Source organism: Elaeis guineensis, chromosome 13 (genome assembly GCF_000442705.2).
Source record: "Elaeis guineensis isolate ETL-2024a chromosome 13, EG11, whole genome shotgun sequence".
NCBI classification, from domain to species: Eukaryota; Viridiplantae; Streptophyta; class Magnoliopsida; order Arecales; family Arecaceae; genus Elaeis; species Elaeis guineensis.
The window spans coordinates 62,958,509-63,102,687 of record NC_026005.2 but is presented as its reverse complement, the minus strand read 5'-3'; the positions used below and the strand labels follow the sequence as shown (position 1 = coordinate 63,102,687).

The 144,179-nt window shown below is 37.2% G+C and overlaps 1 protein-coding gene across 1 annotated transcript; it reads left to right on the top strand.

Annotated features, from left to right (window-relative positions):
* Positions 1-1,151: 1,151 nt before the first annotated feature.
* Positions 1,152-7,260, top strand: LOC105060688 (BTB/POZ domain-containing protein At3g49900; the record flags this gene model as incomplete). The annotated part of the gene is given in 6 exon segments (XM_073247237.1): positions 1,152-1,179; positions 1,182-1,217; positions 1,220-1,508; positions 1,649-1,718; positions 3,100-3,603; positions 5,246-7,260. Coding segments are annotated over 6 exon segments (1,572 nt in total), but the record flags the coding sequence as incomplete, so codon positions are not given.
* Positions 7,261-144,179: the final 136,919 nt, after the last annotated feature.

The following is a 144,179-nucleotide window of genomic DNA, read 5'->3' as shown; positions in this document are numbered from 1 at the left end:
ATTTCCTATTTAATATGGATGCTTGAGAAAACGTAAGCCCGACTCATACGATATTCTTTTGTGCATGCAGTAGAGAACTTTTGTTCCTCTAAGGTCATCAGATCCCGGCCTATATAAATTCATTTTCCTTTGATGTTCTGAATTATGTGCCATTTAATGTCCTACAAAGTTGTATATGTTTAAAACCTAACTAATATTGCCACAGTTTTTAGGGTTTAGCCCTTGAAGTGATCATCATGCCTCAAAATACATGGAACTAGAAAATAGAAAACTAGGTAAAACTATATCACGAACAATGTAAGTTTTAAATCTAAATCCATGAAATGGACTATGATAGTGCCTGTATGCTAGAATCAGCTTAAAGTGGAAAAAATGGTTAGCCAAAGATTAATGGATAAACCTAAATAAACATGTTCCATGCTTTTGCTGGAACAGCTTTGTCCAAGTGTATGCAAGTTGAGCAGAATATATAAACTAGTAAAAGCAGTGTGTGCAAATTTATGATTAATATTTTCTTTTTCCTTTTTGGTAATAATATATGGTCCTTTATAATTGGTTAAGAGGTTTATTTTGGTTTATTCAGCATTACATGCAAAACCAAGTAAGACCAAAATGGTATGGTAGACATGAGAAATTAATTCATTGCTTAAACATGAGATCTACATTGGTGGTTAAGGTGCCAAAAATGTAACAGCCAAGTAGGAAACTTTTTAGCAAGTTTGTAGAGAAAAAGGGAGTAAAGCACAGGTAAATTCCAAGAAAGCAGACTTAAAAGGAGAAAAAAATTAAAGAAAATCTTTCAATTTGCATCTCCTGGAGTAAAAGTTGTACCGGATTTCACTATAAATAGACATGATTTACATTAAATTCATAGGTCAAGTTTTGCAACCACAGGGCTTACTCCACTAAAAGGGAGAGTAGAATTTCTAGTTGTGGATTTTACTTGTTACTCTTTTAACTTTTAGATCATGCAAGTAAGTTACAATTATGCCAAAATATATGATCAAATTGTTGCCTTCATCATGAAGCAAATGCAGGAGAATACATTTAAAAATCTGAGCATATTTGTCCAAGCATTCATATTTCATGAATTGCCTATAGTGAGAGATGGAGATGGGGAGGCACCACATTTATGACCTTTCACATGCATACATTCAATGCCTCATCCATTTAATCCCCCCTGCAGAATCCTAATTGCAAGGTCTGGGACAACAGAAAGGCTGGAAAGTCGTGCTCCTGAAGGAGAGGGAGAGGGGGATCAAGCCAAAGGAAATAAGCGAAAAGATGAGAGCTTGGAAGGAATTGGGTGTGGTTGACACCATCTATGAAGATGATCAAGAAGAAGAAGATGAAGAAGAAGAAGAAGAAGGAGAAGAAGAAGAAGAGAAAGAGGAAAAGAGATATGGAGATTTCTTCAATTCCATCTCACCGAGTCCCTCTGCCACCACCACTCCATCTCCTCTCTCCTCTTCACCTCCACTTTCTCTCCAAAGCAGAGTAGATGCTTGGTCAGTAAAACCTCAATGCTCTCTCTCTCTCTCTCTCTATATATATATGTATATATATATATATATTTGTATGTATGTATATACATAACAATGTATTTTGCCATTATATGATACATATCATTTTAATTTGATCAATGAAGGTCTCGGGCCACCGGATGTAAGACGGACGTGGTCATCCATGTTCATGATCGATGCTTCCATCTTCACAGGGTATGAATTTTATTTTCAGGGTATGGATTTTTGAAAAATATGTTATGCTTCGGTTCATTGTTTCAGGCTATTCTACACTATTGTTTCATTACTTCAATTTATTCTATCCTATTGTTTCATTACTTTTATAAAGATGGTTTGGCCTTGCCTAACTTTCAATTGAATATAATTTTATCTGGCATGGAAAGAAAAGTTCCACTTCTTTTCTTCTTTTCTTTTCTTTTCTTTTCTTTTTTTGTTTTTTTAAACACACCTGAGGAAAACCTCAAGGAATTAGAAGACTAGAGATTGTTTCATCTCGAATCACGATTCAGTGCAATGGCAATTTCCCGTTGCTAAAGAGTAAATGCCATAACCAGCCATTGTGTGAGCATTCATAGCATCCCAATTGCATCTTTTCATTTAATTAGACTTCAGCTATATAGTATTAATACAGAATTAATTATTCTATTTGAGGTGGGTTAAGAAATGCTATTTAGTTTCATGCAGTTTCTCATTGCGGAAGATAGAACGACATAAAACAGCCGTGTGTGAGGATTCTTTCCCAACTAATTCATAATTCATGAACGGTGCCAAAAATTTTAATTAAATGCTATGATTATACTGATAGAGTATATTACTATTAATCTTTTGGTAAATTAAATACGTATGCCTAATTCTGCAGTTTTATTCTATAATAATTCAGTTATAATGCCAAATAACGTTTAACTCAATTGCTCTGAGACTAATTAAGGAAAAGCACAAATTTAAACTTTCTAGCAGATATTTTCTCCAAAAAAAAAAAAAAAATCCAACAGATACCAAGTTAAATAGTAACCTCTGCCATGATCTCCACCCCTTGGATTAGATTAGGATCTAACGGTTCATCCATGAGGCCCACCAACGCCAACAGTCCCGACAACCTCAACCTCAACAACAGTGTACCTCCTATTTTGGGACAAAAAAAATAAATGAAAATCTGCCACCATTTATTGTGTTTTATTGCCACTTTCACGTCTTTTTCTGTTTCCCAAAATAGTTTATATTTTATATTTTACCCCGTTTGTGATGGCTCCACGAGATTTGTATTAGTTTTGATAAAATTTTAATAAACTCTATTTAAATCACATCCGTAACTTTCCGGCCGAATTATATTCTAGAAACCTACCACAATTATTTTTATGGGTTTTATTCATCAAATGCTCATCCCTATCGTACCATCAATTGTATTGAATAGACGAATTAAATGGTGATTTGATAGATTTTTTATTTTTTCCTACAAATTTGTAGATTATATTTAGATAATTAATAGTAAAATTAACTTGCCATATATCATGGGTTAAAAGTCAACGGATTAGGGCCAGTTGTTTAGAAATAATATATGCTGTAATTAAATGGGCAGGATCTACTTATAACGCGGAGCGCTTACCTAAGACGCCAACTAACGGAATCCTCCGACATCACCGTCAACCTGCCGTCAGCATTAACGGCTGAGACATTCGCGGACGTCGCCTGCTATTGCTACGGCGCCGACGTCGTCATAACGCCGTTCAACCTCGCGGCCCTCCGGGTGGCGGCGGAGTGGCTGGAGATGGAGGGGAACGGCGGCCTGCTTCGGCGGACGGAGGCGTACTTCTTCGATGAGGTGGCATCCGATGCCGGGAAGGCGGCGGTGGTGCTCCGGTCGTCAGTGGCGATGCTTGCCCAGGGGACGGAGGTGGCGGCGGCGGCGTTGGTGGAGAGGTGCATTGAGGTGCTAGCGGGGTCCGACGGCGTCGGCGGCGAGTGGCTGGACGACGTGGCGGCGCTTTCTGCCGAGGAGTTTCGGATGATCGCCGAGGCGATGCGTGCGCGGTTTGCCCATGACCACGATCTTCTCTATAAGATCGTAGACCACTACCTCCAGGTATGATGAGTTGCTCCTTTTTTTTTTTTTTTTTGATAGGATTGCATGAGTGTTTGCTATTAGCTATTTGCATCCAATCCATTGTTGCACATCCTTACGTCAAGTGCCAGCTAGGTGGACCGGAAACCGTGACAAGTGCATGTTATTTTTATTGAATGCATGGTACGCGTCTCAATCCAAAGTGGAAGTGTAACTCTCATATCTTACTTCAAAAATGAAGAGACACGTGTCGAGGTGAGGTATACAGTTGTCAATAGATTAGATAGAGTAACGATGTTTCTAACAAAGTTGAGTATGATGCATTCCTTTATGCTCTTTTTTCTTCTCGCTGAATGTGCTGCATGAATTTTCGTATTGCACCTTATTTGAGTTTCCTTCAGCTTAGATAAGTCTAAATTACAAATATATATATATATATTTTTTAACACATGATCTCTCCATGGACTGTCTGTAAGGATAAAAATCTATTGATCGGTTTTTTAATTTACGGTCCTTCTATTATGCATCATACTACGTTATATATAAATTTGTGCTGCATGAATTTGTGCATAGCATCTTATTGGAGTTTCTTTCAGCTTAGACAAGTCTAAATTATAATAAATAAGATTTTTTTAACACATGATCTCTTCATGAACTGCCTGTAAGGATAAAAATCTATTGATCGTCTTTTTAATTTGGGGTCCTTCTCTTATTCATCATATTATGTTGTATTATTGAGAGATACTCAAGTTAAAAAAAATATGGGCCTCAATGTTAAAAGAATTGTTAAGAAAGACTTATTCCTGGATTTCAATCCACCAAGAGAGTGGTCAGTAAACTCCCCAAAAAGGAAAACAAAATGATTAGGTAATGGAAGCCTAACCCGCACACCCAATTGGTCTCTTAGGTTATTGTCGCATAATTCTGAATAATATTGGTCTTATTCCTTCATTAGTTGAGCATCAAGAATGATCAAAGACTGTATCACAGGTGCAAGATTTGATGCACAAAACAAAATGATGATGTCCATATTAAACTTCTCATCTCTAATGTCTTGGAAGTAATTATATCAAAAAAGCATTTTCTGTACCTAAAAAAAAAAAACCATTAAATTTCACGGTGCAATAAGAATTTTGGGATTATTTTCTCAGTGCATCTTTACAGGCTGTCTCATTTTATCTCTCACATGAAAGATTTGAAATCCATGTTTATGAGAATTTCAAAAGTTCAAAAAAATTCTTCTTAAATGAATTGATTCCCATCATTATTTCTACTCGTACGGCCTCCTTTTCCATTTCGGAATCTTCTTCTGTTGCCTCCTCAAATGCAGTAATTCATCATTTTGTAAGGACCATTTCTTTTCTTCGTCGTTTACCGTTCCGAGCTGTACTCGGCCAGACAATAAATTCACTTGCATTATTAGACACAGTGGAACATTAAATTGGTTTCAAAATATATCTCATCACCCTTTCTTTTTTTTTTTTTTTCTGTTTCTCACATGCCTCTTCCAATTTAAATTCCCATATCCAAAGCTCTGAAGTCTCTCCATTTTTCCAACATCTACTCCAAAACATCTCTCTTACACGTTCATTATCAATTTATCATAATTTGTTTTTGATGCATGATATATAAATTAAATTATTGTAATCACTCGACCATGCAGAACCATAACGGCAAGTTAACAGAGGAAGAGAAGAACATGATATGCTATACAGTGAGTTGCACCAAGCTCTCCCTCCCCATCCTCATGCACCTCGTCCAGAACCCCCGCCTCCCCCTCCGCTTCGTTGTCCAGGCCATGCTCATCGACCAGCTCCACACCCGCAGCTCCCTCGCCGCCACCTCCACCACCACCACCGCCGCCACCGTGAAGCCCCTCAACAACCGCCGCGGCGGCGAAGACGTAACCCTCGGTGCGATCCTCCAGCGCGATGCAGTCTTCCGGCAGTCGGCCCAGCTCCGGGCCACCATGGAGGCCACCAACTTCCGGATCCAGAGCCTGGAGCGGGACCTCGCCAGCCTCCGGGAGCGGCTGAGGTGGTCCGAGGAGAAGCGGGCCGAGATGGAGCCGATTCGGTCGGCGAGCTTTCGCATTGTCCGGCACGTGGGGGAGGATGGGCCGGCGGCAGAGGTGGTCAGGCCTTCAGGGAAGTCATGCAGTGGAAGTTCTTCGAGGAGTGGGAGAGGTTTCGGCCAAAGATTGATGCAGGGGTTGAAGAGCATGTTTCGGAGGCCTAGCGGCGAGAGTGAGGAGGTGGTGGCTGCGGAGGAGAAGCGGCGGGGCCACCGGAGGAATCGCTCTGCCTGATATACTAATATTGATACTGGTCTTTTTTTTTTTTTTTTATTAATTTTTGTCTTGCATTTGTTCGAAACTGAAAGGTTACGGTAAATTTTCTGATGCTTTAAATAATGTACTCTGATTTCGTTTAGGGGATTTAACATTGGCAGCAGAATTTGCCGGGCGTCGGCAGTGACGCTGGGATTAGAGCTGCAGGAACTAAAAATTGTTTTGAGTTGGCTGGTTCCTATGGATCAATTCACAATTTTAAGAGGAGTGAGATGCAGATTTGCTTCTTGACTATGGAACCTAAGCGTGCCTCTCAAAGAAGTGTCTTTTGTGGCTTTGTTGGAGAAAAAGGATCAGCATCAGATTCATCATCAGCAAGAAGCTTGGGAAAGATTTGAGAGGGTCCGTGCTGTGTAAAAACTCAGTGGAAATAGTTTTTTTTTTTCATGAAAAACCCAGTGGAAATAGTTGATCACTTGTTTTTGGATTTCTCTTTCTTCACCACAATCTGATGGTTCATCTGTTGTTCTTGGAGTGCTTCAATCGCACGTTTGTGTCTAGAATTTTTTTTTATGAGAAGTGAGGGGAAAAAAAAAATCCACGGAAAAGAGAGTACACAAAAATGGAAATGTGTAGAGAAGGAAAAGCCCCCAGCATTCCATCAACGTTTGAAATTCAAAATCAGATTCCCCAACGTTCATTTGAAATTCAAATTTCCCCATGAAAATATTTTGAAATTGAAGCCTCCATCTGCCGCCCAGGTGGAGTATGGTTGACCATCCAACTGGCCATCATCGGAAGGAGATAGACAAGGGGCACCTGGCCAAGCCCTCATTTAGCTGACCACCCACGTTGGCCCATGGCCGGATCAGCCGGAGAGGGAAGAGAGAGGAGGAAAGGAGAAGCCAAGGATTGTGTCTGGAATTGAGAAGACATAATTTTGCAAAATCTGTCCAGCCCGTTGTGCTAACGCTAATCACTGCAATTACTTGGAGCTGCCAGAAAGAACGGAATGCTAGAATTTTTTCAAGAAGCAGGCCCTGGCAAATGCAGTAGCTGCTGATGGAATTCATCTGTTCAACATGTGGTCAAACCCGTGCAATGACCAGTTTCTACAAGAGCTTGGAAGGCAAGTTTCTACAAGAGCATGGAAGGCTATGGTTCAGAATTAGGAGGCTGCTTGAGTATCTGAATGGCATTTGATGCAATCGTTCATGTCCCACCGCTGCAAGCTACTGTTTCTAGGATCTTTAAACTAGTAGAGGAAGAAGAGCTTGTTACTTTCAGGAATGGAACTCACAGAATTCTTTAGGAGTTAGAATTTTTTTTTTGCTAAATGGATTGACAATGGGTTGTTAATGGGTGCTGAGAGAGAAGGTGCCAAAAGTCTCTGTTTTGTTCCTCCAACACTCTATAACTCTTCCGCTTTTCCTCTACAACCCCTTACTTTAGACTTCTTGTAAATATTCAGACATGAATAAATTACCGGTGGCGGCCTTACAGCTTCTTTTACCATCAAAAAGGGAAAAAAAAAAAAAAAGTTAGCTTGTTCCCTCCGTGGACTTTCTAAATATTTGAACCTTTTCCTTTGTTTTCTTTTTTTTTAATAAAGGATGCTACGTAATACTTTAATGCATGTAGTTTGACTACACTATGTTGATGTCTTCCTACGAGCAAACAAAAGTAATCATGATATATTTCTTTTCTTTTTTTTTAGAGTAAAACGGAGGTCAAAGCAACCATTCTATCTTAAAAAAAACTTAGTTTCAAGTTTGATTTTAGTCTAAATCACTGCAACAGGATATTAGCGATAAAATTATTATCACTAATATTTCATCATAAATAATGATATCATTGATAATTTTTTTGTGATGAAAAATTTTTTTTGTCGCTAATAATCGATATTACCGATCAAAAATTTTCATTATTAAATTTTTTTTTGAAAACTATTTACGAAAAAAAATTTTAATCATAAAAAAGATAATTTATTATAAAATATTACATCGCTAATAAAAAAATAATTATTTACGATGAATTATATTCATCGCTATTAATTTAATTAAATTTTTTTATGAAAATCAAAAAAATATTAGTGACATAAATTTTTCGTCGTAAATATGATAATTTTTGATGTAAATTTTTATCACTAATAAATTATCAATTACCTATGATGAAAATATTTTCATCGCTATTAATTTAATTAAAAATTTTTATAAAAATTAAATTCAAAAAAATATTCATGATGTAAATTTTTCATCGTAAATATAATAATTTTCAACACATATTTTCATCGCTAATAAATATCAATTATTTATGATGAAAATATTTTTATCACTATTAATTTAATTAAAAATTTTTATGAAAATAAAATTTAAAAAAAAATAACGATGTAAATTTTTTATTGCAAATATGATAATTTTTTATGCATATTTTTATTGCTAACAAACTATCAATTATTTACGATGAAAATATTTTCATGGCTATTAATTTAATTAAAAATTTTTATAAAAATTAAATTTAAAAAAATATTAGTGACATACATTTTACATCGCAAATATTATAATTTTTGACATAAATTTTTTTTGCTAATAAATTTTTAATTATTTATGATGAAAATATTTTTATCACTATTAATTTAATATAAAATTTTGATATTTTTATATTTATTAAAAAAAATTATTTATGATCAATTTTTTATTGCTAATATATTTTTTGACGACCAATATTTCATCAAAAATAATTCCATCGCTAATAATTTACATATATTTTTTAAAAAATAATTTATAAATATATATATATTTAATATATATTTATATTATTTTTTATAAATTAAAAATAAAAAAATTAAAATAAAAATTTACATAATAAATGTATAAATAAATTTTATCATTTTATTATATTAAATTAAAATTATAAAAAATCTAAAATAAAAATAAAAAGCTACATAAATAAGCTGTCAAGTGTTGGCATCTGCAGAAGGAGAATGGGCTGGGAAAGGAAAGCGCTCGGAAAAGCTTGGACCAGCCTGCTGCTGCCTAATCAGCTGCATCATCTGCTTTATCTGCACTATCCGCTCTATCATTTGGATCTGAAGTCGCTAGTACTCATCGACGTGTGTAGTCAACTCATTAGCTCGCTGCTCAACTTATTTCTACACCTCCGCTAGCCGAGCATCGCAAATAGCATGAATGTCAGCCCTGAACGAGCGTGAAGACGAGGGAGAACTGATCTCATGCCCTAGACCCCTAACATAACAAAGTCTTGTACCAAACACCTGATCATAGATCTCATCATCTATGGGTGCGATCGAGTCCTCAGGGGTAGGTTGAGATATGATGTCTATTATATGATCTTGAAAATTAAAGTTATAGCGATTTTAATTTCGTACTGAAAATCAAATTGTGAATGAAAAAAATAATTGAAAAAATTTACAAAAAGCTCCTGACTCCTCGTCATCCACTTTTCTGACCGTCACTGGTGGATCCGCTGATAGATATCAATCATACCAAGAAGCTCGCTACTCTCTACATCTCTCTGCAATTTGAGAATAATTAATTAAATTTTTTTTAAATAGTTAGAGAGTTAAAATATACTAATTAGAAATTACTTACCATCTGCTCCATATGATGAGCGAACGACCTTGAACCCTTATAATGCGATATGGTTTGTCTCGCTTGATTTATGATATTTTGGGCTCATCGTCTCTATACAGTTAGCAGTCAAATTAGTAGGTAACAAACTGAATTCAAGAATAAATAATTCAATTATTAAACTCTAAAAAAAAAATTTGGATGTGTAACTTAATATGCCGGATCCTCATAATGCCAGCATATGAGAGCCCAATCATCCTAGTGATGTTGTCATAAGGCCGCTGCTACGCTGCCTCCACCCCATGATCCTACATCATATGGTACCAATGCTGATGGATGCGGTGGCGATACTTCTCGAAACGCAAAGATAAATGAGCATCTACAGCTTGTCGCACGCGATCCTCCTCAAAATCAATAATATCAAATACACCCTGCCAATGATAAATATTAGAAGAATATTATGCTAATTAAATATTCATAGTATAATTTATTGTAGAAAACTTCTTTCTGAGCCGGTACAGCATGACGCCAATCGAAAAGCATCACGGGGGCATAGTTGCGGCATATGATGCCCAGCTCAGTCTGTCACGGCTCACACCATCTCCTAATGGATCTGGTATAGCCGGATGGTATCTTAATATGGAGATGCTGTCCTGGGTGTTCGCATCTCCAATGTTTTAGAGTGAGATTCTTCAATGGACCTCATCCTCACCTCACCGCTGGTGGAGACTGGCCTGAAACAATAATAAATAAATCATTAGTAATTACTATCTAAATAAAAAAATTAAATTTTATTATATAAAAAGTATAATAATACCACTCGGACTCGCCTCACTAGGATCTGCCAGTGTAGGACCCTCTGACGATGGAGTTGGTGCGGCAATGAAAATTGATGAAGGCACCTCAATCTCCGGGGTAGACTGCGAACGCGAATGTCATCGTTTGTCTTCTGATGCCATATCTATAATTCTTGACATATAAATGAATATAATATTGAATAATAATAATAAAAAATAAATTACATTCTAATGAATAGAATTATATCGCATACCATTATTGCAAAAGAAGATTGAACAAAAAATATAGATCTACTCATCAATATTCATATCTTCCTCAATGTGTAGATCCTCCTCTGAATCACAATAATTGACATATGTGTTATCTTCTATCTCATCATCATGAACTGATCGTCATCCTCTGACTCATCAAGATTAAATATAAAATCAGCTTCAACTTCGTTGGACGGCAGATCAGCCATATTCAAAGGAGCTGTTACAAATTCTTCATCAACAAGAAGCTCGACTAATATTTGTTCTTTCTCTTGAAATACTTCTTCTTCATGTAAATCTGAATTTTCATCCATCTTTAATCGAGTTGGTATGTCATATACGTCTCTAGATATTATTTTTTGTATGACATGCCAATTACCTCAATATTTTAGATCCTTCAAATATATTACTTGTTTCGCTTGAGTTGCTAATATATACGGCTCATTTTAATACCATGTTCGTACAAAATTTACACTGATAAAGTATAAATCGATATGAATATCGATCTTTTTATTACTAATATCCCACCATTCACACTGAAATAAGAATACAGAATTACTGAACCCATACTTCAGTTCTATGATATCTATAAGTACACCATAATATTCAATCTCTTCTTCTCCTTCATATCCTATCGTAGTAATCCCACTATTCTGAGTCTGTCATTGCATCTCAAACTCCCTTGTATGAAATCTCATTCCTCTAATGATACAGGATGCGTACTGGTTAACCCTTCGATCGGGACCACATGTTAAATCATACAACTCATTGATTGCACACTCTTCTTTATTGAAATATTTATATTTCATCTACACCATAACATAAAAAATTATGTTGGTTCAAATAATTATTTCTATAATTATTAAAAATAATGTATTACTAATGCAACTTACAAGATCATCAAATCATTTTACAAATTTTCTCCTATGTTGATTATCAGCATCCGTATTATTTTCTTTATATAGTATACTCTTATGCTCACTGCAACAAGTCATGATTTTTAATTTTACATCGATAATAAAAAATTATTTAGAATATTAAATAGTATGCTAATATGGTACTTACTTAATGAAATCTTCAATTTCTTCATAATTATTTAGAACGTAGAAGTATGCCTTGGATAGCTCATTCACGTCCATAAATTCATATCTCTTGCCACCAATAGGTCAAACGTTTGTTTAAATATAAACAGCGTCGGTTCATTGTCACCCCATTCATGGTCTGCATTATGATCTGTACGATTGAATCTTATTTTGATATCGTCAAGATATATCGAGCAGAACGTGACACACTTCGTAGCTACATATGCTTCCACTATAGATCCTTCAGACCATGCTTTATTGCGCATATACTTTTTTAGGATACATAAGAATCTATAAATAAAAATAAATTTAAATTTTAGAAATATATTTACATCTTATAATGGATATAACAAAGTGCATATAATTTTTTTACCTTTCAATATGATACATCCACCAATAATGTACCGATCTGATCAAAAGAGCTTTCTTTGGAAGATGAATAGCTAGGTGCATCATAACATCAAAAAATAATAGTGAAAATTTTTTTTCTAACTTACAAAGAATGAGTACGATATCCTTCTCAAACTTCTCAAGTTAATTTTCAAATTTCGACAATATAGTTCTCGGAAGAACACTCCTAACTCAATTAATGCAGTTTGAACATCACCATCCAAATAGCTACGCATGACCATAGGAAGCAAGCATTGCATCATCACATGAGAGTCATGACTTTTTATGCCAGAGATATTGCCATCATTGTTCCAAACACACCGTGATATATTTGAAGCGTATGCGTCAGAAAATTTTATGATTTTGAACCATCCACAGAAACTTTTCTTTTTCTCGCCAAACAGCGAATAACATGTAGGTGGCATAAAAGATCTATCACCTCGACGAACTAAATACAACTCCAACCGAATTTTTATTTCCTGCAAATCAAGATGAACTTTTGTACTATTTTTTATTTTTTCTGAGATGTTCAATACAGTATCAATGATATTATTAAAAATATTCTTCTCAATGTGCATTACATCTAGATTATGATGAAGTAGTAGCTACTTTCAATATGGTAATTTAAAAAAAAATACTTCGCTTCGTCCAATTTAGCTCAGCTTCAGTATGCTTCCGCTTGCGAGTATCCGATGTTTTCTCAAATTGGACATTTTCAATCACTTCAAATTATTCTAAAACTTCTGCTCCACTTAACTTCTTAGGTGGTGAATGCTGGTTGGACTTACCATCAAAGTATTAGTTGTAATGGGTTCTCCAAGAATGTTTACCAGGTAGAAACCGTCGGTGACCCATGAAGCATATTTTTCGTCCATACTTTAAATGTAAGGAGGATGCATCCTTGTTGCATATTTGACATGTCAGATATTCTTTGATGCTCCATCCAGATAAGTTTTCATATGCAAAAAAATTATTTATGGTCCATAAAATCGAAGCATGCAACTTAAAATTTTTTTGACTCACAGAATCATATGTCTGTACTCCATTTTCTCATAGCTCCTTCAGATCGTCGATTAACGGTCGTAGATATACATCAATTTTATTATCTGATACTTTCGGATCTGAAATCAACAGTGACATAAAAATAAATGATTCTTTCATGCACTTTCAAGGTGACACATTATATACAACTAGCATCACAGGGCACATGCTGTAGGAAGTTCTCAAATTACCAAAGAGATTAAATCCATCTATCGCTAGATCAAGCTGGATATTATGCGAGTTACTCATAAAGTACGGATGCTTTGCATCAAAGTCTTTCCACACTACGGAGTCGGTCGGATGGCTAAATATGTTTTCCTTCGAAATCCGCTGCTCATGATGCCATCTCATTTTTTCTGTTATCTTTATGGACATATACAGCCTTTGAAGTCTTGGAATCAATGAAAAATACCTCAAAATCTTTTGAGGTATCTTCTTTTTTTTTTTGTTATCGATTTTGTACCTAGGCTTACTACATTTTGGACATTCAATTGCTTGTTTGTTATCCTTATAAAATAATATATAGTCATTTTTGCAGGCATGTATAGGAATAGAGTCAAGTCTCAATTTTTGCATGTATATTTTTACTTCAGAATACAATTTCAGAAGTCTCTCTCCATCAGAAAGAGCTGCTTTAATCAATGTCAAATTTTGATCAAATGACTTCTGATTCCATCGGTTTACGGTTTTAATATGAAGTAATTTTACCAAAAACTCTAACTTGGAGAACTTTGTATAATTTGGATAGAGTGGCTCTCGTGCATCCTTTACAAACTTTGTAAATTATTCAGAAGTTTCTTCTACCTCAAGCCGGATATTGTATTCATGATCATAATTACCTTCAGATGCATTAGTACTCATGTGTACATTTGAACAAACACCCTGATGTAAATCATCCAATAGTTCTCCTATACCACCATGTTCGACAAGTTTAGTAGTATCACTATCATCTTCAGTATCGTCATCGTTGTGCACAACTTCATTCGGATCATCCTCACCATGTCATATCCAGCAAGTATACTTCTTATCTATTTATAACGTAGCAGATGCTCCTCAACAAGTGTTATATGACGATATACCATATTGATACATCTCTTGCATGGACACTTTATTCGACTAGTACTGTCAGCCTTATGCCATGTAAAGTCAATAAAATCTCGAACATCTTTTCGATATTCAGACAAAAAAAATAGTTCTAGTATTCATCCAATTTTTATTGATATCTATCTAACAATAAACACAAATCATTAACAACAAAAAAAAATTCAATGGTATTCATTCGAATTGGATCTCAATCCGAATTCTGGATCGAATTTCGATCGAAATTTTGGACCAAATCTCGATTTAGATCCAGACACGGATCATTTTATACAAAACATTATGCACAAACTGAACAATAACATAGAAAATCTCCTTCCACTAATTTAATGAAGCAAAAATGTATGATTCTATCCATTTCAAATCATTACTAACAGATGTGGCCCTATCCCTTTCAAAAAAATAATAATCTTATTATTATTATTAGTCAATATTTTATTTTATTATTATAAAAATTTTGACAACATCTCTCCATGATTCTCCAAGTATATGATGTGAATATGATGTCTACGCACTCTATTCACCATATACCTAGAGAATAGTGGACAGATAATTATTGAGTACCATATAATGAAATAAAATATCAACTATTAACAATAATAAAATTATTATTTTTTTAAAAAATCTAAATACGGAACATCCAAGAGTCGATCTCGATCAAGATCGACTCTTGAACAGAAATTTACGGCTCAATGCAATTTAACTATAATCTCTGAATATACATTCAAAGATAGATTTCTAATTTATCAAAAAAGAGTAACTCTATATTGAAATTATTTCATCAAAAATTTCAATAAAGTTTTCTCTAAAATAAAAATATTTTTTATATTTAATTATACTAAGAAAAAACATACAAAATAGCACACAAAATAATTAAATTGTAATAAGCAAAAGCAATATGCATTATACTAATGGAACAAAAAAATATTTATAAATTTCAATAGTAATACTAAAAAATTTATGCAATAAATTAAAATAAACTATAAATAGTTGAGCATGTAAAATAATATTAACATAAAATAATAACATGAAACCTATTCCCGAGGGCCTGATGGTTTTTTATTTTTTTCTAAAATAATTTTTATTTAAAAATAATAAATGATTTTTTATTTTTTTAAAATATTTTTTATCTAAATTTTTTTTTTAAAATATTTTTTCTCCTAAACGAGCTCCGGACTCAGCTGCCCATGGTCCCCGCTCCCACAGTGCCAGAACCGTCACCCAACCGCACTGCCCAGACTTGACCCCCGTGACCCTCGCTCCCGTAGCACCGCCGCCATCACCCACCCCTCATGACCCACCCTCCGCAGTGCCGCCGCCCTCTCCAACCCCCCACGAATCGGATCCCAACTCGAATCTCGATTAGATCCCGATCTGGATCCCAATCTGAATTGAGATATCGACCTGGATCCGAACCTCGATCCAATTCAGATCGTGATCCAGATTTTATTTTTATTAATCAAATAATAAAATATTTGATTAATATTTTTATTTTTTTATTTTTTTTTCTCCATCATTTTTCTCTTCCCTTCCTCCCTCACCGCCGTCACCCATCCCTTCCTAATCGACCCCCTCTCCAACTGCCTACGACCCCCTCCCCACCCTCGTGTCGCCCCCAGCCGCCCCTCGACCCCATCTCCACCGACCGACCCCCTCCCCAGCCCTGTGTTGCCCCAGACCGCCCCAAGCCCCCTTCCCATCCCCGTGTCACCCCCGGCCACCCCCCGACCCCATCTCTGCCAGCCGATCTCCTCCTCTGCCCTGTGTCGTCCTTGGTCGCCTATGGCCCCCTCCCCACCCTCGTGTTGCCCCCGACCGCCCCCCGACCCCATCCCCACCCCCGTGTCGCCCCCAACCGCCCACCCCTACCCTGCAACCCCCTCCATCGGCCGACCCCCTCCTCGCCTCCATGTCATCCCCGACCGCCCCCAGCCCCCTCACCGCCCCCAGTGGCCCGATCAATAAAAAAAATAGGTTTGAAAGTATCCTTACCTCTTGTGGATGGCAACGGTGGCATTGGAGGCGGGGAAGGAAGAGGGTTTCGCAGATGGCAATGGTGGCGGAGAGGCGCGAATGGCAACGACGGTCGGGGGCATGGACGGCAATGGCGGCCGGGGGCGGAGGAGAGGCGCTCGCCGGTGTAGGAGAGGGGGGGAGAGCTCAGAGAGGGAGAGGGCAGAGGGAGATCTCGATTGGAAAGAGAAGAGGGGAGAGCTCGGAGAGGAGAGAGGGGAGAGGAAGGAGGAAAGGAAGAGGATTTCGCATGAAAGGACGTCAAATTGACGTGCATTGAATGCAGAACTATTAGCGATAAAAATTTTCATCGTTAATACTATTATTAGCGATGAAAAAATTATTTTTATCATCAATAATTTTGGTCAAAAAAAATTTTTCACTAAAAAAATATTTTCTCTAAAAAAATTTCACCCAAAAAAAATTATTGACGATGAAAAAAAATCATCATTAATAAATTTATTAGCAATAAAATTTTAATTTTTATCGCTAATAATTTTCGTCAAAAAAATTCTCTACTAAAAATTTTTTTCTCTAAAAAAATTTCGATCAAAAATAAATTATCGATGATGAAAAAAAAATTTATCATTTTATTAGCAAAGAAAATTTGATTTCTGTCGCTAATGAATACCGCCAAAAATTTTATTTTTCTCTCTAACAAATTTTTCATAAAAAATGAAAAAATTATTTTTAAAATAGTTTTTTTGATGAAAATAATTTTTATCGCTAATAATTTTTTAATTAATAAATTTTTTATTCATAAATAATTTTTTACATTATAAATATATTTTTCAAAAAATTTTATAAAAAATTTAAGCCCTATTTGTGATGAAAATTTATTTTATGTCATTAATAATTAAATATTCTTTCAATAATAATTTTATAAAAAAATAATTTTAAATTTTTTCCATCAAGAAAAATTTTCATCCAAAAAATTTAACAAAAGAAATGACATTGAAAAAATATTTGTGATGAAAAATAAAATTAATTTTCTTTAATCTAAAAAATTTTTGGTGTAAAAATTTTTTTCAAAATAATTTGATCAAAAAAATTAATTTTTTATTAATAAAAAAATTTATATAAATATTTAATTTATGATTTTTTCTCTAAATTTTTTTTTTTCAAAAAAAATAGTACATAAAAAATATAATTGTGATGAAAAGTTCAGTTTACGTTACTAATAATTGTTATAAGAATAGCACTTCGACTTCCATAATTGAATAGGCACTATGGGAGATCGATAGCTTTGAGGTCTTCGATCTTCAAGAAGCTCATCTTCTTCTTGAAGTTTTCATTTCGGAAGTCGGAGTACGCGAATATCACGATAATTCTGAAATCGCGAGAGAAATCCATCAAGATTGAGATTTGGAGGACAGGATAGGGACAGAAAGTTAGAAGTCTAGAAGCTCGTATATTGAATGCATATAAAATTAAGCTTGAAAAATTCGTCAGGAATTATATGAGCATCAAAGATCTATCAATTAACCAGAATCAAAGCAGACCTGAGGGTAGTGCAAGTTGTGTTATAAAATATAAGTTCATATTTATATTTTGTATTGCTAGGAAGATGAGTGCTCGTATTGTTTGTCTTCTCATGATTAGAATTCCTATAGAGATACATTTGAGCGTCGATCGATACAAAAAGTATGGTACCTTTCGAGATCGTGAAAGTCATGCTAGAATGTACTGTTTAACTATATAGTTTCTGCATGAAAGGAGGCTCTTTTCATGTAGCTTAAGACAGATATTCCATCAGAAAGATTCATTGATATCACTAGTAACAGTGACAGCAATGAACAGATAAATTTTATGTCGCAAATAAACGTATAGCTCATTTCATTCAGAAAGATCTATTCATTCGGTCTGGATCATAACTCACATTTACTTCTTTACTATGTAAAAGAATATAAGATGTATACAACTACTACAAAAAATAGATGCAGTTGCCTTACACAAAATTAAAAATTTATATTTATATTTTTTTATATATTGACGATGCAAATATTTTCATCATAAATAAATATATTTATGATGAAAATAAAAGTTTCATCGTAAATAATCATTATTTACAATGAAAATTTTTATCACAAATAATAATTAACTTTTGATTTTTTTAAATTACTGATTTTTTTTAAGTATTTACGATGAAAATAATTTCATCGTGAATAATCTAGTATTTATGATGAAATATTTTTTTTATCATAAAAATAATTTATTTACAATAAAAATTTTAGTCGTAAATAATAATCAATTTTTGATTTTTTTTTTAATTTTTGATTTTTTTAACTATTGATGATGAAAATTTTTCATCAGAAATAATTAGGTATTTACGATGAAAATTTTTTTCATCATAAAAAGATGATATTTATGATAAAAAATTATAAATAATTAGTAATATTTGATTTTTTTAAATTTTTTGTTTTTTAACTATTTATGGTGGAAAGAGTTTCATCGTATATAATCAAGTATTTACAATAAAAAAAAATTTATCATTGTAAAAAATAATTATTTATGATAAAATTTTTTTGTTGCAACTAATTAATAATTTTTAATTTTTTAAATTTTTTAACTATTTATGATGAAAATATTTTTATCATAAATAATGAGTATTTATGATGGAAAATCTTTTTCATCATAAACATTCAATTATTTATGATATAATATTTTCATTGTAAATAATCAATAATTTTTAAATTTTTTATTTTTTTTCAAATATTGACAATGAAAATATTATATCATAAATAATTATTTACGATGAAAATATTTTTCATCATAAGTACTTAAATTATTTAAGATGAAAATATTTTCATCATGAATATTTAAAAATTTAAAATTAAAATAAATAATGTATTATTTATGATAAAAATATTCATCATAAATAATTCATATTTACGATAGAATAATTTTTCCATCACTAATATGCAACTATTTATGATGAAAAATTATTTTCATTATAAATATTTTATTATTTATAATCAATTTTATTTTTCATCATAAATGCTATTAGTGGTGACGAAAATATTTACATCATAAATAATTTCGTCACAATTTTTTTTTTAATTATAAATTATTATTATTATTAAGTGATTTCAGTTTATTTTTTTAAATCTCAATTTCTCTCTCTCTCTCTCTCTCTCTCTCTCTAGGGGAATCCCTGAACCCATCCCCCTCCTCTCCCCTTCTCTAATCCTTCAGTCCACTCCCTCCTCTGTTCCTTTCTCTTCCCTTCTCTCCTCTCTTTCCCTTGCTCCCCGCCTCTCGCTCTTTTCTATCATCAATGATGGTGCTTCACTAGAAGAAATAATGGTGGGATCAATGGGTTTGACAAAAGCAAGGGTCAAATTTGCGAGGGTAGAGCTGCTAGTAATTGGATTGACAAGACCAAGATTGTGGTAGTCGGGGTGGTGAGGATGAAATTGCAAAGGTTGAATGATGAAGTGAGGATTGGCATAAATAGGATCATCGGGGTATAGGGATAAACGACAGATAGCACTACGGGTACAATCCATATGGAACTATAGGTCTAGCACGTATGGGATCGTACAATCAAAAAAATAAAATAAAAAATAAAGGAAAGGAAGGAAGCTCGATCGGGACAGAAGCCACTTTTGGCCGTGAAAGAGCCATTCTATTCTTCTGGAATTCTAATTGTTCTTCCATTTGTGTGGGAGTTGCATTATTTGGGGATTCTTTTTTTGTTCTTCCCTCAATGGTTCTAGGGTTGGCTTATATCCTAGGACCAGTGTTTTTGTCTATTTTTCTGGGTTTAGCTTGCTATTGGCCATTGTCTTCTCAGCAATCGCATTGAAAGGAATTTAGCCTTCATCCTCATCAGATTTCACCGTTGTTGATTATCCTGAGGAGTGGACAGGTGATTTTCAGAGACATCTTTTGAGTGGTGACGGCAGATTGCTTGTCTTTGTTCCAGTGGAGAACAAAATGAAGAAGAGGGATGAGTGACAAAGTGACCTGGAAATTGGATAGCAAAGGCTCCCCCTCAACTGTCTCATTCTATCGAGTTATCAATATGAGAGGTATCAAATGTGACTTTGGAAGCTCCCTTTAGAAACTTCGTGTGCCACTCAAAATTAGATATGCTCTATGGTTTTGTTGGAAGAAAGGACCAAACGCTAAAGATCTTCTAGACAAAAGGTTGGAAAAACCTTGGAGGCTTTGCTATTTGCGGACATGTAGAAGAATCCATAGATCATCTATTTTCTACTTGCCCTTTCTTCTCTTTAATTTGGAAAGCTGTCTGCTCTCTGCTTGGTGTGGTCCACCCCCAATCTTTTTTTTTGATGACTTATTCCTTGCTTAGAGATAGAAAACCTTTTCCAGATCCCTGCAATCTATTGTTCTGATGCTCCATGCTTCCATGGCTTGGGTGTGCTATACTGAAAGAAATTTTGGATTTTTTTTTCTGTACAAAAGAAGCTCTATCTCCTCAAATATATCCAAAAGAATCAGAAACCAAAATGTCCCTTAAAGAGCTAGAGATCTCATGAATATCAGTCCAAAAGGATGACTCTGAGTGCTTCACAACAAAAAGTCGCTACCCAATCTGCTGCCGTGTTCGTTTCTTGAAGGATATGCCTAATGGTGAGGTATGATCATTCTGACAGTAGCTTCAATATGTCATGCAGTAAAGGGTGACTAGCATCCCCCGCATACTCCTCTAGATCCAAGTCACAAGAATGGCCAAGTCATCCTCGATGATTAGGTGGTCGATATGAAGGGTCTGACGAGCATAAATAATTCCGGCCCACATAGCTCGGAGCTCTACAGTAGATAGGGAGGGCTCAAAGAGGTAACTGCCCCGAGTCGCAAGTAGTCTAAAAGTATGATCACATATCATAAAACTAGCACTTCTACTCCTACCTCTGACACTGCCGTCAAAGTTGATCTTAAGAAATATCAGAGAAGGGGGCTCGTAAGCCATGAAAATCCGATAGGTCATTGCCAAAGTAAGGTGGCAATCCCTGATCTTCGAGGGTTTCGACGTTGCATCAATCACTTCAGCAGTCGAGGTCAAGGCTTTCTCTAGAATGAATCTCATCGAACACCTCTTGGCCTCAAACACTAGACTATTTCTGGATAGCCAAATCTGATGAGCAAAATAAGCTATCTGGATGCCAACTGACCTCAACTCTCCTACCCCAATGCTCGGCCTCAGCAAGTCTAGGAACTCCTAGACCATAGACCCTGCTTGGGAAGTAAAGCTGTGCATACTCACTAGGTGCCACACTGACGTAGCTTTCGGACACTAAAAGAGAAAATGCTCAATGATTTCCTCTTTCGTGCCACTGATGGGGTAGACAAACTGGAGATCCATACCTCTCTCTTTTAGAATTGATCTGGTCGGAAGCTAACCCAAGTGACTTTTTAGAGGAAAAAGCTCATCCTTGGATGCACACCAATCCTTCAGATCCATCCAATATCCAGACACCTAGTAAGCTCCCTCCAATACTGATGATACGGATCAACAGTCACTGCCCTCTGCAAACACGAGGATCTCCAGACCCTAACATCCTGAGTGCTGTGGGTCAGGATTGCCAAAGACAACACACGTTCTGCCAAGAGCTCTCCGAATAGCTGGGCCATAGTCTCCAAACCTAGCCTCCACCATCCTAGGCGAGCAGGTCGCAAACCCTCAATGGATCCCCAACCTCCACACTAATAATGGTCGGCCACTGGCTTAGTGGCACATCAATAACCTATGGATCCATTAGGACATTTATGAACGGACCATTTTCCATAATCTACCTAGTCTGAGGGATGACTGTAGGGGCTCGTGCATAGATCACTTTCTACAAAAAAGAATAGCTCCGACTCACATGGATCTCCACCCCTACATCTCACGAACTGTACCTAGCCCTCATCACCCTGCTTCATCAACAATCGAGGTCAAGTAGAAATCAGGCCATATGCTAAGTGATAAGGGCCTCCCACCCAATGACCAGGGACTGGATCCCCAAACTACCATCCGCCAGTGGCTAGCACACCACATCCCAGGCTAGCAAATGCACACTGCTACCATCGGACCTCGAGCCCCACAAGAAACTCTGAAAGTGCTACTCGAACTTCACCACTAGGGTCTTCGGTAGGATCGTGTTGAAGAGAAGATAAATAGGTATGGCACTAAAAACTGACCTTGCTAGGACAAGCCTACCCATCATGGAAAGGGTTCTGGCTTACCAACCCTTGAGTTACTTCTGAATCGATTGCTCTATCACTACACACTCGACCCTCCTGAATTTGGGACCAGACATAGAGATCCCCAGATAGAGTAGTGCCTCATTGTGCTCCGCAACCTCAAGAATATCCCAGAGCATATGCAATAACTGGGTCGGTGTCCTAAGGCTAAAATATACTACCGACTTGTAGAGGTTCACTTTTTGGCTCGATGAAGAGCAATACTCCTTCAAAACACTCCTAAAGTCAGCAATATTTCGGACAGATGCCCGGCCCACCAGCAACAATCATTTGCAAAAGGTGAGTATGAGTTCAGTTGGACTCTCAGAGCCGATAGGTAAGGATCCAAATCTAGCTCATGGGATGCAATGTGCAAAGCTTATGGGAGCACGTTAGCATATAGAATAAAAGGATATGGAGATAAAGGACAACCTTACCGTCGCCCGACCATGGGGTAGAAGTAATCCGAGAGCATCCCATTAATCAAAATGGCAAAGATAGGACTACAAATATACACCACAATCCAGCTGATCCAATAGGGATGGAGTCTAAACTCCTTCAGGGCCTACTCCAAGAATCACTAGCTTATACGATTGTAAGTCCGCTCTATATCCAACTTGATCACCATGAGATGGTGACAAGTGGAGGCATGGTGGAGAGTATGCATGAACTCTTGAGTGATGAGGATATTATTGGAGATGCTTTGAACATTGACGAATGCCCCCTACTCAGGACAAATCAATCAAAAAAGATTGGCTTCATTCTACTGATCATCAACTAAGCACAGATCTTATACATGATTATGCATAGGCTAATGAGCCTATAATGATTCAACTATGATGCATCCTGTCTCTTTGGTAGTAGGCAATGAAGGTCCACTTCCAAGTAGTCGGCATCTGACTTGCGACAAAAAACTTTTATACAACAGCCACCATCTCGGACTGAATGATAGGCCTGTATCATCTAAAAAAGAGTGGAAGAAAGCCATCAGGCCTAGAGATTTTATCCTCCACCATAGACCACAACACCCCTCGCACCTTGTTCGCTGCCACAGCACCAGTCAGATCCCTATTCTCCTACTCTGAGACTGCCTCGCTAGTAGGAGGTGACTGAAAGGCACCACCCTCACTTAAAGGCATCATCCATCTCGATCTAAAGAAGTGTACTAACTCCTACCTAACTGCCCCCTCCTCAATCATCCATTGCCCATCAGTACCCCTGATTGCTTGAACCTGATTTTGATGTCTCTGGATAATGGTGGTCTGATGGAAGAATCTCATTTTCTGGCCCCCTTCCCTGATCCATGATGCTTGAACTCCAGATTTCTACCTCCATGATGTCTCTTGCAATCTCAAGAGGGAGTGGTACTCCAAGAGCTTACCTTGAAGGATGGCCAAATCATGATTATCAAGTATACCATCCTGATCTTCATCCTCCTCGAGCTCCACAATAGTAGCTAAACTGTATCAAGCCTCCTAAAGATATCACCCACCTCAACCCTCTATCACAATAGCTGCCACCTTGTTAACTCGAGCCTCCAGTTCACTCGATATCTAGCATTCTCCCTTATTGATAGTTTGTAGACCTCCCTCATAATATCTCAAGATCGAAAATAAAAAAGTCAAAACTTCTCAAATCAGAACTCTGATAGGAAGAGGAGGTATTTGAAGTAAACAAGATCGAACAGTGGTCAGAAGCAATCTTCGATAAGTGGCAAACTAGGTGTTGGGAAATTTTTAGATCTAGAAGACCATCACAAGAAATCTATCAATCCTCTCTCAAACCCTAACACCCCTTAGCGGTTGTTGCACAGGGTGAACCTCGAACCAATAAAAGCCAAGATCAATTAATCTGGTGGACTGTAAGAAGTCTTTGAACTCTCTAGACTCTATGTCATCCGCAAATGGCCTACCACTTCATTTCTCATAAGGAACCATGATGCAGTTAAAATCATCGGCTACAACTAAAGGGATATCCTAATCAATCAATCACAACACCTCTTGCCAAGCAGTCATTTTCTTTTTTTAGTCAGTACTAGCGTACGCATCAGATAAAAGCCAAATAAAGTCATTCATTTCATAAATGACAATTACAGCTTATTAAGAACATTGGTGGAAGACATCTACCATAGCAACACTAGTCCTTTAGACAATTATAATATCCCCGATTAAACCTTGAGACTCCACAACATAGAATCCCCAGTTCATCAGGAAGTGGTGGCGAGCACGAGCTAAACTCATACCACAAAGTCTCATTTTGACAAGAACACACAGGTCAGGATTGTGGAGTCGCATGATCCTCCTGAATGCAGACTGGAAGGAGGGCTTGCCCGCCCCTGAACATTCCAAAATATGACCTTCATCAATGGAATTAGTGGCTGGTTGGGGGCGGATCTTAGATCTCCTTGGCTGCCACAACATACCCAGTCTAAAGCAGACATCTTTTGCCAAACTGGACTCCATCTGCTCCCCGATAGCATGAAGGGCTAACTTCAATTGGCCCACCACCTCCTCATGGGCCACAATAGGCCCATCCATAATCACCCTTTCTCCTTTCGCTGAATCCATGCCCACTTCAATCCCAAGGTCATTCAAGGAGGACCAACCAGAGGATGGTGGTGGCATAGGTTGATAGAACTCCTTCCCTTGGCCCATCGGGAATTGTCGAAGGTCCCTCCCTAGCCCTCTTTGGTGGCTGTGCCTTTGAGAGATGAACAAGAAGGTGAACCCTCTTGTGATCATCGATTGTTGGCCCGTCGAGAGGGTTGCATCTATCAGAGAAGAGGCCGAAGCAGCGGGACCCGTGGCAGCCCTAGAAGATGTCACCTCCAATAGGGAGAGCAGAGATCGAGGCAAACTTCCTCCAATGGGCTGAGATCCTAATCCCGTCAGTCCCATAGAAGAGGTCGGTTTAGAAGGCTTAGGGCTAGCTTACTCAATGTTGGCCCACCACCTAAGCCCACATAGCTCAGCCCAGATGATATTGGACCTGAAGAGGGAGTTCGGCTCAGATTTGAGGCAGTTGGTCATTGGATCTCTTGGGCTTGGATCGGCCTAGCTGGGCTCCTGGTCCATTTCAAGGAGAGACCACTCGCCTTGGCCATATGGGCATCTTTTGGGTATGGGCTAATATTTGGGCCCACTTCCATCACATCCTAAACTAGGCCCACCTCACTAAGGGCTTGAAACCTAGACTCGGACTTGGTTGGGTCAACTCAATCCGGTCCAAAAGAGCCACCCTTCTTCTCCAATAGTCAGCAGTGGGCAAATTTCATGGGCTTTTGCCACCCGTCAGAGTCTAGAGGCAAGCCCGGCGAGCTATCTCGCTCCCACATGAACTTGGGAGAGAGAGGGATGAGCTTGGGCCCGAAGAGTTCGGCTTGGACTCATCTTCTTCCTCTGCTTAGCCGGAGCCTTGGATTGATGGGGCTATCGGTTTTGAGAGATCGCCACCCAAGGACCAAGCCATGGCCATGCAATAGTCACTACCGACTTGCCACCCACCATGTCTCCCTCAACGGCCACTGGGGAGGAGAAGTTCTCTAGCTATAGGGATTGTCAGCCACTTGTCGATCTCTCCTAGAGAAACTGATATACATTATCGATGTGGCCCAACCGACCGTAGTGCACTATAAGAATTCAGACTATTAGCGATGACAACTAGCCATCGCTAATAGTCCACATGCCATCGCTAATAATCTCATCATTACTAATTCTGTCGTAACAACCAATCTAAAAAAATTTGATCACTAAATATCCTTATTAGCAGTAGAAACCCTAGTCGTTGCTAATAAGGCTACTAGCGATGGCTTTAGTGATAAAATTTTTTCATCACTAATTATTTTTTAATTTTTAAATTAATTTTTTAAAAAAATTTAAAAAATTAATGATAGTATTTTCGTGGCTAATACCATCACTAATAATTATTAGCGATCAATAATGCCGTCGCTTATACCATCTCTAATTTTTTAAAATTTTAAATTAAATAAAAAAAATTAAAAATATTAGCAATGGTATTATCATTGCTAATATCGTCGCTAATAAGTATTAGCAACAATATTTTTTATTGCTAATATCATCGTTAATAATTAATTTTATTTTTTTAAATAATAATAATAATATTTTTTAAAATTTATTTTAATTAATCATAATAAATTATTCTTAATACATGTTATAATTAAAATTTAAAGATAATATGATAATCAAAAATTAAAAACTAATTATATTATATTAAAAATATAAATTATATAATTTTTTCATAAGTAGTATCAAAAAAATATAATATATCCAAAAAAAATTAAATTCGATCCTCATCATCGTCTGCCTCCTCCTCCTCCTGCTCCTCTCTAGCAGCTGGTAGATGAGAACTTGATATCCCAGTATCTTGTAATACAAAAATAAAATAATATTAATAAATTCTGATACAGAGATGTATCTTTTGATATACTCCTTCGATTCTCGAACAGATTATTTCTATATATTTTATTCGATGATACAAAACTATAGACACTCTAGATCCATCGATTGGATGGTTAGATTAAACTTTTAGCTCCTAAATCTCTTTCTCGAATTCAAACCTAAATATATGAAGCTTCTAAATATGAAAACTTAAAGCAAATAAAAAAGTTTAGTAATATAATTACCTGATGTGATGGCTGGGATGATGAGCTCAGTCGGTTGTGTAGCTACGAATCTCAGAGAAGCTCTACGATCATATCATGGATGGCATCTAAGAGGCTCTGAGGTCGTTGGCTCAGAAGCCTCTGCACGACCTGCTCCATGTGCGCATCACTTCAGGTTTGGGATGTTGAAGCCTGTGAGGATGCCGAAAGATATTGAGTTGGTGGATGATCGAAATTATGGCTAAATCCTATGACCCGACTCCTACTCACCCCCCTTCGGTGGTGCTGAACCATCCCTCAAGGTCAAGGGGGAGCTGAGAAGATGGATCATCACCTTACCTCTCAGCAACATACGCCGCGTAACATGTCGCACAATTCAGAAATACATTAGTTCTAATAGAAAAATTAGATCCTATAATAATTTAATTAGTAAATAAAGTTTGAAGTTCTTACCATGATTTATCACGACGTAGAATCTAAATAATCATCGATCCTCCTAGACTGGTGTGTGGCCCATCACAACTGCAGCTGGTTTGGTGGATTATCCAGCTGTCGTATCTACAATAAGTAAATAATAAAATTAAATTAATTAGAGCATGCATATAAAATTTTTTATAGTTCTAGTGAAGAGTTTTGGTATAGATTTATTATCAGTCTGTCGGTCATAATATATGCACCATCGAGCCGCCCGTATGTCTGATCAAATCCTACTGGGCGGTCCAATTCTGTTGGGCCCTCTGCCACCTGTTAGAGTAGTCCTCACTGCTCTATCGATCATAGAGGGCCTGCCATATATCCGTCTGTATCCAGTGATCCATGAAGGACCTTCAGTCTGATGGTGACTGAAAATCAGAGTGTTGAATAGTAGACTGCTTGAGGCTGTAGAGGCTATTTTAGAGCATGCATGTGGCCACCTCTTCAAAGGTCCGATGGCTAGCCTCTTCATTGATAGTACTTTTGCAAGATAGAAGCAAGCGTGTATTAAGATGTAATTAAAAATACCAACGTATCGAAAATTTAATATGTATAAATGTAACGATTTTATGTTCTCCTTCCCCAGGAACATTAGCATCGGACAGTATGATCTTCAAAATTCAACATATAAAAAACTAGCATAAGCAAGAATAGCTTTTCTACTGGATGAGAATATTTGAAGTAGGGATACTTTAACTTTATACCACGTTTATAAAAGTAGACCAATACATTATCATGTACTGTTGGATGAGAATCATTTTTCTGCTGATACATTGTAGATACTAACTAATAATCTTATATAACATCTGATCTCTTTGATGCAGGATCAACATTAGTTGGTGGATCTAGGGATAGGTCTGCTGTGGTGCACCATATATTGTAGATCAAGGACAACATTAAAGAAGTTATATATGAATGGCAATGCAAGATTTAATCTTACAATTATGGATGGCAATGCAAAATTTAAAATGACATATTTTGTTAGCCAATAATTCAATAGTCTGTAACTAAGTTAATTGAAACTAAAAAATTTGATTTTGGCTTTTAAGTGTGCATCTCTAGTCCAAATATTGCAGGTTTCCTTATGATAAGTATGCAAAGAGTTTGGAATCATGGTTAGAAATCAACTTGCTACAGTTAAAAAAATAAAATAAAAACTTAAAAATAGTACTTAAATCAGAGACCAACAAAGTAAACAAGGGAAAGAAGAAAAGAGGTGGCTGCAACCATGAGGCATTACAAGTTCCCCTACACCTTTAACCATGAGGTGGCTGCAAGTAGTTGTTTACGATGTAAAAGACCATTCAAGCTTGTCTTACAATTATAACAACAAGAATAAAAATACATCACCTCCATTAAACTCTCTCTAGACTCTTTAGGCGCATCTCACATGTGCAGTCATCATAGCCTCCCCAAGCCCTGGCCGCCTTTTCGAGCCCCCCATTCCTACCCGAGCCCAGTACGAAAACTAAGAGTAGAAATTTTTTTAAAAAAATAAAATAAAAACTTAAAAATAATACTTAAATCAGAGACCAACAAAGTAAACAAAGGAAAGAGGAAAAAAAGAAAGCTCAGATCTGTCATTAAAAATAAGGCATTGCAAGTTCCTCTGCACCTTTAATCATAAGGTGGCTGTAAGCGGTTGTCTGTGATGTAACAGACCATTCAAGCATGCTCTGCAACTACAACAACAAGAACAAAAATGCATCACCTCCATCGATCTCTCTCTAGACTTTTTAGGTGCATCTCGCATAGACAGTCATTATAGCCTCTCCGAACCTCTGGCCACCTTTCCAAGCCCCCACCCCTACCTGAGCCCAGTTCGAAAACTAGGAGTAGAAATTTTTAAAAAAATAAAATAAAAACTTAAAAACAATACTTAAATCAGAGAATAACAAAGTAAACAAGGGAAAGAGGAAAAGAAGAAGGCTCAGATCTACCATTGAAAATAAGGCACTGCAAGTTCCTCTGCACCTTTAACCATAAGGTAGTTGTAAGCAGTTGTCTGTGATGTAACAAACCATCCAAGCTTGCCTTGCAACTACAATAATAAGAACAGAAATGCATCATCTCCATCAATCTTTCTATAGACTCTTTAGGCGCATATATACAGGTAGTCATCATAGCCTCCTCAAGCCCCCAGTCGTCTCTCCGAGGCCCCCACCCCATACGGCTGAAGATGTGTGGCACGTGAGGGATGGATGCCTTGGACGTCAGTTGAGACTCGAGGCCCGAGTGCACAGAGCATGCCCTGACTCCATGTTCGCAATGTTGATCGGCACCTTCCCTCAAACTGAGCGCATAGGATGCATGGGGGTTGGATGTCTTAGACGCCAGCTAGGACCTGAGGTCCGAGCGCGTAGGGCACGCCTCGACCCCATGTTTGTAATGCTTCTTGGCATCTTCCCTCGATTCGAGTGCTTTGCATGCTGAGATCCAAGTTTCATACTTCTAATTAATTAATTATCTAACTAATTAATTAAATTAATATTTAATTAATTAAATTTTTAATATTTAGTCATACTTAATTAATATAATTTAAATAAAAAAATAATTTTAGTGACAGCATTAGCCATCACTAATGCTGTCGCTAATACTCACAATAGAAGGTGGGCTACTGCGCAGGGACTGAGGCACAGGTTGGTATGCAGGGACTGAGGGGCGAGGGGATGTCGGCTCGGGGATGGGGCCGTGGAGATGGGGTTGTAGGATCAGGCCATCGGTTGGGGTCGGTGGGGCAAGAGCAATGGGGTCGGGCCGACAGGATCGAGGCGACAGCTCGAGGACATGACCACAAAAATGAAGGCGTGGGGATGGGGCTGTGGGAAGGCAACGCAGGTTGGGGCTGTGGGGTTAGGCCGACGGGGAGGGGTCATGGGCTGGGGGCGGCAGGGCAGGGGCCGTGGGGTCAGACCGATGATGTTGGGGCCGGTGGGGTCGGGACGGTTGCGGGTGTGGAGGTATGCGGGCTTGGGGCCGCGTGGTCGGGTCGGTGGGGTTGGAGCGACCACAGGCATGAAGGGATGCGGGCTCAAGGCCGCGGGGTTAGGCCAACGATGTTGGGGCCAGCAGGGTCGGGGCGGTCGTGAGTGCGGAGGGACACGGGCTCGGAGCCATAGGATGTTGGAGGGATGGGGCGGGGAGGAAGGAAAGGGGGCTTGGGGGGTTTAGGCACCGGTGGGAGGAGAATCGCAGGAATGAGAGAGGATTAGGCACGTGCGAGTGAAAATTTTTTCCCCCGACGGGCGGTAAATAGGTGTAGTGACAGCAAAGTGGCCATCACTAATGCCGTCGGTAAAAGTATTAGCGACGGTATTCCATCGCTAAAGCTGTCGCTAATACTTTTATCAGAAAAAAATATATTTTTTTAATTTTTTAAATAAATTTTTTTCATAATTATTAGCGATAGCAAATACAGCCATCATTAATGACTGTCGATAATTAATTAATTTAATTATAATTATAATCAATTTTTTTTAAAAAAAATTAAATTTATTAGTGATGGCTTTCGCCATCACTAATAATCAGTCTTCCATTGCTAATATGACTATTAGCGATGACAAAAATGTCATCGCTAAAAGCCATCGCTAATAATCCTTTCCGTTATAAGTTTTATAGTTGCTAATTTTTTTTTTATTTTTTTAATATGATATAATTTTAAAATTTAAAGTTTATTTTCATCATTCATTATCTAAATAATTATTGTTATAGTATTTTCACAAAAGATCATCTCAATCCGATAGCCTTAGGTATGTTGATCATTAAAATTTAATTTCGACGGTCACAAATGACCGCATGATGATCTGATAGATGGATATACCGATGGATTTAAAAATTTACAATGATAATCTCGATGATATTTGTAGTATACTATCAAAATTTTATTTCAATCAGACATCATTATTATAGTCAATTTAGCACAAAATGATTTAGATCGTTAAATAAAAAATGAGTAATCAAAAGGCCAAACGATATCTGATTATAAGATAATTTTTTAGATAAATAATTTTTGCTACTACTTTGATTGTTTGTATGGTGGTGATCATAAAATTCAAATCATGCATTTATGAACGATTCAAAACTATATGTTTGTTGATGCTCATTTTTAAAGTTCTTAAGTAATTATACTTATATTTTTGTAAGATTTACTTAATATGGATAGTTTATATATGTGTTATTTGGATTTTATGATTATCACTGTACAAATGATTAAAGTAGTAGTAAAGATTATTTATCTAAAAAATCATCTTAATCGGATGCCGTTTGGACTTTTGATCACTCATTTTTTTTTAATGGTTAAAATTATTCTATGCTAAATTGATCATGATAATGATATCCAATTGAAGTAAAATTTTGATAGTGTACTACAAATATCATCGAGATCATCATTGTAAATTTTTAAATCCATCAATGGTCTTTATCTATCAGATCATCATACGATCGTTTGTAACTATCGGAAATAAATTTTATTGATCGACATAGCTAGAGTTATCAGATCGAGGAGGTCTTTTATGATGATACTTTAATGATAATTATTTAGATAATAAATAGTGAAAATAGATTTTAAATTTTAAAATTATATCATATTCAAAAAAAATAAAAAAAAAATTATAACGGTGAATTCCATCTCTAATAGTCCATCGCTAATAATTATTAGCGACGGCACATGTTGTCGTTAATACTTTCTCCACCATCACTAATAACTTTAATAAATAAATTTTTTTATTTTTATTTTTTATGATGATAAGTTTCATCGCTAATAGTGCCATCACTAATGATTATTAGAGATGGTGATTGCCGTCGCTAATACTCTTTCTATCATTGCTAATAAGTTTAATAAATAAAAAATTTTTTCAAATGATATTTGTGACAGCTAAATCCATCGCTAATAGTGCCATCACTAATGATTATTAACAACGGCAAAAGCCCATTATGACCCATTATGACCCACACGATCCATATCGACATCCCTCAAGCAATCTAATTATTGTGGTTGGTTCGGCTCATAGTCGGTAAATATCTGTTCCGACCCTTGGTCGGAGGCTCAACTGGTCAACCTTCGGACGTATCCGATCATTATTCGGCTGGCATATTGGGATAACCTTTGGTCAGCATAACAACTGTAGGTTGGCTAAACTTTCAGATCAACCCTTCTAATCGAGCCTTGGTCTGAAAACTATCAATCTCGATTCCTAGTTGGCATGCCACACTTTCTGATCTTTCTTGAAAAATGGATCAATCATATTTAGGTATAAAGGCTGGCACTAACTGGCTATAGTTGTCGTTCCTATCTGGGCATAACCGTCTGATTCAGAGAATCATGCTAGCATACCCACCTGATGCATGGAATCTTGCCAGTATAACCACCTTATTCAGAGAATCACAATCAATTAATTATGCCAGATTTGATCGGCTAGTCTTCCAAAATGGTTAGACAGCCGTCTCCTCTATAAATACCTAAATCCCGAGGATCCAGATAAGTAATTTATTTTTATTAAGCTCAAAACTCTGCTTCTCTGTTTGTACATTCTGATCTGAGTGTCGGAGGATTCTCGTCGGAGCCACAACCTCCGGCTTGAGACTTTTTCGTAGGTTGCTTCAGTGCTGCATTTCCATATCTTCCAGCATCAATCTGAAACCAGCTACAACAGATAGAGGAAGGGCCGAATCTCTAGTCCTGTAAAAGAGCAAACAAGTCAAAAACTCCCAATGATGTCTCCATGCGGAACATCCTCTCGGTGAACCAATGTCTTTACTTTTCGATAGGTGCAAAATGAAATAAATCACTCTGTCCCTACACCTCCAGCGACAAAAGTTTCCACACCGGCGCGCAGCCTGCAGCGATGATCGTGGAGCAGTTCAACCTACTTTTCAGCAGGTGCAGCAACTCACGACTGTCGTTCAAGCAGTGATTCAACCTCCATCGGCACCTCAGCTGGCAATTCAAACTCAAATCCCTCCAGCCCAGTGACTAGCAGTGGATCAGACTCGAGAATCGAGGAGGCAGCGGCCTCCGAGTTCCCCATCAGGGCATGATTCAACCCCCAGTTGGTGATCTTCTCTACGCTCTGAAGTGCATACCAACTTAGATGTGGAAGTCGAGTGAAGACTTCGAGAAATGAATCGAAATATCTAGCAGATCTACAACAACCCATCAGCACCATCCGATGGGTTCGATTCTGAACCACCTTTTGTGGCGAGTATTCTTTAGGAGCCTATCCTACCAAACTTCAAGATTCCTCAGCTAGAGAGCTATGATGGGACCACAGATCTCGCCGATCATATCAACTACTTTCTAGTAGTAATGCTTCTTCAGGATGCTTCTGATGCTATCCTGTGTCGGACCTTTCCCTCTACTTTGAAGGAGGTGGCCCGACATTGATACTCTAGTCTGAAGCCAGTCTCTATTCACTCTTTCTGACAGCTGAGTTAGGCCTTTGTTGCCCATGTCATTACCAACCGATGGCAACAGAAGCATTCGAACTACCTCCAGATCATCAAGCAAAAGGATGTCAGTCCATTCGATCTTACGTAGTTTGTTTCAACAGAACTATATTGGAGGCCCGTGACCTAGACACTCAATCATAATGTCCGTCCTGAAGGGCGGATTATTGATGGGCAAATTCAAAGAGTCGCTGTTGAAGACTTTTCTCTGATATTTTTTAAAAATGTTGGCTCGAGCAGAAAAATATGTCCGATTAGAAGATTCTTTGGTGGAAGAAACTATCTGATCAACCCCAACTATGGGGAATCGAGAGCGGGGCTAGGCTCGCTCTCCCAAGCAAAATAGTGGAAATCATCGCTGCTCGAGGTCCCCATCGAGGAGAAGAAATATTTTGCCAAGGAGAAATCATTCACCTCCGAGGTGATTTGATGATCTCACTTTGCTAAACACTTCTAGGAGAGAGATTCTGATGGAAGTATGAGCTAAGCTGCCTCCACCTCCAAAGATGTAGACGAACCTTGGGTGCGCAATCCAGACAAGTATTGCCTCAATCATCGTGATCACAATCATGATATTGAGGATTGTTACCAACTCAAAAAGGAAATTGAGCTTTTGATCCGAGAAGGAAAGCTGGATTGGTTCATTCGACGACAAGATCCTCCATGTTGGTATCCTCCAAGGGCTGGACAACAGTAGCAGAGACGCCCCACGCTTCAGCAGCGATAGTGCCAGCATCCTTAGCCTCAACCTCAACTGGCTCCAGCACAACTACAGGTGGAGGGGCCGGCGATAGTAGAAGATTGACCCCTGTGAGGTGAAATTAACATGATAACTGATGGATTGTCCGGATCGGTGGAGCCGCATGCAGTAAAGAGACTCAGCTCAAGGAGCCAATAGTCTTTACTGAACAAGATACAGAAGGTGCACAGACTCCACACAATGATGCTATGGTTATTACTGCTAATATTGCTGACTATAATGTACACCATATTTTTATTGATAATGAAAGTTCAGTCGATATTTTATATTTTACTACCTTCACTATAATGGGGTTTGTTCCAGAACAGCTGAGTAAATTCAGTACCCCTATCTAAGGTTTCTTCGAAAGTTCAATAATTTTGGAAGAAACTATAAGGCTGCCTCTTACAGTGGAAACCAAGCTCCGACAAGTGACCATCCATGTTGATTTCCTCATGCTTAACGTACCATCAGCCTACAATGCAATACTCGATCGACCAAGTCTAGGGGTGCTGAAGGCAGTAGTGTCAAGCTACCACTTAATGATAAAGTTTCCAATAGAAGCTGGAGTGAGACAAATCCGAGGCAATCAAACCATGGCCCGACAGTATTTTGCTGCCAAGCTACGGGTGAAGGAACTACCGATGGCGTCCCAACCTGAGCTCCCAATAGGTTTGGACGCCCGCGATGATCTGGCCGAGGAGCATGCTTAGTCGTCCGAAGATCTGGTGGAGATCCCTCTGACAAAAGAAAACCCCCATCAAATTATAAAAATCGGGTCATCCATGGATCAGATAATCAAAGCTCAGCTAACCGCTCTTCTATAGAAAAATATGGACCTATTTGCTTGGGCAGTGGTAGATATGCCTTGCATAGACCTGGAGGTGATGACCCATCATCACTTGGGGGTGGATCCAACCTTCCACCCTATAAAATAGAAGAAGAGAAGCTTTGTCCTAGAGCGTCAGAAAGCAGTTGCTGAGGAAGTAGATAAGCTCATCAAGGTTGGTTTCATCCAAGAAGTGATGTACCCTGACTGGCTCGCCAATGTGGTACTGGTCAAGAAGGCGAATGGAAAATGGTGCATGTGCATCGACTTTACTGATCTGAACAAAGTCTGCCCTAAATATAGTTATTTTCTTCCTTGAATAGATCAATTGGTGGATGTCACTTCTTGGCACGAGCTCCTCATCTTCATGGATGCCTTCTCCAGTTATAACTAAATCCAGATGGTACCTGAGGATGAGAAGAAAATGACTTTTATTATTGACTCTGGACTCTACTATTATAGGATGATGCTCTTTGGGCTAAGGAATGCAGGGGCAACATACCAGCGACTAGTGAATAAAGTATTCAAAGATCAAATCAGTCGCAACATGGAGGTCTATGTGGATGATATGTTGGTGAAAAATCGAGCAACCCAGGATCACATAGCCGACCTCCAAGAAACCTTCAACAGTCTTCGCCAATTCCAAATGTGACTAAATCCCACAAAATGTGCTTTTGGAGTTAGCTCTAAAAAGTTTCTCGGATTTATGGTCTCCTGATGAGGAATTGAGACAAATCCAAAGAAGATAAAGATGATTCTGGAGATGTCCCCACCAAGAAATGTAAAGGAGGTCCAGTGCCTCACTGGAAAGATTGCTTCACTCAATTGTTTTATCTCTAGATTGGCTGAAAGATGTTTGTCTTTTTTTCAAATCCTTAAACAGCCGAAGGACTTCCAATGGATGATTCAGTGTCAGAAAGTATTTGAGAAATTGAAGCGATACCTCAGCTCGGCACCCCTGCTTATAATGCCCCGATCAGGAGAAGAATTGTTGCTTTATCTTGCCGTATCTCCAACAGCAATTAGCTCTGTTCTTATCCGAGAAGAAGGATGAATTCAAAAACTAGTATATTACTCAAGTAAGGTCCTTCAAGATGCAGAAATTAGATATACAAAGTTGAAAAAGTTAATTTTTGCTCTGGTCATTACGGCAAAGAAGCTTTGGCTATATTTTCAAGCTCATACAATAGTGTTGCTCATGGATCAACTGATTGAAGTAGTCCTCCATCATCTGGATACATCGGGATGGGTCACAAAATGGGCCTTGTAGCTCTCACATTAAGTTCCATTCAAGACCTTCAATTAAAGCTCAGGTCTTGACGAACTTCATCCTTGAGTGCACCATCCTTGAGGAGGAGAGATCGGAGGCTACGGAAGGTAGCTCGGTGGCACTAGAGGAATAAATAAATATTGACCCTGATCCTGAGGACCAGTAGCTTCTTCATGTGGATGGATCTTCCAATTCATCGGGGTTAGGAGCTGGGATCATTTTAATTGGGTCGAAAGGTGATGTGGCAGAGTATGCTCTACAGTTTGAATTTTTGACCATCAACAATGAGGCAAAGTATGAGGCTTTGATAGCCGGCCTTAGACTCACAAAAGATATGAGAGCCAAGCACTTGAAGGTCTTCAGTGACCTCAATTGGTGACAGGACAAGTCGGGGAGAATATGAAACTCGATAGGAAAACATGCAGAGGTACCTCGAAAAGGTGAAAGAACTGACCACATCTTTTTTAAGCTTTAATATCCAACTGGTACCTCAGATACAAAATACACGAGCAGATGCATTGTCAAAGTTAGCAGCGTCAATACTGTCTGAGTTCCAAAGGGACACTTACATCGAGATATTGGGAACCTCGAGCTTGGAAGAACCTCATGCCATCCAGCAAATTGATGAAGAGCCTTATTGGATCGATCTCCTGCTAAAGTACCTCAGGTCAAGCGAATTACCATCAAACAATTGAGAAGCTTGAAAAATTCACAATCAAGCTGCCCGCTGTGCTTCATGATAACAAGCTATACAAGCGGTCTTTCTTTCTTCCACTTCTGAGATGTCTGCGGCCATCTGAAGCAGACTATGCATTAAGAGAGGTCCACGAGGAAATTTGTGAAAATCATTGGGGCACGAAGACTCTTTCTTACAAAATCCTTTGATAAGGCTATTATTGACTTTCGATGCAAAAGGACGTCTCTGATTTTGTTAAAAGGTGTGATCGCTGTCAGAAAATTTTTAATGTTCAACATCAACCAGCAGTACCCCTTTCTCCTATCATCGCTCCATGGCCTTTTGCTCAATGGAGAATGGATATTTTGGGTCCCTTCCCTCAGGCCCCAGGTCAACATAAATTCCTTCTGATGGGTATTGATTACTTCATAAAATGGATGGAAGCTGAGCCCCTAGCCCACATTACAAAGGCTAAGGTTAAAGACTTTATCTAGAAGTCCATCATTTGTCACTACAGCCTCCCGAGGGTGCTGATAACTAACAACGATAGACAGTTCAGTAGCTCCCAACTTCAGAAGTTCTCTGAAGATCTTGGAATTGAACAGCACTTCACCTCAGTTGGATACCCACAAGCTAATGGGAGAGCTGAAATGACAAACAGGACTCTCTCGCAAGGCCTAAAGGCTAGACTCAATCAGACTGGGGGGTCCTAGGCAGATGAATTATATCATGTGCTATGGGCGTATTGAACAACTCAGAGGATTCAGATCGATGAAACTCCATTCAACTTTGCATTCAAAATCGAAGCCGTCATACCAATTGAAATTGGACTTCCTTCCCTTAGGATCAAGGAGTATAACGAGGACACCAACTCAGAATGGTCGTGTACCAAGCTTGACCTGGTTGAGAAGAGTAGGAAACGAGCTACCGTGAGAATGGCTTCCTACCGACAAAGGATAGCCAGATATTACAATTTTCAAGTCAAATCTAAGAAAATTCGGATTGTCGATCTGGTGCTGCGGTGCATTGAAGTCTCACAACCTATCGAGCAGGAGAAGCTATCGCCCAACTGAAAAGGTCCTTATCGAGTAGATGAAGTGGTACGCCCCGAGACTTATAAACTGAAGCAACTTGATGGGACTCCACTCCAAAGATCGTAGAATTCAGTTAATCTCCACATGTATTACCAATGATATTGTAATTTTGCTGAAGTACATGCATGAATGAATGCTTCAATTTGTCAATATCGATATTGTTGCTCCTAGATTGATTTTGATGATTACAAAGCAGATTGAAGGGATACAAATATTTTAAATTGAAAAAGTCTTTATGCTCTTCAGGGGCAAAATCATAATTTTACTAAAATCCTGATTTGATAGTATCATTTGGTAGAACAAATGATTTGTAATCTATTGGTGAAAATTTTATTGTATTTGGACTTATATTTTTGAAGTTATGAAGGTTTGAAGTGCATGAGTCGACTCATGAGTCAACTCATGGCACAATGAGCTGATTGGCACGCAAAAATTTTTCTTGGCACGCTGGATTTTTGGCTTGGCACGACCTGTGAGTCGACTCATGAGTCGACCCACAAGGCATGAGTCGACTCATGAGTCGACCTCTGCTGATTTGGGCCATAAAATCCAGAAACCAAAGTCTCTGGTCTTTGCAACAGAGGTCGACTCATGAGTCGACCCCTGAAGCATGAGTCGACTCATGAGTCGACCCCTGCGACGGAAATCGTCCGCAACGGTTAGTTTTTGCCCGTTTTAATTGCCTTTTATGCTCCCTTAAAATGCTCTAACGGCTCTTTTTCTGCCAAAAATATTTTCCCTTATTTCTTAAGTCTATAAAAGGTTTCAAAAGGTGAAAGAAAGGGAGAGGATCCAAAAAAATATACACGAGGAGATCAACGAAATACACAAAAGAAAAAGAGAGGGGATCCACAATCCACACGAGAGAGACAAGAGATCTACAATATACACGAGAGATTGTGAAAGAGAAAAGCAAGAGTGTTCAAAAGGGCATTCAAGAGTATTCAAAGAGAGAATTTTTCAAGCCTATTTTTCAACCTTGATCAAGAGCTCTTTCAAAGCCTTCAAGAAGTCTTCAATCAAGTTCATCTTCTCCTCAAGCGTTCATTCAACTCTTCATACACCTTGAGAAAATCCAAAAAGGGGATTCTTCATTTGAGTAAAGTATTTTTATTGTTATATTCGCTCATTTAAGGAGCTATTCTTGTACTTATTTGTGCTTTAAACTGTCTTACTCTTTGTGAGTAATTGTTCTTGTTTTTGGAGGGTTTCCAAAACAAGGGAAGGTTGATCCGAACCTGAAATCGGAGTGTTTTGGATTGGCTTGTACCCGGAAAATAAGTGGACTAGCTTGGGATAGCTAGTGTCGGAGGTTCCGACGTTTGTATTCGGGTTGAATACAAGTATAGTGGATTGGAATTCCCAAGTAGGAGCTTGGGGAGTGGATGTAGGTGCAAGGTTGGCACCGAACCACTATAAATTCTTGTGTTTGTGGTGTGCTTTATTGTTTTTCTTTATTTCTTTATTATATCCTTGCATTCTTGCTTTAGGTAATTAATCTTGAACTAAAGTCTTTCTCCTCATTCATCAAGCTTTTAACAAATACTTTTCATAAGTAATTAGTTAAGCTTAAATTTTTTAAAAACCCAATTCACCCTCCCTCTTGGGTTGCATAGCTGGGCAACAAGTGGTATCAGAGCCCGGTGCTCTAGCCCTTCTTTGATCTAACAATCAAAGAGCCAAAGATCTATGGCAACCCATTTCGGTACTTCTCTAGTCGAGGGGCAATCTACCAACCGACCTCTACTTTTCAATGGGTCTAATTACACCTATTGGAAAGCTCGGATGAAGATATTCATACAAGCACTCGACTATGATATGTGGAGTATCATAGTGAACGGTCCTCACACACCCACCAAGATTATAGATGGTGAGGAGTCAACCAAATCCGAGAAAGAATGGGATGAGGTTGATAAGAAATTGGCACAATTAAATGCTAAAGCTATGAATGTTCTTTATTGTGCACTTGATGCAAATAAATTTAATCGCATTTCTACTTGTGCATCTGCTAAAGAAATATGGGATAGGTTAGAAGTAATCCATGAGGGAACAAATCAAGTAAAAGAGTCTAAAATAAACATGCTTGTGCATAAATATGAATTATTTAAAATGGAGCATGATGAGTCCATAACTGCTATGTTTACTCATTTTACTGATATAATTAATAGTTTGAAGAGTCTTGGCAAATCTTATACTAACAGTGAGCTTGTAAGGAAGATTCTCAGGTCATTGCCAAGAACTTGGGAAGCCAAGGTGACTGCCATCCAAGAAGCAAAGGACTTGAACATTCTACCTCTAGAAGAGCTTCTTGGATCCTTGATGACTCATGAACTTAGCATGAAGCAACATCAAGAGGATGAAGTCAAAAAGAAAAGAACCATTGCCCTCAAATCCACAGCTTCGCCTGATGATGAAACGGATGACACTGAAGATGAAGAACAGGATGAAGAGATGGCTCTCATCACCCGAAAATTTAAGAAGTTTCTAAGAAAAAGGAAACAGGAGATGAGAAAGAAGTCATTCACAAAAGGGGAACAAAGTAAAGAGAAAGAGAAAGATCAACCCCTTATATGCTACGAGTGCAAGAAGCCGGGACATTTCAAATCCGAATGTCCACAACTGAAGAAAGGTCCCAAAAAGTTCAAAAAGAAAGCAATGATGGTGACTTGGAGTGCGAGTGATGACTCAAGCTCCGATGAGAAAACCTCAACAGAACAAGCCAACCTGTGCCTTATGGCACACAAAAATGAGGTAACTTCTGAATCCCCTAGTGAATTTACTTTTGAAGAATTGCATGAAGCATTCTATGATTTAATTGATGAATTAAAGAAACTAGAGATGAAAAATAAAGAACTGAAATTGGAAAATCAGTCCTTAGTGAAACAAGCTGAAAATCTTTCAATTGAAAAATCCATCTTGATTCAAGAAAATCAAAGCTTAAAGAATGAAATTAACAAGCTGAAACCTATAGTAGATAAGTTCACCTTAAGTTCAAATAAACTAAATATGATTCTTGATAATCAAAAAGCTGTATATGATAAGGCTGGACTTGGCTATAACCCCTTGAAGAAACAAAAATTTCTGAAGAATATTTATGTAAATTATTCAAGTAACAAGTCTACAAATATTACTTGTTTCAAATGTGGTAGAATAGGACATAAATCATACACATGCCTTATTAACAAATCTGCAAACACAACTATAAAGAAAATATGGGTTCCAAAAGGAACCATTTTGACTAACCTAAAAGGACCCAAGAAAGCTTGGGTACCTAAGACAGAAACTTGACCTTTGCTTGCAGGTGTGTCTAGCATCCCAAGGAGGAAATAGGAAATGGTATTTTGATAGTGGATGCTCGAGACACATGACTGGTGATGAATCACAATTCATCACGCTTGATGCTAAGGATGGAGGGATGGTCACCTTTGGAGATAATGGCAAAGAAAAGATCATCGGGATATGTAACATTGGTATCACTCCCTCCAAATATATTAAAAATATTTTGTTAGTTAAAGGTTTAAAGCATAACTTACTTAGCATTAGTCAATTTTGTGATAAAGGGTATAAAGTTATTTTTGAATCATCTGTTTGCATTGTGACTAGTCCTATTAACGATGGTATTAAATTTATAGGACATAGGCATGGCAATGTTTATATGGTAGATTTGAATGATTTAGCCAAATTAAACATGCAATGCCTAGTATCCTTGAATGCTAAAGTTAATGAGACTAGTTGGCTGTGGCATCGTAGACTTACACATATTAGCATGCATTCTCTTTCAAAATTAATTAAGAAAGAATTAGTTCTTGGTTTGCCAAAACTGAATTTTGAAAAGGATAGAATTTGTGATGCATGCCAATTAGGTAAACAAACTAGAGTTTCATTTAAATCCAAAAATACTGTTTCAACTTCTAGACCTTTAGAGCTCTTGCATATGGACTTATTTGGACCAACTAGAACCACTAGTCTAGGAGGAAAACGATATGGTTTTGTAATTATAGATGATTACTCTCGTTTTACTTGGGTTTTCTTTTTGGCACACAAAAATGAAACTTTTTATATTTTCACTAAATTTCACCGAAAAGTCACTAATGAAAAAAGATTTTCAATTCAAAATATTAGAAGAGATCATGGAACTGAATTTGAAAATCAAGACTTTGAAAATTTTTGTGATGAAAATGGAATTGGCCATAACTTCTCTGCTCCTAGGACACCCCAACAGAATGGGGTAGTTGAAAGGAAAAACAGAACCTTAGAAGAAATGGCCCGTACCATGCTTTGTGAAAGCAACCTTCCAAGATATTTTTGGGCGGAAGCAATTAACACAGCATGTTACATTTTAAATCGTGCTTTAATTAGACAATTTTTAAAGAAAACCCCCTATGAACTTTGGAAAGGAAGAAAACCAAATATTGCATATTTTCATATTTTTGGTTGTCGATGTTTTGTATTAAATAATGGCAAAGAAAAACTTGGTAAATTTGATGCAAAATCAGATAAAGTAATCCTTCTAGGTTACTTCTCCACTAGTAAAATATTTAGAGTTTTCAACAAAAGAACTTTAGTAGTTGAGGAGTCCATACATGTTATTTTTGTTGAATCTAACGATCTTCCTTCAAGGAAGAATGAGGGTGTTGATGATGCAGATCCACTAATAGAAGGTATGAAGGAGATCACTCTGAAAGATTCAGCAACTCCAGAAGACAAGGATCAAGAAGACGAACAAGATGAGAGAGGTGAAAAAATTCAAGAACAACCTCAAGGTACAAATGACCTACCCAAGGAATGGAGGTATGTTCACAACCACCCTAAGGAGTTAATTATTGGTGATCCTATGCATGGGGTAAAAACCCGTTCTTCACTTAGAGATGTAGTTAATCATTGTGCTTTTGTATCTCATCTTGAACCTAAAACTTTTGAAGAAGCTGAAAATGATCATAATTGGATTAATGCAATGCAAGAGGAACTTAATCAATTTGAAAGAAATAATGTTTGGACCTTAGTATCAAGACCTAAAAATTATTCAATAATTGGCACAAAATGGGTCTTTAGAAACAAATTAGATGAGCATGGAAATGTAATTAGAAATAAAGCAAGACTGGTTGCTAAGGGATATAATCAAGAAGAAGGAATTGATTTTGATGAAACTTTTGCACCTGTTGCTAGATTAGAAGCTATTAGACTTCTACTTGCATATGCTTGCTTTATGAAATTCAAATTATTTTAAATGGATGTTAAAAGTGTATTTTTAAATGGATATATTGCTGAAGAAGTATATGTAGAACAACCCCCTGGATTTGAAAATCATGCTTTTCCTAATCATGTATTTAGATTAAATAAAGCTTTATATGGATTAAAACAAGCACCTAGAGCATGGTATGATAGGCTAAGCAAATTTCTACTAAATAATGGTTTTTCAAGAGGTAATGTAGATACAACCCTCTTTATTAAAAGAAATCAAAATGATATGCTAGTTATACAAATTTATGTTGATGACATAATTTTTGGGTCTACTAATGAATCCCTTTGTCAAGACTTTGCTAAGCTTATGCAGGGGGACTTCGAGATGAGCATGATGGGAGAACTCACCTTCTTCCTCGGACTCCAAATCAAACAATCAAAAGAGGGAATCTCCATCACCCAAAGCAAGTACACCAAGGAACTACTCAAAAGATTTGGAATGAAGAACTGCAAACCAATTGGCACACCAATGAGTCCCTCATGTAAGCTTGACAAGGATGATGAAGGTAAATGTGTAGACTTAAAATACTATAGAGGTATGATTGGCTCATTATTATATTTAACTGCAAGTAGGCCTGATATCATGTTTAGTGTTTGTTTATGTGCTAGATATCAATCTAATCCTAAAGAATCTCATTTGAATGCTATTAAAAGAATCCTTAGATACTTAAATGGTACTCAAACTCTAGGGTTATGGTACTCTAAGGACTCACAAATTGATTTATTAGGATATTCAGATGCTGATTTTGCTGGATGTAAATTAGATAGAAAAAGCACAAGTGGAACTTGCCAATTTCTTGGAGTTAACCTAATCTCATGGTTTAGCAAGAAACAAAATTCGGTGGCACTGTCTACGGCTGAGGCCGAATACATTGCAGCCGGAAGTTGTTGTGCTCAAATCTTGTGGATTAAGCAACAACTCGAAGACTTTGGAATCAAACTTAATGAAATACCAATAAGATGTGACAACACAAGTGCCATAAATCTATCTAAAAATTCAATTCAACACTCAAGATCCAAACATATTGAAATAAGACATCATTTTATAAGAGAACATGTTCAAAATAAAAATATAATTCTTGAATATGTTTGCACTGAAAATTAATTAGCTGATATCTTTACAAAGGCCCTTAGTGAGGATAGATTCTGTGAAATTAGGAGAAATCTAGGAATTCTAGATCCATATGCCTAAATTTTTCTCAATTTCCAAGAATTGATGTCAAAATTTTTAAAACTCAATTTTCAACATCTATCCTGGTCCCAAAAGCTCAAATTTATCATTCTAAAAACTTATCTTTGAGCAAAACTCCTTCTCCCAAAATTTCAAATTTTTCTGGAATTTATTCACATTTTTTCTGAATTTCTGAACTTCATGAGTCGAGCCCCATGAGTCGACTCAATGGCAAACTTGTTATTTCCTCAAACTTCCCACGGGCTCATTATTTTTATAAGGGACCCTGTTCGTGAGACGACTCATCTTCTCATCTTCTTCCTTCCAAAAGCCGACTTCTCCAATTCCTTTTGCTCCAAATCCAAGGATTTAGTTCGAGGCACTTCTCCCTCCTCCTCTCCACCAAAAATTGCCACCTTGGAAAGGAATTTTTTGTGCTTTCTCCCATTGTTTTGGCACGGTTGGAGCGTGCCCTAGCACTCCACCGTTCTTCCCAAATCCACTTCTTTTCTTCACCAAAATCCTTCTTCACTCTCTTGTGATCCCTCCTCCACTCATTCACTTGTTCCTCCAAGTCTCCTTGCCTGCTACTGTAGTGAATATGGCTCCGAAGTTGAAGCTTCCCCAAAGAAGAAAGTCAGTCCGTGAGCCTGAAGAAATTGTCCGAAAGAAAAGGCAAGCTGGTCAGTCTTCCACTGCTCCCACTCCAGCTTCAGTATCTGCTCAAGGTCCCCCTCAATCCTCCCTAAGCCCCAGTAAGAATCCTTTTTCTGATAGAAAAGTTGAAACCGGGAAGAATATAGATTTTCGGTTCTTTGAAAAAGAGGGTTTTACATTTGCAACTAAGATTAAAAACCAAGGATGGGATTTCTACTGCTCCCTTAAGGAAGTCACCTATGTTGACCTAGTTAGAGAATTCTACCAGAATCTACATTATGGAAATGGGTCAGTGACTTCAACAGTCAAGGGGATTGATATTTGCTTGGATTCTAGCATATTGGGAGAAATACTTCAGTTGCCTAGTGAGGGTTACTCTTATATGGAACTCCCAGTAAAAGAAGAGGGGATCAGAGTTAATCTAGGGGAAACTTATTCAGGGAGTTTAAATAAATTGGAAGCAAAGATTTTGTCTATTGAGATGAGGATCCTGCATCAGATGGTAACGAAGCTCTTCTTTCCTAGGAGTGGTAGGCATGATTTACTTTCCAGCAGAGATGTATGTATCATGTTTCATGTCATCACTCAGACCCCCCTGAACCTCCCTGCACTTATGATAGAGGCCATGAGAGAGACTTTGAACAGATCCAAGGCACACTTGCCTTATGGTATGGCCCTTACTCGAGTATTTAGGAGGTTTGGAGTTAGCTGTGAGGGGGAGGCTTCTACTAAGCTCTCTCATGTGGACACCTTCAACCAACACACCCTGCATCGAATGGGTTTTACAAAGACTGATGGTGGTTGGATCAAGGGATCTGAGGAGAGAGCTGGGGAGAGAACTGAAGATAGAGCTGAAGAGAGAGTTGAAGACAGAGCTGAAGAAGAAGGTCCATCATCTCCTATCCATGACTTCAGGGCATCATCACCAGATATCCAGTTCATTCCTGATACAGAGGCTGGCCCTTCAGAGTTTACTAGGATGCCCACACCAGTGTATCAGCCAGAGAGTAGAGCACCTCAATCAGAGTTCAGACTGGCTGACGATCAGATCGAGCAGATATCACAGCGTGTGGCCTCTTTGCTATCTAGTCAGTGGAGCAGTACTACTTTTGCACCAGGAGCCACTTCTTCTGATCAGACCATGACTCCCCACATATCCACTGTGTTTCAGATGATATCAGATCAGTCCATCCAGATTCAGCAGCTTGAGGACACCGTCTGGAGACTGACTGGCAGAGTTCTTGACTTGCAGGGGCAAGTCCTTGCTTTGGCCCATCCTCAGCCACAGGAGTCCACTATTGAGGTCACAGACCTCACTGCAGAGGCTGGCAGGCTCAGAGGAGCACTAGAGGGTGGATATGAGTTACTGAGAAAAGAGATCCGAGGATCGAGTGAGCATGCAACCACTCAGTTCACTGCTCTACTTCAGTCTGTTTCCAGAGCACTGAACGTACTTGATTCCATCAGACTCACCCTTTCTGTTCAGTCCTTAGCCTCTCAGCGTTCTCAGCCTCCCAGTTCATCTCGCTCTCCTGCTCGTGCCAGAGGCAGACGGGGTAGAGGACGCACTTCTGATCCATCAGCTTCTCATCCCATATCTGATGACTCCGATCCATGACTTCTCATGATCATTACTAGATCCTAGGTGTTAGTGTTTTGTTCTAGGATCTGTATTTTGGGGCCATGTATTGACAATTAGCTGGTTGACTTTTATATTATGAACTATGTATTGAAACAATTATGGTTTTATGGTATCATCTTTTACTTATATTTCTACCTTTTGTAATGATGTCGATCATATTTTGGTTATATATATTCTCCTTGTTAAAATATTATCTTCTCTTTGTTGTTGTTTGCTGTTAATAATTGCTGTATTAAGGGGGAGCAAACATCTGTGATAAACTCTAAAGGGGGAGAAATTAAAGAATGTTTCAGAAAAAGGAGGAGTTAACCATGTTTGATGATGTCAAAAAGGGGGAGAAATTAAACAAAAATTTGAAAAATTAAACAAAAATTTGAGAAATTAAACAAAAAGCAGTCCAACAAAAGCAAAACCATAAATGATGAGCAATTAAAGAAAAAGCAACCCATCAAAAGCAAAACTACAAATTATGAGAAATTAATGAATGAATTAGAAAATTTAAAGAACAATATCAAAAATACAATGCTAAGTACAATGCAAATAAGTAACTTTTAAATTACTTCTTTACATATGCTCTGATTTGCTTTAAAAATTTTTAAATATGCTCTGATACACTTCAAAATTCTAACTTGCTTTGATACATCTTTTGAAATTTTATTTACCTTGATACATCTTAAGAAATTTAACTTACTCTGATACATCTTAAAATTTTTTTAACTTGCTCTGATACATTATAAAATTTGCTCTGATACATTGTAAAATTTTCTCTGATACATTGTAAAATTTTTTCTGATAAAATTGTAAAATTATTTTTCTTGCTCTGATACATTGCAAAATTTATTTTTCTCTTGCTCTGATACATCTTAAACTCAAAATGATCTAATACACATTCCAAATCAACTCTTAAACATGCTTTGGCACACATAATTATTTTTTGTATCAAAAGCAATTAAAGCACATAATTATTTTTTGCTCTGATGCTAAAACTAAAATCAAATGAGAATGAGCAAATTTTCAAAATACAGCTTAATCTGATAACAAAAATAAGTTTTCCACTCTAACACCAAAATCACATAATCCAATGAGCATATTTTCAAATCTTTAAGAAAATGGACAAACTATTTTTGTATATGACCATTTATATCACATGCCAAAAGAATCATATTCTTTTCAAGCATATACACCTATAATGCATTCTTTTGAAATTATTGATTCACATAAATGCTTTTGTTCAAATATTTTGTCATCATCAAAAAGGGGAAGATTGTTGCTCCTAGATTGATTTTGATGATTACAAAGCAGATTGAAGGGATACAAATATTTTAAATTGAAAAAGTCTTTATGCTCTTCAGGGGCAAAATCATAATTTTACTAAAATCCTGATTTGATAGTATCATTTGGTAGAACAAATGATTTGTAATCTATTGGTGAAAATTTCATTGTATTTGGACTTATATTTTTGAAGTTATGAAGGTTTGAAGTGCATGAGTCGACTCATGAGTTAACTCATGGCACAATGAGCTGATTGGCACGCAAAAATTTCCCTTGACACGCTGGATTTTTGGCTTGGCACGACCTGTGAGTCGACTCATGAGTCGACCCACAAGGCATGAGTCGACTCATGAGTCGACCTCTGCTGATTTGGGCCATAAAATTCAGAAACCAAAGTCTCTGGTCTTTGCAACAGAGGTCGACTCATGAGTCGACCCCTGAAGCATGAGTCGACTCATGAGTCGACCCCTGCGACGGAAATCGTCCGCAACGGCTAGTTTTTTGCCTGTTTTAATTACCTTTTATGCTCCCTTAAAATGCTCTAACGGCTTTTTTTCTGTCAAAAATGTTTTCCCTTATTTCTTAAGGCTATAAAAGGTTTCAAAAGGTGAAAGAAAGGGAGAGGATCCAAAAAAATATACACGAGGAGATCAACGAAATACACAAAAGAAAAAGAGAGGGGATCCACAATCCACACGAGAGAGACAAGAGATCTACAATATACACGAGAGATTGTGAAAGAGAAAAGCAAGAGTGTTCAAAAGGGCATTCAAGAGTATTCAAAGAGAGGATTTTTCAAGCCTATTTTTCAACCTTGATCAAGAGCTCTTTCAAAGCCTTCAAGAAGTCTTCAATCAAGTTCATCTTCTCCTCAAGCGTTCATTCAACTCTTCATACACCTTGAGGAAATCCAAAAAGGAGATTCTTCATTTGAGTAAAGTATTTTTATTGTTATATTCGCTCATTTAAGGAGCTATTCTTGTACTTATTTGTGCTCTAAACTGTCTTACTCTTTGTGAGTAATTGTTCTTGTTTTTGGAGGATTTCCAAAACAAGGGAAGGTTGATCCGAACCTGAAATCGGAGTGTTTTGGGTTGGCTTATACCCGGAAAACAAGTGGACTAGCTTGGGATAGCTAGTGTCGGAGGTTCCGATGTTTGTATTCGGGTTGAATACAAGTATAGTGGATTGGAATTCCCAAGTAGGAGCTTGGGGAGTGGATGTAGGTGCAAGGTTGGCACCGAACCACTATAAATTCTTGTGTTTGTGGTGTGCTTTATTGTTTTTCTTTATTTCTTTATTATATCCTTGCATTCTTGCTTTAGGTAATTAATCTTGAACTAAAGTCTTTCTCCTCATTCATCAAGCTTTTAACAAATACTTTTCATAAGTAATTAGTTAAGCTTAAATTTTTTAAAAATCCAATTCACCCCCCCCTCTTGGGTTGCATAGCTGGGCAACAGATATTTTCATATTTAAACTCAGTCTTTGATCGATCTTGAGATATTTAAACTCGATCTTTGATCGACCTTGAGATATTTAAACTCGATCTTAGATCAGCCTTAAGATATTTAAACTCAACCTCTGATCGATCTTGAGATATTCAAACTCGGCCCTTGATCATCTTTGAGATATTTAAACTCGACCTCTAATCGATCTTGAGATATTCAAACTCGATCTTTGATTAGTCTTGAGATATTTAAATTCAACTTTAGATCGATCTTGAGATATTTAAACTCAGCTTCTAACCAGCCTTGAGATATTTAAACTCGACTCTTGATCGATCTTGAGATATTTAAACTCGACCTCTGATCGGCCTTGAGATATTTAAACTCAACTTTTGATCGATCTTGAGATATTAAAAACCTTTAATCGATTTGAAAATGTTCAAACTCAATCTTTGATCGACCTTGAAATATTAAAAATCTTTAATTGGCTTAATTTAAACTTAGTTTTATGACAATCATATGAGGTCAGCATGATTCGAAAAATAGCAACATAAAAAAAATATGAATGCATGATTGAAAAAGTTATCGCTTTATTCCAACGAAAAATGATTACAAGAGTCTAGTCAGCTCTTTGTCTGACATTATAAAAAAGAAGAGAGAGAGTTGACTGCTCGGTTGGTGAGGCATCGCTAATTGGTTGCAGTTCATCAACCTCGGGATGAACCTCGCCATCAAGATCCTCGACGCATCACACTCTACAAAGAATTATGAATTCAAAAAATACGTAAGTACTCCCTCGCTTCTCCTTTAGTTGCATTAAAGCATCGTCCATGTCCATGTCGGGATTAGGAAGCTCGGACAGATCAAGTTCTGGGAATAAAATTCGAACTACATTCTGACAAAAGCTGTAACTAGAATGACATCCACCAGCAAAGGCCGTATGGATTGTCACCCGAGAACTATCCATTAGCTGCTTGTTAGATTGGGAAGAAGTAGCTCTTTCTCCTCCCATCGAAGATCGACCTCTTAATTCCCTCTCTTCTGGTCAAGATCTATCACCATGGCTGATCGGAAGAGACTCTGTTGGGCTGACGATGATAATTGGAGTGGCCACTTGGATACCTCACTGTTGTACATCCTTAGGAACGGTGATGATCTTCTTGTTATCCAACATCTTTTTTAGCTTTGAAATTTCTTCTATGGCATTATGGAGTTCGTCTTGAATTTGTAATGTATGCTTAGACCTCGCCCATCCAAACTCTCTGCACTTAATCAGAGACTCTAAGGTGTGAATTTCTATATGAGCAGAGTCAAGTTGACGATGATATACAGTCAATTTCATCACCATATCCCAAGACTTCTTCCCCACATCATTGGATATCCTCTGTATCTCTTCAGCTAATTATACCTTCTTAGTACTATGTGCTATAACTCCTTACTGAACTTCTTATTGAAGTCTGCTAGCTTCTTTCTCGGCCTCGACAAGTTTCTTTTGAACCTTTTCCAGTCTCTTCCTCCGATTGGCAGCTCTTCTCTCAAAAAATTTAAGTCTTTTCTTCAAGCTCTTAATATGAGTTTTAATCTTGACCGCCATCATCAGAGGAAGAGGGGTGGCTGGTAAAGGAGCAGCAGTTGATGAGCCGATGTTACAAACATCCTCCACCAACTATGCAAACAATTGAAAGCAGTAACCTTAAAAAGCTCATAATTTCATTTCATTAAATGAAGGTTTCTTACAGAGATAGATGAAAAATAAATAAGAAAAGGGGGCAAAAAGTATAGGTATTTAATCTCCAATCTTCTCTCGAAGAGTTGTATCTGAAGGAGGCTCAGAAGGACTTACGTTAGCAGTTGAAAAGGAGGATAGCTCGGCAACATTCTCCTTCCTAAAAATAGGAATCTTAGAGACAGTGTGAACTTTCTTGCCATTTTCTTCTTCATCCTCATAATCCAAGAAGGCAATATCAAGTTTCGGATGCTCCTCCTCTATCAACTTTTGGTAGTCGGCCTAGCCTTCTTTGTGAGCCTGATGGAAAATCTTCTCACTGAAGGTCACGTGACCGTTGCAGTATTCTTCAGACTTCTTAAATGCCTCGACTGCTTGAGCCATCTCCTCAGCAAAGGCAGATGATTCCTTGAATTCCTCAATGGAGGAGTGTCTGGCATCTTGAATGTGCTCCTCGATTCTTCTCTCTGCCTCTTTCTCCCTCATCAGGGCAAAGACAAAATTAGACTTTACCTGCCTGAGGGCTCCTTGGAGATGATTGGTCTTAGCCTCCAATTTCTTAACTTTCGCCCGAGCGACCTGGGCGTCCATCTCAGCTTTCTTCTCGGCCTCTCATGCCTGAGCCTCCCTATCTGAGCGGTCCGACAGGTTGACGAGAATATGGAGCAGCTACATTTCAAATTGGCCAGGTCAGAAGAAATATAATGATTAAAAAAGAAGAGAGGGATAACAGGATAAATGCTTTACCTAATGGCCAACGGTCAAGGACAGCTTCCTCAGATTGGAAGAACTCATCTTGTCCATTTGTTCTTGCTCTGTTAGAATAACAAAATTTTCGATAGTTTCTCGAACTATCCTCCAGTCTTAAAAAAATAAGCCCTTTGAAATATCGTCGGAAGGGCCTCGTCATCATCAGCCTCCTTAGAAAATCCATCTTGAGCAAAAGTCTTGGAAGATTGAGGTCGTTCGATGATCTCTTCTCGGGGGTCAGTAGTCAAGATCGAAGTAGGTACAGATATTGCCAAAACTATTCCGACCTCGAAAGAAAGTGCTTGGTCTGTAGAGACAGGCTCTTGATTGAGCTCGGTAGACTTCAATCTCTTCTTTCTCTCGATCCCAGCAGTTTGAATCTTCCTCTTCTGTGGAAGAGAGGCCTTCAACTTTGTAATATCCTTTATCGACGGTTCTATTTCTACAATTGTTCAACAAATGTTGGGTTAGAAAGTTGTGCATATATATATATATATATATATATATATATATATATATATATATATATATATATATATATATGTATATATATATATATATATATATATAAGAAGAAAAGAAAAAGCATGAATGACCCTACTCACCCCCTGGGTTCGCTAGAGGAAAGCCCTATCGAGAAGAGGGATTCATCAAATAAAAGCTCATCCAAATGAGGAGCATTATGATCCAGAAGATTCCTAAGTCTTTTCTTTTTCTCAGCACTAAATTCTACAGGCTTTAAGGATGAGGCTTCGATCTAACCCCAGTTTGAAATCCCCCAATCATCTATCGAAGCACAAGAAACAAAAAAAAATGACTCTTCCAGCCATGAATAGATGAGGGAGCACCAAAGACTGAGGAAGTGGCATTTCTCTGGTAGGACACATACAGCCAGTCAGCATATGGATGTTGCTTTAATATAAAAAGATCTTGAAAGAGAGGAATCAAAGGTCGGACTCCTGTTAAGAGCAGAAAACAAGAAATCTTATGATATATCTAAAGAAATTCGGGGACACAAAACAGAAAGCAATCCTATAGAACCTAAAAAGCTTGAATATAAAGGAAAATATGAAAAATCTATGATCTGCTCGAAGATTTTTCTCGTACACTGCTAATCAATCTGAAGGTGGATCGTGGACTCGAGCACTGGAATCGAGAAGTTTAAGGTGGAACTCATTTGGAATGGAGTATTGAGCTCAGAGCAACTCTAGGTAACTCAAAGTCAGCTTGGATTGAATCTCTCTGGGTCCGACCAAAGGATTGGTTTTGGACCTAAGATTTTTCAAATCCTTCATTTGTTTTCACATGGGACTCTCACTCATAGAATTTTTGGAACCCTCCATGGAAATAAAGACCTAAGGGAAAAATGAAAGGAAGGAAAAATCAAGAAGACAGTATGAGGGACTAACCTTCAAGTAAGAAATCAAAAGGAAGCAGCTATCTTCCAAGAGCTCTTCATATAGTGGAGAAAGAAAGAAGAAAATCTATCTGTGAGAACTTAGGAGCAAGAAAAATGATGGAGGAGGAAGAGACTTCATAGGAGAGTTAGCAAAATAAGGAGAAATAAAGCAGAAGAAGCCATCCCTTTAAGTAGAAGGATACGTGTCCCCTGGAAGACATCGAGTCAGTACAAATTCCTAAAATGGACTGCACATCAAGCCTTCATTAGCTCAATAACTGGCTGACGGTCTCCGCATTTAATACATCCCAACAAAAACGAGTGGCGTCTGGAGTGGTGTCCATACAGATTTCAAAAAATTTTATCATTAGTTCAACCATTTTTTTGCCTGAAAAACCACACGTAGATGTGTAGTTTAAAATAGTTTTTTACATCCTCAGTCTTTCAGAATGCCAAAATAAATACTCTCATAGTTCGATCAGAGCTTAGACTAGAGAGTAGAGGGATATCTGTTAGGAGTAATTTGGAATGAACTGATGATGTATGGAGACATAAGCCTATTATGACCCATAAGATCCATATCGGCATCCCTCAAGCGGCCTAATTGTTGTGGTCGGCTCGGCTCAAAGTCGGTAAATATCTGTTCTGACTCTTGATCAGAGGCTCACCTAGTCGACCTCTGGATGCATCCGATCATTATTCGGCTGGCATATCTGGACAACCTCTGATCAGCATAACAACTACAGGTCGGCTAAACTTTTGGATCAACCTTTCTAGTCAAGTCTGTTGGAAAATATATCCCAAAAGCCAATCGTCAACTTGTTGACGGTTGAGCAATCTTGTATTGTAATTGATTTGTTAATAAATAAAATATATTTTTGGCACTTTTATCATAAATTTTTATCTTCTAATGAACTTCGTTGTTGTGATGAAGTCCTTAGGACTATTTAGGTTCGATAAAGAGAGGATTTATCGATTAGTCCTTAAAATTGTTCACGATCAAATGATAGGCTGTTAATAAGGACGATAACTTCTATCGAGCATAGGTCACTGTAGGCCATATGAGTTGGTTGTCCTCTTTATCAAGGAGTGTGAAGATACTGGTATGACATACAGATGAGATGTAAAGGTATATCGTTATTGAATATGACCAACTCTAGAGCATTTTGCTATCGAAAATATCTCTGATGGGATATAGGTATAAGTGTCCCTTAGATCTGAGATCGCCTCAGTGACTTGCAAGCAACTCACTGTACTTTGGTACTGAACTAACTGAATTTTTAATTCAATGACAGAAGGCTTCAGGACACAGTCAAGTACTTACGAAGTCAGAGTGTGATCAAGATAGGATTGACCACTCTAAGAGTTGGAGAAGAATGAGTCGCTGTATTTCAATTTAGCAAAACCTTGGCCAGAATAATCCATGAGATGGATTTGATATTTTGAAATACAATGTGGACAACCTGATCAGAGTTGACAGTTGAACTCTGAGGTGTCCTATGAGTATTTTGGTCAAGGAGATGAATTATATGAAAACTATATCCGTATGGGTTCTAAGGATGTTGTTCTACACATTTGACCTATCTGACCGTCGGGTACTATTGCTACATGGTCACTTTGATTGGTATAAAAATTCATTCCTATGTTATTGATTTAGGTTCAGACCTATGGGTCATACACATTAGAGTTCACGATCCAATCGGATGGTTAATCAACGATTAAGAATCGTTCTTGGGTTAAACGATCAATACGATTGACATTTAACCTAGTGCAAGTATTGCAGGAGGATCGATTAGCAATTCAATTGCTAATTGACTTAATTTTATTAAGCCAATAGGTTAAGATTAAGTCTAATTGAATATGATTTAATTAAATTTAGTTTGGATTTGATTGGATCAAGTTCAATTGGTTTATTGGATAAGCCAAGTGCAAAGAAAAACTAGTCCTAGTCCAATTAAGACTTCAGTCAACCTAATTTCTAATTTGATTAAAAAATTAAATTAGATTTAAATTTAATCTGATTAAATTATATTTTTAATTAGGTTAAGACTTATTTTAATTGGGTTGATTTAGTTTTGATTTGATTTGGTTTGAGAAACCAAATTTGAACAACTTATAGATTGAATCCTAGTAAGACTAGGATTCCACCTTGCGCCACCTTAGCCCCCCACGCCCACTCTCTCTTATTTTATATGACAAAACCTTCTCTTCCAAGCCTTCATGCACATCCAAAGTTTTTCACTCTTTCTCTCTTACATGAAATATGGTTGTGGACCAAGTCAAAATAGGAATTAGTTTGGATTTCAAATTCTATGAGATAGAATTTTAGAAAACCAAAATTCTTTCCTTATGGCACTGATTTTATCTAAATTTTTTTTGAGATTTTTATAAATTTTATGGTACATATTGTGCATCCTTTGCTGGTAGTTCATGGTAGAAAAAGAAAGAGGGGGATGTTCATGAGTTGGGCACCCCTTGTCTTGCCCTGTTTGGATTTTTCTTGACTAGGTATTTGACTTAGACAAGGATTCTTCATATCTCTTAATTTAAGATGAATTTCTTCTTGAAATTTTTGTAAATTATATAGAATTGAGAGATATTTGGGGTGTATAAAAATCAGAGAGAAAGAATATTAGGGCATGGAGATATAATAGACACAAAATTAAGTATCTAGGTGAGAGCAAAGAGAAGAAGAAGAGGATCTTCTTCTAGGGTTGCTGAGTTCACCTCCTTTCTTTCTTCATCTATGAGTTTTCTAAGAGTATCTCACATCTAAAACTCTTTCTCTTATTTTTTATCTTTGAAAGAGTCCAAATCAAGAAGAAGAAGATATCTGATCGACCATCGAAGAAGGATCAACACAGTACTAGCATACTGTGCTGATTTTCTGGATCAGGACTTTTGATCGTGATTCGTGGGCTCGTGTGGATGACTCCTAGAGGCTGGATGATGTGTGGCTCACAATATCATCCTCAAGCTTGGATTAGTAAAGTTAGAACGTCTAACTTGCAAGGTAATAGATCTGATCTATTATATTTTACATACATTAGATGTAGTATAAAAATATGTTGATATGATCAACATGTAGTTCTTGCTCTTTATATTTTAATTTTTGATTTAATATCATATAATAATCATATAATAAGATCTTAGATCTAAGAATTCTCTAATTTTATAAGATAAATTTTGATTTATTTTAGTCTTCCACTGCCTGATCTTAAAAAAATTTCAAGATCTAACCCTGAAACCCTAGATCTGATTCCTTCAATTGGTATCAGAGCCTAGGTTGTTTATTACATGATTATTTATACATACTTAGATTATTTCTTAGATTAGATCTAATTTATAATCTGATTGTTAAATCTAAAATTAAAATTTTTAGATCAATCACGAACTGTAGTTTGTCCTGTTGTAAGGTTTACTTCTTACAGTGTAAAGATTGTCCTAGTTCGTGTAGATCTATCTTTAATCATAAATTTATTAGGTATGATCTAGATTAAATTTATGATTTATTAGATTTAAAAAATATTTAAATCTAAAATAAAATCTCTTTATTAATAATTTCTGCACAAAGAATCATCATATATTTGTCTGAAAAATTTGCACAGTTTAAAGTTAAAATTATTTTAATTACATGAACCTGTTTAGATTAGATCTAAAGTAGTTTCATGCTTATTTTACTTGCATTTTGATTATGAATCAAACATGCAACTTGGTTGGTAGAACCATATTGTAAAAATATTTTACAAATATGAAAAATTTTTTGAAAAGTCGAACCCCAACCCTCAGGCCAAAACTTAATTGAGAATTAAGAAGTTGTTTGATTAGGTTCTAAGATTGTGAATTGAAGAACCTAAGACAAAAACCATAACACATTGGGTTAATGGGTTAGTGAAAATTAGGTCCATTAATTGGGTTAGACCTAAGGTTAGATTAAAGATGGATTTAATTAGAGAATTGACTAAATCTAATCAATTATTGTCTTAGATTAGATTAAAGATTCTCTAGATCAATTACAATAATTGTAGTTGGTCAAGTCCATGTCTTTAACGAGAACCAAGTAGACTTGATTCTTGGCTAAGCAGTCTAGTACGAACTATTAGGTTGATCTAATCGAAACTAATTAAACCAGTTGGTGTCTAAGGTAAACCAGATCGGTGGTTTTTAATTGGCAGCCCGCTTACTTGGCCATTTTTGATGGTGTCTAAGGCAAGCTTTGACAAACCCTCCCACTGATCGAACTTATCTGGCCTCTTGGTGAAATTATATTTTGATCGGATCACTTGACTATTCGAGCTGACCTATATCAGCTAGGTAAATCAGTGTGACTGATTTAAGTGCTCTTAGACCAGCCCTTTTAATGATCTCCCTTAAGCTAACTTGGTGAAGCCAGTGGAAGGATCATGATAAGCTGGTTCATCTAATCTCCTCCCCTAAATCAATTAAATCCTCTAAAATTATTAGATCTTTAAAATAAAATAGTTATGGTGATAATTAGATCATAGCCTCCCATTAAGTGGATGATAATGGATCCATCAGTTAGATAATCATTGGAGGCCCAAAGGCCTGGTGCTTATCGGCTGATGGAATTGTCATTCATAATATGATTCCTTGACTACATCTTTCTAAATGGTGGTTAGGTTAGCTAACCAAAGTTGGGCCTAATCATTCATTGGCTAGATGGGCCAAGTATGGTCATATTAATGGTTGGATCTAACCAGACCTTTTCAGTGGAGGCCAAAGCCTACTGATTAGGGATTGGGGTAAAATTTAAATTACTAAAAATTATTTAGAGAAATAATTGGTTATGAACCTACCCTTAGATGTACATGGGTTGGCCAACCAAAGTTGGGCTTGTGTGCAGTCTAAGTGGATTCTAGTACCCACTAAAGAATTAGGATAATTTCTCAAATTGGAGGTAGAAGCTACCAATTTGAATAAAATAGTGGAAGAAACCTTTTGATTAAAGTCTAAATCTTTAGTTTTAATGAATTAATTACTAATTAGGTTATGATTTTCTTTTATGCAGATATGGCCACTTTCCTATCGCTCCAATCATTATTGGACAATGATAAATTGGCGGGATCCAACTTCGGTAGCTGATATCGAAAGTTGAAGATAGTCCTGGAGCATGAACGGATCCTATATGTGATAACAGATCCTGCACCTGAGGAGCCAGTTCCCAATGCACGTGGAACAGTCAGAGATACTTATCAAAAGTGGCTCAGTGATTGGATCACGGTGCGCTGCATCATGCTGGCTAGCATGAGCAACGAGTTCAATCACAGATTTGAGATAGCTCAGCCAAAGGACATGCTTCAAGTATTGGAGGATGCCTTTGGCACACCCGATGACGTGGAGAGGCACAAGACTAGTTGTGCCATCTTCGATGTCAAAATGCAGGATGGTGCCTCTGTCACTGATTATGTCTTGTACATGATCGAGCTGATGGAGCATTTGAGCAAGCTTGATTTTTCCTTGCATGAGCAGCTTGGAAAAGATGCAATACTGAACTCGCTGCCCAAGTCTTATCTCCCATTCCTCACTCATTATAGAATGACAAAGCCTGAAGTAAACTGCCATGGGTTACTGGGGTTGCTTCAGAACTTTGAGAAGGATCACCAACTCCACAAGGAGTCGGTGAACTTAGTGGGAGGTTCGTCTTCTGATTCTCGACCCTTTGAGAAAGAAAAGAAGAACAAGAAGAAGAAAATGAAGAAGGTACAAGTTCAGGCTGAGACATCAGTGCAGGGTCAGACCAGAAAGATCAAGCCCGATAAGAGTCAAACTGAATGCTTCTTTTGCAAGAAGAGGGGGTACTGGAAGAGGAACTATCCTTAGTACATTATCTTTCTGGACCCGAACAGGCAGAGAAAGAAGCAAAATATTGCTGGATAAGGTATTTATATGATAACTCCTTGTAATTTCTCTATTTGTGATATAACTGACTGGGTATTAGATACCAGTAGTCCTTACCATATTTGTAATTCGTTGCAGGGGTTGCAGGTCAGTAGGAGATTCGAGCAAGATGAGAGGTTCCTGAACGTTAGAGATGGAAGACTAGTTCCAGTTCTAGCATTAGGAATTTTGAAACTTGTATTTGAGTTCCATACTGTTGTTCTTAATGATTGTCATTTCTGTCTCAGTTTCTTTTTAAATATTATTTCTGTAGACCTTCTGGCAAAAAATGATTATAAAATTTCAATAAAAAAATAAGTTTGTAATATCATTATGAATGGTGTTACTATTTTTTGTGGATATTTGAACGATGATGTGTATATGTTATCACAACCTATTAACGTAGTCTATTCTACTGGCAAGCACCCTAGATTAGACAGTGTATCAGATATCTACTTATGGCACTGTAGGCTAGGTCATATAAACAAGAACAGAATAAATAGATTGACTCAAGAGAGAATCTTCAAAGTCAGTGATTGTGAATCACTTTCAATCTGTGAGTCTTGTCTTCTTGGTAAAACGATCAAGTCACCTTTTACTGAAAAAGGTGAGAGAGCTACTGAGCTCTTGGGCCTAGTACATACTGATATATGCGGGCCCATGAGCATAAGTGCTAGAGGTGGATATTTCTACTTCATCACTTTCACAGATGATCTATCCAGATATGGATATGTCTATCTAATGAAACATAAGTCGGATTCATTTGAAATGTTCAAATGATTCTGAAGTGAAGTAGAAAAATAAACTGAGAAGAGTTTTAAAACTCTTCGATCTGATCGAGGAAGAAAATACCTTTCTGGTGAGTTTCTCACATATCTAAGAGAGAATGAAATTCTCTCTCAATGGACTTCTCCAGGAACACCACAGCATAATGATGTGTCTGAAAGGAGAAATTAGATTCTGTTAGACATGGTCTGATCCATGATGGATTTTGCCAGCTTGTCCATATCCTTCTGGAGATATGCACTCGAATCGATTTGTTATCTATTAAATAGGATTCCAAGTAAGTCTGTAACTAAGACTCTATATGAGATATGGACAGGGCATAAGCCTGCACTTTCATACCTTAGGATCTGGGGGTGTCCGGCTTATGTCAAATGGTTAGTTAGAGATAAACTTGGACCTAGGTCTGACAAATGCACATTCATAGGGTACCCCAAAGAGATCAAAGGATATTTTTTCTACCATGCTGATGAACAAAAGGTGTTCGTCAGCCTTAAGGCAACTTTTTTAGAAAAGAAGTTCTTTGGTAAAGAAACTGTTGCCTCTAAGATTGAACTTGATGATGTTCAACAGGTAGAAGGACCGACACCAATAGCTGAACCTGAGTCGGATTTGATTAGATCAGATCTAGAGCCCAATGTATCTGCATCATTAAGGCGATCCGATAGAGTACCGTGTTAGCCGGACAGATACTATAGTTTCTTGATCCGAGACGGTGATCCCATCGAACTCGATAAGAATGATAAGGATGCGATCACCTATATGGATGTAATACAGAGATCTGAAGGGGTTAAACCCATTGGGTGTAAATGGATCTTCAAAAAGAAGAGAGGCACAGACGGAAAGGTGGAGACCTATAAAGCTCGTCTGGTTGTCAAAGGGTATCATCAACATTATGGTATTGACTATGATGAGACATTCTCCCCTGTGACAATGCTCAAATCCATTCGGATAATGCTTGCAATAGCTGTCCATCTGAATTATGAGATCTGGCAGATGGATGTTGTTGGATATAAAATACCTCCCAGCCGAAGTTCGTGATAGGGGCGACCCTCTGGGGATTCTACTGACGGCCGAGCCTCCACAACATTCCCAAGTTCCACCGACGGATGGACCCCCACCAACGTCGACCTGACTCACCACGATGGATGGATTCCACCCAAGTTCGGCGGGGGTCGACCGGCCGTAGGAAGACTTCGTCCGGACTCCTACAGGAGCCGGACTCCGTCCCCAACCTCAACTGCTGGAAGGCTTCGCCCGGACTCCTACGGGAGCCGAGCTCCATCCCTGACCTCAACTACTGGAAGGCTTTCTCCGGACTTCGCCCACGACTTCACTTACAGGTAAACTTCGTCCAGACTCCTACGGGAGCCGGACTTCACCCACAACTCCAATTGCAGGAAGACTCAGCCCGGACTCCTACGGGAGCCGGACCTCGTCCCCAACTCTGGTTGCAGGAAGACTCTGCCCGGACTCCTACGGGAGTCGGACCTCATCTCTGACTTCGGCTGCAGGCAGACTTCGTCCGGACTCCTACGGGAGTCGGACTTCGCCCACAACTCCAATTGCAGATAGGCTCTGTCCGGACTCCTACGGGAGCCGGACCTCGTCCCCAACTCTGACTGCAGGAAGACTCTATCCGGACTCCCACGGGAGCCGGACCTCGTCCCCAACTCTGGTTGCAGGTAGACTCTGCCCAGACTCCTACGGGAGCCGGACCTCACCCCCGACTCCGGCTGCAGGCAGATTTCGTCCGGACTCCTACGGGAGCCGGACTCTGCCCACGACTCCAATTGCAGGTAGACTTCGTCCAGACTCCTACGGGAGCCGGACTTCACCCATGACTCCAATCGCAAGCAGACTCCGCCCGGACTCCTACGGGAGCCGGACCTCACCCCCGACTCGGGCTGCAGGCAGACTTCATCCGGACTCCTACGGGAGCCAGACTCTGCCCACGACTCCAATTGCAGGTAGACTTCATCTGGACTCCTACGGGAGTCGGACTTCGCCCATGACTCCAATTGCAGGTAGACTCTGCCCGGACTCCTATGGGAGCCGGACCTCGTCCCCAACTCTGGTTGCAGGAAGACTCTGCCCGAACTCCTACGGGAGCCGGACCTCATCCCTGACTCCGGCTGCAGGCAGACTTCGTCCGGACTCCTACGGAAGCCGGACTTCGCCCACAACTCCAATTGCAGGTAGACTCTGCCCAGACTCCTATGGGAGCCGGACCTCATCCCCAACTCTGGTTGCAGGAAGACTCTGCCCGAACTCCTACGGGAGCCGGACCTCATCCCTGACTCCGGCTGCAGGCAAACTTCGTCCGGACTCCTACGAAAGCCGGACTTCGCCCACAACTCCAATTGCAAGTAGACTCTGCCTGGACTTCCACGGGAACCGGACCTCGTCCCCAACTCTGGTTGCAGGTAGACTCTGCCCAAACTCCTACAAGAGCCGGACTCCGAGCTCCTCTCAGACGGGTAACTGGCCACCTCTCTCCGCCAGACGCTCCAGCCGGACTTCGACCGATAGGCCTGGACCCTCTAGCAGGCCACAGCGACGGCCACGACTCTGCTCCACTTCCTACGATGGATTCCGCATGGCTCTATCACTCCCTGGCGGGCCGCAATAACGGCCACGACTCTGCTCCACTTCCTGCGACAGATTCTGCACGGCTCCATCACTCCCTGGCAGGCCACAATAATGGCCACGATTCTGCTCCACTTCCTGCGACAGATACCGCATGATTCCTCCATCCTCTGGCAAGTCGCGACAACGGACGCCGCTCCACTCCCTGCGGCAGACTCCACATGGCACGTCCCGGTGATAGCCACGATTCCACTCCACTACTCTTCACAACAAACTCTCCCTGACCATGGGCAGCCCACTGCCAGACGGTTACAAACATCGCTATCAGTCTGTTGCTCCCTCCACCTATAAAAGGGGGACCCCAGATACGTTATTCTCTAAGCTCTATTTTCTATCTCAAAACTCTGCTAAAATTTTCGTTTGAGCACTCCATTCTTGTTGAGGCAGAGAACTGACTTGAGCGTCGGAGGGTCTTGTCGGAGCAACCCCACCTCCGATTTAGACTTCTTTTGTAGGTCCCGACGGCGACCGCGACTCCCTCAACTCCAGCTTTTCCGACACAGGTGGATTTTTGCACCAACAGGATTGGCGCTAAAGGAAGGGCCGTATCTTCGCAGTACCTTTGTTCTTAAAGGAGTGCTCAACGGGACCGCCTCTGGTCACCTTCCCCGACATTCACTCCTCCTTCCCCCACTAGGTCTTCGCCCGATGCCTCCCCGCAAAACATCCACACGGCGATCCGCGGCCTCCGCGGCCAGATCTCAGGCTCCGACCTCACCTCCAGTCTCCCAGCCTCTACCCCCTCTGTCAGCAACGGCGGTTGGCACGGAGCAATTCGACCTACTGGTGCAGTAGGTCAGAGGCCTCACTGAAGCTGTGCAGGCCATGCAACAGCAGTAGCAGCCACAGGCATCAGTGCGACCGGAAAGAGCATCGCCAGAACTCCAAAATCTGGCAGTGGGATGGGCCACCTGGGCCAGCCGCCCAGTCTTTCCCGAAAAGATGAATCCAAGGGTGGAGAGCCCCCAATCAGACCACGATTCCACCCCTGGAAGATCTCTACCTCCATCCTGCCAGAAGATCCTCGAGACTCGTAGTCGAGAGGATTTCCTAGATCGGAGGCTTCAGGAGATGAACCGACAGATCGAGGAACTCCGCCATGCTCCCCCCGCTTATGGTGAGGACATTTGTACTGACCCTCCCTTTTCTCAAATGATCATGCAGGAACCGATCTCGCCAAACTTCAAGCTCCCTCAATTCGAAAGCTACGACGGGACTTCAGACCCGGTTGACCACCTGGAGGCCTTTCGGACAATGATGCTGCTTAATGGCACGTCCGACGCCATTCTATGCCGAGCCTTCCCATCCACCTTGAAGGGAGCGGCAAGAAACTGATACTCGGTGCTGAAGCCGGGTACCATCTTTTTCTTCGATCAAATAAGCCACCAATTTGTGGCTCATTTTGTCAGCAGCCGACGCCCCCAGAAGGGTTCGGAGTCCCTCATCAACATCAAGTAGAGGGAGGGGTAGTCCATTCAGGCCAACATCAACTGCTTCAATGTCGCCACACTGGAGGTTCGGAACTTGGACCAGTCAGTAGCGATGGCCGCTCTGAAAGGCAGCCTTCAGAAGAACGACCTTTTATTCTTCCTAGAAAAGAAGTACCCCAGGGATTTTGCAGACCTGTTGGCTCGGGATGAAGGGTATGTTCGAGTGAAAGAAGCCTTCAAAATAAAGGATGAGGAAACCGCGAGAGAGCGGCAGGCGGGAGACTCGAGTAAGCCCGCAGTCGAAAAAGGGCCGAGAGAAGCTCGGCCACATTCTCGAACTCCTTCTGGGCACAAGCACGCCCAGACTCCTCCTCGAGCACACAGGCAGGGAAGCCCGAATCATCGGGCTCGGTGGGGCTCTCCCCCAGGAAGGTTCCGCAACCATGCCCCCCTCAATGCATCGAAAACCCAGGTGCTGATGGAGGTCAGAGAGCAGCTCCCAAGGCCAGAGAGGATGCGCACATACCTCGAGAAGCATAACCCCAATAAGTTCTGCCTCTACCATCATGACCACGGCCACGATACAGAGGAGTGCATTCAGCTCCGAGACGAGATCGAGGAGCTCATCAGATGAGGTTGGCTCGACAGGTTCATTCGATGCTGACCTGAGGGCAGAGAGGATCGGCCAAGGGCCCTGTCTTAATCTGAACCGCCAAGGAGGGAAGAGCAGCCCAGAGATCGGCCTCCAATCGGGACCATCAACTCCGTCACCAGAGGACCTCAAGGAGGAGCAGACCTTCCACGACTATGGGACTTGAAAAACCTGTAAATGTATCACTAACGACTTTGCTTTGAATCAAAATTTATTTCGACTTTGCATGTATTTCCCTTCTGGCATGAACTTGTTACGACTGGGGATAACCCCTTCAAACAATCAAAACAAGGTCATGTTAGGAACAGGAGGAGAACCTCATCCTAACATGAGCAAAATGAAAGTCTGATTATTTTAAGATCGGATCGGGGGAGAGGCCCATATAATGGCCTTTAGGTGCCCCCATGGCCATGTTAGGAATAGGAGGAGAACCTCGTCCTGACATGAGCAAAATGAAAGTCTGATTATTTTAAGATCGGATCGGAGGAGAGGCCCATATAACGGCCCTTAGGTGCCCCCATGGCCATGTTAGGAACAGGAGGAGAACCTCATCCTGACATGAGCAAAATGAAAGTCCGATTATTTTAAGATCAGATCGGGGGAGAGGCCCATATAACGGCCCTTAGGTGCCCCCATGGCCATGTTAGGAACAGGAGGAGAACCTTGTCCTAACATGAGCAAAATGAAAGTCCGATTATTTTAAGATCGGATCGAGGGAGAGGCCCATATAACGGTCCTTAGGTGCCCCCATGGCCATGTTAGGAACAGGAGGAGAACCTCATCCTAACATGAGCAAAATGAAAGTCCGATTATTTTAAGATCGGATCGGGAGAAGGCCCATATAACGGCCCTTAGGTGCCCCCATGGCCATGTTAGGAACAGGAGGAGAACCTTGTCCTGATATGAGCAAAGTCAAAGGCCCGATTCTTTTAGACCGGATGGGGGGAGAGGCCTTACAACGCCTTTATGCACCCCCACAGCCATGTTGGGAACAGGAGGAGAACCTCGTCCTGACATGAGCAAAGTCAAAGGTCCGATTCTTTTAGATCGGATGGGGGAGAGGCCCTATAACGCCCTAATGTGCCCCCACAGCTATGTTAGGAACAGGAGGAGAACCTCATCCTAACATGAGCAAAGTCAAAGGCCCGGTTCTTTTAGACCGGATGGGGGGAGAAGCCTTACAGTGCCCTTATGTGCCCCCACAGCCATGTTGGGAATAGGAGGAGAACCTCGTCCTGACATAAGCAAAGTCGAAGGCCTGGTTCTTTTAGACCAGATGGGGGGAGAGGCCTTACAGCACCCTTATGTGCCCCCACAGCCATGTTGGGAACAGGAGGAGAACCTCGTCCTGACATGAGCAAAGTCAAAGGCTCGATTCTTTTAGATCGGATGGGGGGAGAGGCCCTTGCAACGGTCCTTATGTGCCTCCACAGTCCTGTTGGGAACAGAAAGAGAACCTCATCCTAACCTGAGCTGAAATTGACTACGTCGAGAATAAAAGGAGAACCTCATCCTAACGATGATAAAAATCCGATCGTCCGACAAGATTGGATAAAGGGAAAAGTCCCCTCAATAGCACCTCCACACTTCTACGCGACCCCGTAAAAAGCGAGGGGAGGACCCTCACTCAAAAAAGAAAAAAAAAAGAGAGAAAGGAAAGCGACAAGAAAAGTAAAACAACACGATAACGACTGGGCACCTCCAAACTACGTCGACGTTGAACAAGTCAAAAAGCAAAAGAAGTTCGGCGGACGATAATTTAATACAGTGCGTGGACGAGGTAACACAAAATCTCCTTTTCATTTCATTCACGAAATATACACTACAAAGCCCAGAAGGCTAAAGGAAGGAAAGCAAAATAACAAAAACAAAATGACAAAATCAACAACGACAGCGACAACGGCGATGACAAACAACAAAAGAGAAAATATATACATGGAAAGACGGAAGGCCAAAAGGAGCCCTAGGGAAGCTCTGCTCCTTCTGACCTCAAATTATCTGCTTCACTCCTTATCAAGGACTGCCTCAGACTTTCAACTTCTTCTTCTAGCTCTCTCTTTTTCAGCAGCATGTCCTGGAACATCCGACGAAGTCACTGGCTTTCGTTCTCCTCCTCTCGATGCCTCTTTCTCAGGACCTCGGATTTCGCCTCCGCATCCTTGACTGCCCGCTGCTCGTACACTAGCTGGATCTTCAATTGCTGCAGCTCAACCTTTCCCTCCCCAAGGGCGACGGATAGTTCTTCTGCAGTCCTTCTCAGGGATTGGAGTTCATCGAAATCCTGAGTGGAAGCAGATCGAGCCCCCTCAGGTAGCTGCCTTCAAAGGTGGGCAACCTCGTTGGTTGCCATCCTAAGCCTCCCCTTGTATTCGTCCACCTGCCTGCGCCAGCCGGTCCGGTGCGCATCGTAGCTCACCTCGGCATCCTGGAGCTGTTGCTGGAGGTCGGAGACCTTCTTCAACCATTCTCGATCGCTATCGGCCCGAGTCAAAAGTCGGGATGAGCTTCCTTCCAACTGGCTAATCCTCTCCTGTGCAGCCGATAGCTCCACTCGGAGGGAACTGATCTTGGCAGCTTGAGTCCAAATTCGATCGCTGGCGCGCTTCCTGTGTTCCTCGAGCTCCCTCTTGAAGTTTGCCTTTCTCTGGCTGTACTCCATGATCCCCTTCACGTAGAGGTTTCGGAAGCGGGTGGCCTCCGTGGTGGCTTCAGAGTGACCCTCCCTCAACTTGCGGAGCTCGCCTTTCATCTTCTTCGACCTTTTCATCAAATGAAGAACTTCCTTCTTCAGGCGCTGGATCGTGGACTTCAGCGGAATCCCCTGGGGCAAGGGAAGCATTTCGGCAGGACACTGCCATCGGGAGATAAAAGCGTCAAGGCGCGTCTCATTGCAGAAAGAAAAACAAAAAGGGGGAGGAAGGAAGAGTGGAGAAGAGTGGAAAAGTCATCCACAAGGAGAAACTCAACTTTATTGATTGAATGTTTCTTAAAGATAAAAAGGAAAGAAAAAATTACAATAAAAGAAAAATACAAGGTCGGAGGTCTCAGACCTCTGCAGTAGGAATTGGGGAGCTCGATGTCCCTGGAAGGGGGGCTGCGACAGCAGTAGCAGCGGGAGAGGGACCGGCTTCATTTTCAGATTTCTCGCCCAAGAAGCTGAGTTCGAGAAATTTTCTGGCTACCTTCTCCTGGCAGAGCTCGAATCCCTTGATGAATGCCTCTTGGCCAAACCTGACGTTCAGGTCTCTTATCTCCGCAGAGGCCTTGAACTCCTCCACCGCAAGAACCCTGGCCTCCGAGACCAGGACCAGGATCTGCTCGTCCAAATTTGCGACCTCGGCCTCTGCCTTCCTCACCGTCTCCTCCGAGGTCTACTTCTCTTCCTCCTGGGCCTGCTTTTCTTTCTCCAGGGCCTCTTGGAGGGTAATTACTTCGGTGGCCTTTTCTTTGAGGTGAGCGACTTCAGCCCGACGATGCTCCTCCGCCTGGATGGCATCGCTCCTCGCCCGATTCGTCGCCTCGATATTGGCAAGGAGCTGGTGCCCAATCTGCAAGGGCGGCTAGGGGATCAGAACAAGGGTCGAAAAACCAATTAAATGAAGATTTGTTTACCTCGAGAAAGAACCCTAGGGAGTCCCAAACCCGTTGCTCAGGATCGGTGCGATCAATCCTCTCGACGACTTCGTGCAGAATGCAGCCGTCGATCAACCGCTTGATCAAGTCCCTGTCATTGAAGGGATTATCCGGCTCTTCTTCAGAACCGTGGGATTCTTCGATGGCGACACGGCAGCCACTCACCCTGCGGGCCACCGACTTCCTTCTCCTCCCCCTCTCGATTTCGGGAGCCTCCGCGGGATGGACCCCCAGAATGGAAACCTCAGTGGGGGGACTCCTGGAAGAAGCCCGGGGAGCCAGAGGTTTGGCATCCGAAGGGACTTCGACTGTGAAGGCCACCTGGACAGGCGTGACCGAGCTCGTCTCCTCCACTCTGGCCTTCTTTGCTAATCTGGAGGCCGCATCGCCTTTCCTTTTGTGGGCCTTGAGGCCCCTGGCGAGCATCCGTGCTACTTCGACGTCCATTCCTGAAAAAAAAAATCAGCGATGGGGTGAAAAGGGAAGAAGTGACATGCAGAAAAAAAAAGAAAAAAAAAAAGAAAGAAAAAGAAGAAGGATGGAAGAAAAGAAGAGAAAAGAAAAGATGGAATACTCGCAGGATCCTGAGGGCTCAAGCCGATGTTGAACAAAAACTGCTCCTTCAGAAGGTTGGGAAGGGAAGGAGCGGAATAGCCAAGAAGCTTCCAGGTGGCTTGAAGATCGTCCTCCCCCAGGCTGGGAGCCCGACGGACAGAGTCCCTCAGAGAGCCCCATGGGGGCAGGTCCAGCCTCAAAATCGGGCAGTGGACGAAGAGGTACTTCCCTTTCCAATTGTGGATTGAAGAGGGAGCACCTTTCAGCAACCTCTTCTTGCCAAACTGGGGGAAGAAATACCACCAGTCCTTTGCCGAGGGATGACGCTTGAAGGTGTAGAAATACCTAAACAAAGAGAGGGATGGCTGAACTTCGACTACGTGGCAAAGGGAGAGAAATCCTATCAAAAATCTAAAGGAATTCGGCGCAACTGAAGCTAAAGAAATATCTAAGAAGCGGAAGAGGACGACGACGAAGGGCGGAAGCGACAGTCGGAGCCCGGCATGGAAGGCCTCCTGATATAGGCAGAAATGATCGGGTGGGGGAGTGCTGGCCCGGTCGGAGGGACCAGGAAGCTCCAGATCGTACTCCGGAGGAACTCCATACTGAACCCTTATCAGTAGGAGTTCATCTGGAGTCAAAGAGCAGGGAATGGCACCCGACGCAAAAATCGGGCGAAACCCATCTCCAGATGTGGGTTCGTCTACAGTGCGGGGGTCCTGGGGGGCTGAGGCGGACGAACTCCCGGAACCGCTAGAGACGGGGTGCCGGAAGACATTTCAAATGAGGACCCTAAAAATCTTGGAGAAATCAGGCAGAACAAGAGGCGAAAGATTTGCGGGGAACCAAACCAAAGGAGGGCGACAGGAGAAAGATGGAGGAAAAGGGGCACCTGAATGGCAAGAAGGGGAACGAAGTTTCGGGACTAACCTAAGTCGCTCCGAAGGATGCAGAAGGTGCGAGTGCAGGGATGACTCGAAGGACGCCTAGGGCCAAGGTAGACGTCAAGGAGGGTCAGGGCTCTCGAAGAAAAGGCAGACACCAATGGCACTTTCAGGTGGAATAGGGCCCCTAAAGGCGGGAGGGCGGGTTTAAATAGACCTTGGGATCCGGCGCCATAATGATCGCGAATCCTCCCAGGCCGACCCACGCTCGCCACGTGTCCCACTCGCCGCGGCAGGCGGCTAAAAGCAGCTGACAGCTGACAGGGCCATTATTGCACCGTACCTGGGCCAGCGTACCAACGAGAATTTTGAAAGGTCCCTTCGAATCACCTCGATTCGAAAAGACTCCAGCATGCGTGCATTTAATGCCAAAATATCTGGAGGCGATCGTGCATAGGATTTAAGGGGACGACTGCGGCTGTGAAAATTTCTCTGTACTCCCTTCATTCGAAATTCAAACTCGAAAGTAGGGGGACTGGTGTTGGGTATAAAATACCTCCCAACCGAAGTTCGTGATAGGGGCGACCCTCCGGGGATTCTACTGGCGTCAGACCTCCGACGACACCTCGTTGAACCTCTCTGACGGCCGAGCCTCCGCAACATTCTCAAGTTCCGCCGATGGATGGACCCCCACCAACGTCGACCTGACTCACCACGACGGGCGGATTCCACCCAAGTTCGGCGGTGGTCGACCGACCGCAGGAAGACTTCGTCCGGACTCCTATGGGAGCCAGACTCCGTCCCCGACCTCAACTGCTGGAAGGCTTCGCCCGGACTCCTACGGGAGCCGGGCTTCATCCCGGACCTCAACTGCTAGAAGGCTTTGTCCGGACTCCTACGGGAGCCGGACTCCGCCCACACTTCACTTACAGGTAAACTTCGTCCGGACTCCTACGGGAGCCGGACTTCACCCACAACTCCAATTGCAGGAAGACTCAGCTCGGACTCCTACGGGAACCGAACCTCATTTCCAACTCTGGTTGCAAGAAGACTTTGCCCGGACTCCTACGGGAGCCGGACCTCGTCCCTGACTCCGGCTGCAGGCAGACTTCGTCCGGACTCCTACGGGAGCCGGACTTCACCCATAACTCCAATTGCAGGTAGGCTCTGCCCGGACTCCTACGGGAGCCGGACCTCGTCCCCAACTCCAGCTACAGGAAGACTCTGCCCGGACTCCCACGGGAGCCGGACCTCATCCCCAACTCTGGTTGCATGTAGACTCTGCCCGGACTCCTACGGGAGCCAGACCTCGGCCCCGACTCCGGCTGCAGGCAGACTTCGTCCGGACTCCTACGGGAGCCGGACTCTGCCCATGACTCCAATTGCAGGTAGACTTCGTCCGAACTTCTACGGGAGCCAGACTTCACCCACGACTCCAATCGCAGGTAGACTCCGCCCGGACTCCTACGGGAGCCGGACCTCGCCCCCGACTCCAGCTGCAGGCAGACTTCGTCCAGACTCCTACGGGAGTCGGACTCTGTCCACGACTCCAATTGCAGGTAGACTTCGTCCGGACTCCTACGGAAGGTGGAGTTCGCCCACGACTCCAATTGCAGGTAGACTCTGCTCGAACTCCTACGGGAGCCGGACCTCGTTTCCAACTCTGGTTGCAGGAAGACTCTGCCCAGACTCCTACGGGAGTTGGACCTCATCCCTGACTCCGGCTGCAGGCAGACTTCGTCCGGACTCCTACGGAAGCCGGACTTCGCCCACAACTCCAATTGCAGGTAGACTCTACCCGGACTCCTACGGGAGCCGGACCTCGTCCCCAACTCTGGTTGCAGGAAGACTTTGCCCGGACTCCTACAGGAGCCGGACCTCATCCCTGACTCCGGCTGCAGGCAGACTTCGTCCGGACTCCTACGGAAGTCGGACTTCGCCCACAACTCCAATTGCAGGTAGACTCTGCCCGGACTCCTACGAGAGCCAGACCTCATCCCCAACTCCAGCTGCAGGAAGACTCTGCCCGGACTCCCACGGGAGCCGGACCTCATCCCCAACTCTGGTTGCAGGTAGACTTTGCCCGGACTCCTACGAAAGTCGGACTCCGAGCTCCTCTCAGATGGGTAACTGGCCACCTCTCTCTGGCAGACGCTCCAGTCGGACTTCGGCCGACAGGCCTGGACCATCTAGCAGGCCACAGCAACGGCCACGACTCTGCTCCACTTCCTGCGATGGATTCCGCACGGCTCTATCACTCCCTGGCGGGCCGCAGTAACGGCCACGACTCTGCTCCACTTCTTGCGACGAATTTCGTGCGGCTCCATCACTCCCTGGCAGGCCACAATAATGGCCACGATCCTGCTCCACTTCCTGCGATGGATACCGTGCGATTCCTCCATCCTCTGGCAAGTCGCGACAACGGATGTCGCTCCACTCCCCGCGGCAGACTCCACGTGGCACATCCCAGTGATAGCCACGATTCCACTCCACTACCCTTCGCAACAAACTCTCTCTGACCATGGGCAGCCCACTATCAGACGGTTACAAACATCGCTATCAGTCTGTTGCTCCCTCTGCCTATAAAAGGGGGATCCCAGATACGTTATTCTCTAAGCTCTATTTTCTATCCCAAAACTCTGCTAAAATTTTCATTCGAGTACTCCATTCTTGTTGAGGCAGAGAACTGACTTGAGCGTCGGAGGGTCTTACCGGAGCAACCCCACCTCCGGTTTAGACTTCTTTTGCAGGTTCCGACGGCGACCGCGACTCCCTCGACTCCAGCTTCTCCGATGCAGGCGGATTTTTGTACCAACAGATGTAAAAACAGCTTTCTTGAATGGAGAGCTGATCGAAGAGATGTATATGATACAACTTGAGGGGTTTACATCTACAAATGAGTTCAAGGTGTGCAAGCTTCAGAGATCCATTTATGGATTGAAGCTAGCTTCTCAGAGTTGGAACATGCATTTTGATAAGGTGATCAAAATATATGGCTTCGTTAAGAACGGAGAAGAGTCCTGCATCTATAAATGGGCAAATAGTCCAGTTATGGTATTTCTTGTCTTGTACATGGATGATATTCTCTTAATCGAGAATAACATCCCCACACTATAGGGAATAAAAGTTTAGTTGTCATCGCAATTCTCCATGAAGGACTTGGGTGAAGCATCCTACATCATAGGGATGAAGATCTATAGGGATAGATCTAAAAGGATGCTTGGATTATCCCAGTCCACGTACATAGACATTGTACTGAAGAGGTTCAGTATGGAGAATTTCAAGAAGAGCTATCTATCGATAGGTCATGAAATTTCTCTCTCTAAGAAGGATTGTCCGACAACTCCTAAAGAGAGAGAGCATGAGTAGAGTCTCATATGCTTCAGATGTAGGATCTATCATATATGCCATGACATGTACAAGGCCAGATGTGGCATACTCACTAGGAGTGGTGAGTAGATGCCAATCTGATCCTGGATAAAACTATTGGAAAGTGGTTAAAGCCATCCTTAAGTATTTAAGAAATACTAAGGACCAATGGTTGGTTTATGGTGAGTCAGATCTGAAACTTGTGGGGTTCATAGACTCCAGCTTTCAATCTAACCATGATGACAGTAGAAGCATGTCAGATTATATCTTTACTCTGAATGGTGGAGCCATCTGCTGGAAGAGTTCCAAGCAGCATACTGTGACAGACTCTGTTTGTGAGGTAGAGTACATCGCAGTATCGGATACCGCGAAGGAAGCTGTATGGCTAAAAAAATTCATCGTCGAGCTCGGAGTAGCACCCTCCCTCGATGGTCCGATCCTGCTCTACTATGACAGCACTGGTGCCATTGCTCAGGTGAAGGAACCCAAAGCACACCAGTGGACGAAGCATATTTTGCGTCGCTTCTACCTGATTTGGGAGATCGTGGATCGAGATGACGTCAACCTTCAGAAGATCGATGGAAAGGAGAACCTGACCGACCCCTTCACTAAAGTCCTGGCGATAAAGGAGTTTGACAACCATAAGTCGAAGATGAGTATTAGATACTGTGCTGAGTGGGTTTAGGACAAGTGAGAGTTGTTAGAAAATATCTCAAAAGTCAATCGTCAACCTATTGACGGTTGAGCAACCTTGTATTGTAATTGATTTGTTAATAAATAAAATATATTTTTAATATTTTCATCATAAGTTTTCATCTTCTAATGAACTTCGTTGTTGTGATGAAGTCCTTAGGACTATTTAGGTTCGATAAAGAGAGGATTTATCGATTAGTCCTTAAAACTATTCACGATCAAATGATAAGCTATTAATAAGGACGACAGCTTCTATCAAGCATAGGTCGCTGTAGGCCATATAGGTTCGTTGTTCTCTTAATCAAAGAGTGTGGAGACACTGGTATGACATACAGGTGAGATATAAGGATACATCGTCATTGAATGTGATCAACTCTAGAGCATTCTACTATCGAAAATGTCTCTGATGGGATATAGGTATAAGTATCTCTTAGACCTGAGATCGTCTCAGTGACTTGCAAGCAACTCACTGTGCTTTGGTACTGGACTAACTGAATTTTTAATTCAGTGATGGAAGGCTTCTGGGCACTGTCAAGTACTTACGAAGTCAGAGTGTGATCAAGATGGGATTGACCACTCCAAGAGTTGGAGAAGAATGAGTCGCTGTATTTCAATTTAGCAAAACCTTAGCCAGGATAATCCATTAGATGGATTTGATATTTTGAAATACAATGTGGACAACCTGATCAGAGTTGACAGTTGAACTCTGAGGTGTCCTGTGAGTATTTTGGTCAAGGGGATAAATTATATGGAAACTATATCCGCATGGGTTCTAAGGATGTTGTTCTATACATTCGACCTATCCAGCCGTCGAATACCATTGCTAGATGGTCACTTCGATTGGTATAAAAATTTATTCCTATGATGCCGACTTAGGTTCAGACCTATGAGGTCACACACATTAGAATTCATGATCCGATCGATGGTTGATCAACGATTAAGAATCGTTCTCGGGTTAAACGATCAATACGATTGACATTTAACCTAGTACAAGTGTTGCAGAAAAATTGATTAGCAATTCGATTGCTAATTGACTGAATTTGATTAAGCCAATAGACTGAGATTAAATTTAATTGAACATGATTTAATTAGATTTACTTTGGACTTGATTCGATCAAGTTCAATTGGTTTATTGGATAAGCCAAGTGCATGAAAAAACTAGTCCTAGTCCAATTAGGACTTCGATCAACCTAATTTTTAATTCGATTAAAAAATTAAATTAGATTTAAATCTAACCTAATTAAATTAAGTTCTTAATTGGGTTTAAACCTATTTTAATTGGGTTGATTGGTTTTGGTTTGATTTGATTTGAGAAATCAAATTTGAATAAGTCATAGATTGAATCCTAGTAAGACTAGGATTCCACCTTGAGCCACCTTAGCCCCCCACGCCCACTCTCTCTTATTTTGTGTGACAAAATCTTCTCTCCCAAGTCTTCACGCACACCCAAAGCTTTTCACTCTTTCTCTCTTACATGGAATGTGGTTGTAGATCAAGTCAAAGTAGGAATTAGTTTGGATTTCAAATTCTATGAGATAGAATTTTAGGAAATCAAAACTCTTTCCTTATGGCACTGATTTTATCCAAATTATTTTTGAGATTTTTGTAATTTTTATGACACATATTATGCACCCTTTGCTGGTGGTCCATGGCAGAAGAAGAAAGAGGGGGCGCCCATGAATTAGGCACCCTTTATCTTGCTCTGTTTGGATTTTTCTTGACTAGGTATTTGACCTAGACAAGGATTCTTCATATCTCTTTATTTAAGATGAATTTCTTCTTGAAATTTTTGTAGATTATAGAGCATTGAGAGACCTTTAGGGCATGTGAAAATTAGGGAGAAAGAGTGTTGGGGCATGGAGATATAATAGATACAAAACTAAGTATCTAGGTGAGAGCAAAGAGAAGAAGAAGAGGATCTTCTTCTAGGGTTGCTGAGTTTACCTCTTCCCTTCCTCCATCTGTGAGTTTTCTGAGAGTGTCTCACATCTAAAACTCCTTCTCCTACTTCTCATCTTTGGAAGAGTCCAAATCAAGAATAAGGAGGCATCTGATTGACCATCGAAGAAGGATCAGCATATTACTAGCATACTGTGCTGATTTTCTGGATCATGACTTCTAATCGTGATTCGTGGGCTCGTGTGGATGACTCTTAGAGGCCGAATGTATGTGCAGCTCGCAATATCATCCTCAAGCCCAGATCAACAAAGTTAGAACGTCTAACTTGCAAGGTAATTGATCTGATCTATTATATTTTACATATATTAGATGTAGTATAGAAACATGTTGATATGATCAATATGTAGTTCTTACTCTTTATATTTTAATTTCTAATTTAATGCTATATAATAATCATATAATAGGATCTTAGATCTAGGGATTTTTTGATTTTATAAGATAAATTTTGATTTATTTTAGTTTTTCGCTGCCTGATCTTGAAAAGTTTCAAGATCTAACCCTAAAATCCTAGATCTGGTTCCTTCAGAGTCTTGGTCTGAAAACTATCAATCTCAATTCTTAGTTGGCATGCCACACTCTCTGATCTTTTTTTGGAAATAGATCGATCAGATTTGGATATAAAGGCAAACACTAACTGGCTACAGTTGTCATTCCTATCTGGACGTAACCACCTGATTTAAAGAATCATGCTGGCATACTCGCCTGATCCAAAAAATCTTGCCAGTATAACCATCTGATTCAGAGAATCGTAATCAATTAATTACATCAGATTCGATTGGTCAGTCTTTCAAAACGATTATACAGCTGTCTCCCCTATGAATACTTAAATCCTAAGGATCTAGATAAATAATCCATTTTCATTAAACTCAAAACTCTACTTTTTGATTTGTATATTCTGACTTGAGCATCGGAGGATCCTCGTCGGAGCCCCAATCTCCAGCTTGGGATTTTTTTATAGATTGCTCCAGTGCTGCATTCCCATATCTTCCGGTGTCAACCAGAAACCAGCTACAACAAGTTTAATAAATAATTATTTTTTTACGACAATTTATTTTTTGATCATGATTGTTGGTTAGTAAAAATACTTATTAGCAACAGTATTTTGACCATCGCTAATAGCCATCGATAAAAAAATTACTAGCGACAAAAAATTTATTGTCGATAATGTCAACTCTAATACTCTCTATTAGTGATGACGGAAATGCCATCGCTCATACCTTATTTTCTAGTAGTGGTGTTAGCAGATGGTCGGCACATTCTCATAGATGAAGGGTTGCTAAAAGATGCCACTATTCCTCCAATACAAAACTTCCAGCATCAAGGGTTCTGATGTGTCAATTTCAACCCAAATTCTAGCAAATCCTGCTTTTCAATATTGGTCGGTGAACTCATCCATATCCACTGGTCTTCCCACCTCGATGGAATTCCCAACAATGTCTCCAATTGCCAAAACTCCATTGGCAGCCTTAGAAGCTGAACCTAAATTACTACTTATTGGACTACCTTAGTGCCGAAGATGAAGTCGGCAACCCATGGCTCCACTACAAGGAGCTTGCCGATGACAAATCAAAGGCCCATAGCTAAGATTATCTTGCAGTCCTCCTCTGACTAAAATTGGATGACGTGGTGGTCCTCAGTAAGAGCAAAAAGTTTTAGATCATATGGGAGTTTTCCCCAATCACTAAATTCCTTAGCGATCTAGTTTGTCGGCACTTGCCACTCCAGCCGATGCTCTAGACCAACACTGAGATGTTCTCCCACTATCTTCTAGATTTCTCCACATCCTCTAAGAACTCCAAGACTCATGAAATACTATTGACCTGCTTACCCTAAGAATTATTTTGATGATGACAAAATGTTGAGTAAAAGTAGTAATAATCATATATTTCTAGGATAGATATAGGGTTTCTTAGATGTTCATAATAAAGAAATTATTCATGAAAAAAATTTTCTCAAAGATGCCTAGCCAAAGTACTTTACAGAATAAATTTTCACAAGTTTGGCTAAGAGGAGTTGACCCTAGAGAAGAAAAGTCGACTCTGGCATGTCTGGAGCTGACTAGCGTATGCTCGAGTTGACTCCTATAAAGTAAGAGCCGACTCTCTCAGTCAAGACAAAGAACTATATTTTCAAAATTCTAGCTCAAGCCGACTCATGGATTCTACGAGTCGACTCCTGAATAGGCCCAGTTGACTTATATAGAAGGCGAGCCGACTCTCAATAAGACAAAATATAGGATTTTTTAGATCTAAAGGTGAGTAGACTTCTGAAGAGGATGAATCAACTTGTGGATAGCTAGAGTCGACTCCTGAGAAACTAGAGTCGACTTCTGACTGGAGATAGCTCTAATAGCTAGTTTTTTTATTTTATTCTAATGCATTTTTCTTCACTTCAATGGTTAGTTCAATCCTTCCAATGGTCAAAACTTATTCTTCAGCCACTTTCAAGATATTAAAAGCTAGAAAATTATTTGGAAAGAAAGAGAAAAGTATTAGAAAGAGAAATACATTATTTATTGGAGTGATTATTGAATATCTTTAAAAAAATAAAGAGAGAAATTTAGTGCAAAAATTTTAGTAAGCTTTCAAGAGAGATCTACTCTTTCAACAACTACACTCTTTCAAGTATCAAAGAAGAAAAGTTAAGCTTCAAAGGGCCATCTTTCAGCATCTTCTCCAAGTTGAAAAGAGTTTTTATTTCTATTTTTATTTGTGCTCAAAATTTTTAGTTTTGGGATGAAAAAAACTTGAGCTAGATCCGTCCAAGCCCATGTTGGATATTATACAATTTTGGTTGGTGAGCCCAGAAAACCAACCATGTTGGATTGTTAACCTAGAAAATAATTATATAAGTTTTGATTAGTGATATGAAAAAATTAACTGGGTTTGATTGTGAGTTCGGATAAAACAATCTCACTATAATTTGGGTGATTATAATGAAATTCTCAAGTAGAGCTTAGAGAGTTGACATAGGTACGGAATTGCATCAAAGTACTATAAATTTTTGATATTTTTATTATACTTTATCTTTCTTACTTTATATTCTTGCTTCATATTTATTTACTTAATTTCACTATTGCACATTACATATACTTCACAATCACTCAAGTTAGTTTGATTAAACTATATTACTATAAAAAAAATATTTTTATGATAGAATTATATGCGATGTAAATATTTTCATCATCACTAACAGTATTTACGATGAAAAAAATTTATCATAAATAATTAAATATTTATAATAAAAATAAATTTTTATCATAAATAGTTGAATGTTAGCCATAAAAATATTATTTCATCATAAATATAAATTATTTATGATGAATATTTTCATCATAAATAATACATCATTTATTTTAATTTTAAATTTTTCAATATTCATGATGAAAATATTTTCGTTATAAATAATTTAAATATTTATGATGGAAATATTTTTTCATCGATAATAAGTTTATTACCAATGAAAATATTTTTATTATCAATATTTAAGAAAATAAGAAATTTAAAAATATAAAAATTATAGATTATTTATGATGAAAATATTTTATTGTAAATAATTAGTATTTATGATGAAATTTTTTTTCATCATAAATACTCTTTATTTATGATGATAATATTTTCATTATAAATAGTTAAGAAAAATCAAAAATTTAAAAAAATTGAAAATTACTCATTATTTATGATGAAAATTTTCATCATAAATAAGCATTTTTTATGATGATAAAAAATTTTTCATCATAAATACTTGACTATTTACTATAAATTTTTTTATCATAAATAGTTAAAAAATAAAAAATATTAAAATATTAAAATTTATTAATTATTTGTGATGAAAATTTTTTTATCATAAATAAGAGCTTTTTATGATGAAAAAAAAATTATCATAAATACTTAATTATTTTTGATGAAAAGATTTCATCGCTAATAGTTAAAAAAAGAAATTTAAAAAAAATTAAAAGTTGATTATTATTTGTGATAAAAATTTTCATCATAAATAAATTATTTTTATAATGAGAAAAAATATTTCATCATAAATACTAAATTATTCATGATGAAATTATTTTTATCACAAATACTTAAAAAAATTAATACTTTAAAAAAATCAAAAGTTGCTTATTTTTTACGATAAAATTTTTCATCGTAAATAATGATTATTTATGATAAAACTTTTATTTTCATCATAAATATATTTATTTACGATAAAAATATTTTCATCGTCAATATATAAAAAAATTAAAACTTTAAAAAAATTATAAAATTTAAATTTCTGATTTTGTGTAAGGCAACTGCATCTATTTTTTGTAGCAGCTGTATACATCTTTTATCCTTTTACATTGTAAAGAAGCAAATATGAGTTATGATTCAGATCGAACTAGTGATATCAATGAATCTTTTTGATGGAGTGTCTGTCTTAAACTTAATGAAAGAAGTTTCTTTTCATACAGAAACTATATAGTTAAGCAGCACATTCTAGCATCGCTTTCACAATCTCGAAAGGTACCGTGCTTCCTGCATCGATCGACGCTCAAATGTATCTCTATAGGAGTTTCAATCACGAGATGACAAATAATACAAGCACTCATCTTCCTAGCAATGCAAAGCATAAATATGAGCTCGTGCTTTATAACACAACTTGTACTATCCGCAAATCTGTTTTGATTTTGATTAATTACTAGATCTTTGATGCTCACATAATTTTTGATGAATTTCTCAAGCTCGATCCTTACATGCATGTAATATATGAGTTTTTGAACCTCTAACTTTCTATCCCTACCCTATCCTCCAATTCTCAATCTTGATGGATTTCTTTCATGATCTCAGAATTACCACGATATTTTCGTACTCCGACTTCTGAAATGAGGACTCCAAGAAGAAGATGAGCTCTTTGGAGATCGAAGACTTCAAAGCTATCGATATTCCATAGTATCCATTCCATTGTGAAAGTTGAAGAGCTGTTCTTATAATAATTATTAGCGACGTAAATTAAATTTTTCATCGTAATTATATTTTTTATGTATATAATTTTTTAAATTTTTTTTTTAAAAAATATTATAAATTATTTATTTATATATTTTTTGATTAATAAAAAAATAATTTTTTTGATAAAATTATTTTAAAAAATATTTTTAGATCAAAAATTTTTTAGATTAAAAAAATTAATTTTATTTTTCATCATGAATATTTTTTTAATGTCATTTTTTTGTTAAATTTTGTGGATGAAAAATTTTCTTAACGAAAAAATCTAGAATTATTTTTTTATGAAATTAATATTAAAAAGATATTTAATTATTAGTGATGCAAAATAAATTTTCATTGTAAATAGTCTTTAAATTTTTTTATCAATTTTTTTTAAAAATAAATTTATGATATAAATATATTTTTCATCGACAACCATATTTTAAAAATATTATTTTAATCAATTTTTATGAATAAAAAATTTATTAATTAAAAAAATTATTAGTGATGAAAATTATTTTCATTAAAAAAACTATGTTAAAAATAATTTTTTAAATTTTTTTGAAGGAAAATTATTAGAAGAAAAAAGAAAATTTTTTTGACAGTATTTATTAGTGACAGAAATTAAATTTTTATTGCTAATAAATTTATTAATGATGAAATTTTTTTTATTGTCAATAATTTATTTTTGGGTAAAATTTTTTTAAAGAAAAAATTTTTTTAGTGAAAAAATTTTTTAGCGAGAATTATTGATGATGAAAATTAAATTTTTGTTGCTAATAAATTTATTAACGATGATTTTTTTTTCATCGTCAATAATTTTTTTGAATGAAATTTAAAAAAAAAAAAAATTTAATAAAAAATTTTTTTTGACAGAAATTATTGGCGATGAAAATAATTTTTCATTGTTAATATAGTATTAGCGATAAAAATTTTTAGCGCTAATAATTTTGTATTCAATGCATGTCAATTCGACGTCCCTTCGTAAGAAACCCTCTTCTTTCCCCCCTCCCTCTCTCCTCTCTGAGCTCTCCCCTCTCCCCTCTTCTCTCTCCAACCGTGATATCCCTCTCCGAGTGCTCCCCCCCCTCTCTTCCCGTCGGTGAGCGCCTCTCCACCATCGCTGCTGCCATTACCGTCCGTGCCCCCGACCGCTGTTGCCATCTGTGCCTCTCCACCGTCGTTGTCGTCTGTGAAACCCTCTTCCTTCCCTATCTCCGACGCCGTTGTTGCCGTCCGCCATCCACTGGAGGTGAGGGTACTTTCGACCCTTTTTTTTTGGTTGATCGAGCCACCGGGGGGTGAAGAGGGGGCCATGGGTGGTCTGGGGTGACACAGGGGTGGGAAGGGGGCTGTGGGTCGAGGGCGACACGGGGCCGGGGAGGGGGTCGACCGGTGGAGATGGGGTCGGGGGGCGGTCGGGGGTGACACACGCAAGGGCGGGATGGGGTCTGTGGGTGGCAGGGGGCGACACGGGGCCGGGGAGGGGGTCGGTCGGTGGAGATGGGGTTGAAGGGCGGTCGGGGGTGACACGAGGGCGGGGAGAAGTCCATGGGCAGCCAGGGGTGACACGAGGCTGGGGAGGGGGTCAGTCGACGGAGATGGGGTTGGAGGGCAGCCGAGGGCGACATGGGGGTGGGGAGGGGGCTGTGGGCGGCCGAGGAGAGGGTTAGTCGGGGAGGGATGGGTGACGATGGGGAGGGAGGGAGGAAGGGAGAAATGATGGAAAAAAATAAAATAAAAATAAAATATTAATCAAATATTTTATTATTTGATTAATAAAAATAAAATCTAGATCACGATCTAAATTGGATCGAGATCGAGATCTGAGTCGAGATCTCGATTCAGATTGGGATCCAGATCGAGATCTGATCAAGATTCGAGTTGGAATCTGGATTGCAGGGGGTTGGAGAGGGTAGCAACATCGTGGGGGTTGGGTCATGAGGGGTAGGTGACGGTGGCAACGTCGTGGGAGCGAGGGTCGCAGGGATCGAGTCTGGATGGTGTGGGTTGGGTGACGATGCTGGCATCATGGGAGTGAGGGCCGTGGGTGGCCGAGTCTGGAGCTTGTTTAAGAAAAAAATATTTAAAAAAATAATATTTTTAGATAAAAAATATTTTAAAAAAATAAAAAAATTATTTATTATTTTTAGATAAAAAATATTTTAGAAAAAAATAAAAAACCATCGGGCCCTCAAGATTAGGTTTCATGTTATTATTTTACATGCTCAACTACTTATAGTTTATTTTATATTTATTGCATAAATTTTTTAGTGTTACTGCTAAAATTTATAATTTTTTTTTATTTCACTAGCACAATGCACATTGCTTTTGCTTATTATAATTTAAATATTTTGTATGCTATTTTATATACTTTTGCTTATTATAATTAAATATAAAAATATTTTTATTTTAGAGAAAACTTTATTAAAATTTTTTATAAAAAAGTTTCAATGTAGAGTTACTCTTTTTTGATAAATTAAAAATCCATCTTTGAATATATGTTCAGAGATGGTAGTTAAATTGTATTGAGCCATAGATTTTTATTCAAGAGTCGATTTTGATCGAGATCGACTCTTGGATATCCTGTATTCAGATTTTTTAAAAAAATAATAATTTTATTATTATTAATAATTGATATTTTATTTTATTATGTGGTACTCATTAATTATTTGTCTACTGTTCTTCGAATATATGGTGGATAGGGTGCGTAGGCATCATATTCACATCGTATACTTGGAGAACCATGGAGAGATGCTATCAAAATTTTTATAATAATAAAATGAAAAATTGATTAATAATAATAATAAGATTATTATTTTTCTGAAAGGGATAGGGCCACATCTGTTAATAATGATTTAAAATGGATAAGATCATGTATTTTTGCTTCATTAAATTGGTAGAAGAAGATTTTCTGTATTACTATTCAGTCTGTATTTTTTAATGCATGCTATTTTGTATAAAATAATCCATATCCGGATCCAGATCAGAATTTGATCTGGAATCTAGATCGAGATTCGATCCAGAATCCAGATTGAGATCCGGTTCAGATGAATACCATTGAAAATATTTTAGTTGTTAATGATGTTCAAGATTTTATTGACTTTGCATGGTATAAGGCTAACAATGCTAGTCGAATAAAGTGTCCATGCAAGAGATATGTCAATATAGTATATCATCACATAATACTTTGTTGAAGAGCATCTACTATGTTATGATATGGATAAGAAGTATACTTGCTGGATATGGCATGGGGAGGGTGATCCAAATTAAGTTGTGCATGACGATGACGATACTGAAGATGATAGTGATACTGCTGAATCTGTCAAACATAGTAGTATGGGAGAACTATTAGATGATTTATATCAAGATGTTTGTTCAAATATACGCATGAGTACTAGTGCATCTAAAGATAATTCTGATCATGAACATAATATCCGGCTTGAGATAGAAGGGACTTCTGAAAAATTTGCAAAGCTTGTAAGGTATGCACGAGAGCCACTCTATCCAAATTGTACAAAGTTCTCCAAGTTAGAGTTGTTGATAAAATTACTATATATTAAAATCATGAACCAATAGAGTCAGAAGTCATTTGACCAAAATTTGATATTGATTAAAATAGCTCTTTTCGATTGAGAGAGACTTCCGAAATCATATTCTGAAGTAAAAATATACATGTGAAAATTGGGACTTGGCTATATTCCTATATATGCCTGCAAAAACGACTGTATATTATCTTATAAGGATAACAAACAGGCAACTAAATATCTGAAATGCAATGAGCCTAGATACAAAATCGATAACAAAAAAAGAAAGAAGATACCTCAAAAAAATTTGAGATATTTTTCATTAATTCCAAAATTTTAACGGCTGTATATGTCCACAAAGACAGCAGAAAAAATGAGATGGCATCATGAGCAGTGGGTTCCAGAGGAGAACATACTTAGCCATCCGACCAACTCTGTAGTGTGGAAAGACTTCGATGTAAAGCATCCACACTTTGCGAGTGATCCGTGCAATATCCAGCTTGGTCTAGCGACAGATGGATTTAATCTCTTTGACAATTTGAGTACTTCCTACAGCATGTGGCCTGTGATACTAGTTGTATATAATGTGTCACCTTAGAAGTGTATAAAAGAATCACTTATTTTTATGTCACTGTTGATTCTGGGTCTGAAAGCATCAGGTAATAAAATTGATGTATATCTACGATCGTTAATCGATGATCTGAAGGAGCTATGAAAAAAGAGTACAAAAATATGATTCTGTGAGTTGAAGAAATTTTAAGTTGCATGCTTCAATTTTATGGACCATAAATAATTTTTTTGCATATGAAAACTTGTCTGAATGGAGTACCAAAAGATATCTGACATATCCAATATGCAATAAGGATGCATCCTCCTTGCATTCAAAGTATGGATAAAAAATATGCTTCATGGGTCATCGATGATTTTTACTTGATAATCATTATTGGAGGATCCATTACAACTAATACTTTGATAGTAAGTCTGATCGATGTCCGCCACCTAAGGAGTTAAGTGGAGCAAAAATTTTAGAACAACTTGAAGTCATTGGAAACATCCAATTTAGAAAAACATCGAGCACTCGCAAGCAGAAGCATACTGAAGCTGAGCTGAATTGGACGAAGCAAAGTATTTTTTTCAAACTATCGTATTGGAAGCAGCTACTATTTCATCATAATCTGGATGTAATGTACATTGAAAAGAATATTTGTGATAATATCATTGGTACTGTATTGAACAATTCAGAAAAAATAAAAGATAGTACAAAAGCTCGTCTTGATTTACAGAACATAAAAATCTAGCCAAAGTTGCATTTAGTTCATCAAGATAATAGATTTTTTATGCCACCTGCATGTTATTCGTTGTTTGCCGAGGAAAGGAGAGTTTCTATGGACGGTTCAAAATCGTAAAGTTTTCTAACACATACACTTTCAATGTATCATGGTATATTGGAAACAACGATGGTAATATCTCTGGTATGAAAAGTCATGACTCCCATGTAATGATGCAACACTTGCTTTCTATGGTCATGCATGGTTATTTGGGTGGTGATGTTCAAATTGTATTGATTGAATTGAGAGTGTTCTTTCAAAAACTGTGTTGTCAAAAATTGAAGATTAACTTGAGAAGTTTGAGAAGGATATCATACTCATTATTTGTAAGTTAGAAAAAAATTTTTCACCATCATTTTTTGATGTTATGATGTATTTGGCTATTCATTTTTCAAAAGAAGCTCTTTGGTCGAATTGATAAATTATCGATGGATGTATCCTATTGAAAGGTAAAGAAATTGTACGCACTGAGTCATATCAATTATAAGATGTAAATATATTTTTAAAATTTAAATTTATTTTTATTTATAGATTTTTATGTACCTTAAAAAAGTATGTGCGTAATAAAGTACGACCTAAAGAGTCTATAGTGAAAACATGCGTAGCTACGAAGTGTGTCATATTTTTCTCGATGTATCTTGATGATATCGAAATAAGATTCAATCGTACAAATGGTAATGCAGATCGTGAATGGGATGACAATGAATCGATGCTGTCTATATTTAAACAAATGGTTCGACCCATTGATGGAAGGAGATATGAATTTAAGGACGTGAATGAGCTATTCAAGGCACACTTCTATGTTCTAAATAATTATGAAGAAATTGAAGATTTTATTAAGTACTATCTTAGCATATTGTTTAATATTTTAAGTAATTTTTTTATATCGATATAAAATTAAAAATTATGACTTGTTGTAGTGAGTACAAGAGTATACTATGTAGAAAGAATAATACAGATGCTGATGATCGACATAAGAGGGAATTTGCAAAATAGTTTGGTGATCTTGTAAGTTGCACTAGTAATATATTATTTTTAATAATTATAAAAATAATTATTTGAATCAATATAATTTTTTATATTATGGTGTAGATGAAATATAAGTATTTCAATAAAGAAGAGGATGCGACCAATGAGTTATACGATTTAGCATGTGGTTTCGATCGAAGGGTTAACCACTACGCATCCCGTATCATTGGAGGAATGAGATTTCACATAAGGGAGCTTGAGATGCAATGACGGATCCAGAATAGTGGGATTGCTACGATAGGATATGAAGGAGAAGAAGGGATTGAATATTATGGTGTACTGATAGATATCATAGAGCTGAAGTATGGATCCAGTAATTCTGTATTCTTGTTTCAGTGTGAATGGTAGGATATTAGCAATAAAAAAATCGATATTTATATCGATCCATACTTTATCAGTGTAAATTTTGCACGAACATGGTACCAGAATGAGCCATATATATTAGCAACTCAAGCAAAACAAGCAATATATTTGAAAGATCTAAAGTATTGAAGTAATTGATATGTCGTACAAAAAATAACACCTAGAGGCGTATATGACATACCAACCCGAGTAGAGATGGATAAAAATTTGGATTTATACGAAGAAGAACATTTTCAAGAGAAAGAACAAACATTAGCCGAGCTTCTTATTGATGAAAAACTTGTAATAGCCTTTTTGAATAGGACTGATCTACCGTCCAACGAAGTTGAAGCTGATTTTGTATTTAATTTTGATGAGTCAGAGGACGACGATCAATTCATAAATGATGATGAGATAGAAGATGACACATATGTTGATTATTGTGATTCAAAGATGGATCTATACATTGAGAAAGATACGAATATTGATGAGTAGATCTACATTCTTTGTTCAATCTTCTCTTGCAATAATGGTATGCGATATAATTTTATTCATTAAAATATAATTTATTTTTTATTATTATTATTTAATATTATATTCATTTATATGTCAAAAATTACAAGTATGGCACCAGAAGATAGACGATGATATTCGCGTTCGCAGTCTACCCCTGAGGCTGAGGCACCTTCATCGATTTCCATTGCCACACCAGCTCCGTCGCCAGAGGATCCTGCACTGGCAGGTCTCAGTGAGGTGGGTCTGTGTGTGGCGGGTCTGAGTGAGGCAGATTTGAATGGTATTATTATACTTTTTATATAATGAAATTTGATTTTTTTTATTTGGATAGCTATCATACTAATAATTTATTTATTATTATTTTAGGTCAGTCTCTACCAATGGTGAGACGAAGGCGAGGTCCATCGAAGAACTTCATTCTAGAGCATTGGAGATGCGAGCATCCAAGACAGCATCTCCGTATTGAGATACCACTCGGCTACACCAGGCCCATTAGGGGATGGTGCAAGCTGTGGTAAACCGAGTTGGGCATCATATACTGTAGCTATGCCTCCGTGATGCTTTTCGATTGGCATCACGTTGTATCGACTCAGAGAGAGATTTTTTACACCCAGTTATAGATAAAATAAATTATACTGTGAATATTTAATTAGCATGATATTCTTTTAATATTTGTTATTGGCAGGGTGTATTTGATATTATTGATTCTGAGAAGGATCGCGTGCAGCGAGCTGTGGATGCTCATTTATCTTTATATTTCAAGAAGTATCGCCACTGTATCCATCTGCATTGGTACCATGTGATGCAGGAACATAAGGTGGAGGCAGTGCGGCAGTGGCCCTATGACAGCATCACTATAGATGATTGGGCTCTCATATGCCAGTATTACGAGGATCCGGCATATCAGATTACACATCCAAATTTTTTTTTAGAGTTTAATGATTGAATTATTTATTCTTAAATTCAGTTTGTTACTTACTAATTTGACTGCTAACTATACAGAGACGATGTGCCCAGAATACCGCGAACAGGCGAGACAGACTGTATCGCATTGTGAGGGTTCGAGATTATTCGCTCATCATATGGAGCAGATGATAAGTAATTTTTAATCAGTATATTTTAACTCTCTAATTATTTAAAAAAATTTTAATTAATTATTCTCAAATTATAAAGAGATCGATGCAGAGAGTGGCAAGCTTCCTAGTAGGATTGATATCTACCAGCAAACCCACCAGCGACGGTCAGGAGAGTAGATGATGGGGAGCCAGGAGCTTTTTATAAGTTTTTTTAATTATTTTTTTCATTTACAATTTGATTTTTAGTATGAAATTAAAATAGCTATAACTTTAATTTTTAGGACCGTATGATAGACATTAGATTCTAGTCTATCTCTGAGGGCTCGACCGCACCTACAGATGATGAGATCTGTGATTAGGTGCTTGGTCCGAGACTCTGTTATGTTAGAGGTCTAGGGCATAGGATCAGTGCTCCCTTATCCTCACGCTCGTTTAGGGCTGACATCCATATTGCCTGCGATGCTCGACTAGTAGAGGTACTGAGGCAGGTTGAGCAGCGAGCTGATGAATTGACTGCACACGTCGACATGTACCAGTAGCTCCAGATCCAGATGATGAAACAGATAGCGCAGATGTAGCAGATGATGTAGCTGATGAGATAGCAGCAGGTCCGTCCGAGCTCTTCCAAGTGCTCTCCTTCCCCAGATGGTTTCCTTTCTGCAGATACCGATACTTGATGGTTTATTTATACAGCTTTTTATTTTTATTTTAGATCTTTTATAATTTTAATTTAATATAATAAAATAATAAAATTTATTTATGAATTTATTATGTAAATTTTTTATTTTTTATTTTTAATTTATAAAAAATATTATAAATATAAATTAAGTATATATATTCATAAATTATTTTTTTTTAAAAATGTATAAATTATTAGCAATGGAATTATTTTTGATAAAATATTGGTCACCAAAAAATATATTAGCGATGAAAAATTGATCGTAAATAAATTTTTGAATAATTTTAAAAATATCTTAATTTTATATTAAATTAATAACGATGAAAATATTTTCATCGTAAATAATTAAAAATTTATTAGCGATAAAATTTATGTCAAAAATTGTAATATTTACGACATAAAATGTACGTCGCTAATTTTTTTTTAAATTTAATTTTTATAAAAATTATTAATTAAATTAATAGCGACGAAAATATTTTCATCGTAAATAATTGATAATTTGTTAGCGACAAAAATGTGCATAAAAAATTATCATATTTACGATGAAAAATTTTTATCACTGCTATTTTTTTTAAATTTAATTTTTATAAAAATTTTTAATTAAATTAATAGCGATGAAAATATTTTCATCACAAATAACTGATATTTATTAGCGATGAAAATGTGCTTCAAAAATTATCATATTTATGATGAAAAATTTATGTCGCTCATATTTTTTTTAAATTTAATTTTTATAAAAATTTTTAATTAAATTAATAGCGATGAAAATATTTTCATCGCAAGTAATTGATAATTTATTAGCGATAAAAATTTTCGTAGGAAATAATTATATTTATGATGAAAAATTTACGTGGCTAATATTTTTTTGAATTTTATAAAAATTTTTAATTAATTTTTTTATTAGCGACATAATATTTCGTCGTAAATTATATTTTTTTACGACTAAAATTTTTCATCGTAAATAGTTTTTGAAAAAAAAAATTTAACGATGAAAATTTTTAGTCAGTAATATCGATTATTAGCGACAAAATTTTTTTTCCGTCATAAAAAATTATCAACGACTTCATTATTTGCGACTACATGTTAGCAACGATAATTTCATCATTAATAACCATTAGCGATGAAAATCAATTATTAGTGGTAAATTTTTTTCGTCACTAATATCCTATTCTGTTGTAGTTTATCATTGTTCATATTTTAATTTGCTAGAAGTTTTTAAAAATCTAATTCACCTCCTCTGTTGGGTTGTTAAATTTTTAGACAACAAATATCATTATAGTTGTTCCACCTCTTCCGGCAGGATCCTGCTCCATCCATTGAGGCTACCTTGGTGGTCCTTGAGCCACTCGGGCCCATGACCACTCTCCAACGGCGGCCTCTGGTGATACTGGGTGCTACCATTTGGGTCTTTCCCTTTTTCAGCCATCAGAAACACACCCAAACACGACCAGCACCTGCTCGATAGAAAGCTCGAGAGGAGCACACGATTCTTGAGACAGATGCATGATCGCATTAGGGCACCCTTTCCTTAAAAGCCCTTTCAAAAACATGCCCCGGTCCTCTCTTTGCTATTAGAAATTGCTTCCTAAATTCAGAAAGATTTGGAACAGAATCGGCAATCTTTCATCTCTACTGGAACATGTCTAGACGATTTTTCCCCTGACAATATGAATTTCTGCTACCAAGTGTATGCAGCTGAACCTTGTCTCATAAAGTCATCCATGCCACTCAAGCTACACTTCAATGCGACTTAAGCCTCATTGCTACTATCTCAACCGTAATTGACCAAGAGTTTCTATTTCTGCTATACCTCTGCTTGGCTTACCAAGATGTCATTCCTTGTCTTCTTTCTTTGCCATAATTGAGTTCTCCTTCTCTGTATTATGATCTTGTATGAACAACTATTACATAACGGGCACTATAAACATCCCTATTGCTAGCTCCTTCTAGAGCAAACTTAGCTCGTAATCTATTTTCTTGTTCTCTAATAAATTTCTGGATAGCTGTTTTAGCCTCCCGTTCAATCAAAAAAAAGGGCACCGAATAAGCCACTAAAGTTGAATGTGCTGATTTAAGTTCGAGATTTTGCACTGTTTAGTTGGATTGGAATTGTTTCTGACGCTATTTTTAAGAAAAGAATTGTGTTTGACCCTTGCTCTACATTAGTTTCCTAAGCTAGTTGGTTGGGTTTCAAGCCCCCTCCCCAGCTCCTCCTTTGTCTGTGGTCATTTCATTATTTTATTTCTAATAAAACATGTGATAATATTTAGGATAAAAAGAAAATAACATCCTTCGTCTTATGATGATTTGCAAATGCGCTTGCATCTACAATTGCTATAATATCAATATTATATTTTTTTATTTATTGTAATGGCTCCTACTGACCTTCCAATTTAAGGTAAAACTTGTCATCGATGCCTATATGCCAAATTGTTTGGAGTCAAATAGCTATATAGATATATTAGATTATTTTAAAATGAGATAGAATATAACGTGAATTCAAAAGGGTTTAATGATCAAAATAGTCTAATTTTAACCATATCTCCTCCTCAACTCTTCTTCCTAAGATGGCTATACAACCCCCACCAGCAACTTGCCTGTGACCCTGTCATAGCCCAAAACCAAGCCCAGTCCAGCAGACCCAAGCCCAAAAAAAAAAAAAAATACAGAGGAATCAAACCGGGAAGAAGACTCTCGATAGGAGTCTTCTTCTCCGGCGAGACCCGGGCGAGATCGGAATCCTAGGACCTCTCGGAGTCCTAGGGTTCTCTATAAAAGGACCTTTCCCTTTCTAGAAACCCAACATCGGCCCCCTTTCTCTCTCTTTCTCCCTATTTTTCCCGATCGACCCGCGGACACCGTTTTGATTCTCACCGTGATTGCCCGCCGACGAGGTCACCGGAGGTCGAGGTGAGTTTTCCTCCTCTTCCTCTCTTCTTTCCCCTTCCTCCCGTGCATTTGTGCGCGGCTGCCGGCGACGGGAGTCGTCGATTTTCGGTCAGAAAAAGAGACCTCTGTTTTGGTCTCTTTTTTTCGTGAATTTTCCGACGCCGACGATCGCAATCGATCACCGGCCATGCTCCTCCGTGATCGGGGGAGTGGCCCCCCTCTGCCGCCGGCCTCCGTCGTGGCGGTCGTGGCCTGAATGGCCCGGCATAAGGAGGGGACTGCCGTCCCCTGTTTCGGCCCAAAGGAAACCCACGGGAGAAAAAAAAAAGAAAAGAAGAAGGAGAAGAAGGAAAAGAAAAAGAAAAGAAGAAGAAGAAGAAGGAAAAGAAAAAGAAAAGAAGAAAAAGAAAAAAAAAAGAAAAACAAGAAAAAAAACAGAGGAAAAGAAAAGAAAAAGAAGAAAAAAAATAATAATAAATAAATATATATATATATATATAATATATATATATATATAATATATATATATATAGATAAATAAATAAATAAATAAAATGAATGAGAGAGAGAGTTTCTCTCTCTTCTCTCTCTTCTTTTCAGTCTGAACCCTGACTTTCTCTCTCTGGAATTGAACTTTCTCTCTCTACTTTCTCTCTCTAAAATTTTCTCTATCTAAATTATTTCTCTCTCTTGATGGATTTCTCTCTCTCTAAAGTTATTCCTCTAGGATTAGCGTAGTGGAAGGCTTCATTTGATGATTTTGATCGAGTTTAGGGAAGAGTTTGATTTTAAGTGAGGTTTTGATTTGGAATTTGTTTAGATTGAATTTTGAATTAAAATTAATATAAAAATATAATTTTGGATAATAGGCACGGAAGAATCTCCTAGAAGTTAGTCGATCTATTCATTCAGTGCTCCGTTAAAGGTAAGTAATGAATCATCTTCTCGAGATATTTCATATTTATTCTGAAAATAAATAATTATTCTCTGAAATTATGCATGATTTATGAAATTATGTTTTGAAAGAAAAGTGCTTTTGAAATATTATGGTACGTCGTTTTATGCACATGTTCAGTGAAAAATTATGATATATTATGGTACAAAGTGTTTTGATACAGATCGGATTTATGCTCTCAGCCTAACTATGTTTCAGTGGGCCCCGTCAATGGAGATTATACGTTGGTACTCAGTGGACCCTGCCAGTGGGGGTTGTGCGCTGGTGTTTGTGGACCCTACCAGTGGGGGTTGTACGCTGGTATTTGTGGACCCTGCCAGTGGGGGTTGTGCGCTGGTATTCTGTGGACCCCGCCAATTGGGGATTAAACGTTGGTCATAGTCGAGGCTATTGAGTTACGAGTGTTTTGAATCGAATCGGATTTATGATCATATTATGTGTGAATATTTGAAAATATTAGATTTGCATTAAATCAGCATGAAATATATTTTTATGTTTATTTGCAGCATTGTTCTTAAAAATTATAAAATATCTAGTTGAGATATTTGTTACTTACTGGGCTGTCTAGTTTATTACCTTTCTTTCTATTTTTTAGATTCAGATAATTAATTTCGAGCATGGGAAGAAATATTGGGACAAAGCTTTTAGGGGCGAGATTTAGCATTGTCAACTTCATTGAATTTAGATTTATTATTTTAGTAAAATTTTATTGGATGTAAGATATTTGATTTAATTACTTGAATTAAAGTTGAATAATAATTATTTGAATTTATTCTGCTGTGATGCATTGATATTGTGATGAGATGCCTTGCATGCTTATGGAGAGAGTTCTTCATAAGTATGCGGCGGTTGCCATGATCCTCGATTTACAATCTCGGGTTGGGGGCGTGACAATTAATATGGTATCAGAGCATAAGTGGATAAATTATGACACATAGAATTAGATATAGTATGAGTGTAGGTGGGTAAACATTAGGAATATTGGGACGTTAAAGTATGAGCATCATAATAAATCTATCCTAACAAATAGATAAATAAATCTAATAAGGTTTTACTACTACAAGGTTACCATGCCTCCCCGTAGAATGACAAGAACTACTCAAGGAATTGCAAGAGAGACATCACAACCACGGGATGGTAGCACTCCCCATCTGATCAGTGGCACCCCTCAGGAGGAGGGAGTCGTAGATCCTAATGGGAGTACTTCGAGAGCATGTCAAGAACCAGATATGACTCAGTTAATGCTGATCCTAATCAGAATGGTACAAGCACAACAACAAATACAGCAGCAAATGCTTGAACAACAGCAGATACAACGAGATACACAACAACATCAGCATCCACCACCACAACATGGAGAGCAACCAGTACAACGGAACAATATTTCAGAATTTAAAAAGCTTACTCCTCCAGCTTTCAAGGGAACTACTGAACCTCTGGAGGCTGATAACTGGATAATGGAGATGGAGAAGGCCTTCGCTGTCCAAGAGTGTCTTGATGAAGAAAAGATTTGATATGCAGCTTATTTACTACAAGGAGAAGCATACAACTGGTGTCAGCGACTACAGTGCAAGCATGAACAAGACGGTGAAATACTTACCTGGGAAAGATTTCGAATTGCATTCTATGATCAGTATTTTTCTCGGAGTATAAGGATCCAGAAAGAGCAAGAGTTTATTTATTTGAAGCAAAAAGGTATGAGTGTGACTGAATATGAAGCAAAATTTACAGAGTTAGCAAAATTTGCTCCGAGATTAGTGGATGGTGAGCAAGAACGTGTTCACAAGTTTGAGATGGGATTAAGAACTGAGATTCAAAAATAAGTGGTTCCATATGAATTGACAACTTATGCAGATGTGGTAAACAGAGCACTGATAATTGAAAGAGAAGTCAATGAAGAACGCATGGAAAGGAAAAGAAGGCAAAGAAAGAGAGCACAATCAAATGATACACAAGGGCAGAATAATAAAAACATCAAAAGATCAGCTAAGGGAGCAGTAGACAATAAGACTCAACAGATTGATGGTGAGCTGTGCTCCAGATGTGGCAAAAATCATGCAGACAAGGATTGCTATTGGAATATAGGTGCTTGTTTCAAATGTGGTCAGATGGATCATAAAATTTTTAGCTGCCCGCTAAATACAGAAAATCAAGTTGGCCAAAGAACTTATGAAGGACAACATAAGAGTGGTGGACAAATTTCTAAAACCCAGGGAAGAGTTTATGCGCTTACTCAACAGAATCCACAGGCTTCCAATACAATGGTGACAGGTATGAAAAATTTCGAGGACAAAATTTTTTTTTAGGGGTGAAGAATGTCATAGCCCAAAACCAAGCCCAGTCCAGCAGACCCAAGCCCAAGAAAAAAAACACACAGAGGAATCAAACCGGGAAGAAGACTCCCGATAGGAGTCTTCTTCTCCGGTGAGACCCGGGCGAGATCGGAATCCTAGAACCTCTCGGAGTCCTAGGGTTCTCTATAAAAGGACATTTTCCTTCCTAGAAACCCAACATCGGCCCCCTTTCTCTCTCTTTCTCCCTGTTTTTTCCGATCGAAGCCGCGGACACTGTTTTGATTCTCGCCGTGATTGCCCGCCGACGAGGTCACCGGAGGTCGAGGTGAGTTTCCCTCCTCTTTCTCTCTTCTTTTTCCTTCCTCCCGTGCATTTGTGCATGACTGCCGGTGATGGGAGTCACTGATTTCGGTCGGAAAAAGGGACCTCTGTTTTGGTCTCTTTTTTTCGTGAATTTTCCGGCGCCGACGATCGTAATCGATCGCCGGCCATGCTCCTCCGTGATCGGGGGAGTGGCCCCCTCTGCCGCCGGCCTCCGTCGCGGCGGCCGTGGCCTGAACGGCCCGGCACAAGGAGGGGACTGCCGTCCCCTGTTTCGGCCCAAAGGAAATCCACGGGAGAAAAAGAAAAGAAGAAGAAGAAGAAGGAAAAGAAAAAGAAAAGAAGAAGAAGAAGAAGGAAAAGAAAAAGAAAAAAAAAAGAAAAAGAAGAAAAAAAAAACAGAGGAAAAGAAAAGAAAAAGAAAAGAAAAAGAAGAAAAAGAAGAAAAAAAATAATAAATAAATATATATATATATATATAATATATATATAAATATATATATATATAGATAAATAAATAAAAAAAATGAATGAGAGAGAGAGTTTCTCTCTCTTCTCTCTCTTCTTTTCAGTCTGAACCCTGACTTTCTCTCTCTAGAATTGGACTTTCTCTCTCTACTTTCTCTCTCTAGAATTTTTTCTCTCTAAATTATTTCTCTCTCTTGATGGATTTTTCTCTCTCTAAAATTATTCCTCTAGGATTAGCGTAGTGGAAGGCTTCATTTGATGATTTTGATCGAGTTTAGGGAAGAGTTTGATTTTAAGTGAAGTTTTGATTTGGGATCTGTTTAGATTGAATTTTGAATTAAAATTAATATAAAAATATAATTTTGGATAATAGGTATGAAAGAATCTCCTCGAAGTTAGTCGATCTGTTCATTCAGTGCTCCGTGAAAGGTAAGTAATGAATCATCTTCTCGAGATATTTCATATTTATTCTGAAAATAAATAATTATTCTCTGAAATTATGCATGATTTATGAAATTATGTTTTGAAAGAAAAGTGCTTTTGAAATATTATGGTACGTCGATTTATGCACATGTTCAGTGAAAAATTATGATATATTATGGTACAAAGTGTTTTGATACAGATCGAATTTATGCTCTCAGCCTAACTATGTTTCAGTGGGCCCCGCCAATGGGGATTATACGTTGGTACTCAGTGGACCCTGCCAGTGGGGGTTGTGCGCTGGTGTTTTTGGACCCTGCCAGTGGGGGTTGTGCGCTGGTATTTGTGGACCCTGCCAGTGGGGGTTGTGCGCTGGTATTCTGTGGACCCCGCCAATGGGGGATTAAACGTTGGTCATAGTCGAGGCTGTTGAGTTATGAGTGTTTTGAATCGAATCGTATTTATGATCATATTATGTGTGAATATTTGAAAATATTAGATTTGCATTAAATCAGCATGAAATATATTTTTATGTTTATTTGTAGCATTGTTCTTGAAAATTATAAAATATCTAGTTGAGATATTTGTTACTTACTGGGCTGTCTAGCTCATTACCTTTCTTTCTATTTTTCAGATCCAGATAATTAATTTCGAGCGTAGGAAGAAATATTGGAACAGAGCTTTTAGGGGCGAGATTTAGCATTGTCAACTTCATTGAACTTAGATTTATTGTTTTAGTAAAATTTTATTGGATGTAAGATATTTGATTTAATTACTTGAATTAAAGTTGAATAATAATTATTTAAATTTATTCCGCTGTGATGCATTGATATCGTGATGAGATGTCTTGCATACTTATGGAGAGAGTTCTTTATAAGTATGCGACGGTTGCCATGATCCTCGATTCACAATCTCGGATCGGAGACGTGACAGACCCTTCGATCGTTGCTGCCCCTATCCACTCGACGGCTGCCCTGTCCTCCTTTCCTTCTATATCTCCACCTTCTTTTCCCTCTCCTTTTTTTCTCCTCCGTCTCCCTTCTCCTCTTTTCCTCTCTTTCCAGGAATCACTAAAATATACTTATCAAAGCATTAATTGAACAGCAAGCATATCATCCATATAATATATAATGATAGAATAAATAAATTAAAGATTTATCAAGCTGAGTCTAATCAAGCTAGTGAATTGTTGCCTGGGCTTGAAATGAATTTGAAGCTTGTTTTACTGGTTCGAGCTGGATTCATTTATTTGTTTAGATTCCAAACAAGTTTTATTCAAGCTTTTCCTAAGCCGTTAAATTTTTTAGGCCTCTCTCAACAAAAAACAAAACAATCAAATAATTCCCCTAACCAAGTCCCTCCAGGCAGTCTTGAACAAATCGACGATCTGGTTGTAGGCAACCTGGCATCAGCTGCAACGCTGGAAGAAGATGTAACCAAACGTTTGTCCGCAAACAGACAAAAGGAAAGCTCTATTTTTCTTCTCCTCCAATGCCAGCCCAAAGAACATGCACATAAATAAGAATTACGAAGCATTGATATGGCAGAGATTTTCTTTTGTAATAGAGATCTCAGGATCCAATAAACCTACCCCGAGAGGGTTGCCATTATCTACACCAACAACAATCTGATTCCTTACAAGGCATTTGATATTAATAACTGTTTAACATAAAGCCAAAGATCTAATAGATGAGCAAGTAGGAAGAGCTGAGCGCCTCCTGAGTTCCTTCTTGCAAGGTTACCGGTTGTCTTATCATTTCAACATCAATGAAAGGAACACTTCACATTGTGGCGTTCCCACCATCCCACAAGTGCTTCCACCATTGTCCACAAAAGCTTGGCAAATGGACGACTGACCACCGCTATCGAAGAGAGGAGAATGGACAACGGACCAAACGAACAAAATGTTTAAGTTTTGTTTCTTGTTTTACCTGCAAATATTGCACCACGTGATACAATTATTGTGATTTCTCTTATTATATCCATCCATGTGGCCCACACTAATACATATGAAATTTATTTTATATAATTTAATTAATTTTTAATTAAAAATAATTTTTTGATAAAATGATAGAGATATATTAGATAGTTTGATAAAATTGAGCTCAATACAACCATTATAGATAAAATTCATCTTCCAGTCTTTATGACTGATTCAGATACTGTCTCTGATGAACGAAGCATGTTATAAAAGAACTTCTACGGACTTGATTTCTTATCGATCTGAAAGTTTATAAGATCCTTCTCATCGGATATACTCGGATCAAGATCAGAAAAACTAACACGCTGCTCGTTGACAACGAAAAGTATTTAGAATTGATTTTCTTATGGCTGTAGATTGCAGATCATTGCAGGTTTTTGATTGTTGATTCATTTGAAACTTGAACAAGGTATGATTATTTTTACGTCAAAATTAAATTTTTTTATATTAAGTGATATCATAGTTATGTTATTTTGTTCAATCCTATTGACTTTGTTACTGTATAAAAAATTTATATATATTATATTTATATTTATTTTTAATATATTAAAGATTTTAATTATTATTTATAAATAAAATAAAAAAAGAAGACAATGAAGGCTTCCTTCTTCCCACATCCGTGAGGATGGGGGCTGACGGTGAATCCTAAAACCAGATATGTTGCTTGTGATCGTAATCGTCATCCATTATTAGGTTCCGTAAAAAATTTGTAAGTTTTATTTGTTAATTTATTAAAAAAAAAATCTTGATCTGGTTGATTAAAATAAATAAATAAATAAATTATACTAAAAAAAAAAAGTGAAAAGGGCAGTCGGTGTTCCATCATCCTTTTCTTATAACGGTGGTCGGACCTGTGGTCCGTGTCCAGCGGCTGTCGGCGTCCCTAGCCAGGCCGTCCTTCCGAGTACCCTTCCCCTCCGGCAACCACCTGTTCAGACTGCGGCGCTCGGCCGATCTGGGCTTTTCCGACAGCCGCCGACTGGGTTTTCTTTTGAGGATGGAAGGCATGAAAAAGGAACTGTCGGATCTCGGTAAACCGGCGGTTGCCCCTCCCTATCGCCGGCGAAAAAGGATTGATCGGTCCTCGGAGAGGTCGACGGTCGGTCCTTTGAATTTTTTTTCGGTGGCCTGCCATCATTAGGTGGAGATTAAGGGCCGGCTTTCCCACCGTTCTCCCATCTAGATCGGCCTAGCGCCGGCTCACCGATGGTCGGGACGGCGGTCTCAGGCCGACTGCCGGTGGTAGAGGAAAGCCGATGTCTCACCGGCGGTGTTTAGGGATTTTTCCACCGCCGGCGACTTTAGGGTTTTAATTGGGAAAAATGGAAGGGAGGAGGAAGATGTCCCTAACGGGTTCGGATTTTGGGTCCCAACCCGAAATCCGAAACCGATTACCCATTTACTGAAACAGGGGGATTCTGCACTTAAGCCCCTGAAAAAGCATATATTCAGTAAAAGGCCCTCTTAATTGACTGAACCAGACGTTTTAAGGGGATTTTGCATTTAAGTCCCTTACAATGTTTGTATTCGGTAAAAACGCTTCTAATTAACTCAATCAGATCAGTTTAGGAACATCTGCAATTTGGTCACTAATAAAGTTATTAATTCAATAATAAAGGCCCTTGTAAAATTGTATTTTGGTTTCTATCATAAAGTATATTGCATAAAGACCTTTTGGGTTATTGTTCGGTTATCGTAATAAATTTTATTACATAAAGGTTCTTTTAAATTGTATTTTATAATTTACATTGGTCACATAAAGGTCTGGATTATTATTTATTTACTGAAAATTTTATGATCATAATAAAAATAAAAATTATAATAAAATTTTATATGGTTATTTGGATTATTCAATACTATTTTAAAGTTAGTAGGTTTATTATATTCAAAAGTATCCACAGCATTCTGAATATAATAAAATTATATAAAGTAGTGGATTTATTGTATTCAGGAATAGCCATAGTTAGCATCCCAAATATAATAAAAACCACATAAAGAATATAAATTAAAGTTTAATGGTATGTGAATAAAGTTATAATTAAGTCAGAGAGAAAATTACTTTTATCCATAGGAAGTGGTTATTTCTGTGATTTAATTAGAATAAGATGGTAATTTAGATATAAGGATAGATTTTCTTAGGCCCACAGGTATAAAAATTTTCTATCTTTGATATCTATGTAGCTGGTCATATTAATAAAGTATTAATAAATTCTATGCATGATGCAATCTCTGCCCACAGGAAGGTTAGAACTCACTATTGAAATAATATTGATTATTTCAGACTATAATTTAATTAGTCTTATTATTTGATGATATTGTGAGTATGTATAAGTTGCAGCATTAATTCCCATTATTATTGATAATAGCATAGAAAAAATTTTCTTTTTAATGGATTGAATTTTTTGAAATAAAAAGAGTAAAGTAATGCTCATATTAGGATGTTCTGACTTTAATATGATATTTTGAGTGGATAAATTTTTTCTACTTATGAATGAAAGTACATCAGAAAAGAAGAATATTTTTGAAAAATATGAGTGATCTATTTTACTCACTTTACTTTATAAGAAATCTGATATGGCACATTAAGAGATTCTTCCCTTCATGTCATAAAGTATGTATTTTCTTGGATGGTATAGAGCAGAAATAAATAAGCTCTAATAAGGCAAAGGTCGGCATCTGTGAGCACATTATAGAGATAGAAATATTGCAATACAATAATCTGATATTAAAGTTTTCATATCAGATATTTTTTGGTCCACTTTATTTTCACTTATCTTCAATTAGAATATGATCTCTTTAGGACCTCCTATAAGTATACATAATAAAGATTGGATAATTAGTGAATTACTAGCCAAATGTGTGCAAGTAGAGAAGAGATTGAGAATAAAAGAAGATAGAGAGTGTGGACTTTATTTCACATCAAGTTAGTGAAAAAATAGATAAAGAAATAGTGTATCCAATCCAAAAGAAAAAAGCATTTACTCTAGCATTAAGTGAAGCCATTAATAAAGTTGTCAAATGCTTCTTCTGCAAAAGAAAAGAACACTTAAAGAAAAACTGCATGAAGTATGAAGAGTCGCTGCAAAAGAATAATACCATTTACTCTTGAGTGTATTTTGAATCTAATTTAGTAAATATTTCTAAGTCTATCTGATATATTGACTCGAGTGCATTTATGCCTATTGTCAACAAATTACAGGACTTCCTATTAAGAAGGCTTCTGACTGAAAGTGAACGATTTATTCTCATTAAAAAGCATGTTTACTTATCAAGATAGTTGGATGCTGTATGATAGTCTAAAATCCTGAAGTAGAGTTTTCATTTAGAAAACTCTTCTATGACATTTAAAGAAAAGAGTTATAAGGCTAGTAAATGATAGGATCATAGAATCATTAAACTTCACTAATTTTATGATTATGTATTGACTGCATAAAGAAAAAATAGACATACATACTTAAGAAGGGTGCCAGATTAATTAAAGGAACTTTGAAAATCATTCACACTATTGTATGTAAATCTTTTCTCCATATCTAATAGGCGAAAAATATTTCATCACAACTATTCACAATATAAATCTGTACCTTCTATTTGATAATGCTGATGTATTTGAGGCCTTTAAGAAATTTTGAAACAGAGGTAGAGCGATAACAAAAGAAAAATAATTTAAGTAGTCAGATCTGATAGAAGTGATGGATAATATGGTAAATAAATAGAGATGGAACAATGATCAGGACTATTAGCAAAATTTCTAAAAGAATATGACATTATATTATATAATATCAAAGCACATCAGATCGAAATGGTGTCACTAAAAGAAAGAATATGACGCTTTAAAAAGTAGCTTGGACTATGATAAGTTATTCTGTTATACTTATTTATTTGTAGGGTGAGGCTATAAAGACAGGTACGCATGTCTTGAATAAATTTTTTATTAAGGTAGTTCAAAAAACTCCTCATGAGTTATGAACTGATAGAAAACTTATTTTGAAATATATATATATATGGGGTTATCCGGCTGAAGTTAAAGTTCATAACCCATAAGGAAAGATAATTGATCTCAGTACGACTAGTGATTTTTCATTGGTTATCCGGAGAGATCAGAAACATATAGATTTCATTGTCCATCTTATAAATCATAGAATAGTAGAAACTAATAAAGTTAGATTTTTAGAGAATGACATATTTAATAGGAGTGGAGAATCTTGAAATATTGTCTTTAAGATAATACTAGGTCAATAAAGCAGACTGAAGTAATGATGTCTATTATTATTCCTAAGGATAACATTTAGAAGAGATCGTCATTTTATCAAATTTCACTCTATGAGGTTTTCATTGCCGATGAAGTAACTATCTAACCACCATCATAAATTGATCAAGAGATAACTCTCTGGAGATCTATTAGTATGAAATTATATGATATATTTGATAGATATAGATCAAAAAGGTTGATGACCTTGAGACATTCTTATAAGCCATAAAATGTGAAAACTCCTTACAGTGGTTGTATGTCATAAAAGGAAGAGCTAGACTCTATAGATAATAATCATGTCGGGAAATAAGTTGATCTACCTGAAAGATGTGACAAATAAATTACAAAAGGATCTATATAACCAAAAGAAATCCTAATAGAAAGGTCAAACAGTATAAATCCAGACTTATGACAAAGGGGTCTATATAAAAAGAAAGGTATTGACTATTCTCCTTTTAAGATTGTCATAGCTTTACTAGCTCATTTTGACTTAGAGCTATATCAAATGAATGTAAGAATAGCCTTTTTTAAAGATGATCTAAAGAAAGGGATCTATATGAAATAACCTGAGGATTTTTATAGTCAGTGGACAATTGCATATGGATTGCAAATTAAAAAAAAATTCAATTATGGACTTACAAAGGCTTCCACATACTGGTATCTCATTTTAGTGGGATAATTATATTGTTTGGGTCAAAAGATAAATATTATTAATTAATATATATATACTCGAAGGTCAGTGGGAGTAAGTTCATAATTTTAATATTATATAAATAATATTCTACTTGCTAATGTGATTTTGGTCCACTTAAGGAAATCAAACAATTTCTATTCCTAAAATTTGAGATGTAACACTACAAGAAAATAGTGATTTTGTGATTGCTTTTGTGATCGAATTTTTTGGTTGAAATTTATGACCAATTTTGTGACCAAAATTTTTTATGATCGATTTTACGACTAATTATTAAAAAAATTAATATAATGGTTGGAAAATATTGATTGCAAAATCGATGCAAAACTAAAATTTTACAATTGATTTTGCGACTAATAATAAAAAAATTAATATAGCAACCATAAAAATTGGTTGCAAAATTTAAATTTTACAATCAATTTTGCAATCAAAAAGCTAAATATAAAAATAAATTTATAAAATATTAATTTTTTAAATATTTGCAACCATAAATTTGATCATAATAATTTTTGATTATTTAATTCAATTTTTAAATAATTTAGTGATCAATTTTTTGGTTGCAGAATGGATTTATTATTTTACAACCAAAAAATTGATTGCAAATTTTTTATTTTTTTATTTCTATTAAAAATTTTGTGATTGACAAATCGATCACAAAATTTTTGACTTATTTTTTACTCTATAGATAAGTTTGTGATCGATTTTTTGATTGTTAAATTTTTTTAGTATTTTACAACCAAAAAATTGATTATGAAATATTTTAATTATTTTTAATTTAAATATATTTATTATCAATTTTTTGATTGTAAAATATTAAAAAAAAATATGACCAAAAAATTGATCGCAAAATAATTGAATTATTTTTTAATTTATAAATAAGTTTGCGATCGATTTATCGATCATAAATTTTTTTAATATTTTGAAATCAAAAAATTAGTTATAAAATATTTTAATTATTTTTTAATTTAAATATATTTATGATTGATTTTTTGATTATAAAATATTAAAAAATTTATGATCAAAAAATTGATCGCAAAATATTTAAATTATTTTTTTAATCTAAAAATAATTTTATGATCAATTTTTTGATCATAAAATTAATATTTTGGGATCAAAAAATTGGGTGCAAACTTATTTATAGATTAAAAAATAATTCAAAAATTTTTCCATTAATTTTTCGATCATAAAATTTTTTAATATTTTACAACCAAAAAATTGGTCACAAATGTATTTTGCAACCAAATATAATTTTTTTTATTTTTTTTAAAATATGATATAATTTTAAAATTTAAAGCTCATCTTCACCATTCATTATCTAAATACTTATCGTTAGAGTATCATTATAAAAGATCTCCTATAGCCCTAGCTAAGTCGATCAATAAAATTTAATTTCGATAATCACGAATGATCATGTGATGATCTAATAAATAGAGACTACCGATAGATCCAAAAACTTACAATGATAATCTCAGTGATATTGTTGGATACAATCAAAATTTTACTTCGATCGGACATTATTATCATGATCGATTTAGCATGAAATAATTTAGATTGTTAAATAAAAAATAAGTGATCAAAAGGTTAAACGATGTTCGATTATAAGATAATTTTTTAGATAAATGATCTTTGCTACTACTTTGATCATTCATACGATGGCAATCATAAAATTCAAACCACATACATATGAACTATCCAAAACTTGTGCTTTTATAAAATTTGCTTAACGTGGATGGCTCATATAGTATGGTTTGAATTTTATGATTATCACCATACAAACAATCAAAATAGTAGCAAAGACCATTTATTTAAAAAATTATCTTATAATCGGACACTGTTTGACTTTTTGATCACTTATTTTTTATTTAACAGTCTAAATTATCTCGTACTAAATTGATCATCATAATGATGTCCGATTGAAGTAAAATTTTGATAGTGTGTTACAAATATCATCGAAATTATCATTGTAAATTTTTAAATCCATCGATGGTCTCTATCTATCAGATCATCATATAGTCGTTCGTGACCGTCGAAATCAAATTGTATTGATTGACGAAGCTAGGGCTATCAGATTAAGACGATCTTTTATGATGATATTCTAACGATAATTATTTATATAATGAATGATGAAAATAGACTTTAAATTTTAAATTATATCATATTAAAAAAATAAAAAAATTATATTCAGTTGTAAAATCCATTTGCAATAGATTTTTTGGTTACAAAATATTAAACTTGAATTATTTTTTAATCTATAAATAAGTTTGTGATCAAATTTTTGATTGCAAGATATTAATTTTGCAATAGAAAAATCAATCATAAAATTATTTATAGATTAAAAAATAATTCAAGTATTTTGTGATAAATTTTTTTATCATAAATTTTTTAATATTTTATAAAAAAAAATTGATCATAAATATATTTAAATTAAAAAATAATTAAAATATTTGATGATTAATTTTTTAATTTTTTTTTAAATTTTACTATATAAAAATTGATTGCAAACTTATTTATAGATTAAAAAATAGCTTAAAAATTTTATGATAATTTTTTTATTGTAAAATTTATTATTTATAAAATATTTAAAAAAATTATAATCAAAAAATTGATCATAAAATTTTTAAATTATTTTTTAATCTATAAATAAATTTACGATCAATTTTTTAGTTGTAAAATATTAATTTTGTGATTGAAAAATTGATTGTAAAACTTTTGAATTATTTTTATTCTATAATTAAGTTTGCGATCGATTTTTCGATCATAATTTTTTTAATATTTTGTCATTAAAAAATCGATCGTAAATTTAAATTTTGAAAAAAAATTAATCGACGCTACCGATTTCTTCTTTATAACCCATCTTCTTCTCCTCCCCTCCCTGACCTTTTCCCCTTTTTCCCTTCTCGATGCTCGAAGCCCCTCTTCTCTTCCCCATCGACCGTCCGCGACGGCCTCCCCTCGCTGGCCTGCCCACAACGGCACTCCCTCCCCTACCTGGCAACCACCCGCTCCGACATCCCCTTGCCAGCTCGCCCACGACGGCCCCCTTTCCCCCTCAGCAACCACCCGCAACGGCCTCCTCTCGTCGGCCTGTCTACGACGGCCTCCCCTCCTCTCTCCAGCCCCCAAACCCCCTCTTTCCCTCTCCGACCCACCCTACCCTCCCTGATGACTGCTTGCAATGGCCTCCCCTCATTGGTCTGCCCACGATGGCCCCCCTTCCTCTCCTCGATGACCACCTGTGATGGCCTCCCCTCACCGGTCTGCCTGCAATGGCCTCTTCTCCCCTCCGACCTCCCCTTATTGGCCCACCCGCAATGGCCCCCTCTCCCCTCTCCAGTGACTGCCCACGATCGCCTCCCCTCATCGGCCCGCCCGCAATGGGCCCCCTCCCCTCTCCGAACTTGAACCCCCTCTTCCCCTCCCCGACCCACCCTCCCCTCGCCGGTGACCACCTGCGACGGCCCCCCCGTGCTAGCCCACCCATGACGGCCCCCCCTCCCCTCTCTGATGACCGCCCACAATAGTCTCCCCTTGTCGGCCCGCCCACAACAGCCTCCCCTCTGGCTACCCCTCATTGGCTTGCACGCGATAGCCCCCTCCCCTCCCAGGCACCCAAACCCCCTCCCTGGCCCACCCTTCTCCCCTCCCTAGCCCACCCTCCTCTCCCGACGACTGCCCACAACGGCCTCCCCTCATCGGGCCCACCTACGACCGCCTCCCTCCCCTCCCTGATGACCGCATATGATGGCCTCCCCTCGCCAGCCCGCCCACGATGGCCCCCCTCCCCTCCGGCCTCCCTACATCGGCCTGCTCGTGACAGCCTCTCCTCATCGTGAGCTACGAAAAATGGGTAGGAAACACCCACAGTCTACAGTGGACCGCAAGAAACCATAGGGAACCAATCGTTGATCCATGCCTCACTCCATGGATCGCTCCAGCCAAATTTTATTTTAAATAATAATATAAAAAATAAAATATATAAATAATAAAAATAATATAATAAAAAATAATAAAAGAATATAAAAATATAAAATTAAAATTTTACAATCGATTTTATGATCAATTTTGAAAGTTAAAATATTATAAAAATAAATTATGAATGATTTTGTGATAGATTTTTTAATTAAAAAATTCAAAAACAATTAGCAACCAATTTTGTGAATGATTTTATAAATAAAAAAAATATTTTAATAAAATTAACGATCAATTTTGCAATCAATTTTATTAATAAAAAATATTTTAATAAAATTAGCAATCGATTTTATGATTGATATATTAATTAAAAAAATTAAAAATAATTAGTGATTGATTTTGTGATCGATTTTATTAATAAAAAATTTTAAAATAATTAACGATGGATTTTATGATCAATTTATTAATAAAAAATATTTTAATAAATTTAATGATCGATTTTGTGATTAATTTTAGTGATCGATTTTACAATCAATTTTAAAAAAATATTATAAAACTTAAATTTTTTTTTTTATTTTTCAATCACTAAATCATAAAATTTTATGATCGATTTAAATCGATCGTAAAGTTTTATAATTAGAATTTTTGCAATCGATTAAAATCGATCAAAAATAAATTAGCAATCGATTTTTATTATTTTACAACTAATTTTTTGGTCGCTAAATCTCTATTTTCTTGTAGTGTAAGGTATAGGTGAAGCCGCTTATATTATCGGCATTAAGATTCATAGAGATAGATTCTTAGGGCTACTTAGGCTATCTTAAAGAACTTACATCTCTACAATATGGAATTGAGATGAAAAAATATTCCTTGAGGTGTACTCATTTTGTAAAGGATGATAATTTAATAAAACTCAATATCCAAGAATTAAGATAAATATAGAGAAAATAAGATTCATAATCTATGCATCTGATGTTGGGAGCTTATGCACATGTTTATATGAGTCCAATTTTGGTTATGTTGCATCGATATTTGGATATTATTAACATGATTCAGGATTATAGCATAGAAAAGCTGTAAAAAAAGTCATGTATTATCTGTAGGATATAAAAGTTTACATGCTCATATATAGTTGGTCTAATAATCATGAAGTAGTAGACTATTAGGATTCATACTTTACTGGATGTACTAAAAGTAGAAAGTCTATTGCTTGTATATCTTTCTACTTACAAGAGGTGCTATATCAGGGATATATATAACAAAAAAATTTATTTATTACATCCATTATGAAAGCAAAGTATGTGCCTACATGAGACTCCTCACAAGCTATAAGGTTGCAGAATTTTATCACAGGATTTAAAGTTATTGATTCTATCGACAGACTAATAAAGATATACTGTAATAATTTTGTAGTAAGATTCTCCTATAATATGAAGAATACAGGTACTTGCAAGCATACATATATCAAATATTTTTCTCTTCATGAAAGAATAAAGGAGAACATAGCGTCTGTGAAACATATTAAAGAAAAAATGATAATTATAGATCTACTAACTAAAGGAATCATTCTCGAGATTTTGCGCATCAAGTGGATCATAAGTGATACTGCTTATTTTATAATATGTATTGGACACTATATATAAAGTCATCACATTGGGTTTTATGATAAAGTTTAGTTTATTTTATGCTGATCAGCTATTTATTGTGTGATATAAAGATGACCAAGGAATAGGCATCAGGTTTTGTCTATTCATAAAATAAAGTTCCACAAAAGAACTTGATTATGAGGAGGTGTTATTAGTGTTGTGATATATAGAAGGTCATTGTTGATTGATAACACATTTGCCGTTATGATTCGAATTGGTGATTATTTTATAATCAAGTATACAGTATATATCCTACGAAAAAATTAAGTTTTTTAAAATGTGGCCACATCAATTTTTCAATTATCAAATCCAAATAAAATTTTATTAAAATTTTTTTGAAATATTTTAAATAATTAAAACGAAGATACTTTGTTAGGTTGGGCTAAGTGGGAGAATGTTGTGAATTCTTTTATTATACCCATTCAGATGTAGCCCACACTAACACGTACAAGATTTATTTTATATATTTTAATTGATCTAGACTCTAATTAAAGATAAACTTTCGATAAAGTGATAGAGATATATTAGATAGTTTGATAAAGTTGAGCTCAATATAATCATTGTGGATAAAGTTCATCTTTCAATTTTTGTGACTGATTTAGATATTGTCTCTGATGAGTGAGGCACATTATAAAAGGACTTCTACGGACTTCGTCTCCTATCTATTCGAGAGCTTGTGAGATCCTCCTCATCGGGTATACTCGGATTAGGATCTGAAAGATCAAAACGCTGCTCGTTGACAACGAGAAGTATTCAGGATTGATTTTTTTGTGATTGCAGATTGCATATCGTTGCAAGCTTTTGATCGTTGATTTATATGGGACTTGAACAAAAATAGCTGGAGGTATAATTATTTTCGTATTAAAGATTAAGATTTTCTACAACAATATTTTCAAATGGAAGAAAAAGAGAACTGAAGGTTCGTGGAAATTTATGTTATAATGCCCGGGAGAAAGTACTACCTTCCATTGCCATAGCCACAGCCATTGCCAAGTATCGAGTGCATGGTGTTAACCGGGCAAAAAAAAAAGCAAAAGAAAAAAAAGTCTATAGTGAAGATATAAGGGCGAGTCTCAATAGGATATTTTTTGTTGAAAAGAATGTTGCAACAGCACCATTATTTCACTGAAGTCATGAAAATCTAGGTTGATCGTATATTTGAATTGAGAACAAGTGGATCTTATTCTTTTTCTAGAGAAAACACAGGCCTGCAAATAGGGATCGCCACTACTTTAAGAGCCCCCTTTTTAATCTTCATATTGTCCTTTTCCTGTTCATCTGTGCTGCAAACAATGTGAAGTATTCAACCGTTATTTGGGGCTTTTTCACATCACTTTTCTGACACTAAACTCATGTTTCAGCAACTGCACATTTCATTCTTTTTCACCAGAGATGTGATCTATATTTTGTTCTCATACTCTTCAAATAGTAATTTCATCCATGTGAGTGTTTACTTCTTGTTCTTATTTGTTTATTAATTAAATAATTCAAAATTTTGATGTTCATAATTGGTCCATTTTGGATATAAAACTAAATAAATATCTACTAATTAATTGTAAATCCTTATCTTAATTGTACCCGAATAACTTGGACTGTTAAGTGGACAACACCTCCAATTCTTTCTTAAGTGGTATCATAAAGAAAAGCATGAAGAGAGGCCTTCACAAATAATATGTGTCTTCTCATATGACATTGCAAATAAAAACCTCAGGAGATTGCCATAAGAAATTAGTTTTTTTCTAAAGAGACACATTCTCTTGAAAGCATTCATACTGATGCATCAATGAAAGAATGCCTAAATATCTGCTCACACTTATTTTTTCATATCTATAAATAGGGAAGATGATTGTCGTTTCCATCCATCTAAACAGCATGCATATTAAGTAGTGAACTCAAGTGTATCCCTTGAACATTTGAGAAGAGAGGATGGAATTCACATAAAATATAATTAAAAGAGAGTTTTTACTAATCAATTTTATTGATTTTTATTGTATTTGGATTTAGCTAGTTTTGGTTCGACCTTTACTCTCCTTTGTTAGAGTAAACTTTAATATAATGATTCATTGTATCTTAGGAGTAAAACAACACCAATGATATACATCTAGATAGAGCGGCTTCTACCATAAAGGAAGCATCTTGCACAAAAATGCTTTGAACTATGGAACATCTATAGCTTGATTTACTTATTACAAGCATATATATATATATATATATATATATATATATATATATATATATATATATATATATGTGTTCAAAAAGCTATTTGTAGGAAAAATAATAATATTAAATTAAAAGCTTTCAAATAGTTCTATGCTATTGTTAATAGTAGCTTTGCCTTTGTTTCAAGAAGTCACATTACCTATGTTTTCACAATATGCATGAACATAAATGCATGGCAAAGCAATAGTTTTATTATTTGATTATAAAATTCAAAATAATTAGCGGATCAGAAAATGATGTTATGAACAATATAACTGGCTCAAAGTTTTGTTTGATCAAAATTGCTTAGCTCAGAATTTTTATTTGATTAGTTCTTGTCAGTTACTTAATATAGTTTTAACCAATATTAAAATAGGATTTACTTGGCCTACAAATATATAGATTTTCCTTTTATTGACAAGTTTGATCTTATAAGTTCATCTCCTCATTAAAATCAAAAGTAAGTTATGAATTTAGTCGATTGATTCAAAACTCAAAGTATGATTTGTTCTTTTAGTGCATGGAGTTTTTGACTAAAATTATCAATATCCATCTAGTCATAGATATATTAAATTTATATGTCAGTACTCAAGCAAGCAACTCATACTCCTTAGTAGACTTTATTTTTCAGGTTTTCTTATCAACAAGTCCACGTATATGGAAATGCATAATACTTCACGAGAGGGACAGAATGAATAGGGTTTTTGATTTCTCATATTCATCATAAGTTAACTCTTTATGTAGCATGGCGCCTAACAAGACAACAATAACAATTAATTCTAATAATATAGACCAATATTGATAATTAACAAGAAAAGAGCTACAACATAAAACAATATCTTTGCAATCAGATTTCAGTATTCTTTTTTTTTTTTTTTTTTTTTTGAGAATCAATCAGATTTCAGTATTCATGATCAATGAGATGTGAAGAGTTGCTTATCTGACCTGAAAACCCTACACACTGGTGCTGCCCCTATGCTTACATTTGTGCTTCAGTAGATGGTAGAGGAGATTTAGAGGAGGTGAGATTATCAAAAATTGTTGAGACTCAGAAGTTTTAAAGATTAACCTGATGTTTGGTGGCCAGATAGAATCAATACGGTGATTCTAGATCACTAGTAATCCTCATCCTATAGTAATTTGATCCATGGTGATCTATGATCACCATATTTAATATACTATATATTTCAGTAATTAAAGATCTCTAGAAATCCACAATAAAAGATTACCAATGATCTAAAATCACTTTATCGATTTTATTTGAGTCACCTAATGCCATCTAGTTTATTAGAGGTGAAGGGAAAATGCAAGGAAGGGTAGGTTGGTAATTTGTTCTATCTCATCGGGCACTCGATCTGATCCGATCCTAAAAAGGGAGGTTTTATTTGATCGGTGGTAAATTCAGGACGGATACAGATAATAGTAAAAAATCCACTCCGAATCCAATTAATATATATATATATATATATATATATATATATATATATATATATATATATATATATATATATATATATATATATATATATATATGACTCTTCATTAATTCCACCCCCCCCCCCCCCCCCCACCCCCCCCCCACCCCAAAAAAAAAAAAAGATTTTAGTAGCTTTATTCTATTCGATCTATCCAATCTACCCCATGTGCCGCTCCCAGAATCTACCCGTCTTATGCCAAGTCAGGTATGAGGCTAGTATGTGTAATGGCCTATCTAATCCATACTCAGGCTTATGCCCGATCGATTGCTATCCCTAAGGGAGGGAGATGAGATTCATGGATACCTAGATAGAAAGAGATGTTTACTACTGCTATAACGAGATCAAGATTAAGATAGATCACAAGCAAGAGATAGAGACAGACATCCTACGTATACATGGGGGAGAGAGAGCAGACGCGGATAGCAGATAAGAGACGAGAGGGTCTCGAGTCGGGCTATCCCCGTATGTGCGTGTGTGAGAGAGAGAGAGAGAGAGAGAGAGGAGATGGGAGGGGCTTGGCTCTCGACCGTCCGTGAGAAATTAATGGAGAGAGGAGGGGTGTGCATGGGAGTGAGAGAGCATCTCTGGCATCCGAAGTCCACGAGAGTGTGAGAAAAAGCGAGGAGTCGAGACGTCCATGAACCCGTGAGAACGGAGGCACGATTGGATTCACGGTTTGAATCACACGTGCACCTTCTCAAAGCTTGGGATACTCCAAATTTACTAGCCGGATAACCCTGCTAACTAATTGAATACCACCTTAATTTAGCGTTAGCAGTTTTAAAGACTGAGATTTACTGCTACAAGGAGTTTCCTAGATATACGCGCCCAAGCGAAACTCAAATTTCCTGTGAAAATATACATGGGCTAGACTAGATAGGATAATTTTTTTTGTTGAAAAGAATGGTGCAACAATACCTCCATTTCATTATGATCATGAAAACCCAAGTAGACTCTATAGTTGATAGTTTAGGCAATAACAACTAGTATGCATAGCTAAGGTTCTTTTTCATTCTAGAGGCCAACAGGCTTGTAAATGGTTCTTTTGCATTTTAATTTGATTAAGAAACTTGTCGCCCGTTACGTGCCCAGACCATAAGATCTTTCACTCTTCTGCTTAAAAGAAAAACCCAAACTGTTTAGCCCAGTGCCTGTGGGTTGAACTACCGAGAAAGTATTCTTAAACAATAGTCACTTTTGCTCTAGGATTGGGCCATATGGCATTCATTATAATTATAGCATGTCTGTGATGCGTCATGGATTTGTCCGTATATATTGTGAGCCCATCAAATTAAAGATGGTTTATTTTTCTTGTCAGTGCACCGACCAATATGGGCGTTGGGTGGGTTTGAAAAATTTGCAAAAATAATTATGTACAGAAAAAATTTTAATTTTTATATAATAATTATAAAAATAATTATATATAGAATAAATTTTAATCATTATATAATAATTAAAATAGGTAATAATTCAATAATATCAAATTCAGTGAATATAAATTAAATTAAACATAAAAATATCATATTTATGTTGTGAATCTTTCATCATATAAAATAATGAGATTACTGTAGTTCTTATCTAAATCAACTAGAGGCTATACAAATATATATCATCAAGAATAAATCTTAGCTTCACAATAAAATAATTATCACTAATAAAGTGGATATCAATAATAAATAGGGACAGATCTTATCAAATACGTGGATACTGAAAATAATTTATGGAGAAAACTTTTCAAAGATCAGAATCGATCAATTTGTAACTCTCAATGCCAGAAACAATATACTAAAATTTTATCAAAATTAAAATATGATCAACCATCATAAAGTAACTTCAAAATCTTTTATTTTCTTTCTTCTTCTCCCTTTGCCGAAGCCTCTATTTTTTCATGTTTTTTTTCGTTTCCACACATAGCCCAAGATTACGTGAAACAACTTTTTCACGCTGCTACCTTTCACGCCCTACTTTGCCCCAATTAAATAGGTCTTTAATTTGAGTCCTAAAAAAACTCTTCATCTCTTTTTTTTTGTTACAAGTCCTATCACATGGGTGGGACACCACAGCAAATCTCTCCTCACGCCCATGTGGAGAGGATCAGTAAACCAGTACTAGTTTTATAGCCTGCAAGCTTCTCTATAGGTAATAGCTTAGTCAGCATATCTAAAGCATTATCATCTATGTGAATCTTCTCTAGCTATCATAACTTTATCTCCAAAGTATCCTATATCCAATGATACCTTACATCAATATGCTTCGACCTCGAATGAAAAGTCGGATTTTTGTTGAGATGAATTGCACTCTGATTATCATAATACAAAACAAAATTCTTTTGCCTCAAATCAAGTTACTCCAGAAACTTAATCATCCATAATAACTCCTTGCTGATTTTTATTACTATAATATATTTTGCCTCTGTAGTTGATAAAGCAACACATTTCTGTGTTTAGATTGTCATGAGACAACTTCCGACAAAGTCATCAAGTATCCCAATGTAGACTTGCTAAAATCAATATCATCTGTCATGTTTGCATCTATATATCCATCCAACACAGGTTTATCAGTATCAAAATATAGACATACTTTAGAAGTGCCTCTGAGATACTTGAGAATCCATTTCACTACTGCCCAATGCTCCTTCCAAGGATTAGAGAGAAATCGGCTGACAACACTTACAGTATGAGCAATATCCGATCTAGTACACACCATAGTGTACATCAAGCTACCAACTACATATGCATATGGGATCTTCTGCATCTTCTCCTTCTCTTCCTCACCAGTAAGACATTATTTGAAGCTCAATTTGAAAGTGGAGAGCTAATTGATTTTGGAGTTGCTCATCTGGAACCTCTTTGACACTTTTTCTGTGTATCTCTCTTGAGATAGCCACAGTCTTTCTTCTTTCTATCACGAGTAATCTGCATACCAAGTATCTGCTTTTTAGATTCTAAGTTTTTCATAGCAAAGCACTTACTCAATTTAGCTTACAAGCTCTGAATTCTCTTAGCATCATGACCAACAATCAGTATGTTATCAACATATAATAGGAAAATAATGGAATCATCATCACTGAACCTCTTCAAAAATACACAATGGTCAGAAATGGTTCTGCTGTACCCATAATCTACCATGAAAGAATTAAATTTATTGTACCACTATTGAGGAGCTTATTTTAAATAATATAAGCTCTTCTTCAATCTACATACCAGATTTTTCTTGCCTTTAGCTATGAAATTATCTGGTTGCTCTATATAAATTTTCTCTTCAAAGTCTATTGGGTTCCGACCACATAGAGGAAAAAATTATTTTTAAAAATTTTAAAATCATACAAATCAATAGCTTTATCAAACAAAACTATCAAGTTAGAATCCAAACTCTAGAATCACCTTATCGATATCAATAAAACAAAAACAAGCAGGCAAAAGGGATAGAATTTTATACTTTCATCAAAATAAAAAAGTGGCATGTTGGTGTTCTCCACAAGATCCCAAGATAGAAGTCCTCCAACGATGATCCACATGGAAGTTGGCCAAGATCCTTCCCAACCGGTGTGCTGCTGCAGCCTTATCTTCTCAAGAACACTATCAATTTCGAACTTACGTTACGATCGCATCAAAGCCCAATTGCTTTTAATATTACCACTAGAATGACACCAAGAAGATACTCTTCAGATGTCATACAACCTAGGATTTGATTTTTGACTCCAACACATGGAAAAATCAAATCCTAGGACACACTAGCAACACTTGCTAAAAATCTCACCACCCTTCTTGCAACTTTTGCCACTCAAATTTTTCTTACCTTTTTCTCAAATTTTTTCCAAAATTTTTTTAATGATTAACACATTCCTCCTCTCTAGTTTTAACCCAAAATCATATCAAGAAACCAAGTGGGGCATCCCATATAAATAGGAGACCAAGGGACATCACATGGGATGAAGGGGCTCCAACCTTTGGCACTCCATCTTCTGACATGGTGAATAAATTCACCATGTAGAATTTTTGGCACATTAGATGCTTGTAGTAGAAGGAATCTTCCTCCTCTACGTGTCATAAAAATTTCACTTTAAATTGGTGACAAATCAATGGATATCTGATTTATCTTTTAAGGCAACGCGTTTAATTAAGAGCCTTCTTTAAGAAGGACTCTTCATTTCACACACAGATAAGGGGTGGGCGGCATTTATATTTTTACATGGCTTCTGGTGGGCATAGAGGAGTCCTTTTCCATTTGAAACTGATTCAAGTTGGATAAGGATCTAATTTAAATTGACCCAATCCCATTGAATCAAAGGCAACTGGTCTAGGTTAGCTCAAATACTTTGAACCAAACCAATTTAGGAACTTGGGTTAATACAATATGTTAGCATATCAAATTAACCCATAAAATTTATAATAAACTTTAATTAGATCAGACCAAGGTCAAATCTCAAAGCGTGTGATCCATTGGGTTTCAAATCTAACCAGCAGTAGATCAAGACTTTCGACGTAACCTTAATCCGATGAGATTAAGTCATCCGAAGAATCCCAATCAACTTGGACTCTTTCAAATTAACTTCAGAATTAATTTTTTTTAATTTTGATAAATTCATAAGTTAAAATTAACATCTAGTAACGTGTCATGACTATCCGAAAGATTTAAAATTTTGATAAAAAATTATCAAAATATTCTTTATTGTTAGTTCTCGTGTAATTCAATCCTTCAGTCAAACAACATCCCAGATGAGCTGTGAGCATAAAAATATGTCAAATCCAATTACTTATCTTTATGTCTCTCAATCTGAAGATGATGATTTAGTTGATGATATATTAGAAATCTTTTTCTAATTATCATCCTGCGTCGGTCAAAGACTTTCGAATCAACGACTTATGAGATCACATAGGAAGTTCGTTCCCCTTATTAAGAGTGACTGATCTCTTATTCCTCACTCACAAACTCCATGTACTCTTCACTATATCTAGAATACTCTATACAAGGATCAAAGAACCAAGTTAGGAAGTGGACCAAAATATAGATCCAAGCATATAAGGTACCATAGTGATCTCAGGTCTAAGGATTATTTACATAACTCCCACTAGAGAATCATCAGTTGACATGTAAATAAGACTCAATCTGATATTCTCTCACAAGTCAATTCAGTAAACTCATTCTTTAATGAGTATCCATATCCTTGTATTAGTATCACCACATAAGTGGTTGTGAGATCAACTACCCTCATTTCTGAGCATATATAGGACATGTCAGTCTTACTGGAATCATTGATCCTCGACTCAATGTACCAATGGCTAAGAATATTTTAGGTTAGGGCTATCAAGGATTTAGATCTCACTGGCGTGATCTCATCACGACCCTAAAATCATTGCTCGAACCTATGAGGTTCATTATAATCTTAAAATTAATAAGATGTAGCATATAATGAATCAAAAATATCTATTTTATTAATAATATAAATATCAATTACATAAATTTGAAAGATAAATTATAATAAATATTCTATCGCATTCCATATGCGATTGGCTTGTAGGGTATTATTCTTTCAATCTTCAACTTGTACTTAAAGTCAATTACCCCTATACTTGATACCCATGCTATTAAGATGGTGGTCAAACTGCTGCATTGACAAGGCCTTCATGAATAGGTCCACTATATTGTTCTTGGTAACAACTCACTCCATGATCACATCGCATCTTTCGACTATCTTCCGAACGAGATGGAACCGTCTTAGGATGTGCTTGGATTTATGGTGAGACCTTGATTCTTTGGCTTGAGCAACTGCTCCAGTATTATCACAATAAAGGGGTACTGATTGTTCAATCTTTGAAACCACATCCAATTCTGTAATGAATTTTTTCATCCAAACGGTCTTCTTAGTAGCCTCACTTGCAGCAATATACTCAGTCTCAATGATCGAGTCAGCAACAATTTACTATTTAAAATTTTTTCAACTTACTGCACCACCATACAAGGTGAACACATATCCAGATATAGATTTGCTATCTTCTAGATCAGATTGAAAACTAGAATTGGTATAACCTTCTAGTTTTAAATCAGATCCATCATATATCAGAAAAATATCTCTAGTCCTTCTCAAGTACTTGAGTATGTTTTTTACAGCTTTTCAATGATCCTCCTTGGGATCAACTTGAAATCTACTTACAATGCCCAAGGCATAAGCCACATCAGGCCTGGTATATAACATTACATACATAATCGATCCTACAATCGAAGCATAAGGAATAGAACTCATTCTATTTCTCTCTTCAGGTGTCTTAGGAGACATCTTCTTAGAGAGTTGTATGCCATGATCTATGGACAAGTAACCTCTTTTACTTCCCTCCATGTTGAACCTCTTCAACATAAGATCAATGTACCTAGACTGGAACAAGCCTAGCATCCTATTTGATCTATCCCTATAGATCTTTATACCAAGTATATAGGATGCCTCACCCAAATCTTTCATGAAAAACTTTTGTGATAGCCAAGTCTTGATCGATTGCAACATCAAAATATCATTTCCTATGAACAGTATGTCATCCATATACAGAATCAAGAAGATAATAGAACTCCCACTATTCTTCTTATACACACAAGGTTCATCCACATTTTTGATGAAACTAAACGATTTGACTATCTCATCAAAATGGATGTTCCAGCTCCTCAATGCTTGCTTTAATTCATAAATAGATCTATTCAACTTGTATACCTGATTTGCTCTCCCACTAGAGACAAGTCTCTCTGGCTGAGTCATATAGACATCTTTCTCAATATTTTCATTGAGAAAGGCAGTCTTGACATTGATCTGTCAGATCTCATAGTCATGGTATGCTGCAATAGCAAGCATTATCCGAATAGACTTGAGCATGGCTACCGACGAAAAGATTTCTTCATAATCAACACCTTATTTTTGTTTGAAATCTTTTGCCACCAATCTGACCTTATAGGTCTCTACCTGGCCATCTGCTCCAATCTTTTTTTTGAAGACCTATTTGCAGTATATTGGGGGTTACACCCTTAGGTGCATCAACTAAAGTCCATACTTGGTTGGTATACATAGAGTCTATTTTGAATTTTATGGCATTGAGCCACTTGTCAGAGTCACTACTCATAACAACTTTCGAATAGGTCATAGGTTCATCATTCTCAATGATGTGGGATGTATTGTCATTCTCAATGATAAATTCATATCTAAGTGGTACATTACGTACTCTATTCAATCTTCAGAGAGGGGATGTGTGTAGTGACTGTGCCTCAACAATGGACACAACTGCTTAAGAACTATTTTCTGAATCCTGAATGGATTGTAGGTTTTGAACTTTCTTAAGTTCGACAGACCTCCCACTGCCTCTTTCTTGGATAAACTCTTTCTTCAAGAATATAGTATGCCTACCAACAAACATCTTTTGTTGAGTAGGGTTATAGAAGTAGTATCCTATACTCTTCTTGGGATAACCTACAAACCTATATTTTTTTGATCTAGCATCCAGCTTATGTCATCAATATTTTTCACATAAGCTGGATAACTCCAAATCTTAAGATGCTTAAGATTGAATATTTTTTCTTTTCATATTTCATATGGAATGCTAGAAATAGATTTTGAAGGTACTTTATTTAAGATATACGCTGCAGCCTTGAGGGCGTATCCACAGAAGGATATCGAAAGATCTATGAAATACATTATGGACCGCACCATATCTAATAAGGTGCGATTCTTCTTTTCTATAATTTTATTTAATTATGGAGTATAAGGAGGTGTCCATTGAGAGAGTATTCTATTTTATTTTAAATAATCAAGAAACTCACTAGACAAGTATTCTCTTCTTCGATCAGATCGAAGAGTTTTAATACTTTTATCAGTTTGTTTCTCAACCATTCTTTGATACTCTTTAAATTTATCAAAGACTTCGAATTTATATTTCATTAAATACACATATCCAAACATAGACCTATCATCAGTAAATATGATGAAGTAAGAGTATCCTCCTCTAGCTTGAGTCGACATCGGATCACATACATCAATATATATATGGTCCAATATGTTACTCATCCTTTCTTCATATCCAGTAAATAAAATCTTGATCATTTTTTTTATGAGACAAGATTCACAAGTTTCATATGATTCATAATCATAAAGATCAAAAAAATTATCTTTGAATAACTTATTAATTCTCGACTCATTTATATAGCCAAGTCGGCAGTGCCAGAGGTATATGATATTTACATCCTCTCTCTTTCTTTTCTTCATATTATCAATATGAAATATATTATCATTAAGTCAAAGAAACAAAAGATCATTATCAATAAAAGCACTTCCATAATACTCGTTAGAAAAATAAATAGAACAACCATTGTTATTTATATTTATTTCGAAACCTTGTTCCAATAACAATGATACTGAAATAATATTTCTAACAATATTAGAAAAATAATAACAGGTCTTTAGTTTCAAAACTTTATCCGAAGGCAACTTTAAAACCTTGGTTCCTATGACTTCTGTCTGAATGGACTCTTCACTAGCACCGACCAGCTCAAAGTCACCCTCATTCAGACTCTTTATTTCCTGTAGATCCTGCAATGATTTACAAAGATATGAACCACAGGCAGTATCCAATATCCAAGAATCTGACATTGAAGTACTTAATGATAAATTGGTTTGTATCATATACAAACTTTTAGCAATATTTATCGGTTTCATAGTTGCAAGGTACTCCTTACAATTTCTCTTCCAGTGGCCCTCCTTGCCACAGTGATAGCAAGTACCTTTGATGGAGACTTTCTTCGCCTTCTTCTTGAAGATGCCAGCCTTAGAGTTCATCTTTTTCTTAGAACCCTTCTTTGCCTTCTTCTTGCTAATCTTATCAACAAGAAGTACTGGAGCTTTTTCACCCTTGAAATGGCTCTCTACTGTTTTCAGTATATTCAGTAGTTCAGACAAGCTTAAGTTCAGTTTGTTCATATGATAATTAATAACAAATTGAGAGGAGTCAAGGAGAGACTGCAGGATCAAATTCTGGCTCAGTTCACCATCCATGGCAAAGCCCAGCTGTCCCAGACGAGTGATCAAATCAATCATCTTTAGGACATGCATTTGCATGGAGGTGCCTTTAGTCATAGGGCATGGAATAACTGCTTTAATATCTCATATCGAGCAGTTCGATTTTATTCCTCATATAACTCCTTAAGATTAAGGAGAATTGAGGAAACATCCATGTCTTCATGCTGCCTCTGAAGCTTATTGCTCATAGAAGCAAGTATGATGCATTTGACTGTCACACTGTCATCTTTTCACATCTTATATGTGGTCCTATCCTCCTTGAAAGCATCTTCTCCAAGAAAATCTGGAGCAGGTGTATCCAGAATATAGGAGACTTTCTTCTAAGTGAAAATAATTCTCAGATTCCTTAATCAGTTGACATAGTTGGATCCGGTCAACCCGTTTGTATTTAGGATACCTCTAAGTGAAAGTGAAGATGCCATGTGTGTAGTTAATCTATAATAACAAGAATATAATATAAGCAGACGACTTATGATGACATTCGCAACCAGAATAAGATTTTTATCTAATTGTGTCTCCTACTATTTTATCGAACTTCATAGTCTTTATCTATGAAAATAGAGAAACATATGAATATTTTTTAGTGGGATTGAGATCCCTATTCCTCATAAACACTTTGTGGATAGCACAACAAGTATTCATGAGTTCAAAAGTAGGTAACTCTTTACCAATTGTACAACTACAATTCTCAATATCTTTCTCTCTGGCCTTTAGATCACATATAGCCTTATGGATAGCACAACAAACTATAGTGTTCTAGTTAAGTTGACCCTTCAATCCTATATGGTCATACCAAAATAATGTTGTCCTTGTGGATAGCACAACAAAGTAATACTATTCAAATATGCCATAAGCATCCACATGCACTTGATCAACATCATATCAATTTTTATAGTAAGCCTTGTGGATAGCACAACAAGCTCACTAAGATTTTGACATACTCTATCGATCAAGTTTGAAGGAAAGCCTTTGTAATATCTATATCACTAATCAATCTAAGTCAGAAATTCAGCAAGATCAAATTAGCTAGGTAATTAGGTGGGAGGCTCTCCGTAGCTTTTCTTAGACACCAACAGAGTTGGCCAGGCCAGTATACGAATTTAATTAGAAAACCACCATTCACACTTTTTTCGATACCAATTGATCTTAAGAATTCGACTTTTGATTTAAAAGTGAATCCCGATATTGCAACTTAATATAATTTTTACGAGGGACTTTAAACTAATCTCGGCACATCCTAACTACAACTACATAAAATGTACACTATAAATTGTACAATTAGATATGCTTCTACTATTCATAATAGCAATTATATTATCATACCAAAAAATATATAAGGGTGCAATTGAGATCAAAACATATGACAAGCATATCAAAGAAATATAGAAAACCCTAATCACATTAGGCATGCATAACACCCTTAACAATGCATCAATTTAAACATCATACTACCATGATAATATAAATTTTAAATTTATGATAAATTTATAATTTAATAACTAAAATATAACATCATGGTATATATAAAGTTAAAAATAATTTTTGAGTTTAAAGGATTGATGCTAAAAAGTCAATACAAAATTTTGGCAGGATATGCACAAGAACGATTCTATGCTATAATTTTGTACTTGTTTGATCGAATCAAAGAAGGATGGCTCTCATACCACTGTTGGATTTCGACCACACAGTAAAAAGTAATTTTTAAAAATTTTAAAATTATACAAATTAATAGCTTTATCAAATAAAACTATCAAGCCAGAATTCAAACCCTAGAATCACCTTGCCAATATCGATAAAACAAAAACAAGCAGACAAAAGGGATAGAATTTTATACTTTCACCAAAATAAAAATATGGCACATTGATGTTCTCCACAAGACCTCAAGATAGAAGTCCTCCAATGGTGATCCACACAGAAGTTGGCTAAGATCCTTTCCAACTGGTACGTTGCCGCAGCCTTGTCTTCTCAAGAATACTGCCGGCTTTGAACTTGCATTACGATTGCACCAAAGCCTAGTTGCTATTGATCTTGCCACCAGAATGACACAAGAAGACACTCTTCAGATGTCACATAACCTATAATTTGATTTTTGGCTCCAACATATGAAAAAATCAAACCCTAGGGCACACTAGCAACATTTGCTAAAAATTTCACCACCCTTCTTGCAACTTTTGCCACTCAAATTTTCCTTGCCTTTTTATCAGATTTTTTCTAAAATTTTTCTAATGATTACCACATCCATCCTCTCTAGTTTCAACTCAAAATAATAGTAAGAAACTAAGTGGGGCATCCCATATAAATAGGGGACCAAGGGACGTCACATGGGATGAAGGGGCACCAACCTTTGGTGCTCCATCTTCTCATGTGGTGAATAAATTTACTGTGTGAAATTTTTGATACATTACATACTTTCAATAGAAGAACTCTTCCTCCTCTACATGCCATAAAAATTCCATATTAAATTGGCAAAAAATCAATAATTATCTGATTTATCTTTTAAGGCAATACGTTTAATTAAGAGCCTTCTTTAAGAAGGACTCTTCATTTCACATGCAGATAAGGGGTGGGTGGCATTTATATTTTTGTGTGGCTTTTGGTAGGCACAGAGGAGTCCTTCTCCACTTGAAATTGGTTCAAGTTGGATAAGGATCCAATTTAAATTGACCCAATCCCATTAGATCAAAGGCAACTGGTCTAGGTTAGCTTAAACACTTTGAACTAAACCAATTTAGCAACTTGGGTCAATACAATGTGCTAGCATATCAAATTAACTCATAAAATTTATATTAAACTCTAATTAGATTAGATTAAAGTTAAATTCTAAAGTGTGTGACCCATTAAATTCCAAATCTAGCCAGCAGTGGACCAAGACTTTCGATGTAACCTTAATCCGATGAGATTAGGTCACCCGAAGAGTCTCAATCAACTTGGACTCTTTCAATTTGACTCTAAAATTATTTTTTTTTAAATTTTGATAAATTTATAAGTTAAAATTGATATCTAGCAATATGTCATGACTATCCAAAAAATTTAAAATTTTGATAAAAAATTACTAAAATATCCTTCAGTGGTAAGTTCCTATGTAATTCAATCCTTCAGTCAAACAACATCCCAGATGAGCTGTAGATATAGAAATATATTAAACCCATTCACTTATCTTTATGTATCTTGATTTGAAGGTGATGATTTAGTTGATGATATATTAAAAAAAAAATTTCTAATTATCATCCTGCTTTGACCAAAGACTTCTGAATCAACGACCTATGAGATCACATAGGATGTTTGCTCTCTTTATTAGAAGTGACTGATCCCTTATTGATCACTCACAATCTTCATGCACTCTTCACCATATCCAGAACACCCCATACAAAGATCAAAGAATCAAGTTAGAAAGTAGACTAAAATATGGATCCAAGTACATAAGGTACCATGATGATCTCAGGTCTAAAGATCACTTACACAACTTTCACTAGAGAATTATCAGTTGACATATAAATAAGACTCCATCTGATATTCTCTCACAGATCAATTCAGTGAACTCATTCTCTAATGAATATCCATATCCTTGTATTAGTGTCACCATACAAGTGATTGTGAGATCAACCACCCTCATTTCTAAGCATACATAGGACATGCCAATCTTACCGATATCATTGATCTCTGACTCAATATACCAATGATTAAAAATATTTTAGGTTAGCGCTATCAAAAATTTAGATCTCACTGGCATAATCTCATCACGACCTTAAAACCATTGTCCAGACTTATGGGATTCATTATAGTCTTAAAATTAATAAGATGCAGTATATAATGAATTAAAAATATCTATTTTATTAATAATATAAATATCAATTACGTGAGTTTAGAAGATAAATTACAATAAACACTCTATTGCATCCTATATGCGATTGGCTTGTAGGACATTATTCTTTCAAGGTCACCATGAAGAAATATTGTCTTAACATCAAGCTGCTCAATCTTCAAATTCAGATTGGTTGCTATTCTAAGAATAAGTCGGATCGAAGACATCTTAACCACTGGTGAAAATCTCTTCAAAGTCATATCCTTCTTCTAACTAAAGCCCTTCACAACCAGTCTCATCTTGTATCTCGATTGTGAGTTGTATTCTTCTATCTTGAGTCTGAACACTCATTTAGTATAGAGTGCTCTCTTCCCCTTGGATTGCTCCATCAGGTCAAAAGTGTGGTTCTCATGCAGTGATTTCATCTCTTTTCCTTGTAGCCCTCTGAAAATATTCTGACTCTCCATCATATACTGGTGCGGAAGATATCTTTGAGAAGACTAGCACTCTCCGATAGATCTTCTTAGTTGCTATTCTACTATGTACTATATAGGAGCTTGCTCACCATGTGTATCTGATACACTATCACCATATATACACTCATTATTCATCATATTACCATCATTTACAATTTGTCCATCATCAACATCTACTCTGGCTTGAGACGTAGGAGGTGGATCAATAAATAACTCTATAGTAGATTCTAACTTTTCTGCTTTCTTCATGTCCTCAATGGTTTGATCCTCAAAGAAAGGGGCTACAGTAGCAGTTTCGAACCGCTATCATAGCCAAAAAAATCATCACCATAGCCTATGATAGTGGTTCTGTAATCGTTGCTACTGTCACCATCGCCGTAGGTCTATGACAGTGGTTGTTGCAGTAGTTGCTACAACTGCTGTCATATATAGGGTATAGTAGCGATTACTCTACCACTGCTATAACAAACTGTACAACAGCGGTTATTCAACTATCGCTATAGCTCTCTAGAGCAGTGGTTATCTAACCACTGCTATAGCCTCATAGCAGTGGTATAACCATTGCTATAGATTTTATAGCAGCGGTTTCATAACCGCTGCTATATCTTCTGTAGCAACGGTTGTGAAACCACTGCCATATTTCAAACTATGATAGTGGTTTTACAACTGCTACTATAGATGTACGACAGTAGTTTGTCAACCACTATCGTAGATTCTGACAGTGGTTGGCATAGAGCTACGGCAACGATTGGCACGGCTATGACAGCGGTTATGCAACTGCTGCCATAACCTATTGACTCGTAAAAAAAATTAAAATTATCCTTTTTTGTCCTTTTTTATCTAATAGATGCAGTTCAATATATAATTACTCTGACTAAAGCTTGTAAGAACTGAAAATTTCACATAAAACTCAATAACAAGAATAATATTTCTCAAATATTTAAATTATATTATAATATTTCTCAAATAAAAATAAAATATATTAAAAATTAGGTAAATCAAAATCCTCCTCTCCAAACATCTCGTCATCACCGAGAGGAGCTGAAGCAGGACTGACAGGGGCCGTAGCAGGAGCTGGAGAGACTGGAGCTGAAATGCTAGCCAACATATCCTGAATGCTCAAAAAATCAACTCTAAGATGAGCAGACAGCTGTGTCACCATAGCAGACATGATGTTCTATAGCTGAGATGTGCGCTCCTCAGCTTGAGATGTGCACTTCTGAGCCTGAGCTGCCTGCGCCAAGGCCTCATCAAGCTGCTCCTGACTGACAACCCCGAAAGCATGTGAAGAGACGCTCGCATATGTCTGAGCCTACAATGAATCCTCCCAGAGTGTTCAGATCCCAAGACTTGATATAGATAGCCATGGGGGCCAGAGGTGTCCAGGCCCTCGCTCGCAAGCACGTCTAACTGCTCCTGTAATTATAAATTCAAATAAAATCTCATAAGAAATGCTATAATACTAATCATACTACTCATACTCTAGTTATTACTTACAAAAATCTTTTCGATCATGGTGTTCATTGACCTATCCTTCTTGTTCGTACAACTCGATCAGAAGATGGCACTACAATTAGGCATCACCCCTCTCTCATTAACTATAACAATCAATCAACTTGTTAGAAACATGTAAAAATAATAATTCAATAATTTGTAAACTAAAGAGTCAGAATTCATTACCTCTCTATGCACACGACTGGCCATAGACTCACGATCGAGAGTGTGTATACTCCTAAGCAGCTCCATTCTTCTGGCTCTAATAAGATGCAGTCTAAAAAGTATTTAAATCATATCAGTTAAAATCAAATACAATTGTCAGTGTAACGAAAAATTCACAAGTTACAAATTAAATCTGAAACTCCTGGCTCCTCTAATGCCGACCATCCCCTCCCACTGATTCAGGGGATAGTCCTGGATCCAAGAAACAAGCTCTTCCTCTGTATCCATATGGTGCTCTCGCCATCCTTTATGGAACTTGACCTTGTAATTTTGGTACAACTCTCCAATCTTCTGTAGTTGGGCATCTCAAGCCCTCTCATGATCTAGAAAGTCATACATTCTCTGCACAAAGTTATCAAAAGTCACTTACCCAAATCTCCTCCCACACTCAATTTTTGAAACCAATATTCATCAATCATCAGTCTACGAGCAATACGGGAATGATATCGGATCACCTCACAAGCACACCAAAAAAGAAATGCATCTCCCACACGATCTCCCCTCCTGACCTTTCCTCTTGATCGTACTCCACCATGACTTGATGCTAGTAGTTCCACACATGTGGCATGCGTGTGGGACCACAAAATATCCTATTAGATGATACACCTGTAATAAAAATACATTACAAATATATAAGAGTATGCAATAACTATACAAAAAATAAATAAATAAATAATTGACATAATGAAAATCTACTCTCACTGAGATCGTGCAATATGGATGTTGGTGGAGCCTCATCAGTGAGTGGAGTATGTGCTAGATATGCATAGGCTTGTGACATGGCTGTGGGTGGAGGCTCAGATGTGTCGGTGGGAGGAGTATGTGCCTACGAAATTGAAGCCGATGCGGAGGTGGATGGAGAATGCACCGATAGTGGCTCAGATGCCAAGTTCCACGTAGCCCATTGAGAGACAGGGGTGAAAGCTAGATGGCATTCGGTGCCATCATGACCTGCAACGTTAATGAATAATAACAAATATAACATGTTGAATAATAATATTAGTAGAGCATCAATAAATAAACACTAACATTTATACTAGGATGTTAAACTCATTACCTACTGGCATTTATAATATGGACATCACTATTGCTCATAACAAATGTATCTGAGATCTCGACAACACCAGATAAGTTTTATCCTAAAGAAACACTTTGTATGCATGGTCCAACATCATCATCAACCTTGGTATCATCAAAAATTTGTCTAGGCACCATCCTCACAACAACACCCTATTGAGGCTCCAAGAGATCATTAATTAGAAGACTTGACTAGCTTAAGAGGTAAGTATATACGGTTCTTCAGTGCAGAGATGGTATTGCATGTTGAAGAGAGTAAAACAGCACTCATCAATTTTCATCCCTGACTAAGATAAGGTGTCAAACTAATCGTATTTCATCAATGCAACTCTGTTTTTCGAATAGTAGTCTAAGATGACTATCTTCTCCATAACTCTATAATAGTTCAAATCCTCCGTATGAGGCTGTGAAACCCTCAAGTTAGCATAACATTCGGTGGTGGTGCTCAACATCATGCCACTATTTTTTATTGTCATGTTTATGGCTCGACTATGAATATTGAACTTGTAGCCATTAATGACGAGCATTTTGTACTCCCACACAATGCGATTAGGTCCCATTAAAAGAGCATGCACTTCATGGCTCACATCACCAGACGGTAATCTCCACACCTAAGAAGATGACACCTAATTAGTAAACATTTCAAATAGGATGTACAGGGTAGGAATATGTACTCGTTTACATGATCTTTGAAGTCCTCAAGAAACTCTTTACTATACATTTTCTCTTTCTCCCGTATACTTAGAGCATCATATTTTACTCTTATGATCTCCTTGTATTTGCTGCATAAGAAATAAATTTAGGTGTAATGAGGTATTATCTTCTAGGTAATGAGAAATAAATAAGGCTGAGTGACTCACCTTATGTACGTCTCAATGATATCACAATTGAACAACACGTAGCAGTACACTTTATCTCTTTTCTCAAGACTTAAATCAGTGAGACGATATGAAGTGGGAAGTCCATCTGATTGTGGAACAGACAAAAATGCAGGCTCAATTGGCTCATACTGATCATTCTGATTCCTCATTGATTGGTTACGATGTGTCTTGAGCTTGTTTAAGTATATGGTACAAAAATTCATACACTTTTGACCTAAATAATCTTTTACTATAGATCCCTTTGGATGATTTATTCCTTACGTAAGATTTTAGCATTTAAATATTCCTCTCGATAGGGTACATCCATCGATAGAATACTAGACCTCTAAGTGCAACTTCTCCCATAAGATACATGATGAGATGCATCATAACTGTAAAAAATGATGGTAGAAATATCTTCTCCATATCACATAATATAGTCACCACCCTTATCTTCATTTTCTTCACATCTTTCTTAAGTAATCTCTTCATACAAATATCTCTATAAAAGTTGTAAAGATGAATAATAGTCATTCTCATATTTTTTGCTAACACACAATGAAGAGCTATTGGGATTGACTCCTACATCAACACATAGTAATCATGAGTCTTTAATCTATCAAGTCTCACATCCTTACTATTCATACGCTTTAATATGTTGCTTGAGTAACCGTTTGGAACCTTTATGTCCTCCAACACATGAAGAAATGTAGACCATTTGGAGGCATTCATAACATAGCATGCATGAGGGAACCTCCACTACTCTCCGCCTACTGGCTTCGGGCGGAGTGATTTTCTAATACCCCATTCTTACAAATCAAATCGAGAAATCAAATCATTCTTGGTCTTATCCTTGATGTTCAAGATCATTGCCAATAGGAGCTCGCATACATTCTTTTTAATGTGTATGATATCTAAGTAGTAGCGCAATAAGTTTATCTCTCAATATGGCAAGTCAAAGAATATACTTTTTTTCTCTAATTAAAATATGTATCATCTACTTTTGATAGATGCTTCCTCTTCTTACCACCAATCAGATCATTTTTCTCAAATTCAATACTAACACCATCCAACTCTCCACACCTCACTCCCAGACATCCGACTAGATGCCTCACCTTCTTCAACAATGCCATCGAAAGAGCATGCATCCCTTCTATATAGATGATTTCGATGGAGAAAGCGTCGATGCCTTATAAAGCTAAAGCTCTTCTGATGTGTCAATCTTTTAGACCGGATGTATTTTTCACAAATTGGATATGCTAGCTCACCTTTTGTTTTCCAACCCAACATTAGGGCATAAGTTGAAAAATCATTTATTGTCCACAAAAGCGCTGCACGCATGAAAAATGACTCATTCATTAAAGCATCAAAAGTTGAAACCCTTGAACACTCTATAACTGTTTCAGCTCAACAATAAGAGGCTGTAAATAGACATCAATATCATTCCCTACCTCCATCGATCTAAGGATGAGTACTGTCATGAAAGTGAAGGATTTTTTCATACACATCCATGATGAAAGGTTATAAATATGAGTAAATACTAGCCATACACTATGGTTGGTATTCATATGCTTGAAGGGGTTGAAACCATCACATGACAAGTCCAATCATACATTACGTATCTCTTGTACAAAGTCAAGATGTATTTCATTAAACTTTTGCCATGCCTCTCCATCGACTGGATGCCTTAATGCATCATCTTTTGTTTGCTTCTCTTCATGCCATCTCATGTCCTTCGATGTCCTTGCCGACATAAACAACTTTTACAGTCTCGATATCAAAGAAAAGTACCATATCAACTTTTGAGGAATACAGGTCGATATGCCATCTTTGTTCTGTTTCCATCTTGATACACTGCACCTCATGCACTCGTTTCGATTGGCATCCCCCTCCCAATAGAGCATGCAATCATTAAGGCATGCATGTATCTTGTTGTAAGTAAAGCCCAACTGTTCAATAATCTTTGATGCTTCATAATTATTCTTCGAGATTTATATATTGTCTGAAAAAATATCCTCTAAAAATTTTAGTATACAGTTCACTCTATTATTACTGAATCCATTGGAGCATTTCACATGATACAATTGGATTAAGAACTTAAGCTTCACTATCTTTTCTTATCTGGGATACAATGAAATATTAGCATCCTCCATCAACTTGTGAACCTTCTCCACATCCTCATTGTTTGTCATTCCACCAACCACGAGATTAGGCATGGACATAGATGCACCATCATTATGGCCAACAAATGAAAAGATATCACGAACTATTTGTTCCACTCCCCCATCATGTTGATCGTCTTGTTGGGGCCTACACTCACCATATTGATCCCAATAAATTTTATAGTCAGATTTAAAGCCATAAATAATGAGGTGATCATTTACATCTTGATGAGGTAGCCAAGGCCAACCCATATACTTCTTATAAGGACATTGGACAAGTCCATGGTCTTCAAATTTTTTTATAGCAAAATCAAGAAACTTTTGAAATCCAGCCTCATATTCTGATGAGAGCCTACTCAACTTCATCCATCCCTTATCCATTATAAAAATGGCAATACTATAACTAAATCATGTGTGAAAATAAAACATAACACAATAACATCAAGATAATTTGATAGTAATTGCTTATAATTTACGCACGCATACCAATGCTTAGAGTTCATAACATCTTTACATAGGCAAAATAAAATATATTATTTCAATCGTGATAAGTTGAGAAGGACTAACAAAACATTGCATGCATTATAAACAAATATTTGAAAGAATAAAAATACATTAAATATCATTTTCAGATATATAATAAATATATCCTATCATCAACTAATAGATAAAGATAGATCCTATCCCATTTAGAAAATATATTAATTCTATAGGTCCATTATAGTAATCAAATGATATGTAATAGGAGCTGAAAAAAATTTTGATAGCATTCCCTTTAGTTCTTTCGTGTAGGGAGAACCAAAAAAAAATACTGTCCGAAATTTTTTTTGAACCCTTAGTATACCGTTTGATTACTGTAATGATCTATAGAATTATTTACATTTCTCAAACTATCCATAATAGACAATCAATTGATCAATGTATATAATTCTTCCATCCGTATAAAAATAAATAAATATACGGATACATTAGAATATGTACATCAATCAACGATGGATCTACCGCTCCATGCAATATAAATTTTATTAAAATTAATATATAATTAATGATGCCCGATACCTTCCATCGGCCTGAGTGCACTGGGCGAGCGAGGGCTAGATGCCTTGGATACCAACTATGACCTAAGGCTCGGGCACGCAGGGCACACCCAGGCCCCATGTTTGCAATGCTGCCCAGCACCTTTCCACTGGCATGGCACAGAACCTGCCGATACAACCCCGAATCTGCCAGCACGGCCCAGAACTCGAAGGCCTAAAATCCACCGACATGACCCAAAACCCGCCAGCATGGTCCAGAACCCAACGTTATGGCTTACAGCCATTGGCACGGCCCAAAACCCATCGATAGAGGTTGTCTTTAAATATTATTATGAAATAATTATAAATATTATAAATGATTATAAATGATTATAAATATTATTATGAAATGAAATGAAAAAAAAAAAAAGAAAAGTCATACCTGCGGCTACGTGAAGGGGGGTCGCGCAGAGTTGCAGGGTTCGCTGGCAGCAGCATTAGAGGAAGGGAGGCGGCGGTGGGGTGGAGCGTGGGGCCAAAGGGGATCGAGGTCGAGGAAGGGAAGCAGCACTAGAGGGAGGGGGACGGTGTTAGAGGGAGGGCGGCGGCCAAAGAGGGCCGAAGCCGAGGGAGACGGCGCACGGGGCCGAAGGGGGCTGGGGCCGAGGGAGGGGGTTGGCTCTAAAGGGAGGGGGTGGCCAAAAGGGGCCAGGGCTAAGGGAGGCAAGGCCAAAGGGGGTCGAAGGAGGCAGGGCGGAGGGAGGTGGGGCCAAAGGGGGTTGAGGGGGCGGGGCCGAGGGAGTTGGGGCCAAAGGGGGCCGGTGGCGGCAATAGAGAGGGGGTGGCGGTAGGTCAGGCCGTTAGTGGGGGCGGGTAGGGTTTCGGATAGAGAGGAGAGAGAGAGAGGCCAATGCACGAAATGAAAAAGAGAGGGCACGATTCGAAAGAAATTCACAAACTTATGGCAACAGTTTTCGAAAACTACTGCCATAGGTCAATAGCAGCGGTTATTAACCACTGCAATAGATATTTAGGGACCTATGATAGTTGTTTTAAAAATCACTGCAATATACCTATCATAGCGGTTACAAAGTAACCGCTGCTATAGGGCCTAAATATAATTTTTTTTTAGATTTTTCTCTGAATATGGTATAATTTTAAAATTTAAAGTCTATCTTCACTATTTATTATCTAAATAATTATCATTAGAGTATTATGATAAAAGACCACTTCAATCCGATAGCCCTAACTACGTCGATCAATAAAATTTAATATCGACGGTCACAAACGATCGCATGATGATCTTATAGATAAAGATCATCATGGATCTAAAAACTTACAACGATAATTTTGATGATATTTATATCATACTATCAAAATTTTACTTCAATCGGATATTATTATCATGATCAATTTAGCATGAAATAATTTTGATCGTTAAAAAAAAAATGAATGATCAAAAGGCCAAACGGTATATGATTATAAGATAATTTTTTAGATAAATGATCTTTACTACTATTTTAATCATTTATATGGTGGTGATCATAAAATTTAAATTACATATATATGAACGATCCAAAACTATATATCTTTTGATACTCATTCTTAAAGTCCTTAAATAATTATGCTTATGTTTTTATAAGATCTGCTTAACGTAGATGGTTCATATGGGCATGATTTGAATTTTATGATCACCACCGTATAAATAATTAAAATATTAATAAAAATTATTTATCTAAAAAATTATTTTATAATCGACGTTGTTTGATCTTTTGATTATTCATTTTTTATTTAATGATTAAAATCATCCCGTGCTAAATTGATCAAGATAATGATATCTGATTGAAGTAAAATTTTGATAGTATGTTACAAACATCATCAAGATCATCATTGTGAGTTTTTGGATCCATCGATAATCTTTATCTACCAGATCATCATGCGATCGTTCATGGCCGTTGAAATCAAATTTCATTGATCAACATAGCTAGGGCGATCGAATTGAGGCAGTCTTTTATGACGATATTCTAACGATAATTATTTAGATAATAAATGATAAAGATGGACTTTAAATTATAAAATTTAACCATATTCAGAGAAAAATATGAAAAAATTTATATTTACGCAAGTAACCACTACCATAATGATATAGCAATGGTTATAAGTAACCGGCGTCATAGATTTGAGATATGACTGTGGTTATATGTAACCGCTGCTATAGGTCGAACTTATGGGAGTGGTTATAAGTAACCGCTATGATAGGTTAAATCTATAGCAGCGGTTATAAATAACCGCTGCCATAGGTCTAATCTATAGCTGCAGTTATGAGTAACCACTGTCATAGGTCCAATATATGACAGCGATTAATTAATCACTGCCACATCTCAAGCCTATGGTAGCGGTTACGCATAATCGCTACCACAGGTCGAACCTATGGCAGCAATTACGTATAACTACTTCCATATTTCTAACTTATAGCAATGATTATGTGTAACTGCTGCTATATTCGATCTGTGGTAGTGGTTACAAATAACTGCTGCTATAGATCTAATCTATGATAGTGGTTTCTTATAACCGTTGCTATATAAGCTATGACAGTAATTTTTGAATCGCTATAGTAGTAAGCGCTACCATAGACTCTTATTGTAGTAGTATATGCTATAATTAATAATAGCTTTGTCTTTGTTTCAAGAAGTCACATTATTTATGTTTTCATAATATGCATGAATACAAATGCATAGCAAATCAATAGTTTTATTATTTGATTATAAAATTTAAAATAATTAGCAAATGAGAAAATGATGTTATGAATGATATAACTGGCTCAAAGTTTTGTTTGATCAAAATTGCTTAGCTCAGAATTTTTATTTCATTAGTTCTTGTCAATTACTTAATATAGTTTTAACCAATATTGAAATAGGATTTACTTGGCCCCCAAATATATAGATTTTTTTTTATTGACAAGTTTGATCTTCTAAGTTCATCTCCTTATTAAAATCAAAAGTAAGTTATGAATTTAGTCAATTGATTCAAAACTCAAAGAATGATTTATTCTTTTAGTGCGTGGATTTATCAATATCCATCTAGTCATAGATATATTAAATTTATATGTCAGTACTCCAGCAAGCAACTCATACTCGTTAGTAGACTTTATTTTTCAGGTTTTCTTATCAACAAGCCCGCGTATATGGAAATGCATAATACTTCACAAGAGGGACAGAATGAAAAGGGTTTTTGATTTCTCATATTCACCATAAGTTAACTCTTTATGTAGCATGGTTAAGTCTATGGCCATAGCATTGTGATTGATAGAAAAGAGTTTCCATAGAGTCACATATAGACTTAAGCTGATTAAATCTATCATATGATCGATATTGAGGTTTGACGATTTATCCATGACCTGCCATCTGGTCGGAACTCACGATAGAGGGACTATATCATGCGTTAACTGCACCTAGAGATTCATCTTTTATTCTGCTGGATTGCCACTACATATTGCTAGGTATCACTGGTGGATTGTGAGACTCATGAGGATTATCTTGATGATCATGATTCTTGATGGACTGAATTGAAATTATTCCAATCTATTGAAAAGAGTTTCAATGATATTGTGATAGAGATCACAATATATCTCACTATCAGACAGAATAGAACTTATAGGGTTACACATAAAAAAAAATTTTGACTAATCAGATGGTTGAACTACGATTATGAATCGTAACATGATTTGATTATCAATTTGATTGATAATTGATCCAATGCAAATGTTGCATTATGTAACTTACTAAAGAGTTAGTGAGTTATAGAAGGATTAATTAGCAATAAGATTGCTAATTAGCTCAATTTGATTAAGTAATGAGGTTTGTATCAAGTTCAATTTGATTGAATTTAATTTGACTCATTTTGAGTTTAATTTGATCAACCCTATAGGGTTATAGGATAACCCCAAAAGGATTGGATTATTAGCCCCAGTTGAATTAGGATTTAGGTTTGATCCAATTTTTAATTAGACTAGAATATTGTATTCCTAATTGGACTAGAAATCTTTATTTTTATGTTGCACCAAATCTTAATGGGATTAAGATTAAAATTAAGTTTGACTCAAGCACCAAGAAAGAGTCCAATTGGACTAGGACTCCTCCTCCCATTAGGAGACATCCAATCTAAATTAATTAAGCTTCAAATTATATTTAAATTTCTATCTATTTGAGTCTAATTAAGTCCTAATATGATTAGAATTTATTGATATTTTATTGGGATTAAAACAGCCATCTAATGATAGAGTCCTATGAATCTTAAACTCTTCCCTATCCATGCACCAAAGGGGTCCATGCCAACCTGATATTGTGTCCCACCTTGAACCACTTTTAACGCCACTTTGCCTCTCCTTTTAGTGTGTAAGAAAGAAGCTTTTAACCCCTTGTTTCCATGCAAAAATTTGGGAGCAAATCAGTTTATTATGGGTGGCATCAAAGGGATAAGAGTCCTAAGCATTTTGGACTCTAATTTCCTACCCGATCTCTAATTCCTCTTAGCCTATTTAAACCACCAGCCCTTGGGACGTGGAAGAAGGATAGAGACCAGAGTTCAACACCCAAAAATCAGAGGTTTTACCATGGAAAACCAAGGGAAAAAAAGGGAGGGAAGGCGTGCATGTTTTTGGTGCAAGGTGAGGTTGTTTTAATCTCTTCTTTATTACACAACCAATTGTTGCTTGTTAGGACATCATCTTCTCTCCCTCTTCTTTTTATCCAAAAGTATGATAAAATTATTACATCTTTATTGTAGAGATTTGGTGCATGGATTTGAAGAAGAAAAGAGAAAAAAGGGTTCTTCTCATGATCTCCAGTGTAGAGATCAAAATCCTCCTATATTTTTTTATTTTTCAAGAGTATCTTAGGAGAAAGAAAGATTTTTAACTATCAAGATGTGATTTTTATAAGAGAGCTAGCACTCCAGTGAGATCAAAAGGCTTCTGATCATATCAAAGTCTCATATGGATATACGTAGAGGTCGGACGCTTGTACGGCTACAGGGACCTTTGAAGACATCCATGATCATCTATTTGCATTGAAGATTGACCCATGTCCAGATATATTTTATGTTTATTTTTTTTTATTTGATTTTTATATCCCAATCTTATTTCACATACGATGATTCTGGTTATAGTTTGAAGATATGATCTTATACATGCTTAGATTAAATGAGATTTAATCTAAAAATTTTTAAAATTTTGTTACATACTTCTTTTGTAAAATCATGCATGCATGAAACCATAAAAAATTCAATAGTAGTATCAGAGCCACATCATATGCATGAGATTTAGATTTGAATTCTGTAAAGAAAAATTTTAGATCTGAAAGATTTTGATATCGTTTTGACATAAGGTTGCCCTGGCATAACTTGTTATGCTGTATGGTAGTCCTAGAATGATGTTAAAATTTTTAATTAGATTGAATTTTTAGATATAATTTTTTCAGCATATATGTGATATATGTTTTGTTATTTAGATCTGAAAAGAGTTTCGAGATCTATTTTGATTCATATATATGATACATGAAAGTATGTTTAGGATTAAAATTTATTTCTATGATCTGAACTTGTTTATATATATGATATATATTTGTATGCATGATCTGAAATTATTTCGAGATCAAAATTTACTCATTATGTAAAGAATTTAGATCTAAAAATTTTGATTTAAGATCTGAAATTAGTATTTGTTCATGAGGGATTGATCATTGGTAGATCAAGTTAGGTCCTGTAATTGGATTACATAAAAGGGTGTTTGATTTGATTATATTGGGTCTAAATTGATTTAGCAGTTGATCAAATCGAGTCAAGTATTGATTAGGATGAAGTCAATAGAGCCTAAGATCCTTCAATTATCATTGATCGAATTGATTGACATCCATATATAGAATCAATTAACCTAAGGACCTAATTCAACTCCGTGGCTCGAGTCTGATTCCTCTAAGCTGACCTATTCGGATCAATTATCCAATTCATGTCTAAGGCAAGTAATTGAAAGGTAGTTATTTAATTGGTTCTGTTCACTTACCTAACTAATTTATTGGTGTCTAAGGAAAGCAACGGGTGGACCCCCACCAATCTCTACTTATCTGGTCAATTTGGAAGATTAAGTATCAATTATGGTTGCTTGGTGGTTTGATTAAGCCCATGTCAATTATATCAGTCATGTGATGATTGATTAGACGAGATCTAAATCCAAATCTCTTCGTAAAATATTAACTCCAAGGTCTTCCACCGTTGTAGATATACGGACATGCTACCGACGTTGATTGTTCTCGACTGATTATAATGGTTCAGTTGCATCGCGAACACGCAACCACTCTATTAGCAAAGAGTTGCTACAGGATAAAGATGGGGTTGGACCCAATAACTGTTAGGTGAGAGATCAAATGACGGCTTTGCATCTGCTTATGAACAGAAGATCTAGTTTAACTAAAAAGTATGGGCAATAAATGTTAGGTGAGCCCATATGACTTAGAGACCAAGTGGTTGCAACATGCTTAGAGAATCATCGGGGCAAAGAGTATCCGTGCATCGGTGTTTATTCATATTACCAATAACTGTTAGGTGAGGTGCACAGCATCAGTGGGACCGCAGCACCTACTAGAAATCTAATTATTGTGTCTGGATTTTCATTTCTCCACCTGAAGAGTATGGGAGATCTAATAAAATAGTGAGTCTCTTTTTGCATCTAAAAATTTCTAGTACAAATCATAATAATAAGTACAAACATCCAATTAGAATCTTTGCTCTCTGCTATTCATTGTGTCAGCATCCAACCCTCTAACTCAAATTCTAGATATCAACCGATTAATTAAAATCGAGTACATAGACTGGCCCATAAACTTAAGAATTATTCTTAATATTAAAAAATTAAGCAATGTACTTTATCGGATTATTCTATTATTATCAATCCGTCCAACCCATAGTCAACGAGCTATACTTGATGAGTAGTGGACAACGACAATTAAGATAGGTTCTATGTATGAGCACATGTTCACTGCCAATGACATGTTGATTCATCTACAAGTGTTGTGAGATGATCAGAGTCACACAGTGCATGTAATGCATGATGGGCAGTCAGTCTATGATCGTTATTTGATAATGATCAAGGACATTAAGGAGCTCAAAATGTTCGACATGATCTTGCACAAAGAATTGCTTATGGATTTGATCCTACGATCCCTGATTAGTTTATATGAATAGTTTGTGGTAAGCTACCATATAAAAGACCATCATAGTACCTTATCTAAATTGATCAAAGTGTTGATAACAAAAAAATCTTGAAAGAGTTCAGAGGTAAATACCTGAAGAGTCCAAAGAAACAAAGACATGCCTAAAGTAGGCATATCAAGATTGCTCAATGTTATCCTTACGATTTCTTCTTTCCCCAGTTGAGCTGTGGACTCTGGTGTAGAGTCGATGGAAAGGTAGAGGACTGAGAAAGTAACTCTTGAAATTGGCTATAAAGCAACAGTTACTGCTGTGGCCATGGATATCTATCCTTTACAATCATTGTTTGGATTTAGTTTATAGAGAAGGTCTCTATCATCTACATGATAATGCATATGTAAACTTAATTGAGCAAGTTGTTAATGCCATTGAATTTGAGAGATCTAGAATTGAGATAACCTCATAGTATATATGAAATCTTAGGCTAAGTCGTATTGGAGAAGAAATGATTAACAAACAGGAGAAATATGGGCTTGGGCTCATTGATTGTTGAGTCAAATCTAATTTGTATATCATCTCTTTGAGAAAATATGACTAAGCTACTCTTATGGAACAAGAAGAAAAGGACCACTGAGATACTTATCCTTGTACACATTTGATGTATGTAGCTCATGTGATGTGCTAACCAAGGAGTTGTCTCTACTTTATATATAAAATATATAATTTAAAATTTTTGAAAGGTTCAAAGAATTCAGATGTGAGTAGAGAAGCAAATCAAAAAATTTCTAAAGGTACTTCAATCAAATCGAAGATGCAATATCAATAAAAAAAATTTGTCAGTTATCTCATAAAATAGCATAATTTCATATTGGACTGCTCTTAGTACATCTCAGCTCAACGAGATAAGAAGAGTTAAGGGACTATATGAGATATGGTCTGATCCATAATGGACTTTACTTATTTATGTTTCTTTAGGGACATCCTTTATTTCTATAAAATTAGATTCTCTATAAATCTGTTCCTGCATCACCGTATGAGATATGACATGATGAGAACTGAATCTTGATTATTTTGAGATTCAAGGATGTCTAGCTTGTGTTTAGTACAGTACTTGAATACGTTAGAGGATAGGTCTATAAAGCTCATCCTAAAAAGAGTTTGGGATACTACCTTCTGAAAGGATCACAATGTGATTGTGACTCGACATGCTATCTTCTTGAAAAAATTATTTGATCAAGATAAATTAGTGAGAGAAAAGTTAAGCTCAAAGAGAGTATCTCTGAAGAGCAACGAGCCTTGGGACCTTAAGAACCTAATCATCATGAGCCAGTAGACGTATATTCCTCCTCCACCTGGTACAAATAGTAAGATCTTCAATCCTCTCGAAAGATACTCGGGTATACTTAGCAGAGGATGTAGAGAAAGTCGTTTCTCATGGGAGATAGAGAACATAGAGATATTCCCGAAACCAACAATGAGGTGATATAAGACATCGATTCCAAGAAAAGAATGTAAAATAGCTTTCTTAAGAAGAGATCTTCTGAAGATTTCTGTATGGAATAGCCTACGAATTTTACTTCTTGTGATAGGTGATCACAAAGTCTGTACTACCCTTGGAGTTGGAATTGTCATTTCGATGATATGATCAAATTGTTTGATCAGAAAAAAAGAATTATGAATTTCAAAAGGGTCGGTGGGAGTATCCAAAACTGACATCGTTTCAAATATGGTTGAATATAGATTTCTCCATGGAAGACATAATGCAGGTGTCCTAAACATCTATAGTGATAGATTCAATTGGATGCTTGTGTTTTTACAGATAAAGTACAAGAGAGTTGATGCTGAAAGATTTCAGCATAAAAATCTCGAAGAGGGGTCTGCTACTCTCTCGGACATAGTCGTATGCCATAATATACTTAAACTGATATTGTTATTACTGTGATTGTCACGAGTAGATATCAGTTGTATCTAGGCCGAGAGTGCTAGATTGCTGTGAAAACGACCTTAAGCTCTTAAGAAGAACTAAGGACATATTCTTAATTTGGAGAAAGATCAAAGCTAGGAGTGGGAGGATATACCAATTAAGATTTTATATCTGATATTGATCATAGAATATCTATATCATGGGTGTGTTCCTATGTCGATATCTTAGAAAGATTTCAAATAATCAATTAATGAAAGCTGAGTACACTGTAGATGTGTAGGATGCATTCTGACTTTAATGTTAGTTGCAGAATTGGTTGTCATGTCATTAGATGCCGTGACACTATACTGCAAGGACAATGGCATCATAGTCCTTGCTAAAGAGCCTAGGTCTCACCAGATTCCAAGTACATAGAACATCAGAACACGTGACTACCTCGAGTAGAAATACATAGAGGTGCAGAGAGCAAACTCCACATGTGATGTGGATGACCCACTGATAAGTCACTTAGCTAGCCTAAGACTATAGCTTGTTTTGTGAAGATGGGACATGGTACATGGCAGATTGGCTTTAGTGTAAGTGAGAGATTGTTGGATGTATGCCCTAGAAGCCAATCTTAGCTGACACATTTCATATCTCTAGGATATAATTTTGTACTTGCAGTTATATTACTATTCATATTTATGTGTCCATGAATCATCCAAGGAATTAATAAGATGATGACACATATTCTCAAAGAGTTAAAAATTTGAAATATGTGTCATTAATGATTAATTTTTAAATTGCTCCTGGTCATAGGATCATCTTGGGGATGGTGATTGATCTGGATAGATCAGTACACGGATCGCTTTCTTCAGACAGATGGGTCTCGAGTCTGCAGTGTAGAGATACTAGAGTGAGAGTACAGGTGATTGTTAGAGAATAACTAACACTGAGTGTGACCAACACAAGAAGTCATATGGATGTCTGCTCACTCGTTAGTGACTTTCTCGATGCTGTAGTTGTATGACTGATCCTTTGACCTGAGTGACACTACTACTCGCAGTGAGACTACTGGAGTTTGACTGACATATCAACATAGATCTCAATGAGCCATTGTAGTGGATGTTGGCGATAGTTGGTCTACTGTAGGAGTGGACTATGATCAAGATGGGATCTATCGATCCTAGCAGAAGGGAGTAGTCCTATAAAATTTAAGAGGCTGAGTCTTTAAGTCTATGGCCATAGCATTATGATTGATGGAAAAAAATTTTCACAAAGTCACACATGGACTTAAGCTGATTGAATCTATTATATGACTGATGTTGAGGTTTGACGATTTATCCATGACTTGCCATCTGATCGGAACTCATGATAGAGGGACTGTATCATGCGTTAATTGTACCTAGAGATTCATCTTTTATTCTACTAGATTGTCACTACATACTGCTAGGTATCACTGATGGATTGTGAGACTCATGAGGATTATCTTGATGATCAATGATCCTTGATGGGCTGAGTTGGAATTATTCTAACCTATTGAAAAAAGTTTCAATGATATTGTGATAGAGATCACAATAAATCTCACTATCAGATAGAATAGAACCTATGGGATCACACACAAAAGAGATTTTTGACTGATTAGATGGTTGATCTACGATTATGAATCATA